The following is a 113801-nucleotide window of genomic DNA, read 5'->3' as shown; positions in this document are numbered from 1 at the left end:
TGGAGCCAAGAATACTGGTTTGTGGTGACACTGGTTTAATTCAGCATGGATTGCCCTTATCTAATGGTTTTTCCTCCGTTTACTTTGCCAATTTTGGGAATAGACCGCCACTGTGATTCCAGACCCTCTCTCCCCTCTCCCTATCCCTTGGGGGTTGGGATCTGGGCAGAGATGAATTCACTGAGCAGCCAGAGCCAAAAGCAATCGGTACGAAGTCTTAGAAGGAGAGAGAGGGAGCCCACGTGTGAGAGAGAAGAGACTACATACCATGAGACTCCCTCCCTGAGAGAATGAGCTGGGGCCCCTTTTTCTTTTGCTAGAATGTTCTTTTTCTTATGCAGCTTGGCCCTGTCCATTCATATGCCCATTTCTTTCTTGCCTCTAGCCTGCCAGACCCTGGAGCTCAAGCTGGGTGGGTTCTGTGTCAATCAAAAGCTTAACCCCTGTCTGGGTGAAGCAGTCCCCTTCGATCACTGTTTTCCCCCTATTCATTCAACCTGTCCCTGTCTGCTCCCGGCCTACCTAGCCTGATATGCCAGGGATGGAATCAAGACTCCCAGCATTCCACATTCCCAAGACAATCCCAGGAACCCCTAAAACTTCTTCCCCTATCACAGATGAGGTTGGCAGCTGATCAGACCTCAATAATTTTATACTGTAATAAGCTTTTTGAATGTATATATTCTTATTTTTACAATCTTTTCATTTTGTATTTAACGTCAATGGACTGAGTCAGATTCAGAAAATAATTGTAATGTTCATATTCGATATCTTACAGCGATACAGTTTTGTATTTACATATAAATATACCGACATGATCAAATCCTTTTAGCTTCATCAATTTAGTAGCAGTCTGGGGCTGGGAAGGTGAGGAGGGGCTCCAAGAGCTGGTCTGGGAGGGATGGGGAGGCAGGGAGGAACCCAAGGCCTCATAGCCTTTCAGCTCTGAGAGCTGCCCATCTTGCCCAAGGCCATGGCCCAACTCTGGGCAGACAAAGGGAACCAGCGCCAGTTGACTGCTTGCCAAGTGCCAATCGCTGTGTTTGGTGCTTTCCCCCCCATTACCTCATTTAAACCTCACAACAATCCAGTGAGATGTTACTCTCCCTTCCTTCTGTTTCTGTGTAGATGAGAAAGGTAAGGTACAGAGGGTTACAGTGAAGGTAAGGTTTAGCAGGTCCAGCTCTAGAACTGGAGCTCAGGCTGGTCTGCTTACAAAGCTTTGGCCTCTTTACTGCGTTGCTATCTCAAAGATCGAGATAGTGTTTTCTCTTTGGAAATGAGTTTTTTTAATGTTCTATTCAAGGTATAGACAGTTCTTAAGTTCCAGGTAGTTGATCTTGACTAGATCTGTATGTAATAGACAAGAAGGGTTTCTGACAGAGTTGGTGACTGATTCTCCCAGATAGGACCTCCTGGTACAGGTCCTCAAGTCTGCAGGGTACCAGAGGGGTCATTCTCCCAGGGAAACCCCATACATTTGGTTACACTGGTACCTTTGTTGGAAGATCTTGAGTCATTTGCATCTCTCTCTTAGAGTAGAACCAGAAGATTTGTCCACGTAGGACCACTCCCCATGCTCTGTAGCTCTTCCCTGTTGGCCAGTGACACCTGTGCAGTTGGAGCAGTTCTGGCATGGGGTGTTCTTAATAAAAGTGACAGCAGCTGACATTTACTGGTTGCTTAACTCTGTTGCAGGTACTGTTCAAAATGCTTTCTCGGTATTATCTCATTCACCCTCAAACCAAACTTTTGAGGTAGGTATTGACAGAAGAGAAAAACTGAGGCACAGGAGAATTAATTTGCCACAGCAAGAACTCGGACCACCTGACTCGGACCTCTAAGGATCCATCTCCTGATCTTCTAACAAAATATTCTTGAGTTTCTTACCTTAATCAAGAGCTGACGTATAGTGCAAAAATTAAGCCAGACCTTTCTTTGGATGTTCCCTTGGGGACAGGCAAGCATAATAGGTAAACAGAGATACATGAAATCTGGGAAATCAGAGAGGTTAGGGGTTTGGGGAAGTATGTAGGAAACAAGATTAATGATAAAAGATTTGGAGGAGGTGGCCTTGAACTGTCATTTATTTGAAGAGACTGTAGCCCAACTGCTGTTAAATTCAGAAGTTATGCACGAGTTCTTCATTGCACATCTAAGGATTGGTGAGGTTATCACTTGCAAGGGCTCCATACAAATGCAGTTTCCTGGGTCCTGCCCAATAGGTGGTTGAGTGAGCGGCAGGATGAGCCAGGTTTTTGAACCATTGTTTTAGTCCATGCCCCTGACTCTAAGGAAGGTTAGCAAATTGATGTCTCCTAAATCTGAGAGAAAGAGATTAATAGCTTCCCCCCCACTGCTGTAGTCTGCTTGTAGCCTTTACCCTTGGGAAGATAATTAATACTCAGTGTGCGCCTACCTGTGTTGGGTGTTAAAGGGGAAGAGAGAGAAGGAGCCCTGAATCTGTCCAGGAAGTCAAGGCTGTCACATAGGAGATTTGGTGAACAAAGCAAGAGAACCCACAATGAAATGCTGGATTGCACAGTTGAGAACGTAAGATGAAGAAAGTGTTCAGGGGAGAGAGAATATTGTGGGTAACTCAGGCTTCTGCTTCTGATTTGACTATTTTTTCACTTAATTTACTCCCTCTAGGCTTAGTCCCTTCATTCTGCCCATCCCTGTTAGCTAGGATGGGACTCCTGAGGTGAAGGGTACCCTAGCATCCTCAGCCTGGGAGGTTCACCATTGTCAATCTCCATGTCACAGTGTGCAGGTAAATGACAGAATGCGACTGGTTCTTGGGAGGCTGGACTATTTAGCATCATATCTTGAGGAAGATGGGACTCCTGCCCTTATGGTCTTCCCATCTCTAGAGACAACCAGACACATATGGAAACTCTCATAAATCAGACACCTGCAGGTAGGTGGGTCAGGAGGTATGGCCAGGTAGAAAAGCCTTCTTAGAGTGACTGAGCTCTTTGGTAGTTTTGAGATCTCACCACTCAACTGAAGCCAGGTCCTAGCTTTTGTAAAAGAATGTGCTCTATTAGATGATCCTACTGCAGGCCCTTCAACCCTGAGGGTCTAGTTCTTTGCTGGACGGTGCAGATGCCTATAGAGGAACTATCAGACCCTTCTCTGGTTGGGTCAGCTCCCACTTGAAATCCCCAGTTTTAGCTTGTTTTCAAAGTCTTCTCTTTCAAGGTGCAGCCACCTCCCTATTCCCTCAGTTCCCTTCGCACTTGGCCCCCAACTTGGTAAGCAGCAAGTCTCCCCTATAATCCCCAGGCCATCCCATAGACCTTTAAGGTTTCTACGCTGTTACATGTGGGGCAGACAGAATGACTCAGAGCGGAGGAATGAACTAATCAAGCTACCAGAGCTCCCAACCGAGGTCTTAGGTTTGTCTCCAACCTGGGTTACTACCAAGATTACTACCCCCAGACCATCATTAGCTAACCAAGGACAGGAGCTAAAAGCTCCACGAGTTTGGGAACTATATTTCCCCTTGGGAGATATTCACCCTATAGTTAACCATCACACAAACAGTTGTGAATATCAAGTGTTTTGGACTGCACTGCTCTTAACTGACCACAGAGAAGACTGGGTCTTTTCCACAGATAGAAATCTAGCACTCTCAGAAACCTGTTGCAGTGTTTAGCCTTCCTTCACCCCTCACCATAGCTTTCACAAAATCCTTCTTTTTCTTTAAGCTAAATCTGGCGTTCTGCAGTCTTAAATGCTCTCATTTTTTTCTGGCTAAGGCCAACATGGACATAACTAACTAAACCGGAAACCTAGAGTGTTGGTTGGAGATGGGGAGCAGTGATCCCTTTTTGACAACTTAGGGTAATATGTTCCTGACATGGAAATATGTTCCTGATACAGTTTTTAGGACTAAGATGAAGGTGAAAGTAGGAAAGCAAGACAGTGAGTTGTGTAGAGAAGGTAGTCAAAAAAGGCACAGTGCCGTCTTCCCCACTCTAGGCTCACTTCTTTCTACCCCTCCCCCTGCATCAGCACCTGGTTACTTCTCTAAGCTAATATAGTTATCTTAGCCTCAAGACTGGCCAGATGCACAGCTGAGTCTAGGTCACCCACTTTATCTTGTGAAGTCTGTTTTACCTCCTTGACCTTTAATGAATACCTATTCTGTGGCCAGCAGCCAGTGGACGTATGGAGTATGATGTTCAGAGCAGATGCTAGGCTGGAGATATCAGTTGGGGACTTAGTTTAGATAGAAGCTAGGAGCCTTGGAAGTGGGTGAGAACAAAGACGAATGAAGAGAGCAAGAAGACAGGAGAGACCCTTGGGAGCCACCAATATTTAGGGGAGGATGGAGGAAGAAAAACCTAGGAAAGATTCTGATTAATAGGCAGAGGCAACCAAGGTCAAGACTAGGCTGTGTTCTCACAGACTGGTGAGAGGTGGGGAGTAGCTGGGATGAATGAACAGGATTAATAAATGGAGGTTCATTAGTGATCTTGGGGCAGGGGCTGACGAGGAGGAGGCATGAGTGGGAGGTGAAGGGATAGAGACTGCGGTGCTTGGGGTTCACTTCAACCAAAGCAAGGCCCACCTTTATCTATTACGTGTTAGACCTCTGAATGAGATTTCATTTGAACAAAGGAACCTGCTGCCTTAAAAAAAAAATCATCAAACAACTGATATGCAGAATAAAACACTTTGAAAGCATAAAGCTGGGTAAACTGGGAACATATTGTTATATCTGTTTTCTAGATTTGGGCTGAAGTGACCTAGGGGGGTAAATAATGCTAGGTGAGAGCAAAACATTTCAAGGCAGTGAATAGCAGTCTTAAAATCCAATAAAAAAATTCCAAGCCTCCACTCACCTAGAAATCAGAAATATGGCATATGTACAACATATAAACCAGTTGGTTGCCAGACAAATGCAGTTTCTAATTTACACAGTGGAATTTTGGGGTTCTTTAAGCCTGTCCTGGTCTCTCAAACTGGAACACCAGGGACTTTGCATTTGAATGACCAGGAGAAGAGAGAGTGTCGACAAGATAAAGGAAGAAAGGGTCCTGCAACATTTGAGTGCTAGGCATACTTTATTTTTAATCTCACAACAACCCACTGCAGTAGGTATTCTTCTTAGTTTACAGATAAGGGAATTGAAAAGATAAATGACTTGCCAAAGACATCCAGCTAGGAAGTGGCTAAACTGGGATTCTGACCAATAGCTTGAGCTTTTCCCCTTAAACGTATAGATGCCCCTCACCTGGATATTCCCAAACTGGCAATGGTCTTCTTTAGCTGGCAGAGTTTCTGTCATCAGGGCACTGGCACTGACATCTTTTTGGCAGAGCCACTGAAGTGCAGGCCCTAAATATCTCTCAATCACCACCTACCATAAGCACCCTAAAGAACTGTGAGGGTGTGTGTGTGTGATGCCTAGGAGGCAGGGTGTCAGAAGGTGTGATAGTTTTGAGTATATGTGGTTGTGAGTTGAGGATACATGTATGTGACTGGGAGACAAATTGCTTCTTTGAGGATAATTTTTTTGGAAAGGGCCAGAAATCATTTAAAACTACCTGGGTACAAACTGCTCTCGGAGTCAGGGAGGGAAGGCGTGTGGAGCAAGAGGGGAAGCTGTTTTTCTCCAGAAGTCCCAACTTGGATCGTGGATCTTAATGTGTATAGAGACAGCATGTGGTGGAATGGAAAAAGCTCAGGCAGACTCGCCTTGGCAACTTGGCTTGGGCAAGTCACTCTACTACTCTGAGCTTCAGTTTGCTCAACTACAAATACGATAATCCCCAACTCACACAGAAGAGGACTCCTGGGAATCAGAACCTGGCTTCCCCACGTGACTTCTCCAAGGAAGGCCTTCACCCAGATCTATTCACTCTTTTGTCCTCACTGATAGGGTAGGGGAGACGTGGAGTGGATGCAACCTTCAGTGAAGCTGGAAGGCCAATGTCTCCAAATCAAATTCTTAATTTCCCAGAGTCTGGGAGTGGCTGTGCTACGCAGGCATCAATGTACTGAGTCAGAAACCATCCACTGGACGCCTTCTGAGGGACTTTCTTGCCTGACCGCTGGGGGCACTGGGGGCTCAGAGGTGAATTAGATGGAGTTGCTTCCCTCGAGGAGCTCAGTCTAGGGAGCATTCAAGAGGGGATTTCCATCAGCGTGGTGCAGTTAGGAGGGTCAGAAGTCTCAGCGAAGTCTGGTTCTCTGAGGAGTAACGGTTCTGGTTGCAAATGCTCCATAAGTAACTTCCTTCAGCGTATACCCCCTGCAGTCCAGGCTCACAGTCAGATGCTTGGGCCTTTGGCCTCCACAGAAGTTCAGAGCCTCACTGGGTGTATTAAAGCGCACTTTTATCATCACATGTGATCTTCGTAACAGGGTAAGGACTGCCATGTTAACTTGTACAGGACAGGAGGCTGAACCACAGGTAATAAGACTAAGTGTAAACTAGTCAGCTTCCAGACTAATGTTCTTTCTGCTCTACCCACTCTGCCTCATCTTACATTCACACAGTATCTGTTATGCCTTCATTTAGGGCAGAACCTCTTAGGAAATAGAGCGCAAATCTGAGATAGGGCTCCAGACATCAGAAGGTGTCTGTTCTGATATAGAAAAACTTGGTCTTCCCTCTAGGGAGCCCCCAGTCTGAGAATGAACCTCAACTTCCATGGCCCTGCCAGGTGCTGGGCCTCCCACTGAACACACACTCTTTACCTCCTGGTCTTTCTCCCTTTACACCCTTCAGTGATTCCACCAACCAAGTTGCCACCCAAATTCTAGTCCCTACTTCACCTGAGATGACCTACTTCCCTTCCTAAATCAGTATTTCTTCCCACCTGCCCTCTCTCCTTAGTAGCAAGCTTCCCTCCCCATCAGAGTCCCCCCCACCCCTGTGGACTCTGAGGAAGGGAAGGGTCCTTAGAGCCTGTCTTTCTACCCCAGTTTTCACCCCTATTTCACAGGAGAGAAACAGGCCCATAGGGAGGAAGGGACTTGCCTAAGGATATAGTACTAAGTCACTGGCCGCACTAAATCTGGAAGCCAGCTTACCAAACCACTAACCTCAAGGCTCTTCTACCTCTTCACACACCAGGCCACTGACTCCTCCTTTCCCTCCACTACCTACACTGAATCAGTCACCCAGTCCTCTGGAGTCTTTCTCAAACACATGTTTTTATTCTTGCTTATCCATTGCCGCTGCCCTAGTCAGGTCTTCATTACATCTCACCTGAACTGTTAGGACAGCCTAACTGGCAGCAGGCTCCCATTCTGCCCACAGGCCTTTAAGGCCCTTCACATTCTGCACACCCCACCTCATCCACACTAGCTTCCTTTACTGGATACCTCAATCAACAGGTCTTTCCCACTCACTCATCTTGTATTCTGGCCCCAGGCTCAGCTCTGTTGAGCACAGACATGTGGGGTACCCTCACTCACCCCTCCAAAACACTACAAATGATTCAGGGAAGCATCTGAGTCAGAGTTTTGAGGGCTGCTGAAGGTAGGGAAGGGTTTCTGGATTGGGGGGCTGGGAGAAAGAGAAGAAACCTCTTGGCTCCCTCCACCTACCCCTCCCACCAGAAGATGTACCTCTGTAGTCTCCAAACCCACTATTACAACAGCCTTTTTGCCTCACCTTGCTGCCTGTAGGCACCCCTCATTCAACCCACCCTCAGAATCCATCCAGCTGCTGGGATGTTGAGCATCTTAAACCATAGTTCTGGGCCTGTGGTCCTGTGAGCAGCCATGCTGCTTGCACATTCTGCTGTGCAAGTCTAAGAATGTTAACAAGGTAGTAAAGTCTTCTGCTCTTTGCATCTTTCCAACCCTGAGTTTCACTACTACAGCCACACTTTAAATGGTTCTTAATGTTTCTTTGCATTTACCTCTTTGTGTCCTTTGCTGAGAATAACTTGCCCCTCCATTTCTACCTGAGTGCCACCTTCTCCATGAAGACTTCATCCAGTTTTCCTCAGCTAGAAAGAATCTCCATGCTCTGAGCTTCTGTGGATGTCTAATTACATATACATTTTCCACCTTGCCTTAGCTCTTTCTGTAGCATCTCCTCAGCTAGGTCTGATGCTCTTGGAGGGTACATAGTGAGCATCTCATTCAGTCTCTGTAATCGCACCCAAGCAGCAGGTGCGGTATGAATGTGTCTGCCTTACCCCAGTAGGTGCTTGGGCAAATGCCTGTTGCCCCAACACAGGACTTCCAGCTTTATACCGCTCATTTTTAGGCAGGCCCTTAACGGAATGGGCCAGACACAGGTTACACAGACAGGGGGGTCGGGACATTCCAGCCAGTCGGTAGGGTATCCTTACCCGCCTCCCTCTGCCCAGCTCCAAATGGGGTGTGTGTATGAAGGAAGTGGGGGCCAGGTAGCCCCGCTAGCTCCTCCTCCGGGTCCACCCAGCGGATCTTTGAGTCCCAGGAGGTCTCCTAGTCCAAGGGCCGCAAGAAACTCAAAGCGGCGGTGCGGCAGAGATAGGGACCTCTGCCAGAGATGCGCCTCCCGCTCACGACTAGTTTAATTAATTTGTTTATATTTTTTGGAGGGAGGGGGCGTTCAATGAAGGGGAAGAGGTGGAGCGAGGGGAGGAGGCGGGCCCAGTATGACTGACGCGAGCACCGGGGAGCCAATGGCCCGTGGGGGGCGTTCCCCCCCATTCAGTACTCCTCGCCTGGCTCGGAAGGTATGTTAAACAGCTGCTTTTAATTTGGTCTCCCCAATCTCGAGGGTTTGGGGGGCTTGTTTGCCGGCCGGTCGCTTTGGCCAGTCCGCCATGGTGTAGGCGCCGCGGTCCCTGGGACGGAACTAGGGGAGGCTCGGAGTCCGGCGGCCGAGGGAGCTGAGCGAGGGGCAGGCCAGGAAGGAGAGCTCTTGGCGCCGCCCGCTCGCCAGTGTGCGTTTCCAAGCCGGGCCGGATCCGTGGGGAGGGGGTCGGCCCGGCCCGGGGTCGCCAGTGCGCTGACCGTGCTGCCTAGTTTATTTCACCGAGCGGTCGGTTTCGGTAGGTTTGGGCGACGGACTGGGTAAGGGGCCGGCAGGAGGAGATCCCCCTCGCTCCTGCAATGCCTTAAAAAATTATTGTAGAGAAGAAAAAAGGGGAGATTCCATACACCAACTGGAACCGGGCCCGGGCTGCGGCGCGCGGGCTCGGCAGGGGGCGGCGGCCTGAGCCAAGCCGGCCGGGCTCACTGAGCCCGCGGCGCCGGGAGTTGGTCGAGAGCTGGAGTTAGCGAGCGAGACCGGGCCCGCGGCTTTCCCCGCTAACCACGCAGGGCGAGGGCGGCAGCCGCCCGAGGGTTTTGTTTCTGTCGGCAAACTTGTCGGAGGGGGCGGTGGGCGCGCTCCGAAGAGGCGCGGGCGCCTAGGGCCCGCGGTTGTTATGGACTCTGGGGGCGGGGGCAACGCCGGACTTGCGGGAGGGGCGGCCGGGGGCGGGGGAGGCCACCGGAAAGAGCACCAGCGCCTCGCACTAGACCCATGCGCCGGTCTGGGCTCTCCGACCTCCCGGGCCGTGGCAGTAAAGCCAGCATTCGGCGCTGGAACCCGGCCTGGGGGTGTGGAAAACCTCCACAAACTCGGCGGCTGCGACCCGCGGCCCCAGCTGATCCCCTTGCAAACATGGAGCTGCCTCCTTCCCCGCCCACCCCAAGGCAGCGACGGTGGCTCCCTTCCCCTCCCCCGGCCGTGCTGTTTGCCCGCGGATGGGACGGGGGTGGGGGCACGGACGTGTGAGCGCTCCCACGAGGGGGTGGCCTGAAAGGGGCAGTGAAGGTCGGAAACTGGGAAAACAGTCTCCACGCTCGGAATCGGGAAAAGGAAATGCATCAGCCGGCGGGAGGGGCGCGGGGGGCGCGCCTGTCAGCCGGGATGGCGGCCGTGGGCTGGGAGGCGGGGCGCCGGCGCGAACCGCCGAGGTCGGGCGGGGCGACGCCGGGAGAAGAGGCGCAGGGGCCCGGGCTTATGGAGCGCCGGGCTGCCCCTGCCTCCACTCCTTGGCCTAGCCTGTTTACTATCTACTCCAGCGACGGCTTGTGCAACCGGCCCGGAGAGGAGCTGAGGGGCGGGGCCTTTCCCTCTCTCTTCCACCCATCTCGGGCTCCTCCAGAGGGCCCGCCTTCTCTTGTCTTCCACTGGCTGGGCGAAGCTCCTTTTTTCCTTCTCGGTTGTTGATTGGATGATATTCTCCCGAGCTCCGCCTATCGGAGGCCGGGCTGGAGTTTAAGTTGCTAAGATTTTTTTCCGTGAAGGGCGGAGGGAGGATTCCTGCGGCTTACGTGAGGCGCAAGGGTCCCGCCCCTACTTCTGATTGGTGGGGCGGATAGTCCCGCCTCCTCCGGCGCAGAGAGCTTGGAGGGGGAAGTCCACCCCTGTTCCCCGCCCCCTCCCCTAGCGTGTGTGCGCGCTCAGCACATGTGTGAGGCCCGCCTAGCTCCTTCGAACAGTCCTCCCGCCCGGAAGTCCCGGGCTTGGAGCCCTTGGCAAGGGGGGCGGGGAGAGGCAAGAGGCACACAATGATTTCTCCAAGTCTCGAGATCTGGTAGCCTTTGCGATGAAGTTAGGAGTTGACGGTGTACGGTGGCTTTGGGGGACTTAGCTCTCGGGGTTCTGCAAGGGTTGGGAGGAGGGTGTGGGGTCTATCCTTCCTCGCCAAGTACTAAAGTTGTGACCCTGTGGCCTGGCTTTTCCCGCGACTCTCGACTTCCTGGAAATCGCCCTAGGCTTAAGCTTGAGAACGCTGCGGACGCTGGCAGTGTGTTTTCTTCCCAGCACAAGGCAGCCGCTGTCCTTGCTTGGCTTTATCAAAAACTCTGAGCAACTTAGGATTGGCCTGGATGCCTTAGGCAAGACCCAGGGCAGCTCATCCCCTGTTGACAGAAAAGTCGAGGGCGGCCCAATTATGCTTGGGTTCCAAGTGGTTCTTGATGTCCAGGTGGGAGCGCCGTGTGGCACCCAGTCCAGGGAGCGGAGGACGGCCCAAATTTAAAATAGCCCTCGGTCAGTTCTGCATGATTACCTCTTCTTCGTAACCTCCTAGAGGTTTGGCCTGGGGGTCTCGTTTGTTTCATTGGTGTGACTTATTTTTTGAGCTCCGTCCTGGGGCAGGGCTTAGCTCCCGGCGAGGCAGCTCCCATCTGTCGGCTATTCATGGAGTTCACAGTTCGCTGCCTTGTCCTTGAGGCTTGGGAGTCAGGCCCACCTGTTGCCAGCGCTCATTTCTTGCGGTCTCCGGCAGATTGCAGAGGGAGGACAAGGTAGGACCTAGGAGTGAGTTACCTGGGGCCTGCCTCTTGGATACTGACTCAGCTCTCTTGGGGCAGTAGCCTTTTTGCGGAAGAGAGCGGGAAAACTCTAGTCCCGCCCCCTCCCCTCCTGGCGCTCCGTGAGCGCCCCCCAAAGCAAGGCCAGCGTCAGTTCGCCCTATTTAGTGAATAAATAAAAGCCACCTAGGTATCGGAAGCACTTTGTTTCTCTGTTCAAGGCCATATTACCTACACAGAGAGGGCCTAGGGACTGTCATTAACACTCGTTGGCCAAGAAGGAGGGAACAGCTGTTCTTATTATTGTCCCCAACTCTGGAATTTTTATCATTTCTCTTTAAGTGTGGCGTAGGATTCATTTATGCCGTGGCCTGTTTGGTCTCCTTCCTCAGTTCTTCGAGTCTTGATTCCTCCAGTTTTACTCTGGAGATCGCTAGTGCCTTACGCTTCACGCTCCGCCTTCCGGAGGCTTGCCAGGGCGTTGGCTCTTAGGGCCCTGCCCTCATTTTGGTTATCTCCGCCCTCTTAGGACTGCATATTCAGGTTTAGGGAGTGTCGGCGATAGAAGTATGCAGCCACCACTAGCTGCGGGCTGAACAACCCCTGGGGCTATTCCTCGATTTTGGTCTCCAGCCCTTAATTCTGTATTCTATACTTACTGAAAGGAGCTGTCGGCTGCTCCGTATATTTGTGTTTACAAGGAGGCAGTGTGCGGAAATGTAAATTGTAGAGAACTGGATGGGAATGATGAGGTTCTCTTTATCATTTTTTGTAAGGGGGTCCTGATGCTGCTGCCTCTCCCTTACAAATCCCAGGGCATCGAATTCCCGCTGCTGAGCTCCGCACCACCTCCTGTTTCAGGCCCTGGAACTCTCTGCGCTTCAGTCTCTAGTGTAAACATTCCACAAAAGGACTGCTAAGGTTCAGCCTCCTCGCGCAGGGCGGAGTCAGCTTCTTCCTAGACGGGCATCCTAGCCAATAGAGGCTCCTACCGGCGTCGAGATACCCAATTCGATGGTTGGGGGCGGGGCCTGGCCCGGCAGTGCGGTAGGAGGAGACTATCTCACGGACATTTTTACCCCACATCGATTACTTACCTTCCTGGGGCAGCCAGAGAGCTAGGGGTAGCCTTCCAATGCAATGACTGGCGAGGGCGGGAGCGGAGTTGTTGGGCCTGTAGCTGAGAGGGCAAGGGGCGGGACATGTGGAGTCCTCCAATGAGGCGTGAAGAGCTTCCCTGCCTCCTCCAATAGTGTTGCGGCTTGGGGGTGGGATTCAGCAATTCGTCTCCAATAGGCGGGGTTGAGTTAGGGAAGCTCCCCGCCAATAGGGGCGTGGAGAAGGTGAGCGGCTTTCCCCCCCCCACTGCCCTCCCAGCCGGGGGGGAAGGGGCGGGCAGTCGGCAGCCAGGGTGCAGCGATTGGCTACACCTTTGACAGGCGGATAGTACGGCCTGTGCGGAGCGAAGTTGAGTCTTCCCTCTGCGGGGCGGGCCGGGTGAGTGGGCGGGATTTCCCGGGTAACAGAGAAGCGGCCGCGGCGGTAGAGGCGGCGGAGACGGTTTCTCCATCTTCCCCCCCTCCCCTTCCCCCCTTGGAGTTTCCCTCCCTCCCTCCCTCCCTCCTTCCCAGTCTGGGCACTGGGGCCTGTGACCGCTTCGTTAGCGGAGAGGAGGCTGCCAGTCCGCTTTGGCGGGCCTGTGCCCCGCGCGTTTCTCGGGGCCTCCGTGCTGAGCCTGAGGCTCATGCTAGGAGGGACACGCAGTGAGAGCGGCCGAAGCAGCTTTGCGGTGAGAGCACGCCGGGCCGGGGTCGGGGCAGGGAGCCTGGTGGCGGGTAACGCCGGACTCGAGGGTGTGTATTTTTGGGGGGGACTGACCTCCTCGGCTTCCCGTAGAGCAGGCGGGCGGGAGGCGTGTGGATGTGTGAGGGGGGTGGGGGGCGGAGCGGGGTAGCTCTCGGTGCGGGAGGGGGAGGAGAGCGTAGTCCCGGTGCGCGCGGAGGGGGCGGGCTCTCGCGCCGCCGCTCAGGGGCGGGGCCGGCGCGCGCGTGCGATTGTGGAGAAAGGGGCGGGGCTGGGCCCTGTGTTAAGTGCTGTTTGCGGTCGACCACCCCTCCGGTCTTCCCGGGTTGGGCGGGGCCTCGGCTGGGCGGCCTTGCACTGGCCTGCTGGGGTGAAGGGACGGCCTGGGGGTCTCCCGCTTGTGGCTTCGGGGCGCGGCAGGGAGGGGGCGTGAAGTCCGCCTTCCTCCGCCTTCCCGGGATCCGGTTGGCCGGAGGGGCAGTATGGAGCGGCGATGCCACTCCCCCTGGCCGTCCTCCCCCTTCCGCGGGTTTCCGCCTCCTTGGCAAGTGAGGCGGGGCTCGGGAAAGCCCGCTGTCCGGTCTGGCTGGGAGTCGCGGCGCCTAGATCTGCCCCGCCCTACGTCTCTTTTGGGTGGGAGGGGCCCCCAGACTGCAAACTGTGGAGATGTCAGGGCTTTCTCTTGTGGCTCAGCCATGCCTTTTGCCTGGGGCACGAGGGTCAGGTGCCAGAGCTGTTGTCTCTGCTTTGCTTGGTGCAGCATGGATGGCACCATGCAGCCTGGACAGTGGGATCGTGGTCCCCGCCCCTCCCCTCTCGGTTGTAATTATCTGGGCGAGGTGCTCAAGGTCCTTTCGTTGCAGTCTGCGGTCGAGTGCTGCTCGTGCTGAGACCGTGCTTCCGCAGCGGTGATGGTGGGGGGAGGGGCAGAGACTCCTCAGAGACTAGAAATGTGGCCGGGGACAACCTTTCCTGGAGTTCCCTTGATGTTGGGTTACCGTGGCTGTACGGGGCGGGGTTTCTTCTGAGCCAATGGGATGGTGGGTAGTTAGGCTTCGCCACTATTTCGGTGCCTTAGAACTTCAAACCCAGTTAGCCAAGAAAAGGATGTGGAAACTCCTCTTCCCAAGGCTGAAATTTAGAAAAGGAAGGGTTGGACTTACATTATATTAAAAAAATGATCTTTTATAGAAGATGGTGATTTTTTTTTTAAAAACTCAGACTTTGAATGAAATACTCCAATTTCCTCAGCTTCTGCATTTTTGAATGCTTTAATTGTACTGGTGGTTCTGTTTTTTAATTTCTCAAATAAATAAGTTGCAATTTAGGTAGCTTCAGGTGTTCTTGAAAAGTCTGCTTGTTTTATGTAATTCTGTTAGAACATCTAGACCACTTTCTATTTATATTCTATAAAACACTGTTCTTGCCCTATTTTTTTACAGAGAGTAGGGTGAAATCGAGGACTAGTGTAGCCTTGTGTATGTGACTTGTTGCCCTCCAACCTGTATTGGGAAATTGCCTTAGGACATTCCAAGTTTAATGAACCAGTTTAATTGATGGTTTTGCTCTGAGTTGAGACATTATCTTTTCTTAAGAGAAATTACTTGTGTTTTCAATATTTTTCATGAGAAATTAAACAAGGAACAAATATGTTTATTTATGCACTAATATCTGAGCGAGCCCTCTGGCTAATTAGCTGAACTGAAGTTAAATTCTAGGTTTGTGCTTTGCTCAGTTGGGACTGAGAGCGTGGTGCCGTGTGCTATACTCATGTGAAGAGATTAAGTCTCACCTTCGTAGCTAAAGAAGTAGCAATGGCAACAGTAGCTTTTTAGTTTGGTTTATGGTGACTGTGGTAGAACTGGTGTGGAGGCAGAAAACCTGGGTGTTTTTCCTGATGCCATAAACTGACAAAGTTTGTGAAAAGAGTGGAGAATTTACCATTGAGGAAAGTTTGGTCAACACATAATTGTTCCTACCATTTGCAATGCTGTGTGCTGGGAAACATAAAAGACCTAATTTATACCCTTAAAGAATATGTTGGGACTTCCCTGGTGGTGCAGTGGTTAAGAATCTGCCTGCCAATGCAGGGAACACGGGTTCGATCCCTGGTCCGGGAAGATCCCACATGCTGTGGAGCAACTAAGCACGTGCGCCACAACTACTGAAGCCCGCATGCCACAACTACTGAAACCTGCGAGCCACAACTGCTGAGCCCGTGTGCCACAACTACTGAAGCCTGCATGTCTAGAGCCTGTGCTCTGCAACAAGTCACCTCAATGAGAAGCCCGCGCACCACAACTAGAGAAAGCCTGCATGCAGCAACAAAGACCCAACGCAACCAAAAATAAATAAATAAATAAATTTAGTTATTAAAAAAAAAAAAAAGAATATGGTGTCTGTTGGCGAACCAGGGTCAGAAGTCCCACATAGGCTTTAAGAATTCAAGTAAGAGCCTGGATATGCTGTATTAGGAAAGTTTTCATAAATGCTTTTTCTCTCTCCAAATATCAGTATCATATACTATAGTTTTGTCAGAGTCAGAGACCGTAGAGAGATTTGCATTTTGTAATTAAGATGTTTTCACCTAAAGAGTAAAAAAAATTTTATTTTTTTTTATTTTTTAATTTTTTTGCGGTACCCGGGCCTCTCACTGTTGTGATCTCTCCCGTTGCGGAACACAGGCTCCGGACGCGCAGGCTCAGCGGCCATGGTTCACGGGCCCAGCCGCTCCGCGGCATGTGGGATCCTCCCGGACCGGGGCACGAACCCGTGTCCCCTGCATCGGCAGGCGGACTCTCAACCACTGCGTCACCAGGGAAGCCCCAAAATTTTATTTTTTTAAGGAAGGTGGTGTGTAGTAATTTGATAAAATTCCTGGCAAAGCATAGTCCTGTTTACATCTTAAGTGCAAACAGACAAGATACTGGAGGGCTATTCGAGGCAGATATTAATGGCTGTGAATTTTAGTTGGAATTAAAAGATATGTCCATGGCATTCAGTAATCTAGTGCAGTGCTTTCAAAGGCTTTCTTACTCTTCTGGATAACTCCATCAACCAAAAGTTTGTTAAGCTTTATTTTCTGTAGATTCTTATATAGATGATGTTAAATGCTTTTTCAAACTACACCCTCTGTCTCCTTGAATAATAATAAGAGAACTTAACATTTATCGAGCCCTTTACTACCCCCCAGGCACTGAGTTAAGTATTATATATTTATTAATCTGTTTAATCTTCACTACAACCCTATGTAGTGGGTACTATGAAATCTATGTTTTAAAGGTGAGGAAACAGTGGGAAAGAGAAGTTAGACATATGCTAAGTGGCTAATCCAGAATTCGAACCCAGACATTCTGGTTCCAGAGTCCACACTCTTAATGCTATACTTCAGCTGCCTCTGGTCTAAGGATAGTAAATGGAGAAGGAGCAGCGTGGGTTTTTTTTTTTTTTCCCCACTTGTGGTAAAACATATGTAAAATTTATGATTTTATCTATTTTTTAAATGTACAATTCAGTGATATTAAGTACATACACATTGTTGTGCAGTCATCACCATCATCCACATTTTGTTTATCTATTCATGTGTTGATAGACGTTTGGGTCGTTTCCACTTCTTGGCTATTGTGAGTAATGCGGCTGTGAACATGGGTGTATAAATATCTCTTCAAGTACTTGCTTTGAATTCTTTTGGATATATACCCAGAAGTGGAATTGCTAGGTCATATGGTAATTTTATGTTTAATTTTTGGAGGAAGCAGCAATGTGCTTTTTTTAAAATTATTTATTTATTTGGTTGCATTGGGTCTTAGTTGTGGCACACAGGATCTTTGTTGCCGCATGAGGGATCTTAAGTTGCGGCATGCAAACCCTTAGTTGCGGCATGTGGGATCTAGTTCCCTGATCAGGGATCAAACCCAGGCCCCCTGCATTGGGAGTGTGGAGTCTTAGCCACTGGACCACCAGGGAAGTCCCCAGCAATGTGCTTTTGAAAGCACATTGGGGGAAAAGATTGGGATTCAGGTTCTAAAGGTAAATTGAGTCAACATGCATTCTTTTTTCTTTCTTTTTTAAAATTTATTTATTTGGCTGTGTTGGGTCTTAGTTGTAGCACGTGGGATCTTTCATTGTGGTGTGCAGGCTTCTCTGTAGTTGTGGTGCGCAGGCTTCTCTCTGGTTGTGGTGCGCAGGCTCCAGAGCACGTGGGCTCAGTAGTTGCAGTGTGAGGGCTTATTTGCCCAGCGGCATGTGGGATCTTAGTTCCCTGACCAGGGATTGAATCCGCATCTCCTGCATTGGAAGGTGGATTCTTAACCACTTGACCACCAGCGAAGTCCCTCAGCATGCGTTCTTTTTTTTTTCTCTTAATTTATTTAATTAATTTATTCTTGGCTGCATTGGGTCTTCGTTGCTGTGCACGGGCTTTCTCTAGTTGCGGTGAGCGGGGGCTACTCTCCGTTGCGGTGCGCGGGCTTCTCATTGCAGTGGCTTCTCTTTGTTGCGGAGCACAGGCTCTTGGCGCGTGGGCTTCAGTAGTTGTGGCTCGCGGGCTCTAGAGCACAGGCTCAGTAGTTGTGGCGCATGGACTTAGTTGCTCTACGGCATGTGGGATCTTCCCTGACCAGGGCTTGAACCTGTGTCCGCTGCATTGGCAGGCAGATTCCTAACCATTGCGCCACCAGGGAAGCCCTCAACATGCATTCTTGACCACCTTTTTTTTTTAATTGAAGTATAGTTGATGTACAATATTATGTAAGTTTCAGGTGTACAACAGAGTGATTCACAATTTTAAAGGTTATTGAGCATCTAAAATAGCTCTGGACTGACACAGGAAGAGTCTCTGTTCCCAAGAAGTTTACATTCTTAGAAGGAAAGGTAAATATACATATAATATGATTTTACTACACATCAGTGTAGGTTGAGTGCATAAGAGTCAAGTGCAAAGAGCTGTAAGGAATTCAGAGGAGAGCCCACCTTTTGGTGGGAAGAGGAAGAGGGGACACTGAATGAGAAACAGGAGGGAGGAGTCTGAAATCATACATCTAGTTTAAGGGAGTTGTTAGGCTCAAAATACCCCCAGAGAGTGCTTTGGAATGTTAGAAGGGGTGGCATTGTATTGAAAATGGCACATGAATTGTCTCTCTTCCAGAGTTTGTGCATCCTGTTCTCTTCAGTTCGCAGATGTGATTGCTTCTCCTGCTTTGGAAGGTAGTTAAGAATCACAGTGAAGAAATTATGGACTTGGCATAACTTGTTGCTGTTACTCTGTCAAGCTGAAGATATATTATTAATATGGTCAACTATTATTTCCTAATACTTCTTTTCTTTCACATGCCTTCCTGTTTCTGCTACTTTAATAAGTGAGTAGTAGAGGTAATATCTTAGGATTTTAATCTTTTTCTTGTTACAGTTTAAGTAATTAATTCTGGGTGTTTGTTTTTTGTTGAGGTTAAGGTCAAATAATGAAATTCATCTAGCAGCATACTTGGGTAGTCTGAATCAGGGTTCTGCCATTATTACATTATATTCTTTCCAAATGTTTCAAGGAGCTTTGTTTTTCTGACAGACATCTTTCTTTTTAAATATGAATTTTAATTGTCTTTATACAGTTATCTGTTCGATTGTCTTTTAGCAACACATTACAAAAAAAAACTTTGACTTTCTTTAGTTTTGTAACTTTCTTTTGGGGTCTTTCTTCAAAAGACACACCCCCCCAAAAAACAAAACAAAACAAAAAATCACACGAAAGACATGCCCAGTGGGATTTGTTGTCAGTTATAACCAAATGCAGATTTTTTTTTTTTTGTCCTTGTATATTTGCAGGTCAACAACCTGATACTGGTTTTCATCAGGGAGAGCTATACAGTGGCTCACAGTTCATCTAGATTGGGACTTTACTTTCTTGATAGCCTCAGTGCCTAGGACAATGCTGGCACACAGGTGATAGATAAGTAGTTTACAGCCTGAACTCTGTTGGCATTTTAAAGTTTGCTAACTAGAGGATACCTCTGTTTAGTTGGCAGTTGGCTTCAAAATTAGTTAGGCATTTATTGGTAGCAATTCCTAACTGATACATCTCTTTTTTGCCCCTCCCTTCTTTTGCTTTTGTACTCCTCACCCCCTTTTCTGTGTGTGTGCCTGCATGTTACTTGTATTTATCAGCTTCGTGGCAATGGATGTTTCCTCAGTCCTGCTGGTATCCTCCAGGTGCCAGGCTTATTGACTTGCAGGCTGTTGAAGGATATATGGAGCCACAATCTCTTATCTGCAGCTCTGAAATGCAAGAATTTTTGTTTGTTTTTTGGTAAGTTTGGTTCCATAACTAATTTAGGGGGACAACCTGTTCTACGCTGTCCCACTTGGTGCAGAAATGTGAATGTGCGTGATTATAGAGAGCTACTCTATGCGCCATATCAGCTTTCCAAAATCTAAACAATACTGATAACTCTCAAATTTCTGTCTCTCCCTGGGGACCTCTCCTTTGTACTATAGATGAACAAATCCAGTGGGCCACTTCATATTTCCTCTTGGATATCTAACAGGCATCTTTGACTTCTCTCTTTTTCACACGTGGTCTGTCAGCAAATAAATACTATTTGCTCTATATTCAAAATACTATCCAGAATTTGACCAACTCGATACCACCCCCTAGCCCCCAACTACAGCAGTGAGTGCCACTAACATCTCTAGCGTGGGTTATATCAGTAGCACCTTAACTGTTCTCTCTGCTTTGTTATTGCCCCTCTTCAGTCTATTCTTAACATATTGATAGCAACCCAAGTGATTCTCTGCTTAAAACCCTCCAACGGCTTCCCATTTCAGTCTGAGTTCTTATTATGACCTACGAGAACAAACACGGTGTGCTCCCTACCTACTACCCCCAACTCCATTACCTCTCTGACTTCATTTCCTACTAGTCTCTCTTTCCTCCATTCTGCTCCAACTACGTGGCCTTTTTGCTTTTCTCGGAAAATACCAAGCACGTATGTATATCAGAGTCTTCGTGTTTGCTGTCCCCTCTGCCTATAATGGTTCTTCTACTGATTTCTACATGGGTAACTCCTTACTTCATTTACTCAAAAGTTACTTTATATTAGTGAGGTACTCTTTGGTCACCCTTGTCTAAAATTTCAAAAATCCTCTGCTTTTTCTTCTTAGCACTTGTCACTGTCTGATATTCTGAACACTGTTTATTATCTTGTTGTCTGTTTCTCCCACTAAAATGTAAACTTCCTGAGGGAGGAGAGTTTTGTTTTATTTACATCTATATCCCTAGCTCCCAGAACGATTCCTGGCACATAGTGTGTGCTCAGTAAATATTAGAGGATGCATGCATGTGTGAACGAATGATTTGGTTTCCATCACAGCAAAGCACTATGCTAAGCACGGTGGAGGATACAAAGATGGTTAAAAGTTTGTGCGCCCATGTCTGTGTAGGGGCAGAAATATAGCTAATAGGATAGAGGCAGTATGAGGTGAGTGACACATCTATCATCTTAAGAACTACCTTGCGTTCTATTCTTTATAATGCTTTCTTTATAGCTTCGGCTAGTGTGTCTTCTGTTACACTTAGTCTTGTTTTATACCATTCCTAGTTAGTTTATAGAAACCTTGTCACACAAACTAAATGTTACTGTCCTTGAGAATAGGTATACACAATGATTTCCTTCTTTTATATTCCCCTACTATTACACTTAATTTTTTAAAAACTTCAAAAAAATTTATTTGGCTGCGCCAGTTCATAGTCGCAGCACATGAGATTTTTAGTTGTGGCATGCAGGATCTTTAGTTGTGGCATGCGGGATCTAGTTCCCTGACCAGGGATCGAACCCGGGCCCCCTGCATTGGGAGTGTGGAGTCTTAACCACTGGACCACCAGGGGAGTCCCTAAACTTTTCATTTTGAAATAATTTTAGGCTTAAAAGAAGTTGCAAAAAATAATACAAAGAATTGCCATAGTACAGTGATCAAATCAGAATGTGAACATTGATATAATTATTAATATCTTTTGAATTGAACCAAATATTTTCTTGTCCATATTCTACCTATAACATCAGTGTCAGTTAGACCCAATATTAGTTTTTGAGTTTCTTTTTGAGCAGTATTAACTACTTGTAAAGATTTATATTTAATGACTTTATTCTTTACTAGAGGTCTTCAGAAGAACGAAGAGAAAATTTACTTATTTTCTTTTTAATGGAATAAACTCATTTTAGCTATTACCGCTTATACATCTGACCTATATTGTAGGATATTGATGATCTTAGTTATCCTATATCTTGAAATGTTTTGGTCTTTTATCATCTTAGGAATTACTTTAGCATTACTCATCAATTATTCCCAACTATGCTAAAAAAAAAAACTAAAATAATAAGAAAATGGAAGAATGATGAATTGCCTAGAAGGATGATGCAGTAGTAAAATAAGTCATCACTACAATTTTCTTACTGCTTTGCCCAAAGCATTACAGCATCTTTCAAGAAAGTGTACAAGAAGTTGGGGGATGCCATCTTAAACATTATGTAAGATGTTACCATTTGGGGTGAAAAGGATATGAAAGTTCTTTATACTACTATTTTTACAGTTTTTTTACGTTTTCATTCAACATGTTTGATAACCCGTAATCTTTCGTTTTCCTCTAATAATGGCAAAGACAAGAAAACTAACAGGAAGACATTTCACAGTTACTAGAGGAACTAATAGATGAAAGCAGTGCAACACTGTAGGCTGTAATGATGATGGTAGAATTGATTGTATAAGCCAAGCTGCAGACTTTGAGTCTTCAGATGACAGTATCCTAGATGAATTTTCTCAAACTGAAGAATTTATGAGTGGACAATATACTTCTGAGGGCGGGGTGTGGGCGGGGAGTATGATGTCCTCATCGAGGAATCATTCAACAGGAAGGACTTCAGAATGCAATATTTTCTTTCTTTCTTTCTTTCTTTCTTTGGCTGTGCCGGGTCTTAGTTGCAGCATGCGGGAATCTTCGTTTTGGCATGCAGGATCTTCGTTGTGGCACGTGGGATCTAGTTCCCTGACTAGGGATCAAACCTGGGCCCCCTGCATTGGGAGTGTGGAGTCTTAGCCACTGGACCACCAGGGAAGTCCCCAGAGTGCAATTATTTTCAAGAAGAATCCAAACCATTCCAATTTGCTAAAAGCATGTACAATGGTGTTCTTTCATCTTTTATGATGTTTTTATACCAAAACTTACTTGATGTGGTTTGTAAGTGGACAGATGCCAAAGACAGGTGTGTGTACGGAGGTGACTGGAAGGAAACATGTAGAAATGAAAAAGAAAAATCATTGTATTGATAGTGTAATTGGTATTTATTAGTCTAAAACTGAGGACGCTTGCATTTGTGGAGTGTAGAAGATGATCGTCCTGGGCTTCCCTGGTGGCGCAGTGGTTGGGAGTCTGCCTGCCGATGCAGGGGATGTGGGTTCGTGCCCCAGTCCGGGAAGATCCCACATGCCACGGAGCGGCTGGGCCTGTGAGCCATGGCCGCTGAGCCTGTGCATCCGGAGCCTGTGCTCTGCAACGGGAGAGGCCACAACAGTGAGAGACACCGCAAAAAAAAAAAAAGATGATCGTCCTCTCTTCAGCAAAATTAGGAAGTAAGTTTTCAAAGTTGTGTTTGATCATGTGAGGGGGAAAAAAAAAAAAAACCCGAAAGTGACAGTAAGCTAGAACTTTACTTGAGATTTACCTGAAATCTAGAATCAAAGTTTATAGAATGGCTATGTTCCAAGTTCATCCATGACAGTTGATGACTAGTCAGTTGCATTGTAAAGAATAGTGCCTGTTTTGGGTATTTATATCTTCAAAACCAGGAAAATACGGAATAAAAATTTGGATTTGCTGTTTAAATTCTTTTTTTAATTAACTAATTTATTTTAAAATTAATTAATTTATTTTTGGCTGTGTTGGGTCTTCATTGCTGTGCACAGGCTTTCTCTAGTTGTGGCGAGCGAGGGCTACTCTTCTTTGCGGTGTGCCGGCTTCTCATTGCGTTGGCTTCTCTTGTTGCGGAGCACAGGCTCTAGGTGTGTGGGCTTCGGTAGTTGTGGCGCACGGGCTTAGTTGCTCCGCGGCATGTGGGATCTTCCCGGACCAGGGATCGAACCCGTGTCCCCTGCATTGGCAGGCGGATTCTTAAGCACTGCGCCACCAGGCAAGCCCTAAATTCTTACTAAAATTTCTAATAAAGGTATTTTTAGCCCAAATGATAAATGATAATGTAATAAGTTTTTGTGGTATACTGAGGGTTAAAGGTGAATCACATGTCGTAAAGAAAGCAGTGTTATTGTCTGCATATACAAAATAATTGTCCTGAGTCACCTTGTTAAAAATTGTTGTCACACTGTAGTATGACGTAACTCCACCAAAGCTCACAGAAGGTATATGTCAAATGGGATTGTCGTTATATTATATCGTTTCTCAACCTTGGCACTATTGATATTTTGGGCTGAATAATTCTTTGTTGTGGGGGGCTATCCTGTACACTGTAGGATGTTTGGCAACATCCCTGACCTCTATTCATGAGATGCCAGTAGCACCCCTCTCCTGGAATTGTGACAACCAAAAATGTCTTCCAACATTGCCAAATGCGCCCTGGGGGCAAAATCTCCCCAGGTTGGGGGGCCACCTCATCAGAAGAATGTGAAACTACTTTCAGGGGAGGCTTGGGTATCAGATATTATGGTGTTTTGAGAAGAATGGTTTGTTAATTTTGTTGAGTGATTATTCTGAGTAGTATGGGAAATATAAATAGATTGACTTTTTCATTCTGGAACACTTTTTTCATTTTCTAGCAGATTTAAATCCAGAAGTGGATCTTTGGACAGATTTTGAAGTAGACTGTGGCAGGCAGTTTTACTGGGTTGAAATAATTACATTCACTTAATGCTTTGATAAAAATTTCTTTGCTTTTGAAGAGAAGCCTTCCATTTTTTCAGGAGTATTCATTGAAATAAACTGACCAGGGCACAATTTTATGTGATTTCATGTGATGTTGACCACCAGGAAGAGAATAATTTCAGATTTTTTTCTTATATAAATAAAAGAACTTTAAAGTGTGCCTAATTCAAGATAATATCAACACAAAATCAAGAGGCACTAAAGGGTCAACCGTAAATTAAATGCATTTCAAAAAGAAAGCGTGTAGACTTAAAACCCTCTGTAATAAGGTGGTTTGTTCCGTACACACTGTTACTTTGAGCTTATCTTGACTGAAATAATTCTATTGTTTCCATTTAAGCCAATTTGTGAAATTTAATTTAAATGAAAAGATTCTTTAAAGTTGGATTTTCCATTTGGATTCTAATAATTATGGAGAGATGTCTGGATTTCTAGGAGGCCAACTCTTTATTTTGATTAAAGACATTTAGGTTGTAAAACTAGAAAGTTGGTTTTTATTTTTCTTGTTCTGAAAGGATTAGCTTTTACCTCTGCCCTTCTAACATTTGTCCGAAACGTGTCACATTCGCTCGTCAGTTGTCTTGCCCTACTCCAGAATACTCCCCTGCAATATCAGAATTATCCTGCTCTACTTACTTTCTTTGGGAATTACGATTTCTTTGCATGATGATTTGGAGCTATTCCCACTTTTTATTATAACACATGGCCAGATGACTGTGTAGTGTTCTGTGCCATTGTTTGTTCACATTAGTCTCTCTTTACTAGTTTCTATCCCTCAAAGTGCCTTTATTTTTGGCTTTTTAAATTCCGTCTTCTTAGACTAGTGTTTTGATAACAGGGTAAGCTTCAGATCTGAAACAGTTGGAGACTGTAGTGGCAGACGAAAATCATGTCAGCTGAAGCAGGACTTGAAAGAAGTTTTCTGTCTTGTGGCTCCATCATTTGGCATTCAAATACTTACATTTCTACTCCAGATTGATCATGTATTCCAAGGAGAAAGGGTCTATCTACCATCTTGTTCCTTTAACCAACTATGTGACCTTGAAAACGTCACTTAATTTCTTTGAGTATTAGTTTGCCTCTAAATAGGAGGCTTCTGGGTGTGCTCCTGTGACAGGACTGTTGTGAGGAGCACATCAACTGATAGCAGTTAGATATGGAAGACTTGGTTGTTTTGGATCAGGAAATGTCCTATTCAGTGCTGGAGCCCCAACACTAAAGCACAGGGCCTGGCACGCGGGAATTATTTGTGGGGTGAATGAATTGGCAAAGATTTTAAATAGCTGTTTATTGCCTGTAAGTCCAAAGTTACTGTAATATTTTAATTTCATCCTGTATCCCCCATGCCCTAATTCATCCCTAATTTTCAAGATATAACTAAACATTTACCTTCTCCGTAGACTCTTTCTCACTGTACACACTTCTTCTCCCTTCCAAGTTTCTAGTGCTCATTAGTACCACTTGTGAACTAGTTTGTATTGTTAGCTTATCCTCCCAAGATTTGATGTAATTTTATAGTTGACACCCATATATACACACTACCTGGATTTTACCATTACCATTTTTACAGTACTTCCTTTATCATATATCCATCTATCCATTCTTCCATCTATTAATCCAAACTGATTTCTTGATGGTATTCTAAGTACATTTCAGACATTAGTACACTTTCTTTTTTTCAGGCCCTTGAAAGTGAAAGCGTGGTGTCCTGGCCACTGGACCGCCAGAGAATTCCTTACACTTTCGTCTAAGTACCTGAGCATGCATTTCCTTATCTAGAGTTCAATGCTTGTTTCTAGCCTTTTCCTTTTGATGCAGATTTATATACAATGAAATGCACAAATCTTAAGAGTACATTGTGTATGTGTTGAGATCACCCTGTATATATTCTGTAGCTTATTCTTTTCACTTACTATGTCCAGGACAGCTTTCCTTGTAGATGAACCCTAATCTTTCTAATTGCTACATAGTTTTCCTAATATGGATGGATCAGGTTTATTTAGCTATTGATAGACATTTAAATTTTTTATACTTTGCTGAGGTAAATATATTTGGCAGATGTATAGTATAGAGACCTAGAAGTGGAGTTGCTAGGTGATTAAAGGGTATGCACATTTTCAATTTAATTTAAAAATTTAATAAAAGCCTGCAAGTTGCCAACCAAATAGTCTATAACAATTAAAACTTACACCAGTAGTGTTTCCCTGCGTTCTCACCTACGCTGAATATCATCATTCTCTTAATTTTTGGCAGTTCCTTTGGGAAATCGTTTTACTTTATATTTCTTTGAATACTAGTGAGGCTGTATATGGTCTTTCCAACTAGTTTTTAAGCTTTTCTAGGGCAAGGGCTGAGATCATCTACCACCTTCATATCTGCTCCCTGAGTATTTGCTAACTGAATGGATGAGTGCTGCCAAAGCATTCCTGCTGTTGGGTTGAGGCTGAAGAAGGGATGAATGAGCTAAGTGTGTGAGACGTTAAAGCTGAAGTTGCTCAATGCATGTGTGTGTTAAATAAATAAAGGAACTCTTCTTTCCTCCTTGTTTTCTCCTCTTCTGTGTGAGGCAGGATAGTGAGGTAGTTAAGAATCCAGGCTCTGGGGACTTACCTGGTGGTCCAGTGGTTAAGACTCCACGCACCCAATGCAGGGGGCCTGGGTTCGATCCCTGATCGGGGAACTAAGATCCCACATACCACAACTAAGCCCACATGCGCTGCAGCTACTGAGCCTGTACGCTCTAGGGCCCTCGTACTGCAACTAGGGAAGCCCGCATGCCAAAACTAGAGAGCCCAAACACCACAATGAAGAGCCAGTGGAGCCAAAATAAATAAATTAATTAATTTTTTAAAAAAGATATACTTCTGTATTCAATTAAAAAAAAAAAAAGAATCCAGGCTCTGGAGACAGATTTTGTGGATTCATATCCCAGCTTTGCCTTTTAGCTGTGCAACCTTGGGCAATTTTAATCTTTGTGTTTCAGTTTTCTCATTTATAACATAGAGAATAGTAGTACCTTGTTTATAGGGTTGTTGTAGGGATTAAATTATTATTGGTAAATTGTATAGAATGGTGCTTGGCATTCAATATATGCTGTTATTATGTTAACTATGTTATCTTTCCCTTCTGCATGTACAGTATTTGAGCATCTGTGATGAGTGTCTGGAATGTGGGAAATGCAGACAGTTGAAAAGGACTCTACCTTGAAGCTTATAGACTTGAGGCTTGTTTAGGGGAGTGGGAAGACACTTGACAGGCCTGGATGATAGGGTGGGGATGATAGGATGTAATTGGTAAGTTAAATTGTCCCCCCAGTGAGTAAGGAAGAATTTTGAAGGCCAAGTTAAGGAATTTAGGTTGTTATTGTTGTTTTGTTTTGGGGCGTTTTTTGTTTGTTTGATTTTGTTTTTTGGGTTTTTTTGGCTGTGCTGCGCGGCTTGTGAGATCTTAGTTCCCCGACCAGGGATTGAACCCAGACCCTCAGCAGTGAGAGTGCCGAACCCTAACCACTGGACCACCAGGGAATTCCTGGATTGTTTTCTTAAGTGATGGGAAGCCATCGCTTAAGATGATGGATTTACAGCTGGATTGGATTTGCATTTGAGACCAACTTTTTTTTTTTTTTAATATTTATTTATTATTTATTTATTTTGGCTGTGCTGGGTCTTAGTTGCAGCTTGCAGGATCTTCACTGCGGCATGCAGGATCCTTAGTTGCAGCATGCAGACTCTTAGTTGCGGCATGCATGCAGGATCTAGTTCCCCAACCAGGGATCAAACCCAGGCCCCCTGCATTGGGAGCGCCGAGTCTTACCCCACTGGACTACCAGGGAAGTCCTGAGGCTGACCATTTTGAAAGCAGTGTAGAGGGTAGACTAGATGGGAGAGAGGCTGGAGGGTGTTGGTAACAATTGAGGTAAGGGATGATAAGGTCTTGAGATGAGGGCGTGTCTGTATGGCTAGAGAAGAAGCAATTGATTTGAGAACCACTTCGGGAATAGAATTAAGAGTGGTTATTGTTAAAGAAGTAAAGTACAGTTCAGAGAAAGTGCAGACCCTGGGCGGTCTCTATAGTGTCATAGAGATGGTCTGGAAGGCAAACTCTGTAGAGGCAAATGAAGTTAAATACTTTATAGAATCACAGTCACTTTATAAAAGAAATGATATTTTAATAGCTAAAAGGTAGGACATGATCTCAGAGTAAAGCATAGTTCTTTAATACTTAACCTATGAAAAACTCACTGCAATCCCCTCTCCCCCCCCTTCTTCATTTTCCTATAGACTTGTCCACAGACCAGCATTTGGCAATCACTAGAGTAGTCTAATTACATCCTTTTGCAAGTAAGGAAGCAGGACCAAAGTTATACAGCTTCGAGTCAGAGTTTGGACTAGAATCCAGGTCTTGACAGGTACTTTAGTTTTTTTCCATAGTCCTATGCTGTGCTCTTCTGATCTAAATTTGGTTTTCCATTTATGAGGTATTGACTGGCTTTTGGTTCCAGAGATTAATCTCAGATGTGTTTAAGCATCTAAGTTTCAAGCCAGTGGAACCCAAAAACAAACTGTGATCTAGATCATGGGTATACAAAGAAGTAGCAGCCAAAAAGTCTTTAAGACTTTTCAGTCTTGTCCATTTATTAGACTTATCCCCAAGTAGGTTGAGATTGAGTGTTCATAGAAATTTGGGAGACTTAGTCCTTTGATCTAAAGTTATAGTCAATAGGGACTTCCCTGGTGGTCCAGTGATTAAGACTTCGCGCTTCCAATGCAGTGGGTGTGGGTTCGATCCCTTGTAGGGGAACTAAGATCCCACATGCCGCACAGCGTGGCTAAATAAATAAATAAGTTATAGTCAACAGAAAGGATATTTATAGCTTGCGATTTACAGCAAGATAACATTGAAAATAGCTGGCTTGCAAATGAAACAGTTGTGCTCCTGTGTCAGAGTCTAACTTAGGTTTGTAAGGTGTGAGAAAAACCCAAGACACTATTTCAAGGCTGAGCATTCGAGTGGCAGGCAGGTTGAGGATGATGGCGAGGATGATGGTGAGGACGGAGAAGGGGTGAAGCAGCCTGGAGGAGTCCTTGTGAGGACTGCTTCCCCTCAGAGCATGCACGGTCCCAGGGAATGAAGAAAAAAGGTACGGGTGGATGTAGAAAGTAGGTAAAGCCCTCCACCCCCAGTCTTAAAAAGAGCCTTACTTTAGGTGGAGAGGGAGTGGCTTGGAGATCTGTTACTGTATTTTTAATCTTACCACAGCAGTGGTGTCTTTTTAAAGTTTTTTTTGTGACCAAAAATTGGTAGGCCTTGGCCCTATTTTGTCTTCAGATGACTGGAGCATTCTTTCTTATTGATATGCTTATATTAATGATACCGATGTTGGAAAAGCTCTGAGAAGACCCATCTGGATTCCTGGCCATAGTGTTTATTAGACTTTTTGTGTGCTGCAGCAAAGGAAGTGTTCCCCTACAGGGGGATTATTAAACTAAGGGATTCTGGAATCACTTTAGGATTAAAGAATGTTAGAATCAGGAGAAACCTTAGCAATGGTCTATTTCAATCTTATTTTATTTTCGGAGAAACAAACTCACATGGAACGAGGAACTTGTTGAGGTGTACATAGTTTCTTAAATTGCCAAGTCTAGAACCATCGTCTTCTTACTCCTGGCCTAGTGTTCTTACCATGATACCATTTAATTGTTGAAACAATTCATATTTTAAAAAGTAGACGGGAATTATAGTACTAGCTTTTGAGAGGAGTTAGGAAGAAACACTTGAATGTTTTTATAGCATGTGAATAATATAATTAATGTTAGGGATGATGACACTTGACAAAACTAGAGAATGAAGAAAGGTGTATCTTTGTGTTTTTAAATTGGAGGTTATTTTTCAACTCTAGTACCAGAGTAATTCAAACTATGTTATTATTTAAATTTTGTCTTTCAGTTATAATAACCTGTCCACTGTTGGGAGTGTGTGCACCAGCGTGCACAAAACTACCCAGTGATTATCTCTAGGATGAAGTAGATAATCATTGATTCTGGGAGTTGAGCTTATACCAGTTTGGGTGACTGGTTGTACACATTGTATTGGAGTGCGAATTGGTTTGCATGTCATTGCTTTTCATTTCTGCAGGTTTTGTAGTGCATCCCTGAGCATGAGTGCAGAATGAAGCGACGTTTGGATGACCAGGAGTCACCGGTGTATGCGGCCCAGCAGCGTCGGATCCCTGGTAGCACAGAGGCTTTTCCTCACCAGCACCGGGTGCTTGCCCCTGCCCCTCCTGTGTATGAAGCGGTGTCTGAGACCATGCAGTCAGCCACAGGAATTCAGTACTCTGTGACACCCAGTTACCAGGTAAACTGAAGCCCATCAAGGGACTAGGGGTGAAAGAGGAACACTGGTGATTTTACCCAATTAAAAAATTTTTATTAAACATTCAGATATTAAAAAACTTATTTATGGGGGCTTCCCTGGTGGCGCAGTGGTTGAGAGTCCGCCTGCCGATGCAGGGGACACGGGTTCGTGCCCTGGTCCGGGAGGATCCCACATGCCGCGGAGTGGCTGGGCCCATGAGCCGTGGCCGCTGAGCCTGCACGTCCAGAGTCTGTGCTCCGCAACGGGAGAGGCCACAACAGTGAGAGGCCCGCGTATTGCAAAAACAACAACAACAACAAAAAATTTATTTATGAGATATATGTAAGGTACAAAAGATAATGTAAACAATGTACACTTGTGTATTTACCATGCACATTTTTTTAAAAAAAATGTTGTCATGACCTTTGAAGTTCACTGTCTCTCCCTGATCCCTTTTCCTTTTCCCTCCCTTTAGAGGTAGCCACTAATCTGAACTCTGGGTTTATTATTCTCTTGACTTTATTTCGTATTTTAAAATCATTTATTTATTTTTGATTGATTGGAGTATAGTTGATTTATAATGTTGTGTTAGTTTCAGGTGTACAGCAAAGTGAATCAGTTATACATATACATATATCCACTCTTTTTTAGATTCTTTTCCCATCTAGGCCATTACAGAGTATTGAGTAGAACTCCCTGTGCTATATAAAATCATTTCGTTTATACCTCTAGACAATAAAGTTGTTTAGTTTGGCTATTTTTGAACTTGTATATAAATGAAAACGTATATTTTCTTCTTTGACTCACTTTTTTTTTCACTCAGTGTGGTTCCTAAGACTTATCCATATTTAGTATGTGACCAATTGAGTGAGTCATTCTCATTTAGTTATGAATTATATTAATATATCCAATTAATTTATCCATTCTTCTGTTGATGGACTATCAGGCTGTTTCCAGACTTTTCCTGTTAGACAGGAACTGTGGTGAACGTTCTTAGGTTCTCCTAGTGCAGTGGTGCTCACAGTGGCAATTCACAGTGACAAGACAAGCTTGCAACAGAATGTAAGTCAATGCACTACGTTTTTTATCAAGAGGGTTTTGCTATGGGAATTTAAAAAGGCAGTGGAATTAAACAGTGTGCTTAGTTGTGAAGCACAACTGTGTGAAGTAGTTGGTTTACATCCTGGTGCAAGCTCTTTGTTTTTGCAGACCACTCAGCGGGTCTGAGGGCACGGTAGGAAGTTTCTTGAGTGCCTAGGAGACGGATTACTGAGTCATAGGGTGTGCACATCTTCACCCTTAGCAGGTAACGTCAAATTGTTTTTCAAAGCTGTACCAGTTTGTTGTTGTTGGGTTTCTTTTTGGCTGCATTGGGTCTTTGTTGCTGCGCACGGGCTTTCTCTAGTTGTGGCGATCAGGGGCTACTCTTTGTCGTGGTGCGCAGGCTTCTCATTGTGGTGGCTTCTCGTTACGGAGCATGGGCTCTAGGTGCGCAGCCTTCAGTAGTTGTGGCACGTGGGCTCAGTAGTTGAGGCACGCGGGCGTTAGAGCATGCGGGCATCAGTAGTTGTGGCACATGGGCTCAGTAGCTGTGGCTCTCGGGCTCTAGAGCGCAGGCTCAGTAGTTGTGGTGCACGGGCTTAGTTGCTCCGCGGCATGTGGGATCTTCCTGGACCAGGGATTGAACCCGTGTCCCCCTGCATTGGCAGGCAGATTCCCAACCACTGCACCACCAGGAAGTCCCAAAGCTGTACCAATTTATTTATATTTACATAGCACTCTATATTGCTATCATTGCATATCCTGATCAACAACTGATCATTCATCTCTTGTCTGTTCACTCTGTTCTGTAAAAATGGAAGAAATTTGTGTTTTGCCCTTTTTAATTATATGAAAATAAATATCACCATTTAAAGAAAAATGATATAATGTGACTTCTGACCCCTCAGACTTTATCCCACTGGTGCATTTCTCGGGTATCCAAAGTTTTGTATGCATATACAAGCATATGTTTATTTACCTGCCTAATTATTTAGATACACTTCTCTCTTCTCATGATTTGGACCATACAGTGTATACTGTTCTACTGTTTGTTCTTTTCACTTAATATATAGTGGACAACTTTCCACTTGAATGTATGTATAGATCCAAGTAACTTTTAAACAAATCATTGCATTTATAATATTCCATTCCAGGTCAGTCTGAACCATAATTTATTTAACTAGTCTGGAGAGGCCTTCTTCTACCTAAGTTATTAGTGACTTTTAAAAAGGTTTGGCTGGCACGGGAGCTCCCTGGTGGCCTAGTGGTTAGGATTCTGGGCTTTCACTGCTGTGGCCTGTGTTCAGTCCCTGGTCAGGGAACTGAGATCCCGCAAGCCATGTGGTGTGGCCAGAAAAAATAAAGTAAAAATTAAAAAAATAAGGTTTGGCTGGTACTGGGAACATAAATTGGCATAATCTTCCTTGAGAGCAATTTGACAGTTTGTGTCAGATTCTTTAGTTATTTTTTTACCTAGAAATTCCATTTCTAGGAATTTATTATAAGAAAACAATCAAGGAAGAGGGAAACCCAGGTGAAATAGGAAATGGTAATTCCTTAGGTGTCACTCTTCCTTTGGAGTCCCCCTTGAAGCAGTATAGTGCCTTCATATGGGACTGGGTGCAGCAGTCGGAGGACTGCTACAGATCAAATCGTTAGGTTAGGACTTAGAGGAAAGAAAAGTGGCGTGTTTTCCTTGGGTGATTACTTTTTTTTTTTTAAGATTTATTTATTTTTTATTTATTTATTTTTTTGGCTGCGTGTGGTACGCTGGATCTTTCGTTGCAGTACATGGGCTCTTCATTGCAGCGTGTGGGTTTTCTCTCTCTAGGTGAGGCGCACGAGCTCAGTAGTTGTGGCACACGGGCTTAGTTGCCCCGAGGCATGTGGGATCTTAGTTTCCTGACCAGGGATCAAACCTGCGTCCCCTGCATTGTAAGGTGGATTCTTTACCACTGGACCACCAGGGAAGTCCCTGGGTGATTACTTTTATCTGAACTAGTTCAGGACTTTTTCCTACACTGGGGATAGTTACATTTATTCCTATACTGGAAGCTATAATGTGCTCTTATAAAACCAGCCATCTCAAATATTTATAAACTCCAATTAAGTCTTGTAAAAACCTGTCCAGCACATGCATGTTGGAATATAGAAGCTCAGAATAATAACCCTTCTTGCGAGAGATATATTAGAGCTTTTAGAATTGTCTAAATAGTTTCTTTTTACTACTAATGTTTATTGTTTCTGTGGATTTGTAAATAGTTGCTGTATTTCCCACCCTCCGCTCTGCCCAGGGTAATCTTTATAAATCTGTGGGGACTTGGGAAAAAAACATTCTCTCTTAAGTTGTAGTACACAGCTTACATTAGTTTTTTTTGTTTTTTGTGGTACGCGGGCCTCTCACTGTTGTGGCCTCTCCCGTTGCGGAGCACAGGCTCCGGACGCGCAGGCTCAGCGGCCATGGCTCACGGGCCCAGCCGCTCCACGGCACGTGGGATCCTCCCGGATCGGGGCACGAACCCGTGTCCCCTGCATCGGCAGGCGGACTCTCAACCACTGCGTCACCAGGGAAGCCCTGCAGCTTACATTGTTTTAAGGTGTCATGTTATTTGGTCTCCTTGTTTTGGAGATGTGGCAACTCAGGTATATTGTCCTTAGTTGTCTTCTGCAGTGATTAACAGTTCTGAAATAGGAAAATTTTAAAAGCTTTGGAAATTTTATATAGCATTTCTTGCAACAGAAATAGAAGGAAAGGGGCTTGTGCTTTTATTTTACTCTTAAACTTATAAGAGGACAAGAGAGAATAGAAAAGAAATATGTTTGAGGCCAAACCACCAACGATTTGGAAGAAATTTTAAATTTTTAATTTTAGAAGTAGCAAATAAGGGAGTTCCCTGGTGGTCCAGTGGTTAGGACTCAGCACTTTCACTGCCAGGGCCCGGGTTCAATCCCTGGTAGGGGTACTAAGATCCAGAAAGCCATGCAGTGCGGCAAAAAAAAAAAAAATTAGTAGCAGGTAAGGATAAGCAGCATAAATAAAACAAAATAAAAATCTTCTCTAATCCTACTACCACAAGATAAAATGCTAACATTTTACTATATATTTGTTGTCTAGGATTTAAAATCTTAATTGTATTTTTTTTCTGAGTGTTGACTAAGAATTTTTTTATTCTAGTATAGTTGATTTACAGTGTTGTGTTAGTTTCAGGTGTACAGCAAAGCGCTACAGAAAAAGAATATATATATATATATAATATATATATATTCTTTTTAAAATTCTTTTCCATTACAGGTTATTAAAAGATACTGAGTATAATTCCCTGTGCCATACTGTAGGTCCTTGTTGGTTATCTGTTTTATATATAGTATGTGTACATATTAATTCCAAACTCCTAATTTATCCTTAGTGTATGTATTATATATACTGCTTTGTAATGTGCTTTTTAAAAGATTAAAAGTTTAAATCTATATGCAACACATGAGTACATTCAATTTATGGATTGTGAACATTTTTAAATGTTAAATGATATATATGCATCTATATCAGTGCTATTCAAACTGTGGTCCACAGATGGCTGATGTGAATACTTTCATACTAGTCTGTAATGAGATAAGTACAGAAATGAAGCATGTTTAGAAACTTTTATAGCAATTGGACATTGTAATTTTATATTTGTAAAACCTAGTAATGAAAATTATGGGCTTATATATTTTTTATCTCACTTTTCTAGTAATTCATTTTTATTGTATTTTATAAAAGTAGTGGTCCGTGATGGATTGGAATTTAAGAAAAAAGAAAAACTTGTCCTTTACCTCAGATAGTTTGAGATGTGCTGAGCTATATAATTTTTAATAACTGCAGAATTCTTTTGTAATCTGGGTGGGCTATAATTTATTTCACCAGTTCCCTTTTGTGGGAAATTTGAGTTTCTGATTATCTTTGTGTATGCAAAGATATGTGTGCATGTTCTTTAGAGGCATCTGGGGAAGAATGCGTAAAGCTTGAAGCTTCTTATCTGTATTTTGTCCATTCCAGGTTTCAGCCGTTCCACAGAGCTCCGGCAGTCATGGGCCCACCATAGCAGCAGTTCATAGCAGCCATCATCACCCAACAGCTGTGCAGCCCCATGGAGGCCAGGTGGTCCAGAGTCATGCTCATCCAGCTCCACCAGTTGCACCAGTGCAGGGGCAGCAGCAGTTTCAGAGGCTCAAGGTGGTATTCAACTCCTTCCATTTCTCTCTTAGCAAGTAACATTGGCTTCAGTCTATTGGTAGTGGTGTAACAACTTTTAACAGTAGGCTGGGGGCGTTGAATCACAAGAAGTTTTACTTTGTTTTTGTTTTGAAACCTACTTAGATTTCCTGTCTTAGCACCAGTGCCTGATCCAGAAAATACATTCAAGAAATGTTTTTGGAATGTATGAATGCATGGTATTCAAACGTTCCAGGACTGAGGGGCTATTTTCATATGAAATAAAGTCCATTTTTTGGATGCCTCCTTCTGAACTCTTAGTTCTTAGCGTGGAATAAGGTTTTATTAACATACACATAGCTGGCTACAGTCCTGTATAGTTAATGGGCCCGGTATTATGGTTTAATCTTTTTATTCTTGTTTATGACTAGCTAAATTGGCTGGGATCATCAAGTCCATCCTTAGTAAAACACATGCTCCTTTGGGGGAACCTTTATGAAGTTTGGGAAAGGCTGTTATTGTGAATGAAGTGTCAGTGTTTTCATCTGATCTGCTGAGTATATGCTGTAGGTTTTCACCACTTTGAAATTCATGAGGCATCTGTGGAGAAGTGAAGCTTGTACGCCCAGCTAACCTTCTCTCTCTGTTGAGTGTTACTTTTCAAAACGTGTAATTGTGGTAACAAGTTTTCCAGATTTCATTTTCTTCTAGTTTTACATTTGTATAAAATTTAGAATCTAGTGCAAGAAATATAAAATTAAAGAACTATAAAGAGATAAGATGTTGGATCTTTATTTGGTCATACCAGGCTAATTATATCAAGTGGCTTGTAAGTAGGAATGAACAGTATATCCTTGAAGTATATATTTTTGTAGCAAATATTTCGGCCCTCTCTTTTCCTTGATACTTAATCTAGTTCTCCCTGACTCCTGCCCTCATTGGTTTGGGTTCTCGGGAACTTTAATATTGGCCTATGGAAATTAAATGTTACATAAATAAAAAGCACACCAAAGCTAAGGTATATAGAGGGATTTTGTAAAAATTTACTCTGTCTATATTAGCTTAAGTAATTCAGAGTTGATTATACATAAGCATAGTTTTTAAAGAGAGTACAAATTATTTGGGCCTGTAACTTTACCCTGAGCTCTGTCTTTGGGAAAATATTTGTAAGTTATATTGATGTTTTCCTTAAAACATTTTTACTCTCTGCTTGTAGAGTGATGGCCGTGTACCAAAATGTATTATTGCTATGGACTTAGCACTTCACCAAGTCCTGAAAATATATTTTTTAAGTTGGTTTGGTGTGACTTAATTCCATATTAATACTGTATTCAGCAGTTAATACCTTAATGTTGCAAAAGAGCTTATAAACTTACTGTTAAACTAACAAAAAATACATTTATTTCTATATCCCTTTTCCAGTCAGTCCTATCAAAGGTATAACACCTATTTTTATTCTTTCCTCACTTGTGTATAAGTATATAGAGTGTGCTTTGTATGTTTTACAGAAGCTGTCAAGGAAGCATGAAAGGGCTTTAGAGTTGGGGTTATAGAGTGAGTCAGGTAGAGTTAGGTCTTTTTGCTCTGTTCTTTAGTCACAAGCTCTTGAATGTGATTCCTGGGCATAATAACTTGTTGAATTTCCTTTCTAATGACGAGAGGTAAAATGCTTTCTTGCACCTCCATGTAATTTCATTCAGTATTCTCACATTGCTTGCCATTTTTGGATCAGTCTTAAAATGCTTTATAAGCATTTGAATCAACTTCAATAAATCATTTATATTCTATAATAAGGAAGTGTTCAGTGAGAATACTTAGGTTATTTCAAGCATCAACATTGTCTGTACTTTCTTTGTCTTTGGCAGATTGATGACAAGGAAGATTTGAATAATTTGAGGCATGTTTGGTGTGATTTCGTTATTTGTTGAATGCCAGTAGCATACATATTTGGCACATATTTAGCAAGTCCTGTTTAGAGTTGTTTGTGTTTGTCTCCCCAACAAGATTGTGGACTTTAGGAGGTTAGGGACCTTACTGATAAACGCCTGTTGAAGTGAGCCAGGAAAATTCATCAGCAGAATCTGAGCCTCCCCAAGTGCCTCCTTAAACTTGCAGCTTTCAAATGACTAGTTCCAAGTTGTTTTTTTCTAAGCTGTGATTCCTAGAACGTATATGTGCTTTTATAAAAAGTTGTACTACACTTCAGGTAACTAGAGGATTTCCTCACTATTCTTACATGCAGGTTTCTATTTATAATGTAGGTGTCGTGCTGGCTTTTTTAAGTGTAGTGTTATTTTATAACTAATATTTAAACAGTGGTTCATTATGACCTGTACCTTTTTCTTCCAAACACACACACATCACATATAATTTCCTTCCTTCAGGTTTCAGCACTTTTTCCCTCTGTGTATTAATTATGTTACACCATAGAGTGCTTTTTTTTGTTTTTAATTTTTTGTGTATTTGTTTATTTTTGATAACTCCTCTGTTGTGACTGTGAATGCTATTCTTAAATATCTTCCATAGTCTTTGTTTCTTCTGCAAACTTAGTGAGTTTTAAGTTCCATCAATTTGGTCATTAATGAACCATTTCAATATGGAAAATTCCGAATATGAATTAAATAATCCATTGAATTTCAACAAAAATTGTCAAGTTATTTCTAAACTACCAAAAGACCAACCATCAAATGAGTGGGTATTGACCAAGTATACACTTTTTTCTCTAGCAACACTGAAATGCTCTGATTAACCGTGGCCATAGTGGAAGTTTGGGCAACTCTTGGAATACTGTTTAATGGCTTATTTGAACATAAATGTTCTATTTCACAATATATCACAAGAGTAGTGCTTATCAAATCAGATGTTTACTTGTGAAACTTTCCTAAACTTGATGTTTTATATAATTAAAAATAATCCCAGAGTATGTAAGGTACACCTAGTAGGCAGTTCCCTTGGGTATCTCCTGAGTAACTAAAACTTAAGCTGTCCTAAATCACATTCATAACTTCCTAGCCTTTCAAACTTGTTCTGCTTTGTGAATGCCCACATAATTTATAATTTAGTGAATGCTCCCTCTCCCTTATCTCCCATATCCAATCAGTCAGTCCCCAAACCCTGTTACTTCTATCTCCTAAAAAGCTTTTGAATCTGTCCATTTCTCTCTTTTCCTTTGGTCAGTACTATAATTTATGCCACTCGTGTTCACACATGAGTTAGCCTTATACAGTGACTGGTTTTACCTCCTTTTAATCTATTCTGCCTTGCACCAACTCGTTCTCAACACTGTAACCAAATTGAGTACACTAAAGTGCAGATGATAAAAGTCTAAATTGCTTTTCAAAAAACTATTTATTTATTTTTGGCTGCGTTGGGTCTTCTTTGCTGCGCGTGGGCTTTTTCTAGTTGTGGCGAGCGGGGGCTGCTCTTCGTTGTGTGGGCTTCTCATTGCGGTGGCTTCTCTCGTTGCAGAGCATGGGCTCTAGGCGCACGGGCTTCAGTAGTTGTGGCATGCGGGCTTCAGTAGTTGTGGCTCGCTGGCTCTAGAGCACAGGCTCAGTAGTTGTGGCGCACGGGCTTAGTTGCTCCACAGCGTGTGGGATCTTCCCAGACCAGGGCTCAGACCCGTGTCCTCTGCATTGGCAGGCGGATTCTTAACCACTGCGCCACCAGGGAAGACCTAAATTGCTTTTTAACAAGATTTACAAGACCTTTCAGGGTCTAGGTCCTGCATCCTCTCCTGTGTTATCTCTTGTCACTCTTCGTACCACCATTTCTCCTTTTCACCACAGATCCTCTAGCCAAACTGAACTGTTTGGGATGCTGCTTCCTCTGACTTTCTTCATGGGTCTTCACTTTTGCTAATTAGTACTCATCCTTAGGACTTGGTTTAGACACCACTTCTGGGGGAATCCCTCCCTATGTCCCCATAGGGTTTTTTTTTTTTTTAGTGTGTGGAGGGGTGCCCTTCCCATGTGCTCTCTGGGCATTCGGTGATTGCCCACTTGCCCCACTGTGTTATGATTCCCAACTGGATGTGAAATGGATTTCTGTAGAGCAGGGACCGTGGCTTATTTGTCATACTCCTTAGTACCTCACATTGGGCCTGGCCAGGCATGTTGTTGCTGCTTAGTAGATATTTGTGAAATGAATAAGTGAACGAATAAGTGAATGATGTATTAATGTGACTGTTCTTCACTAATAATGCTGTGCACAATTATCCAAAGCAAGGCTTCAGGTTTTATGAGTTGATTTTTATTTTAAGCTTGAGTTTTATTACTGGTAACATACTAATTTTTAATATTTTTATGTACGTTTACTATATATTTCTATTTCATTTACTATGCTGATTTTATTTAGGCATAAATCATTTTTTAAAAAATAATTCTTGACTTTCTTTTTGTAACCTTGAGATTTATCCCTGCCTCAGGTGGAGGATGCCCTATCCTACCTTGACCAAGTGAAGCTGCAGTTTGGTAGTCAGCCTCAGGTCTACAATGATTTCCTTGACATCATGAAGGAATTTAAATCTCAGAGGTAAAAGATATGCACGGTTGTACTCAAGCTTTGTGCTTGTTATGTTGATTTTGGAAGGAGGATATAGCTTATTCTTATCTGCTGAAAGATAAAGGATGCTCTTTTGGGGGGGTTTATGCTTTTATTTTCATGGGTCGTGCTTTTATATACTGCTTTATGAAAATTGCAGGCCCTAGACCTTTGTTTTCTGCATACTGGTAAATTTTTCTTAAGTAAAATTTTTCGTAGTACTTCACCTCAATCAGGGAAGTAAACTGGTAATGATTAGGCTACTTGCTTTTTGGATTGATTTAAGATACACTAATATTGTGGCATGGTTCACTATTATAAAAGAGTAACTGGTCTGAACAATGTAGATAGATACATTATGATTTATACTGGTGTATCAGAGGTTGTATCTTCCATGGGAATTGAAGTTTTAGACTTACTGCCTGAGTATCTGCTTGATAGGACTGTTACCATGCGTGATTGTATATTCTGTTTAAATTGTGACCAAACCTCTCTGATTATGAAGCTAAATTACTTTGGAATTTCAGAGTTCTTTGTGTGTTGTTAATTTTGTAATATTCAGGTTGATTTTTAGTTTCCTGTGTAGAGAACCTAGTGGAATGTGATTTTTTTCTTGCTAGGGTGCTTGTTAAGCTTGCCAACTTTAATATTTGTTTTTCCATCAGCATCGACACTCCAGGAGTGATTAGTCGTGTGTCCCAGCTGTTCAAAGGCCACCCTGACTTGATCATGGGCTTCAATACCTTCTTGCCTCCTGGCTACAAGATTGAGGTGCAAACCAATGACATGGTGAATGTGACAACTCCTGGCCAGGTTCATCAGATTCCAACCCATGGCATCCAGCCCCAGCCTCAACCACCACCCCAACATCCTTCCCAGCCTTCAGCCCAGTCAGCCCCAGCTCCTGCCCAGCCAGCTCCTCAGCCCCCACCTGCCAAAGTAAGCAAGGTGAGCACTTGGAAAACTCTGCACCGTGTGAAATCCATCCCTAGAAAGCACCCTCCTTTGACATTTTCCCTTAGTATAAGACTTAGATAGATCACCCAAGTTAAAATTTCATTGGAGGAGATGCAGTAGTCGCATCCCTGTGAAGTGGTTCACGTTTACATACCACATATTTATGTATCTGTTTAAATCAACACATCAACAACCTACAAGGACTGTTTTGCCCCCAACTTCTGCTTTTTGAACCATGAGCGTCCCAACAGATGGCAGCTTTGTGTAGTAGTACTTGGATAGCACAGGCAGAAATGGTCATCTTATGATCAGATTACACTGTTTTCCGCACGGTCATCATTTTACAAAAGTTACTCCATTTACCAGATTAGGTCGTATCAAGCTAAGCAGAAGATCTTGTTGATGACGATGATGATGGGGCGTTCTTAGTCTAGAAATGTATTGATACAGTAGTCACTAATCACATATGTCTATATTTAAATATAAATTAATTAAAATAAATTTTGTTTTTCAGTTGCACCAGCTACATTTCAAGTGCTCAGTAGCCTCGTGTGGCTAGTGGCTATTGTGCAGGATAGTGCAAATAAGGAACATTTCCATCACCTCAGAGTTTTCTATTGGGCAGAGCTGGTTTAGAAGACTTTTTTTGTGTGTGAAGTTAACTGCAACAATTGAATTGTCTTTTTTGATATTAAAGATCTATGTAGAATGAGGGTTTTTTTCCTATTCTATTTGCACCTGTTCAGCAAGTGAACTTAAAAATTGCATATGAAAATTCTTCCTTGTAGTTGGAGACATAGTCCACTTTTAAGGTTGTGTTTAGAAAACTGGAGACTGGAACTTTTGTATTAGAATGTGTGAACCCTCTACACTTCCCACCCCTACCCAGTGTGATTTGAGTTGGGCTAAAGTGGCCTGGCCAGAGTGAATAAAGTATTATATGTGTTGATCAGACACTTTGTTTCTCTTTACTTTGACCTTTCTTTCATATGTTAAACCATCTGTGTTCCTGAGGAGAATAACGACTTTTTCCTTTTAGCCTTCCCAACTACAAGCACATACTCCAGCCAGTCAGCAGACTCCCCCACTCCCACCATATGCGTCCCCACGTTCTCCACCTGTCCAGCCTCATACACCAGTGACAATCTCGTTGGGAACAGCCCCGCCCTTGCAGAACAATCAACCTGTGGAGTTTAACCATGCCATCAACTATGTCAATAAGATCAAGAACAGGTTCCAGGGCCAACCAGACATCTACAAAGCGTTCCTGGAGATTTTGCACACATATCAGGTAAGACAGTTGCCCTTTCAACCTGTCTTAACCAGGTTGCCCTCCGGGGACGGCTAGTCCAAGAAGACTTGAATAACCATTATTGTGTCCACTGATTCTTACCGGAAATTAACCAGTTAGAAACTGTGATGTGTGTTTATAAAGCCAGTGTGATTTACCTGACTTTAATTGCCTTGTAGCAGCCGGTCAGGATTTTTAAAGTCACTGCTCTGTGAAATGAATGCTTATTTATCTGGAAAGTTTAAAGAATGATTTGGGTAATATAGTTAACCTACAATATAAGGAGGAATTTCTCTAATATTTTGTGTTTTATCAGTTGTTAGTGGTCCCCTGAGCATTCACATATACTGCCCTGGTTTTCAAAAGGAATTGTCAGCCACCATCTTCCACTCCTTTCTCAACTTCAAAGTTTGAAGCCAAAACAGGTGCTGAGAACATAGACTTTCCTCTTAAGTGCAGCCCAAATAGATGACATACAAAGCCCCTACCAGACATCTCAGAAAGTGTGCAAAAGTGAGTCACTCAAAACAGTGGCCTTCTAATATGATCTCTTCCCATTTGCAATTTCCCATCAGAAAGAGCAGCGGAATGCCAAGGAAGCTGGAGGAAACTACACTCCAGCGTTGACTGAGCAGGAGGTGTATGCCCAGGTGGCTCGTCTTTTTAAAAATCAGGAAGATCTGTTATCAGAGTTTGGACAGTTCCTACCAGATGCCAACAGCTCTGTGGTAAGTTTTATTTAGAACTACACTGTTGAGAATGGTTATCTTAGATAAGTTAGGAAGCTGGAATCAGGAGACTTTTTCTAAATGAAACTTACTTGCTTTAATAAGAGCATTCATTTCTTTCATGTGTCTTAATTAGCTTTTAAGCAAAACAACTGCTGAGAAGGTCGATTCTGTGAGAAATGACCATGGAGGCACTGTGAAGAAACCTCAACTGAACAACAAGCCGCAGAGGCCCAGCCAGAATGGCTGCCAGATCCGCAGGCACTCTGGAACGGGAGCCACCCCTCCAGTGAAGGTAAGAAGGGCGCAGCTGCTCATTTTGACTTTCCGGAGCAATACTAGTGGACAGTGCTCAAGGGTTGACAGTTGGATCCTGGGTATTGGGAGTTAGTTGGTGTCTGTCACAGAAACTCAATGCAAAGCTTTTTATCTGGCTTGTGAAGGAATGTTAGAATAGTGCTAATTGCTCAGATTACTGTACTTTCGAGTTCTTACCGGTTTTCTTTATATTTTCCCTCTTCTTTGCTGGTAGCTCGAATCTGTTTTTTTTGTTTCCTGCCAAGGGTTTCTGAGAGTTAATTAATTTTTCCTGCCTTGTGCTAAGAAAGAAGATTTTTAAGTTTGATAATTGTTTCCTAAACAAGCCAGTAGTCTCTGAGGTCCTCTTGTGAGTAAAGCACATATGCTTTGTGGGATCTCTTTGGTCTAGAGGCCTATCGTGTCCATGGTTCTTTGTTGGGTTGCCAGATCTTATCTGTATCATCTTAATCTCCAAGGAAGGACCTTTGGGCTGCAGCAGAGGGCAGGAGTCTTCAACTCCTGTTAGTGACCTATCACGTGATGTTTCTTGTTAGAGTAAACACTGATGGTCTGCCTACAGAAAGCTGAGCCCACTCCCTTCCTCTTTGACGTGGGGCAGCTGTGCTAGGGAGTGGGCTAGGTGTATATATTGAATGTTGCTTCAGTGAATCCTAAAGCTGTATATAACACTGAAGAGACGTGTTGGCAGAATTTAGTTAAAAAATAGCAAAAGCTAGTGGAATTTCTTATGGTAAGAAGTGACTGGTAAATAAGCAAATAACCACAAAGACTGACCTGTTAGGTGTTGTTGACACTTTTGAAGTACTGTTGAAGAACTATTTTTCAGTGTTTATAATGGTTTCTCCTTTTGAAAGCAAGTTGAACATAGTAATAGGTTATATTTCTTCACTTTAGTAAGGAGTGTTACAGGAGCAGCAGGAATCAGGTCAGCAGATACAGGCCAATGTTAGTCTCCTCCCACACTGGATTACCCACAGGTGGAAACCCTATATTGGGAGATTAGGATTCCCTATCTACCTTCTCCTTATGCAGTGTAAGCAGAGGCTATGGCTCCTAAGAGAGTGTACTGCAATGTGGCAAAGGTAAACGTGCTGCTTCTCCAAACATTTGTGCATTTCTTCACAGGTAGTTGAGGTGGCTTTTTTAAAGTAAAATTTTTGCCTGGTAGTTACGTATGGCCAATTCATCTGCTTTGAAAGAGCAATCTTAAGTTGGTCTGAGTGGATATTGCTCATAAGGTGGTTATTCCTCCTGTTAGGAAAATAAACTTCTTTTTTTCATGAATTTTTAAATTGAACGATTAAAAGGTAAAGGTTAAAGGTTGATTTCTGTGTATTCCAGATATTTTTACAGCCTCTTCTGCCTCCACAGCTAGGAAGACAAGGCAGTGGCGTTAGGTTCCAAATAAAGTTACTTTTGGCCCGTGGAAAAAAGTGAGGATATTAATTCTAACGTCACAGTAATGCTGTGACCATTTATAGAGAGAGTATTTGGGAAGTAGAATGATCTGTGAACCTCTGGGAAAAAAACTGATGGGCAATTTAAAATAGAGAATCTAAAATAGAGGAGTGGAAATTTTTTAGGATGTAAAGCAAGTCAGTGGCTTGAATTCTCTCATTTGTTGCAAATTAGTAATCAGTGGTGGTCAGTGATGGAACCTTAGAACAGAGACGAAAATAAAATTCAGAGAGGGAATTCCCTGGTGGTCCAGTGGTTAGGACTCTGCTGTCTCACTGCCAGGGGCCCAGGTTCAGTCCCTGGTTGGGGAACTAAGATCCCATAAAGCCAAGAGGCTCAGCCAAAAAAACAAAAAGAAGAAAATAAAACCCAGAGAAACCCATGCTTTGAATCTTACATGTTTGTGTTTTTCCTTTTTTGCAGAAGAAACCCAAACTGCTCAGCCTCAAGGATTCTTCTATGGCAGATGCCAGCAAACATGGTGTAGGAACGGAATCATTATTTTTTGATAAGGTGAGTAATGAGTGAATTGGATTTAAAATTAGCTACTAATGCCGAAAGAAAATCACCCTGTCCCCAAGAAGATTTTGTTTTAGAGGCATCAAGCTGATTAGGACTTTCTACTTTTTAATATAGTTTTCAAATTGTAGGTCCTTTCAGTCTATGAGAACTATTAGCACAGCTGGAGAAATGGTAGCATTGTTTGCTTCAGTTTTGCGAAGTAGTTGCCGCAAAATACAGCATTTGCTATGGTGGAAGAAAGCTTTAAAAGAAATGCATGATATTACTCTCAAAAGATATCTGGGGGCTTCCCTGGTGGCGCAGTGGTTGAGAGTCCGCCTGCCGATGCAGGGGACACGGGTTCGTGCCCTGGTCCGGGAAGATCCCACATGCCGTGGAGCGGCTGGGCCCGTGAGCCATGGCTGCTGAGCCTGCGCGTCCGGAGCCTGTGCTCCGCAACGGGAGAGGCCACAACAGTGAGAGGCCCGCGTACAGCAAAAAAAAAAAAAAAAAAAAAAGATATCTGTAACTCCCTGCTGTAGCTATCCAGACCTGTACAGTGGGGAGTGTCAGTGCACCAATTGTTGAGGACTTAAGATGACTTTTAACCTTCTGATTGCTTGTGATACTTACTTGTGGTATCGCATATTGGGTTCATGGGAATTCTGATCTAACTGTATGTTTTCAGAGCTCCCCAGGTGATTCTAATGAGCAGCCAGAGTTGAGATGACTGGTCTGAACGGTGTTGTGTGGTATGTGCCTGACTTCCTCCTTGGAGTCAACTTGATTAGCAGCCTACTTTAATCATGGTAGCTGGCAAACATCAGACTTCTCACTGGCAGGAACCAGCCTGGATTGATCTGGTGGTGACTTAACCTGTCTTGCACCTCTGGGTTGTTTTTTTTTTTTTTTTTTTTTTGCGGTACGCGGGCCTCTCACTGTTGTGGCCTCTCCCGTTGTGGAGCACAGGCTCCGGATGCGCAGGCTCAGAGGCCATGGCTCGTGGGCCTAGCCGCTCCGCGGCACGTGGGATCTTCCCGGACCCGGGCACGAGCCCGCATCCCCTGCATCGGCAGGCGGACTCTCAACCACTGCGCCACCAGGGAAGCCCCTCACCTCTGTGTTTTTGCAAAAGGGCAAATGATTTAGCATCTCCATGATTGGTGCCTCCCGATTGCTCTCTGCCTGTGTGAGCTGTGCTGCAAAACAGTTAAGCATCCCTGGCTCTGACTTGAACCATTTCTGAGGGCAGCCTGGGCATTGGTGCTTTTGAGACAAATGTAGAAGTCCAGGTCACAACCAACAAATGGTAAGGAAAGGGTGAGGGACGGGGGACCGAGTAAGTTAATTTTTAAAAGAGTGGTGGTATTTTTTTGGGTCATTTTTGAAGTACTTATTTCTTAGAGATACATACTGAAGTGTGTGTAGATGAAAAGTCTGGAGTTTGCTTTAAAATTCAGTGGTGGGGGAAATGGGCATAGATGAAACAAAATTTACTATGTATTGATCATTGCGGCTGGGTGAGTACAAGAGGTTCGTTAGACTATTCTGTCTGCTTTTGTATATGTTTACAAGTTAATAAAAATTAAAAGTAAATATTCGTCATTTGCTCTGAAGGTACACATTCGGTATAGTGTCTACTGATTGATCGTTATGAAAAGTATATGGGAGCCTGGAGAAGGGGTTTTTGATAAACCGCTTGGCTTGGTGTGAGGGTCTCCACCCCCCACAATACTAAGTACATGTCTATATATGAAATTGAAGTCCAGATTGCTCATCTAGCCAGGCTAGTATTACCTTGTCTATGCCATTTTTTTAAGCATTTTGGATATTAAAATTCTCAATATTATAAGTGGAGAAAGGAAAAGAATCAGGTCAGAGGACAAAAAGTACCTTATTTTAAAAGGTCATTATTCAAGATTACCAGAATTCAAAAAGAGTGTTGTCAAAGATTCTTTCTGTACATACCTGTTAGGAGAGGCAATAAAAGCTTGGGTAACTCTGATATGGTCCAGAGAATCAGGCATGTGAGACGGTGAATGTCTTCTTTACTCCAGGATCTCTTTTTCAGAATTTTTATTATGGAAAACTTTAAACATATAAAATTAAAAGGAACAGTAAAATGACTCCTCATGCCACCGCCATCCAACCTCAGCGGTTCTCAACTCCTAGCCGGTGTACTTGTTTCATGTGTACTCTTATACTCTTATTTGGGGACAAATCTCAGATAATGTATTATTTCATCCATAAGTATTTTACTGTTTCCTTTTTAAATGATACCTTTTTTCAAGCATAAGCATTAACACATTTAAGAAAACCAACATTGATTCCTTAATATTGTCAAATACAGTTCAAATTTCCCCAGTCTTTTAAAAGCAATCCAGGATCCCTTGATTCCTTGCTTAATTATTTTTCTTTTGTCTGTCTCCGTAAGGTCCGAAAGGCTCTGCGGAGTGCAGAGGCCTATGAAAATTTCCTGCGCTGTCTTGTTATCTTTAACCAGGAGGTGATCTCTCGGGCGGAGCTTGTGCAGTTAGTCTCCCCGTTCCTGGGGTAAGTGGAGTCAGGAGCTTAGCCCTGATGTGTGATATGGAGGTGAAATAAAACTTAGTTTGTGGGAGTATGTGATAGGCAAAATTAATTTGATTGTGGTGGGTCAGTTGACTCATAAAATGTCGGTGTCAAGAGACTCCTCTAGGAAGTCTTCTAGTTCAACTTTGGAGATGAAAAAATAGGCAGAGAGGGCATTGGCCAAGACTAGTGGTCTCCTGATCCCCTGACCAATGTTGGAGGTTTTATAGAGACCAATCTCTTCCAGCGTTCTAGAATCTTGACTTTGACAACCTAAGAATTATCTGAACATTGAAGCAATATCCCTGATTAGAAAATGGCTCGTTATTGCCTGGTACAGTTCTTCCATCACCAGCTTAATTGGGTCTTAGAGCACTCTATAAGAAAAGGAGAAGCCAAGTATTCAGAAGCACTGCTTCTTAGGCAGGAAATAATAATTGTCATTGGAATTTGTCCAGTGGTAGTAGAGTTCTGAGCCAACACCAGATAGTGGTAGTCACACCTCAGGATTACTGCATCATGCTTCTAATTGCTCACCAATTTTTGGTTTGATTCTTCAGGAAATTCCCAGAATTGTTTAATTGGTTTAAAAACTTTCTGGGCTATAAGGAGTCTGTACATCTGGAAACCTTTCCAAAGGAACGAGCCACAGAGGGCATTGCCATGGAGATAGATTATGCCTCTTGTAAACGGTTGGGCTCCAGCTATCGAGCCCTGCCAAAGAGTTACCAGCAGCCCAAGTGTACAGGACGGACTTCTCTCTGTAAAGAGGTAAGACCTCCCTGAGAAAGGATTAGCCCTGAATCCGCAGCTTCCTCCAGAAGGGAGTGGTACCTGGGATGGAGAATTTACATGAATGAGGAAATCAAAATGCTTTTCTGTCTTTTTTCAAAAGAAAATGTTTTATACCTTTATTGAGAGCCTTTTTCTTACTATCTTTTTAAACTTGCTAAAGGTGAAAATTGTAATGTTAACTGTTTCTTCCCTCCCCTAAAGCGTTGTCTTTTTTTATTGAGAACGCTGAATCACCTGAAAACTTTTACACTTTTGTTTCAATTCCTCTTCTTTTACCCAAAGGTTTTAAATGATACCTGGGTTTCCTTCCCCTCCTGGTCTGAGGACTCCACCTTTGTTAGCTCCAAGAAAACTCAGTATGAAGAACACATCTATCGTTGTGAAGATGAACGTTTTGAGGTACAAGCTCCTTTATCATTTGAAATTTGGGGAAATGGGAGATTTGGAACAAGAGGATATCTTAAATACCTACCTGGGAGGGTTGGTTTTTTAAGACAAAGGAGCAAGAGGCCCACGTTCTTCTGTGGTAAATGCTTATTGTATTTACCATGTTTTACGACTTTGTCAAATATATTAGTAATATTTTTATGACAAATGTGACTTACCCTTTGTAACTGAAATTATCCATTGATGGCTGAATAATACTCCTTTGACTTTTCAATAGCGTTTTAAAGGTTATTGTGTCTACATGGTATATAAAATCAGCATCTTAAGACCTAGTGGGCTTTCTTGCAGCTGTTTTAAATTATTTATCTTAAAATGTGTATTATTTTTAGCAGGTATCTTAAAATGGTTAGCAGGCCAGCTCTACTTTGAGAACTGGAACTCCTCTTTCATATTTCTGATATTGATTTGGCTCCATTTGAAAGAAAGTTGAGTTAGGGACTTTATTTTAAAGTAGTTGGGAAAGGAAGAGCTGGAGTGAAGAAATGAGCTGGTAGACAGCCCCAATACCAGGAGTGGGAGTACTGAAAATGGACTCAATTCTCAGTGTCTAGTTCACTGATAGCAACAAAAATGGAATGTTAACTGTGTCTTGAGAGGTAAAATTACGTGCATCCTATTTAATGTATTTATTATATAAAACCGACTGCCCCTGCTCATTCATATGGATGGGAGATATTTTGCTCCTTTTTTCATCCATACTGATTTAGCTCTCTGCCAGTTATCCCCCTTCACACTTGCTTCATCTGTTTCTGGCATGTTTTGAATGAAGAGCCCCATGTTGCTTGGCCACTGGCAGGCGGTTGGCCATCTCTGCCCCAGCGTTTATGAGGAGCTTCAACCATTTGCAGAAAACTCAATCGTGACAGATGTTAACTTCTATAGAAAGTTTTATCAAGCTAAAGAAAGCATTTCTTTTTTACCTATGTTTAGTAAGTTTAGATGATGTGTGAGAAAGCAGAGACTGGCCTCTGTTTTTGACAGGATATTCCTATTCTCGACTAGTATGCCTGCAAATGAGAGGCAACAGCCTCATTTCCCACTTGTTATTACAGGAGTTAAGACGCAAGAAATGTGTGTGTGTGCACATGCATATACTTAGGATTGGATGGGATGGACTAGTTTGAGTCCTTTATACATCAGTATAGGTTAACATTCCTGCAATACAGACAACCCCCAAATCTCAGTGGCTTAAAAAAATAGATTTATTTCTTCATCATACTACATGTGCATGATGTTTAGCAGGAGATTCTGCTCATCAGAATTGCTTGGGGACCTAGGCTGACAGAGTGCCACCATCTTGAACAGTGCCAGTGACTAGAGGGAAAAAGAGCTCAGATGGATCTTGCACCCTTAAATGCTCTAGCCTAGAGGTAATAGACATTACTTTGACTCACCTGTGCAAAACTCATTTGCTAGAACTCGTTGCATGGCCCTATCTAATCACAAGGGAGCCAGGAAGTTCAATCCATCATTTATCTATAACTGAGGAAAAGTGGGGCGACAACCAGAAATATTTGACAAAATGACTGCCATAGTCCTGAAACTACAAAAATTAGGAAACACACAGACATTTGGTCAGAGACCCTTGAGACTGCTCATTTATTTCATTTTCTCTTTCTCATCTGGAGAATTTTGTGTTAAGCCTTGGAAAAAAGTTAACTGAAAGGTTGCTAGTCATATCCTTAACCAGGTCAGGGCTAAGCCCTTGCCAGAAAATAAAATGCCAGAAATTCAGTAAGAATTTAAATGGTTACCCACAGATATGACATTGAAGTCCATAAGGAATGATAGCCACTGCTCTTATTATTACTAGATGTGGAACAAGGCTATTAGATATTTAAACATTTCAAGTTACCCTGAAAAACCTTACTCATGAGACTGATTGGTAATCTTGAATGGTCTTTTTGGGATTTCGTTGTAGTGGTTGTTATTGTTTGTAACATCTTAGTAATTCATGAAAGTTCAGGGGAAAGTGTCTGTAAGGTTGCCTCCTATTAGGTCCCTCTGGTGTGGGGGCCGGGGGCCAGTAGTCCTAAGTAAAGCACACTGGTGGTGGTACAAGTATTAACTACTGCTTAGCCATCATTTATTGGATGTTTGTTGCGTGCCTGGCATCGTGCTAAATCCTTTACATGGATTGTACTGTTAAATCCAGAAAACAACCTTATGAGAGTAGGTGGTGTTATCCCTGTTTTACCTATAAGGACACAGAGTTTTATATGGCTATGGTATGGCAGAGCCAGGGTTCAAATCCAAGGAGTTTGACTTCTTCTACCTTATACGCCTGACAGCTATTCTGTTCTGGTTGGGGTCCTGAACATACTTTGTCTTTTTCTTTAGCTTGATGTAGTTTTAGAGACTAATCTGGCAACGATCCGGGTTCTGGAAGCAATACAGAAGAAGCTTTCCCGCTTGTCTGCTGAGGAACAAGCCAAATTTCGCTTGGACAACACCCTCGGGGGCACATCAGAAGTCATCCATCGAAAAGCCCTCCAAAGGATATATGCTGATAAAGCAGCTGACATCATTGATGGTCTGAGGAAGAACCCCTCCATTGCCGTCCCAATTGTCCTTAAAAGGTACCTGAGTGAATATGCCCTTCATGCTTCAGTGTGCTTCTTGACAGACGTAGTGTCCCATTAAATACGATTCTCCTTTTCGACTTGGTTATCCCATGAGACCTCCATTTCTCCCCAACCCTGGTTGTAGGAAATCAGGTGGAGTGTGGGGTAGTGGAGCTTCCCGATGGGGTTCTGTGTAGCCAGCAGTAGAGAACAAACCTTTAAAGTCCATAGTGGAATGCTCTGTGTGTTTGAGGTAATATTTTAAAATAGAGAAAAGAACAAAGAAGAAAACAGCCACCCATGTTCCTGCCACTCAGTACTAACCAATGTTTACATCTTTGTTTTTTAATAAGAAAAATCACGTTGTCTTTGTAAAATTGATATGTGTTACTAAAAAAGACTTAGCTTGCCATTTTTACCAAGAATGTCTTCTTTCTCGTAACAGAACTTCAGCCTGAGGTATAGAGGGGCTGTTGAACCCACCTAAGGCTAGGTATCAAGGAGGAGGCCAGGGCTGAGCCCCAGGCTCCTCCAAGCACATGGCACTCTGTATACTACACTATGAATCCCAGCTAAGATTCATAGGGGCCTCTGTCTGTATCACCTGGTGAAAACTTACCTGCTGCACAATGCACAAGTGCCCAGATTTTATTGTTCCTCCCTAGTCTTCTCCTCAAGAGCTGGCACAAGCTGTTCCTCTCCTTGCCAGTAGCATTTAACTTTTGTCTTTGAGATGGAGGATATTCTTCAGTTCTAGTGCTGCTTTTGATTTTACTCTCCTCTCTTCTAGAGTATCAGGATCAGTTGTTCTCATTAGAACTTCCAAACTGTGGCCAGAGGAACGTTACTGTGCAAGTTCTCTGCTCTTAGACTTTTGCGTTTACAGTAGCATAATAAACATTCTCAGAAGTCCTGTAGCAAAGAAACTTGTTTCACTTTGTTTCAGCTGGCCAAGGAAGAGAACCTCCTTTTCTAGGGTATTCTGTGGAATGTTGTTTGAGAAATAACTATTCTTGGCAAGATTTCTGACTTTGGGACAAATTACTTCCCCAAAGTAAGTCTTGAATGAGTAAATTTCTCATGTATCAGAGTTCAAGACTGGTTTGAATAAAATTTATCCCAAAGTTGCCAACAGTTTTGGCAGATCTGCTATATCTTTTGACCTTCGAAATAAAATAAACCTGACATATTTCTTGCTTCTAAACCCTTATGAGATTAGGTGCTGTTACCCCTATTTTACTGATAAAGAGACAGTCTTATATGGCTAATATGGCAGAGCCAGGATTCCAGTATGACTCCCTGCCTTAATAAAATTCCCTCATCTCGATTCCCATGTCTTGTTTTTCCACCTTCCACTCCACTAGGTTGAAGATGAAAGAGGAAGAATGGCGAGAAGCTCAGAGAGGCTTTAACAAGGTGTGGAGAGAGCAAAATGAGAAATACTACTTGAAATCTCTGGACCACCAAGGCATCAACTTTAAACAAAATGACACCAAGGTCCTGAGGTCTAAGAGCTTACTCAACGAGATTGAGAGTATCTATGATGAGGTGAGCTGGAGGTCTCTACATCTGTGCGACGTCCCCCGTCTGTATGTTCAGCATAGCTTTGACTGCTGCAGATTACCTTTGTTATATGAATGTGAGACCCTCCAAAACTTGTTGATTCTTGCTTCATAGCATAGACTTCTATTCCCGATTCTACCATTTTAAGTCTAAGCCTCACTAAGCTGTTTTACTAGTTTCCCATCCTGGTTTCAGTTCATGCCCACTACCCCCCTCTCCCACTTCTCTCCCTATCTGTTTCCTTCCAACAGTACCTTATATTCCTTCATGTAGCCCATCTCAACTTCCCACAGCTTAAAATACTATCATTGATCCCCAGACTTTTTTTTTTTTTTTGGCCGCACTGTGTGGCTTGTGGGATTTTAGTTCCTTGAAGCTGGGCCCTCCACACCAAGAGTGTGTAGTCCTAACCATTGGACCGCCAGAGGACTCCCCCTAGACTCTTCCTAATCCTTGTTTATTCGGCATCCTTACCAGGATTATATAGAGTACTGGGAGCTAGGATACAGAGATGAATAAGAAACTAATCCTGCTTTCTTTGAGCTCACAGTCTTAGGGGATGGATAGAAACAAATACAGTGTGATTGAGAATTCCTAGAAGGGGTGTGATCTTGAATTTGAAAAAACTTTGTATTATGAAACTATCAAACATACACAAAAGGGGAGAGAATAGTAAAATGAGCTCTTACATAAACTTAATCACCTATTTTGCCAATTTTGTTATTATATCTGCCACCTTCCACACTCCCACCCCAGAAGGATTTTAAAGTAAATCCTAGACTTCATATCGTATCCTCCATAAATACTAATCCGGAATTTTAAAAGATGGTCCCAGTTCTGTCCCATTGTCTCTTATAAGTCTTCAATGTCTGGAAGGCACCGATCGTTTTGGTATCAAACCACATCTTGCACATTATCTTTTTGTTTCTGGAAGTTTTGGATTAGAAAATAATGGCCACTGTGGTTAATAGAAAGTACTGCTGGTGTAGTCTCATAGGTCTGTTTGTTGTTCCTGTAGGTACGTCGCGTAATACTTTGTCTCTCTCTCCTGTTAGAGGCAAGAGCAGGCTACGGAAGAAAATGCTGGTGTACCTGTTGGCCCACACCTCTCACTTGCCTACGAAGACAAACAGATTCTGGAAGATGCTGCTGCTCTGATTATCCACCATGTGAAGAGGCAGACAGGCATTCAGAAGGAGGACAAATATAAAATCAAGCAAATCATGCATCATTTTATTCCAGATCTGCTCTTTGCTCAGAGAGGTGATCTCTCGGATGTAGAGGAAGAGGAAGAAGAAGAGATGGATGTAGATGAAGCCACAGGGGCGGCTAAGAAGCACAATGGTGTTGGGGGCAGTCCCCCTAAGTCCAAGCTACTGTTCAGTAACACAGCAGCTCAGAAGTTAAGAGGGATGGATGAAGTATACAACCTCTTCTATGTTAATAATAACTGGTATATCTTTATGCGACTGCACCAGATACTCTGCTTGAGGCTGCTGCGGATTTGTTCCCAAGCTGAACGGCAAATTGAAGAAGAAAACCGAGAGAGAGAGTGGGAACGGGAAGTGTTGGGCATAAAGCGAGACAAGAGTGACAGCCCCGCCATCCAGCTACGTCTCAAAGAACCTAGTGAGTGCTTAGATTGTCAGTCTACAGAAGATGTGAGGGGTTGGGGACCTCAGGGCCTAGTTAGACTCAGGACTTCTTTCTTTTATACATAGAGCACAGGCAGGCCTTAGAGGCTGGCTAGGTTCAAATCCTAGCACCGCAGTTTACTGGTTGTGTGACCTTACTTAAACTCTGTGAACCTGTTTACCTGTAAAATGGAGGTACTACTTGTCTCTTGGGGTTGTTGGGACAATTGGAGAAAATATGCGAAGCACCCTGTGCACTGCTTGGATCATGGACACTCAATAGCTGGTACTATGGATACCAGGGAAGTGGGTGTCAGTTACTGTCAGTTTCCCAAATGGCAGATCTCTGGGTTATTGCAAAGTGTTTGAAAGGACAGAGACGTGACTCAAACATCATAGTTGGTTTCATTCCATGACAGAACATAAATTCCTAGTTGTTCATGCCTGAGACAGATGCAAAAGAGGAGATGGGGACTCAAGAGATGGTTTGAGACAGCAGAACAGGCAGAGCAGGAATGAAGATAGAAGACTCAGGAAAAGGAAAATAAACGAGGATTAAGGAAGCCACCATATCCTCTAAGTAATTCTATGCTGCTTGCTTCTAGATATCTCTTCAGGTCATAAATTAGGTACTTAAGCTGTGAGCCAAAAGCTTTTTTGTGAAGCCTTTCTTCTGTGCTCTTTAGGAAATAGCCAATCTTTGGAGTGAATTATCCTTTCTTTTCTTTCTTTTTTTTTTTTTTTAAAAACTGTTACTGGTATAAGAAGCCCATTTGAAGCCCTGGCCTTCTATCTGTTGAAGAGCTAATGAACCTGGGAATTAATTCTAAAAGACTTTATCTGGATTAGTACTAGCTTGAGAGACTTCAGTATAGTGATTCCATCTGCTTGGGTAGAAATGAGACAGAAGATGACCTAATCCTGGCTTGACCATTGACGTAACCTGGTTTGAGGCTTACAGTTTGTTCTTGAGTAATAATGTCAAGCCTCACACTGATCGTGGGTCATGTGGTTTGCGCTAATAGCACTCATAGCTTTATTCTGACATGAAAGCATTTTTTCATGGCAGTAGCACAGCCTGTTCCTATGCTGTGGATCCGAACAAGGTAATGTTCTGTAATGAAACTCAAGCCTGTTGCTTCTTTTAAACAGTAGTTGTCCTGTTTAACCTGTCTTGAATGAATCCATCACACTTGAGATAAATGGAAATGGACTCAGCTTGTGCTCTCAGCCTTTTTTCCCCTATATTTTACAGAGAGGTAACTAAATGTCAAAGACAAAGAGTTCTTGTTGTAATTTTTTTTCATTTCAGTGAACTTTTTGTTGAAGTGCAAAACATAGACAGAAAAGTATACACATCCGAATTGTGTAGCTCAGTGAATTTTTACAAAGCAAACACACCTGATAACCAGCACCCTGATCAAGAAACAACATAACCAGTAGCCCCGTCGTGTCACAGTCTTGATTGCCAGCGCTGGAGATCAGAGTTGCCTGTTTTTGAGCTTTATTAAATGGGTCTTATTTTAGTAAACTAAAGGCGGAGTCCTTTCACCTTTCCTTGTGCACACTGCTAGTTGCCAGACGTCTCTGTAACAACTGATAAGATTCCAGCTGGTGGTTGAAGTGATTCATATGCAGCAAGTACAAATCATTTAATGTAATTTGTGAAGTACAATATTGGCAATCCATTTTTAAACAAAAGGACTTTGACAAATGCAGATCACTTCATTATTCATAGAGGATTTAATTTGCACTCCTCTTTTTCTGTTCCCGAGAGGTTTCCTAGTGCTAGAGTATGGTTCCGTCTGCCTTTTCTCTTCAGCCCTTGATGCTCCGTTGAAAGAGCTGTATGAACAGGCGACCCGTGTGAGGGATGCTCTTTGTAGGCTGCGAGAGCAGGTTCCTATCTTAGCAGGGGAACCAAGAACTTTTTGACGAAACTTCTTCCCTGGGATATTTTGCTCTCCTGTCACGCATAGCCAGGCCATACTGTAAATAAGTGTTTTTCAGGCACGGTCAGTCGGAGTGTTAGAAGCCGCTGTTAAAGTTGCAGAGTCACTCTCCTTTAATAGACAGTGCTGGGGGTTGTAGCCACCTGTCAGATCTCATCTCTCTGCACCTAGATTTGTTCTGTTAAGTGCTCTTTAGGCCAGCTGTGGGATTTGCCCTGCCTTCTCTTCCGATCTTTTCTTAGCAGGGTAAGGCCTCATCTCTCCCATCTCTCCCACAGTGGACGTTGATGTAGAAGATTATTACCCAGCTTTCCTGGATATGGTGCGGAGCCTGCTGGATGGCAACATAGACTCTTCACAGTATGAAGATTCGCTAAGAGAGATGTTTACCATTCATGCCTACATTGCCTTTACCATGGACAAACTCATCCAGAGCATTGTCAGACAGGTGAGGGCATGGCGGAGGCTAGGGTTGGTGAGGGAGAAAGTCTACAGATGGATTCAGGAAAGAGAAAAGGCAAGATTTCTGTTGGGAAAGCAAAGTCAGTTTCCTCATATAATGATGTTTATGAACGCATGGTTCTGTAGAGGGGAGGGAGAGGTTAATGTGATGTGATGTCGGATTTCTCCTGTTAACAGAGTGGGAGTACTTCAGCCATGTGGTTGACTCCTTTGCTTTGCTCAGCATGCCCTGGGAGTATGAGCCTACGTGAGATGTGATGCTTTACCCCCAGCACTGGTCCTGACCCCCTGCCCTACCCTCCCAGCTCTTACGTCGGGTACCAGGCGTGAGCTCAGTTTCCTCTTCTTTAGGTGTTGGTAATTCTATGGACTTTCCTTATTTAACATTTGAAGTTCTTTTTACAGGAAGGGTTTCATACAACATCTTTTATAATACTCTGTCCACCTCACTATCTGAGATTCCCTCTGAGTTAGATTTGTAGTTGGTTTTTTGGTTTATTCTTGTGGCACCCTGGAAGTTTGTAAATATGTTGTTCTTTACAACAATAATTTTATAGCAAATAACATGTAATAGGTTTCCATTCCTTTGCCTTTAGTTCTGAACTTTTGAAGGGATCAGAGTCTGTTGATAGTGCACCACTTTCTTTAAAGTGAAAACTTTTTTTTTTTTTTTTGCGGTACGCGGGCCTCTCACTGTTGTGGCCTCTCCCGTTGCGGAGCACAGGCTCCGGACGCGCAGGCTCAGCGGCCATGGCTCACGGGCGCAGCCGCTCCGCGGCTCGTGGGATCTTCCCGGACCGGGGCACAAACCCGTGTCCCCTGCATCGGCAGGCGGACTCTCAACCACTGCGCCACCAGGGAAGCCCAAAGTGAAAACTTTTAAAGAGACAATTCTAATTCTAGAGTCCACACCACTACTATGGAAAGAAAAGCTTGTTCAGTGTTTTCCTCGGATAAAATATGGAATCCTTTGCAAAGTACTCATGCTTTTACCTTGAATTTAGAAGGATGCGTGGCTCTGTACCCCTCTCACAGGATCTACTCAGAGTCAAGGAATGTTGCTTCACATAACTGAATCTTGGCATCTTCACAAAAGTTGTCAGGCAGAGAGCTGAAAGTTGAAGTGGTTATTAGACCTTCCCTTAAGGGGCCTTAATGGTGATGGACAGAAATCTTTACATGTATACAATCAGCTATGGTCATAATTTTTGAGAGACTAATGCCTGTTAATGTCCCCTAGGTTTATATAAAAGACTTCAGTTACCATGTGCTTGTGTTTCTGTTTACAAGTTTGCTGTTGCTACAGCTAGAAGTAAAGTCTTTCATACTACCAGTACAACTTTAAAAATCTAATACAACAAGCTTATTTATTTTTTTATAAGCCCAAGGTTGGTTTTTTGTTTGTTTTTGGGGTTTTTTTGCTGTACGCGGGCCTCTCACCGTTGTGGCCTCTCCCGTTGCGGAGCACAGGCTCCGGACACGCAGGCTTAGCGGCCATGGCTCACGGGCCCAGCCGCTCTGAGGCATGTGGGATCTTCCCAGGCCGGGGCACGAACCCGTGTCCCCTGCATCGGCAGGTGGACTCTCAACCACTGCGCCACCAGGGAAGCCCCCAAGGTTGGTTTTTTAAATAGATATAATTAGTCCATTTACTAGAAGCACCTGGTTATGATTTTGAGTCAATAATACGTAAGGTCCGATCTTTTTTTATGGAGACAGGTTTTATCCAGAAATCTGAATCCATTGTTTTTAAAATACGTTTATGCTCCTCAGCTTAACTCCTGAATTGGAGGCATAACATTTCTTACTCTCCTTATCTCCTTTGCTGTTCTCCCAGCATTCATTGCTGACTGGAGGTGGAACATATATTTCAAGGTCAAACCATATATTTATCTTTTCTAGACTAGTTTAAGAGGGGTTTGTCTTAAGAATACAATAGGCAGTCTCACAGACATCTGGTGTGGGACTCAAAATATGGCCAGACCATCTAGGGGTTAGACTGGGGAGGTTTTTTTTTTCCCTCTCCTGCATGCCTCCTTTCTGGACATCTCCCCCATCCTCATGCTTCTCTCTTCAGATGAACACTCAGCACGTATTCAAGGCTTCTCCAGCACCTGAGGCTTTCACTTGCCACGGCAGTGCCTCTGGCCCTGGCATTACCAACCTTTCCATCCAGGTGCTCCTCTGTAAAAAGTCTACCAGACACACTCATTGTGTCATTTCAATTTAGCAGGAGAGAGAATCTAACCAGCCTAGTGTGGGGATGAGAGTTGCCTAGTTGTCCCTGGATTTGTAATGCTGCCCTTCCCAAAGACTAGAAGGGGCCAGATATCCAAGGAGAGGGTGTGGATTAGGGAGTCGGTGACGTGGTCTCCTTTTACAGGAAGGTATAAAGAAGTATCTACATGATAGAGACCATGCTTTGGACATGTACTGCTTTTTTTCTCTCTTAAACACTGTATTTTAAGCCTTCCCCCGTATTATCAAGTTATCATAAGCATTATTTTAATGGTCACATTAAAAGCCATTGTATAGACTAATTGTAATTTAACCACCTCCAGTTGCTGGCCTTTCTACCACCATCAGGTCACTCACCCTTCTGACCTTGCACCTTGTCCATTTATCTACAAATACACATACTTGTCACTTAAGAGTTTTTTAAATGTTAAAAATAAGTAGTTGTCATAGTTACTAGCACTTCAAAAAGAGTGTATCTTCCTAAAAATAGAATGGCTTAGTGGTTATGAGAATTTTAAAGTAAAATAGACAAATTGATACTGCAATTAACATTTTGCTTTCTTGTATCTGTTTTTCACATTCTCTGGCATTTTAATGGGTAAAGTTTCATCTGAGAGAATTTTTATTTCACAGTAGATATATCGTCATGACCTATGAGAATAGAATCTCTGAAAGATTCAACTTTGTAGTCATCAGATAGTTTAATAAGATAGTTTCAGAAGTTACCAGTAGTCAGTTGTGATTGACCCGTGTTGAAAATGAGTTAATTTACCTACAATTTTAAATACTATACTTTTATTATCAGATGTGGAAAAATAGGGGGTGTGTTAGAAAGAATATTAGTCCTAACTCAGCTCCTTCAGCTGAGCACCCATGACAGATTAATTCAGTAACAGCTTCCTCAGTGCCTATTGAGTTTCAGACTTTGTACTAGGGCTGTGAATGTAGACATGGATCTTGCTTTCATGGTTCTCCGAAGTCCCTCTCCTCACCTTAGCACACATGAGCTTTCTTATCTAACATGTAAATTTGTCTCATATATCAATATAGTAGGGTACCCTTCTCCAGCCTGCCTCCCAGGGTAGTTGTGTGGATCAACTGAGAATACGTATGAAAGGAAATTGTAAATGGTAAAGAAGTGCCATAAAATTAGGAAGCCATGGAAATTTTCTTTCATGTAAAAAAATTTTTCTTAAGTTCCTTAGAACTTTAAATAAGCAGCACATTAACCTGAGTTGCTTATGGTTTTGCTTTTAAATATATATGAACATTTTATTCATGGACCAGAGATATGGTTGAAGATTTTGGCTTGGTTATTCTCCAAGAAAATAAGATAGTGGTTTTGTATGATTAATGTTCTAAAATGATCAACCAGAAAACCCTTTTTTTTTTTCTTTTTGCGGTACGCGGGCCTCTCACTGTTGTGGCCTCTCCCGTTGTAGAGCACGGGCTCTGGACGCGCAGGCTCATCGGCCATGGCTCACGGGCCCAGCCGCTCCGCGGCAGGTGGGATCTTCCCGGACCGGGGCACGAACCCGTGTCCCCTGCATCGGCAGGCGGACTCTCAACCACTGCGCCACCAGGGAGGCCCTGGAAAAACCTTTTTGAACTGAGTGATTGGAATCACCAAAGGGAGGCTGAGTGTATGACAGGGAGAACTATATTTTTGGTTCCCTGATGACTTGCCTTTGCTTGATTCCAGCTGCAGCACATCGTGAGTGATGAGATCTGTGTACAAGTGACTGACCTGTACCTGGCGGAAAACAATAATGGGGCCACTGGAGGCCAGCTGAATACACAGACCTCAAGGAGCCTCCTGGAGTCAACATATCAGCGGAAGGCTGAGCAGCTCATGTCAGATGAGAATTGCTTTAAGGTGAGAGGTACTCAGGTAGTCAGGGACCATGCTGACAGTGTGAGCTGTTGGGGCTCTCTCCCCAGAAGTCAAAGCCATACCGGGGTACTTTGACCCAGTGATTCCACTCCTAGACCTCCTTGGAGAGCCTGTGAACTCACTGGAAGAAATGCAAAAAAACATGGAAAAGTAAAGTCTCTTGTGGGTAGTCTGTTTCTTGCCTTTTAAAAAAATTAGCTCTTCCATATGATTTTTATAATTTTGTATTCTTCTTCGCTGAACATTTGAGTATTAATATTAAATGCTTCGTAAATATTATTGTTTAAAAGTGTAATCCATGGTCGTTGTAGAAAAGATAGGAAATGCAGAGAAAAGAAAAACTAGTCACCTACAGTTCTTCCCAGAAATAATCATTGATAACATTTCTAAACTTTTCTATGCTAATATATATTTTGAAAAAGATTATACTGGGCAAAATGTTCTGGAACTTATTTCGCTCAATTAGCAACACCTCTGGGTCTTCAGCATCTTTTTATGACTATTTGATATTTAATTTTATAGAAAATTATGCCTGTCTAGTTGGACATTTAGGTTGTTTCCAGTTTTCCACCATTATAATAGCTAATTAGAAAAGCAAGTAGCTGGAAACAGTCTAGGTGTCCAACCCTTTACGGGAATGGTTAATGGCAGCCTATTGTGTGAATGCTGGATGGCATATTTTGCAGCTCTTAAAAGTTAATTATAAATTATAAAAATACTGAAACAAATAAAGGACACAAAATTATGTGTGTTATGATTGCATCTATGTAATAAACGTGTATAGTTGAACAAAGCCTGTATGTATTAATGTAAGGACAGGTTTAGGTGGCCCAGAATAAGGTTTGTAGTTGGCCTAGCAGAGAGAGCTAAGCTAAATAAAAGTTTGACCTTGGTGGGCATGTTCCATGTACTTTAATGATCTGACCCTCAAATTGTTCACTTCTATTTTCAGCTATTTCTTTAGTTTCTGATCTATCACCTGTACTGTTGGCTTAATTTAGAATCAAAGACCTGGAAATGAGTTTTCTAGTTCAGTCACAGATCTAATGTTCTACTATCCGAGGACTTTCCCACTACAGAAGAGATTTCCTAAGCCTTTCAGAGTTTTAAATCTATAAATGTTTATTATGAGTTTAGTGGGTGTTTACTTTCATGGTGGACAGAATTATCATCCCCATCTACAGTGAGTTAACAGTGTATTATTAAATTGTGTGGTGAGGGCCTATGAAGGAATGGGTAGACTCACCCTGTAGATAAGAATAGTTGTCAGAATAGCAGAGGGAATAGCAGGAACAGAAGGCTTGGTAACCAGGAAAATCGTGTCATCACAGTGACCTTTTTCTTTCAGATGTTTACATAGAGCATAAAAGTCCACAGTATTAGCATTAAGCTAAGAATAAGCAGCCCTTCAAATCCTCTGCCCAGCCCCACCTCCCGCCTCCTCTCCCTTCATTTTTTTTCTATGCATATTCTACAGTGCTTTTTAAAAATCAGGCATGTTTAGCTCTCTGTGTATCCATTCAGACCCTTTTCTGTGCATTTGCATATATTGACACATAGATGTTTATATAGAAATTAATGATTAGATTTAGATTGGATTAGATAGCGTATTTTACATCTGGCTTTTTTTTTTTTACTTAATGTCTTAGAATTTGCTCTATTTTGGTTTACATAGATCCAGCTCATTTTTTCAACTGCTGTGTCATACATAATAGTATGAATGTACCATGGTTTTTTGTGGGGTTTTTTATTTGTTTGTTTTTGGGGTTTTTTTGTTTGGCTATGCCACATGGCCTGTGGGATATTAGTTCCCCCACCAGGGGTGGAACCTGGGCCCCCAGCAGTGAAAGCGCCAAGTCCTTAACCACTGGACTGCTGGGGAATTCCCTGTACCATAGTTTTTAAAAAAATCATTGCCTCATGGGTAAACGTTTTAAACTATTTCCATTTTTTACTATCTCAAATAGTGCTTCATTGAACCGCATTTTGTTGTATTTGTATCCTTGCGTGCACGTGGTAGTGTTTGTTTAGGGTAGAGGCAGAGAAATGAAATTCCTAGGTTAAATGGTATGCATATTTTAAAATTTAAACTTTAATGGATATTCCCATTTCACTCTCCAAAGTGACTGGCTATACCAGTGTGCACTTTGATAAGAGCATTTATTTCCCCATTCTTAGTCAACACTTAGTATTATCAAACTTATTTTTGCCAATTAGATGATTAGTAAAATATTTTAATTCACATTTCCCTGTTTGCTACTGTTTCCTGTTTTTCTCTTCTGTGTATTGCCTACTCGTATCCTTCACCTTTTGCGGGGGAGAGGGGTTGTAGTTTTTTTTTTTTTTTTTTTTTTTTTTTTGCAGCACGCGGGCCTCTCACTGTTGTGGCCTCTCCCGATGCGGAGCACAGGCTCAGCGGCCATGGCTCACGGGCCCAGCCGCTCCACAGCATGTGGGATCTTCTTGGACTAGGGCACGAACCCATGTCCCCTGCATCGGCAGGCGGACTCTCAACCACTGCGCCACCAGGGAAGCCCTGTAGTTCTTTTTATGTACTTTTTCAAATATAATTTTCTTTGTCATGATTTCTCTGAAATCGATTGGTCTTCCTCTATGTCCTGTCCTTCAGTGCTCAGCTGAGTGTCACTTCAGTGAAGTGAAATCTTTCTCATCTCACTGAGGGGGGATAACATATTGCGCATGTTTCTAGCGTAGTACCTTCGTAGTTATTTTGTTGTAATGTAAATATAGCTATTTGTATCCCTTTTCCTTCACTAAATTGAGCTCCTCCAAGCAAGAAACCATGTTCTCTTCTGCGTGTGCCTCTGCCTAATGGCAAACATTCAGTGACTATGTGTTAGTTGAATGAAGCCTAGGAGATTGGCAGAGGAGGCATGGAGAGGAGGTGGGGGCGTCCAAATGATAGAGGATCTTCACAGCCATAACTAAGGAAAAGGTATGAATTTTGTTGTGGTTGGCGAGCAGTGAAGCATTTTTAAGGACTAAATATTCCACTGGATTTGAGCTTTCAGGAAGATTAGTAACACTGAGTAAGGAGGAGGGGAGGAATCAGAGTCATGTTTACAACTGGAGGCAGTTACCAAATTTGGGTGATGGATGTGGGCAATCTAATAATAAAGTTAGGACTTGGAGAGTGGTTGCAGAGGTCAGAGAGTTGGGGTGAACACATGGTAAAGGACCTAACAAGACAGGTGTCAGACAGGTGAGGAGCCTGTTGGGATGAAATTGAGTGCAGTTTTAGGCATGTAGAGGAGACTTGTCTTCTCAATATTACTTTGAAGAGTGGTTTCTTTACAGCAGTGGGACAAATCTTGACACTCTAGGTTATTCATCCTAAATCCAGGGGGGTTTAGCAAACTCCTAGAAGCAGTTTTTTTCAAATCTATTTTGGAAGTAACTTATGTTTGTATGTGTGTATGTTATGTTCTTGTTACTTTTTAAATTTTATTAGCAAATAGGAATTCTTCTTCTCCAGAAGAACTGTGAACCAGAACTGGTTTCTGGTCCTGTTTGCTTACTGACTAGCTGTGTGGCCTTGAGAAATCAGAACTTTCTGAATTTTAGGTTTTTCCCTATGTAAAATGAAGAATGTTGAAATAAATGATTCTCAAGCTTTCTTCTAATCGCTGATCTTCACCATGTGATTCCTATAGTGATCTGGTCTGCAGCGAGCCCTTAGGATAAGGGCATTGAGAATCCTGGGATTCCAAAAGGGGAGATCTGTGTGCCATCACCATTTGATACTTCTTTTGTGCAAAATGTGACGTGGTTTTGCCTCTATCAGTGTACTGCTTTTAAATGTGAATTTTTTAAAAAGATCACACAAATAGTATTAGCAGAACTCAGTTTCAAATATGATTGGTACCATTGCAGCAGATCACTTCTTATGTTGATGTTTTGTGTTCCTTACCTCATGGTATGTGTGATTTCTTGGGTAGTCTTTATTGTGGTGGAAATGTGATTGCTGTTTTCTGTTTGATGTTTTCCATTTCACTTTGGTATGAGAAGTTTCCTTTTCTTTTTAAACACTGTAGGCTTGTTTACATCTTTGTATCAAGTCCCATAAATGGGATTATCAAGTGAAATGGCATTGACATTTTATGGTTCTGACTTTTGAGCACTCTTTCTGATATTGATTACTGTTTTAGCTAATTCAAGAAGTAAGAAACATGAAATGGTGCCTCTTGCTCTAACATTTCATTTTGCTGGTAGCAAGATTGGACCTTTTCCTTTTTATCACCTGCTAAGCTTTTGAGTTATCTTCCTCATCTCTTCAATTGGAGCAAAATTTTTTTTATAACTTTATTGCCTCCCCACCTCTCAACCCTTGAGAATCTATTTACAGCTTTGGAGATGGTCTTTTGTTTACATTCAGGCTTCTTATTTGCAGCTTATGTTCATTCAGAGCCAAGGCCAGGTTCAGCTGACCATCGAGCTTTTGGACACGGAAGAGGAGAACTCGGATGACCCTGTAGAAGCAGAGGTATGGATGAGTATACTGCAGAAACTGGGGAGAGTATGTCATGTTCTGAGAGTCTGCCCAGTGAGTGTCTTCTAGAAGCCTAGCCAGCGTTAGCCTGTTTAAGGGTCAGGACCTGACGCTTAAGTACAGGTCATTTCAGCCATATCTTCAGCTGAAGAAAAGGACTGCCTGGTGGTAAGATATTTAGGATTGATGGCAGTCTCATCTAGCTTTCAGGAAAGCCCTCTCCTCTGAGGAAGTCTCATGGTTGGCAGCTTTCTTGTTTTTCTCCTAAAGCACAAGAAAGAACAAATGAGGTGCCATCTGCCCAGTATCATCTTGACCCTTTGTGTCATGTTTACTTTTTATTGGGATAGATGGAGCCAGGAGTTCTCAACCCCAGGGGGTAGACAGAGTGAGTTGGTTATCATAGTTGGGTCTAGCAGGTAATATTAATGAGAAATGCAAGCCACATGTATGTATGGTGCTGAGGGCATATGGAGGGGAGGAGACTGTTGTTTTATGGGAATATTGGCTCGTGGTTGCCAAATCTTAAATTTTTTTTACAAGAGATGCCAGAAATTTAGATTTTGATGTGAAAGATACTGATTTTCAAACATTTGCCACTATACATTTTGTTCTTTAACAAAACCCTCTGTAGGGAAATAAAACTTGTCAGTGAGCCAGCTTCTAACCAGTTATGACTTCTGGTAACTGTTAAGTATCTCAGAGAAACTTTAGGTTTTGCATTCTCACAGATTTTTTTAAGCTGTGTTTTAATACCAAGTAACAAGCATGTCATTATGGAAAGAGATTTTTTTGATCTTGTATTTAAATATTTCAGACATTTTAGTCATAGAATTTGCTAGACAACCTGATGAGGTTGGAGTTCAGTTTTTGTGCTCTCTCCCCCACCCCCATTTTGTGTTTACAATCCTAGCGCTGGTCAGACTATGTGGAGCGATACATGAATTCTGATACTACCTCTCCTGAGCTTCGTGAGCACCTGGCACGGAAACCAGTGTTTCTCCCACGGTGAGTGAACCAACTCATGTATCGGCAGCATAACACTAATGCACAGTCCAGGAACGAGGAGTTAGATGACTCTCAGTTTCTTGGTTTTCACTTATTCTGTTGTTCTGTCTACTGAGGATGCTAATTCAAGGTTTGTATGGTTTTACACCATGAGCTTACCTGGAGCACGTGCCAAAGCATCAGGGAGACAAGAGTTTTAGGAGTCAGTAGTAACTTCCCTTCAGGAATGTGTGTCAGAGTCTCCAGGGTTTGATGATTCACTTGGAGGACTCAAGGACTCAGCATGTAGGCATACCCACAGTGATGGTTTACTGTAGCGAAAGGATACAAAGCTACATCAGCAAAGGGAGGAGGTGCCTCTGACAAAATCAGAGGATGCCAGGCGCAAGCTTCTAAGGGGCCGTGACTTCCACTGGAGGCACAAGGACACTCTTCATTCCTCCAGCAGCAAATTATGACAATATGTTTGAGATGCTGCCTACCAGAGAAGCTCATTGGAGACTTGGTACTGGGGGTTTTATTGGGTGCTACTCCTGCAGGCACCCTCTGCCTAGCTTGTACCAAAATTCCAGACTTCCAGAAGGAAAGCAGGTTTTCAGCATAAACCATTTATTTCGTACAGTTTAGGTACAGTGAGGCACTCTTATCATTCAGGGAATGGGGGAAACTCTCCCAAAATCCAAGATGCCAGAACCCAGCCAAGGGACAACCTAGTAAGCACGGTTTTCAAAGGATAGCAGTCTTAGGCCTGCTATGTTAACTCTCTTCACGGAATTTAAAAAATTTCCTGGGCTTCCCTGGTGGCGCAGTGGTTGAGAGTCTGCTTGCCGATGCAGGGGACGCGGGTTCGTGCCCCGGACCAGGAAGATCCCACATGCCGCGGAGCAACTGGGCCTGTGAGCCATGGCCGCTGAGCCTGCGCATCCGGAGCCTGTGCTCCGCAACGGGAGAGGCCACAACAGTGAGAGGCCCGCGTACCGAAAAAAAAAAAAAAAAAAAAAATTTCCTCCCCATATGTGGGCAAATTGTATGCTGGACCTCTGTCTGAGGATGAAGACAGAGTTTCAGAAGTAGAAGATAGGTTTTGCTGTAGTAGATTGGCTTTCTTCCTTCCCCAAATTTTGCGAATTGAAATCTCATGTCTTACATTCCCAGAAAGGTATTATCCCAGTATTATTAGACTTAGTCCTAATTGGAACATGGAAAGGGGTGAGAACAGAAGGGCCCTGCCAGCTTCTTCCATTCACTGAGTCATTTAACAGACTTCAAGCAGCTGCTCTGTGCCAGGCCCCTTTCTTAACAAAACAGATTTAGTCTCCATGCTTTTTTTTTTTTTAATTTATTTTATTTCTTTATTTTTGGCTGCGTTGGGTCTTTGTTGCCGCGCACGGGCTTTCTCTAGTTGTGGCAAGCGGGGGCTGCTCTTCGTTGTGGTGTGTGGGCTTCTCATGGCAGTGGCTTCTCTTGTTGTGGAGCACGGGCTCTAGGCGCGTGGGCTTCAGTAGTTGTGGCACGCAGGCTCAGTAGTTGTGGCTCACGGGCTCTAGAGCACAGACTCAGTAGTTGTGGCGCACGGGCTTAGCTGCTCCGCAGCATGTGGGATCTTCCCGGACCAGGGCTCAAACCTGTGTCCCCTGCATTGGCAGGCGGATTCTTAACCACTGCGCCACCAGGGAAGTCCCTCCATGCTTATGAAACATAACATTGTATATTTCTCAACAGATTGGCAAAATTCTTAAAAAGATTTGTAATCTTTGTTATGGAGTGTGTGGGGAAGAGGGGAGGCACTTTGCTTTACTGTGGGGGGAAATATTGATACAATCATTCCAGGATCAGAGCAGTTAAAATGTATAGGACCTTTACCCTGGAACTTTAATTTTTAATAATTTTTTTATTTATTAAAATTTTTAAAATAATTTTTAAAATAATTTAAAATAATATTTAAATTTAAAAATAAATTTAAAATATTTAAAATAATTTTTAATAATATTAAATAATTTTAATAATTTTTTATTTATTAAAATTTTAATAATTTTTTAATAATTACAGCTATTACAGCTGAGGTTCTTTCTCAGTCTTTTTGTCCTTAAGACCCCTTACAGTCTTAGAGATTGAATACACCAAAAAAACTTTTGTTTATGTGGATTATATCTAGTAATATTTACCACATTAGAAATTAAAACTGAAAAACGTTTACTATGTTTATGAATTCGTTAAAAACAATGCTAAATGCATTCTGTGTTATCATAAGTAATATTTTAATGAAAAGCTACTTCAAAACAACAAATTAGCGAAGAGTGGCATTGCTTTACATTTTTGTAAATCTGTTTCATGTCTGGCTTAATAGAAGAACAGCTGGATTCTCATATCTGCTTCTACATTCATTCTGTTGCACTATTTTGTTTCATCAAAATACGTGAAGAAAATCTGGCCTTACTGAAAAATGTAGCTGAAAAAAGTAGTATTTCCATATCCTTTCAGATAATTATGGATATTCTTGATATGACAGCAGAACTGTCCAAGTAGTAGTTTCTTAAAGGTTAGTTGCAGTATCGGTGAACTTTTCATGTGGTTATGTCAAAATCCATTGGTTTATCTTGTACTTTGAATTTTTTCATGCATGGTTTTATAACTTCATGCAGTTGGTTATTTGGAACATTTTCACTAAGTTATGCGGACCTACCAAATGTTGACACGTCTTCATTTTACAGTATTCCCACCCCCCACCCAGCCCCCCCAAAAAACACCACATTTATTAATATTGCCGTTGACCTCATCAGTCACATTTTTTTTTTTTTTTTTTGCGTACGCGGGCCTCTCACTGTTGTGGCCTCTCCCGTTGCGGAGCACAGGCTACGGACGCGCAGGCTCAGCGGCCATGGCTCACGGGCCCAGCCGCTCCGCGGCATGTGGGATCTTCCCGAACCGGGGCACGAACCCGTGTCCCCTGCATCGGCAGGCGGACTCTCAACCACTGCGCCACCAGGGAAGCCCCAGTCACATCTTTAAGCAGTGGGAAGTTGTCACACCTCATGCCGGCCAATACCAGTTTACCAAAATTCCGAGTTTTACTTGAAAGCTTAAATTTTATCATTGGCAACAAATGTCCTCAGTTGTTTTCCTTGAAGTACCAGTCTCCCTTGTTCACTTTTGAGAAAATATTTGCCAAACACCCCAGATCGGCTAGTCAGCTATTCTTTCAGGTAAAAATGGCGAACCATGTGCAGCTCAAGCAGTGCTCAAGTGCTTTCCTTCATGAATCCCATTGTACTTTGGCACACAAAGGTACTTTATGTTTAGTTCCCATTTCATCACCCAGTATGTTAAAAAGATGTGAACTAAGGGTCTTATCAATAATAAGAAATGTTATTGTTTCATCAAGGACATTCTTAAGTCAGACCAGCTTTCCTTTTTGAATTGCCAGTGTGTGGCCAGAGAAGAGTACAAAGATATCTAAGGACAGATTGGTGCCATCACCAATTTGTTTTTTTTTTAATAGTCACTATTATTTTTGCATTGCCAATGCTAATGTTAATACTGTTTTTTTTTTAAAGAAAGAAAGACACTGTTTTAGTATTATTATGACAGTAGTTTTGATCTTACAACTTCCTAAAAAGCATCGTGGGGGCCCCCAACAGTCCTTGGACCAAAGAACTGCTGTCCTATGGAAATGTATATACAAAGATATTCACTGAAGCAATGTTTTTTTTGTTTTGTTTTGTTTTGTTTGCGGTACGCGGGCCTCTCACTGTTGTGGCCTCTCCCGTTGCGGAGCACAGGCTCCGGACGCGCAGGCTCAGCGGCCGTGGCTCATGGGCCCAGCCGCTCCGCGGCATGTGGGATCTTCCTGGACCAGGGCACGAACCCGCGTCCCCTGAATCGGCAGGCGGACTCTCAACCACTGCGCCACCAGGGAAGCCCTGAAGCAATGTTTTTAATAGCAAAGTGTAGGAAACAGTAGAACTGTCTAGCTGACAACCTTTCTCTGCTTGTGTTGGAGGGAATTAAGCCTGCCAAGGCATCCACTGATGTGAATTATCTTCTTTCCTAGATGTGTAGAATAGCACTAGTTATGTACCATCTGTGGGAGAATTGAAAGAAATAGACATTTAAGTAATTTTCTGTGCTCTGTGGTTCAGATGAAGGACCTGATTAATTCCTGTTAAGGAATTGTTCAATTAAGACACATTCCTCTGTAGCAGTTAAAGAGAATGACACAAATCTATCTGTAGTGAAATGAAAAAATCTTCATGACATTAAGTGAAAAATTGAGAGAGACCTAGAAGATTTTAAATGAAAACTGCTAACAGTGGCTACCTGCGGCAAGGCAAGTGGGATTTTGAGAATTGGGGTAGGGGGTAGTTGGCAATTTCTTTTTATTCTTTGTATCTCTGCAGTTGAAAAAAAATTTTTTTAAACAATAAAACCACTGGACATTTAAAAAATGTATGTAATTAAAATTGTGATACGTGCTATGAAGGCAAATAAAAAACTTTTGGGGCAGCCATGGGAACCTGCACCTGGAGGAGCTCTCATCCTGCAGGGCTTTGCTGCTTTGTAGGAATCTGCGGCGGATCCGGAAGTGTCAGCGTGGTCGAGAACAGCAGGAAAAGGAAGGGAAGGAAGGGAACAGCAAGAAGACCATGGAGAATGCGGATAGCCTGGATAAGCTGGAGTGTAGATTCAAGCTGAATTCCTATAAGATGGTATATGTGATCAAGTCAGAGGACTACATGTATCGGAGGACCGCCTTGCTCCGGGCTCATCAGGTGAGAACCAGTAACTGGAATTTCTCCACACTTCTCCCTCCTCAGCCAGGACCAGGCCTGCCCCAGAGGCTTCTGGTTGTTTCTCTCCCTTTGTGAAAATCTCTTGGATTTGAGAATTGTCGAGTAAGGATGCCGTAACAAAGTCCCACAGACTGCGTGGCTTAAACAACAGAAATTTATTGTCCTACAGTTCTAGAGGTTGGAAGTCCAAGGTTGAAGTGTTGGCGGAGTTGCTTTGAACCTTCTGAGGGCTGTGAGGGAAAAACTATTCCTTGCCTTTCCTAGCCTCTGGTGGTTTGCTGGCAATCACTGGCATTGCTTGGCTTGCATATTTCTGCCTTCATTTTTACATGGCATTCTCCCTAAATGCGTGTCTGTGTCCAAATTTCCCCCTTTTAAAGAATGCCAGCCATGTGGGATTATGGGTCCACCCTACAATAGACAGTATGAGCTCACCTTAACTAATTACATCTGCAACAACGTTATTTCCAAATAACATCACATTCTGGCGGGGGGGGGAAGCTAGGATTTCAACATATGAATTTGTGGGGACACGATTCAGTTGATAACAGCTGGTCGCACCTTCCACTGAAGCTACTCCTAGCATTTACATTTCAGGTAGTATTGCTTGTATGAATCCTGTCTGTTTTCACATGCTACCTGAATTATGAAAGTCCTAGTGCAGTTATGTACCAAGGTATTGTGCCAGGCCCTGGGACTACAACCGTGAGGTAGAGCATATAAGGTAGTGTGATGATGTGCACTACCAAGGAGAGAAACTAGGTGAAGTGATCAAGGGTAACTGGCAGGCAGGGCCCTGCTTTTGTTGGGGAAGACCTCTCTAAAGAGGTGACGCTTGAGGCCTGAACAATGACAAGGATCCAACCTGGTGCAGAGTTGGGGGTTGGTACTTTTTAGGCAAAGGAAACAAGCAAGCACAAGGCTGGGAAGGAGGAAAGGACTTGGCATTTTCAAGAAACTAAAAACATCAATGTGGCTTGCGCCATAGGGAGAGTGGGGTGCATGAAGTTGGAAGGGTGGGCGGAGGCTACATTACTTATTCTCATAGGCTGTGGTTTGGATTTTGTTTGAGGTACATTGAGACATCGTTGACAAAGACATAGACTGATGAGAGCGAGTGAGGGCACCAAGTTGGAAGGGCAGAGACCACTCGAAAGACTGCTTTCATTCATATGAGATGTGATGTCTACCCAGACTACCAGGGTTGTAGAGGAATTATAATTAGATTGGAGGGACTTCCCTGGTGGTCCAGGGGTTAAGATTCCACGCTTCCAATGCAAGAGGCGTGGGTTCAATCCCTGGTCGGGGAACTCGGATCCCATATGCTGCGTAGCACAGCCAAAAAAAAAAAAAAGATTGGACATATAACTGTCAGGATGTGGTAATGTTTGGATGTAGGGAGGTTAAGAGAAAGGGGAACGTTAAGGATGATGCCTGGTGGTTTTTGTTTTTTGGTTTTGTTTCTTTGCTCATTTTGCTTGAGTAAATGGGAAGTTTAGGGGTACATCTGTTAACAGGAAGGGGTTACCAGGTTTGGGAGGCAGCTGAAAAGACTACAGAACATTCAAGTGGGAACCATAGGTTGGGCGATTTTTAATGTACTTCTCTCATGGTGCTGTGTGTCGTATGCCTGCATGTTTCTGATTCAGATGATTTGGGGAGCTGGGCAACACCTAATTTATCTTTGTATCCCCTTCTCTGCCTTGCCTGTGGGCACTAATAAATATTTACCAGATGTATAGGTAGGAACAAAAACCTCCACTGAAGATCTGCTATGCCCAGCACTGTGCTGGGCAGGGTGGGGTAATAGCGGGAAGGGAGAGTGGGTTTTAAGCCCTTTACCTTGTTTTACTTAGAAGTGGATTGCCATGCTGACAGAAATGACTAACGGCCTCAACTCAGTGTCTCACTCCGGGTATGTTAGAATCAGCTGGGTTGCTGGTTTAAAACTGCAGATTGATCAAGTCGTTCTCTCCCCACCCCCTGCCCCGCCCCCCTACGTGATAATGATGCAGGAGGCTAAAATCGAGAAGCACTGAGCTAGTTCTGCCCAGACCCTGTGTTGGTATTTCTTTGGGAGCTTTATGAATTCCAACTCCTTATGTGTTCTAGGTTCTTAATCTCTTTCAATTCTTTTCTTAAAACAGATTCCTAATTTTTTTTTTTTTTTAAACTAATCAGTGGTATCAGCACTGATAAGCCCACATCTTTCTTCTGGCACTTGAGGAGAAAATTGGGCTTTGTATTTGAAGGCTTTTAGTCCTAGTTCATGGTTTTTTTTTCTTCATTCTGTTTTGCAGTCCCATGAGCGGGTAAGCAAGCGGCTACATCAGAGGTTCCAGGCCTGGGTAGACAAATGGACCAAGGAGCATGTGCCCCGTGAAATGGCAGCGGAGACCAGCAAGTGGCTCATGGGTGAGGGGCTGGAGGGCCTGGTGCCCTGCACCACCACCTGTGACACAGAGACCCTGCACTTTGTGAGCATTAACAAGTACCGTGTCAGATATGGCACAGTGTTCAAAGCCCCGTAACTGCAGAGCCACAGCAGATAACTTGAGGGGTGTGTGTGTGTTGGGGGGGGCACGTGTACTCGCACACACTGAAGAAACAAGGAAGATGCCTTTCAAGCCTCACTGGGCCTCTCTGGGACATGGCCACCTGATCTGTGTGTGGCTGGTGCAACTGGCACCAAGTGGGCTACATATAAGGAACGTGGATACCTTACAAAGCCGGAGCTGGAACTTTTCCCAGGGGTTTTGGGCATTACCCTGCCCTGGAGGGGAAGAAATCCATGCAAGCACAGGGATATGCAGCTTGCTTGCACACACCAGCAGAGCTAAGACTGCAGCCTCCTGGGGCCTGACCTTCAGTGAGAGAACCAGATGCTGTTCACACCTTGATTGGATGGGCAAGCATTGACTGACAGACTGGGGAAGGACTCGATGCTTAGATGGATTGTAACTCTGATGGTCACTGCTCCTTTCCTCTTCCCCCCCAAAAGGAAAAAAAACTGTATTGGATTTTTTTTTCCTGGTCACTTGAGCACATCTAGATAACCCATTAAGATTTTCTCTGGGACCTGCAGTTTGGCTTTGGGATTGATCATCTTGTGGATTTGATTCCTGACGAATCCCTTGCTGCCCACCCGTTATTCTCTTCTCTGGTTCTCAACCTCAACAAGTTCAAATCAGTCGTCCTTTTTAGCTCCCGTGGAACTGTTTTGTACCTGCTTCTTTACTAGTCTACCCTAGTGCCATCCACCAGCTTTACTCACTCACACACACACACACACACAAACACAAACACACACACAGTTTTAACTTGGTTTTTCTTTTTTTTTGTAAATAATGTACATACTGTCAATTTTTTATTAAAAGAAATATGCTTTGATGTGCTAGCATAACTGCTCTAGCTTCTTGTGTACCATAGTTCTATGTGGCTTCAGATTTAGTACCTATGAACAGATGTACAAGACATTTATTACACTTTTTACCAAAGGGAGTTACCGTTGTAGTACTTTTGTGTAAAACTTGTGTTCCCCTTGCCCCAACTTTTTTTTTTTTTTTTTTTTTTTTGTAAATAAATAAAGCTTGGTTCTTACTTAAGGAATAAACTCTCAACCCAAGTCCCTTGTCCTCACCAGAGAACTACTGTGAAGCAGGGATTTTGGCTTCAGTTCCTTATCTACGGTACAAACAGGATTTTGCTTTAAATAGTTAGCAGTCAGTTGTATGTGTTCCAAATCAAAATATCTTAAGTTTTTTAAATAGAATTATTCATTCTTTTAGTACGTGTTTTCCCCCCTTATTTCAGCTGTTTGGAAATATTTTATATTTGGGTAAGTTGTGCAGCTATGTAGTTTGTACTTTTCTGTATTTTTTCTTATCCTTATTGGAAATGGGAGTGAACAGCTTAAATACCAAACCAGTGTTTGAAAGAAGTGTGTACAGAGTGTGTGGTATAAATGGGGCTGGGAGGGAGATTCGATACATTTCGTTAGCAACTGCAAATGGAATATATACATATATATTTTTTTAAATTACATAAATTTAAACTGGCAGATATTTAAACATGACTGATTAGGATTTTTATATGTGGTCAGCCTGGACTTTCTGAACAAAGACCAACTGAGCCCCTCCCAGTACTCTGGTGAATTTTTCTCCAGCAACCATTACCCTAGTCGTAGCTGTAAAGTAACCAGCAGTGATTTGTGTGGTTTTGTTTGCTTTTTAATTAAAAATTCCCAACATCACCACCACAAAACCACAGATTTTTTGGCTCTGGACTTTCATAACACATGGTAGACTTTTCCGATTTTAGAGTTTTTTGTTGGGTGTGGTGGGAAGCAGTGGAGGGATGGGACAACTACAGGAGACTCAGAGCCCAAAAGTGTAGGGTGGCAAAAGAGCCTTGTGGGAGGAGATTCTCTGGTGAAGCTGGGGCAATGCCTGACTTGGGAGATGGAGTGATACTGACTGGGGGGGAAGATCTTCAGGTTTTCCCAGCAATAACTCACCTCTGCTTGCTTAAGACCATGTTGAATTGGAATTACGGCCGGGGTGGGGTGGGGGGGAACTGATGGGACCTGACCAGGGGCAGCCCCAGCTGTTGCTGTCTCTGCATGGGGTTACGCCCAGAGCAGCTGCTTGCAGGTCAGGATAGGGTTTCAGGGCCAATAGAGGAGAAAACCCCATCCTACCAGTGCAACCAAAAGAAGGGGGAGCGGGGGAGCTTCACCGACAGCCAGGGTTTCACAAACAGCATTTATATCCCTCCTGCCATCTGAGCTCCAAGCTCAACTCGGCCTGTCTTATAGCAGGAAGTTATATTTTAAATCTCGTTCGGTATTCTGTACTTAATCACCTTTCCCTATGATTTGCATTTGAAATGTTGTAAACTTGGTCAGTATTTCCATTAAAATATCAGGGCTCATGTTGTGTATATACTTTTCTTCCTAATGATTTTATAGACAAGGACTTCATAGCATTCCCAGGAGGGGGGAACAAGCTGCCAACAGATTACCAGAGAAACGTGAGGATGAAATTGGAGGTGTTTCTGGCATTATGGCTTCTCTGAACTCTTCAGTCCCGTGTAGGGAAATACATTATTCTGTTAGGATCATGAGTTCTATGTCTGTGATCTGCAATCTCAAATCAAAATCTTCGGAGTTTCTGGCGATGGGCAGCACTTAGCCATATACATAAAATAAAACATGTAGTAGAGGAAGCTGAGGTTACTGGGGTGCAAAGCTCTATTTAACGCATGTCTGCCGATTGGCTTTAAAGCACCGGTCCTGGCGCCCCGGGTCTTGCCACGTTAAGCGGACACGGGTGTTCGAGATAGCCAGAGGGCGGGCTGGGACCAGAGGGCAAGGAGGTTCCCGCTTGCAGCTTCTGAGACTAGGTGACCTGCGTCGGCAGCAACCCAGGCTCCCACCCGTCGTGCCTAACGGCTTGTCTCTGTCCCAGGCCTTTTGCAGAATCAAAGCGTCAGACTTCCTATTTTATTTAGGGATTTGCCCTAAACGGCCACCAGCTCGGACGAGATAAGAGGAGAGCATCGGAAGTGCGGCTTTTAGCTTTCAGCTCCCTGCTCGAAGTTCAGAGCAGCGAGACTTCACAGAGCCGCCGGTGTTCCAAGAAAAGCTGTCCGGGCCTGGAAGGCGCCCTTCGGACGCCGGAACCTTTGGTTCCAGGCCGTGGACCGCGCCGGCAGCGTTTGGGGCCTTCCGGGGAGAGGAGAGAGCGCGCGGCGATGGCGGCGGCGCCGGCCCTGAAGCACTGGCGCACTACGTTGGAGCGGGTGGAGAAATTCGTGTCGCCGCTCTACTTTACCGACTGTAATCTCCGCGGCAGGTGTGGCCACCTCGTCCATGGCGCCGGCCGGCTGCATCCACGCGTCTCTAGCCTTCCCGCCCGGGGGGAAACCCAAGCTTCGGCCACCTGGGCCGAGGGACAAAGTGCCCGCCGCGGAAAGGGCTGGGGCCTAGGAGGAGGGGATGGGGGGAGACTGAGCTGTGAGGCAGCCCTCCCGGCGGTGGATCGAGGGAATGCGAGTCCCCACCCGCCGGCTGGCCCACTGGCGCGTGCCCACCTGCCCCTCCCGCCCAGGCTCTTCGGAGACAGCTGCCCAGTGGCCGAGCTCTCCAGCTTCTTGACGCCCGAAAGGCTTCCCTACCAGGAGGCAGTCCAGCAGGATTTCCGCCCCGCGCAGGTCGGCGACAGCTTCGGACCCACGTGGGTAACGCTCCAGAGGGAGGGCGGGGCCGACAGGGCCCCGCTCCCGGCTTACTCGCCTCCCCTAAGGGCCACACCTCCATTGTCGGCCCTCTGCCCTAGACAGTCACTTGGGGCAGAGCAGCACCCTCTGCTGGGAGCAGATCCCTGATCCTTCAAGACTTAATGGGAGAATTTTCATTTCCCCCCTTCTCCCAGTCCCTGGACATCCATCCCTTAGGCAGGACACTCTAGGACAAATCACAGACCCCTGATTCTCTGGCTCTTTCCCTCACCTTGCTGTACACCCCGTTGCTCCTTTCTTGTGGATCAAAGCTGCATATCTTGTGATGCTGCAGATACTTGGTGAAAGTCTCAAGCCCCTGCTGACCCTTAGTCCAAGGAAGTACGTCGAAAGGAAAGGGCTTTGACCCCTAGGCCCATCTTAGTGGTTCTGTTGCAGATGGTGGACCTGTTGGTTCCGGGTGGAGCTGACCATCCCAGAGGCATGGGTGGGTCAGGAAGTTCACCTTCGCTGGGAAAGTGATGGAGAAGGCCTGGTGTGGCGTGATGGGGAACCTGTCCAGGTGAGGAGCCCTGCCCTAGGTCAGGTATGGCCACATTTCAGCCCTGGTCTCTGGAGAAGCCACAGCTGAGTGGCTATGCCTGCAGGGTGGTATCAGGACTTCAGGACTGGACACGTTGTTGCTTGGGCCCCTGTGTAATTGTTCCTTCTCATGTTTGAGAGGATCGCTGAGGGTCTCAACATAATTAATACTAAACCAACCCTGCCACTGACTGGTCACCCTCCCATTCTGGGATGAAAATAGTTATTAATCAAGTACAATAATAGGTACAGCAGATCCATTTATTAACCCTTTACTAGGTGCCAGACTAGTGACTTTGCAGACTATATCACTTTTTATTTTTAGTTTTAAATAAACTGGTTTTTATTATATGGAATATATGCTTATGGCAGTCGGGGAGGGAGACTTTGAAACAGTTCTGGATAATATAAAGTTTAAAAAGTCCTCTTCACCTGAAATAATGGATATCTCCCTGCTACCTCACCCACAGTTCCCCAGATATAACCATTATTAAGTATCTTGTTTATGCATCCAACCTTAACAGGTTTAACCTTTAAAATCCTATGTGGTAGGTCTTTATGGCCATTTACAGACTAAGAAACTGAGATATATAGATGTTAACACACTTGTTCAGGTTCACACAGCTTCCATTTCAGTTTGACTAACCCTCAGTCTCAGGTCAGGACTGTTGTTCTTCCTGTACAGAAAGATGGCAGACCCCTCCCTCCCTCCCTTCACTGGCTCAGCGGGATGTCTCCTGAGTGCCCTCTCTGGCAGGTCCCTGTGCTAAGCACTGGGGATATAGTGGGGAATGAGGTAAACCTGCCCCTGACTTCATAGAGTTTCCCTTCAGATGCTTATTCAGGGGTACAGAGGCCACCAGAAGCCGCCAAGGACCTGATACGTCCCCAAGACTCCACAAGACCAGTGGCTTTTCAGCTGGCAAATAGGTGCCATTTGGTGGTCATGGCACTGACTGCCAGGGGGGTTGGGGCACCTGCTACCAGAGGTCCCTGATTTGTCAATCTTGGCCTTGTCTGGGAGAGAGGAGCCAGTGCTAGGGACCCGGTAGAGGGGCCTGGCCTCCCTCAGCTTATACTTCATCTGAGCTGTTCACAAGCCTCAGGTCCTGTCTCTTTCACTGCACTCCCCACCAGGGTTTGACCAAAGAGGGGGAGAAGACCAGCTATGTCCTGACTGACAAGCTGGGGGAAGAAGACCCCCGGAGGTGAGTGAGTCCCTGTGCTGTGGTTGACCAGTGCTGTAGGGGAGGGAGCACCAGTGGGCAAGGAGGAGCTGAGGCCCAGAGCCATCTGAGAAACACACCCACTTTCAATACAACCATCTTCAACTCTCATAGTTTATTTTTGAAAAGCAGGATTTCTCTGGCTATAAAGATAGTGTTTTCGTTCTTGGGTTAAATACAGAAAAGCACAAAGAAGTAAATAACTCCCATTATCCCATCACTTAGTGATGCCCATTATTAACATCTCAGCATTCTTCTCAGGAATTCTTTCAAATGTAGTTTTTACTAGTTGAGGTGGTATTTCTTTGATATTTTGAATCCTGATTTTTTAAAAATCCGTCTTACATCATGCATTTTATGACACTATCAAAAACTCTTCTTAGGTATTATATTTATTGAACACTGTGTATCTGATGTTTCCAGGCACTGGGACTGTGATGGTGAATGATGTGATTCTTGACAGCAAGGGGGACTCACATATACTTATATAATTGCAAAACTGCTGAGGGCTTTGAAAGAAAAAACTTTGAACATAAGAAACCTGTTCTAGACTAGGGAGAGGGATAAGAGGAGAGTCATGGAAGGCTGCCCGAAGGAAGTCGTGTTTGCTCTCTGAAGTCTGAGTAGAACGGCACCACAGCCCACCGTGCTCTCCGAACAGTGGCCTGCCCATATTGGCTGATGGATCTTTGTTCTGAAAGACTGGACCTGGGAGATCCAAACATGTTTTTAATGTGCAAAGAGGGTTCTGAGACCAAAGCAGTGCATTGTAAAGACAGCTTTGGGAATAAAAGTCTAAACAACAGCATAATTCACATGGTTCCAAACTTGGCTACTTATTCACCCCAGCCAAGGCAGAACACTCAGCAGAATTTGGTGGGGTCTGTTGTTTCTGCCATGGCCCTCTCTCACACGCGCCTGACATAACTGTGAGATCCTCTGGGTGGTAGATCCTGGGGGTGAGTAGGGAGGGGTCTGCTGGATGCCTCTTTGGTCCTCCCTCCCCAAGCCCCAGAGTCCTCTGCCAGTCCCTTGGCCTGAGGCTGCCTCCCCGCATTTGTAGCCTGACCCTCTATGTGGAAGTAGCCTGCAATGGGCTCCTGGGGGCCGGGAAGGGAACCATGATCGCAGCCCCTGACCCAGAGAAGATGTTCCAGGTGAGCCGGGCTGAGCTGGCCGTGTTCCACCGGGATGTCCACAAGCTCCTGGTGGATCTGGAGCTGCTGCTGGGGATGGCCAAGGTACTTGACACCCCCGCGCCACCTGCTCACCCTCTAGAGCCCTGTTCCAGGCAGGCTGTTTCTTGGGTGAGATAGTTGGAGCTCTGGGAATCCAGAATAGGGAGGGTGTTTCATGCCTGCCTGAGTGTTGAGAGGATTTCCCTGTGTAAAGGGGAGGAAGGAGACAGTGCTGAGCAGGGGGGCCAGCAGGAGCACAGGGTTGGAGGTAGGGAGGAGCTCTGCTGAGAACCCGTGGGAGATCAGCTGGGGTCTAATTTTGGAGACTCTGCTTGCTTGAGATGGGGATTAAGGGACAGAACCCTGCTGCAGGGCCTCGGGGAGGACAACCAGCGCAGCTACCAGGCCCTGTACACAGCCAACCAGATGGTGAACATATGTGACCCCGCCCAGCCAGAGACCTTCCCAGTGGCCCAGGCCCTGGCCTCCAAGTTCTTTGGCCAACGTGGGGGTGAAAGCCAGCATACCATCCATGCCCTGGGGCACTGCCACATTGATACAGGTAGGGCAGCAGTTGGCTGGGCTGGTTCGGGGAGGCAAGAGTGGCCTCGAAGACCTGGCTGTGCCCTGGAAGCACTGTGTGATCCACATCGAGTTCTTGCCCCTCTTGGACCTCAGTTTTCCCTGGGGAAAGGGGAATGGGCTGTAGGCTCTGCTAGGTGTGGCTTCATTTATTCTTTCAACAAAATCTGATGCCCCGTGTGGCCCCGTGCTAGATATTGGGGGGGGGTAGGACTATAGAGACTGGCGATCACAAAATAGGCGGACACAGTTGCTGCCAGGATGGAGGGAAGGATGGGGGGCTGGGGAGCCCAGAAGAGGCATTTAACCCAGCTGGGTCTGGGGGATTCAAGAAAGGTTTCTCAGAGGAGATGACCTTTGAACAGAGTGAGGATGAGGAAGAATTTGACAAGTGCCCAAGTCCTCAGATAGGAGTGATGTGGAAGTAGTTGAGATGGGGACTCAAGCCCAGGGGGAGGTTTCCTGGGGAGGATCAGGAGGTCAGTTTTGAACCTGGTTAAGTCTGCAGTGTCTGTGAGGCTTATGGGAAATTACATTTTTTTAAAACTCCCCAAAGTATTGATTCTGATGCAGCTAAAGTTTCTGAACCACAGAACAAGGGCTTTCTCTGCTGTGCCAAAGCATGGGATGTAGAGTTCTGGGCTGGTAAAGAAGGAACTGAGGCCTAGAGGTTGCAAGAGGCTGTAGTGCCTCACACAGGACAGCTGGCCCAGGCAGGTCCATCTCAGGAAGCTGTGCCCTCTGTTCCAGGCTGTCCTTCAATGTGCGTGCAGGGGAAGGGCCAACCCGCACTACCTCTTATAGGATCCTCTCAGGGGTGTCTAAACCTCAGAGTAAGGCTATTCCAGGGACTGGGGCCTCCATTTCCTGATGTAAAATTGATCCGATAGGCCCAGCCAACCTCCTTTCCCCAGTCCCTACTCCTACCTTGCAAGAGTGATGTAAAGTGACAGCTCAGGAGAGATGCCACAGGACTTTGCAGGGAAAGGGCCTGGGATGGACGGAAGGCTAGGATGACCCTCTGGAGGCCCAGGCTGGGCGTGGTTGGATGCTGGGGGGCAGGGGTGCGGCTGGAGATCTGTGAGGAGCGGGGGACCTTGCTGCTCTCCTATCCTCCACCCTCCTCCCCGTCTAGCCTGGCTCTGGCCCTTCAAGGAGACCGTGCGGAAATGTGCCCGGAGCTGGGTGACAGTCGTTCAGCTCATGGAGCGGAATCCTGAGTTCATCTTTGCCTGCTCCCAGGTCAGAGGGACGGCTGTGCGGTGGTACCTGGAGCCCAATGGGCGCTAGTGTGAGGTTCCGAGGGCTTCTGGGGCCTGAGGGGCAGGGCTACTCACCCTCAGCCACCCACTGGGCCCCAGGTGCTCAGCCCTGGGTGGGGTTCTTGTCCCCCTGGCCCAGCTCCTGCCTCATCTGCCCCACAGGCACAGCAGCTCGCGTGGGTGAAGAGCCACTACCCTGGCCTGCATGCCCGGCTCCAGGAGTTCGCCTGCCGTGGGCAATTTGTGCCCGTCGGGGGCACCTGGGTGGAGATGGTAAGTGCAGTCCACAGCCCTGGCCCCAGAAACCTCCCCTCTGGCAGACAGACAGGTGGGCCTGTGAGGAGATGGACACTCCCTGGGCATTGACTATAACCCAGTGTCAGAGCCCTGGCTGCTCCTGTCCGGGTGGTTGGCCTGAGCTCCTGCGCATTCCACCTGGTGCTGACCCCAGCTGCCTCCCTGTTCCCTCACTGCCAGGATGGGAACCTTCCCAGTGGAGAGGCCATGGTGAGGCAGTTCCTGCAGGGACAGAGCTTCTTCCTGCAGGAGTTTGGGAAGATGTGCTCTGAGGTAGGCTGGGAGCGGCTGCGCCTGCAGGCGCATGGGGCTGGAGCTTGCCCTTGAGTGATGAGGGGCAGAGGCTGTGGCCGTGCTGCCGAGAGCCGTGGTTCCCGTGCCCAGAGGCCCTTTCCCTGCAGTTCTGGCTGCCAGACACATTCGGCTACTCAGCGCAGCTCCCACAGATCATGCGCAGCTGTGGCATCGGGCACTTCCTCACCCAAAAACTGAGCTGGAACTTGGTGAACTCCTTCCCGGTGAGCAGGCCCCAGGGAACCAGGCTCAGAGTGGGCCTGGGTCCCACCTAGCCCATACATCTCCGTCCAGGCTTATTGAGGGGCCCTGGACAAGCCACCCAACCCCGACCCAGAGAAGGCATGCCTCCCCCAGGGTCACACAACAGGAGGGGCAGGTCTAGGAGGCCCAGCTGTGCCTCAGCCCTGACTCTGCCCTCTCTCTTCTACCTGTTTCCCTGCCTGCAGCACCATACCTTTTTCTGGGAGGGGCTGGATGGCTCCCGGGTGCTGACCCACTTCCCGCCTGGTGACTCATATGGGATGCAGGGCAGTGTGGAGGAGGTGAGAGGGCACCTAGTGGCCAAGGTCGGGGATGGGAGGCAGGCTGGAGAGGGCTGGGTGTCCTGTCCTAAGCTGACCCTGAGCCCACCTGTGCAGGTGCTGAAGACGGTGGCCAAAAACCGGGACAAGGGGCGTACCAACCACAGTGCCTTCCTCTTTGGCTTTGGGGATGGGGGTGGTGGCCCCACCCAGACCATGGTGGACCGCTTGAAGCGGCTGTGCAATACAGATGGGCTGCCCAGGTCAGGCCTGGGCTCACTCAGCCCTACCCTCCACCCTTGCCCTTAGTCCTTCCTTCTGTTCAAATACTGGGCCCGACACCTCCCCTAAACCTTGTCCCCCTCCAATCCCAGACCATGGGCTCCTCCCAACTTCTACCCTGGTGGTAGGGTGGGGGGAAAGCTAAAGGTGGGACGGGGCTTAAACCTACTAGAGAGAAAACTCTCCTGGGGTGTCCAGAACTGGCTTTGTGTGGACAGGGAGCTTTCTGGGCGTGGCTCCTTTCTGTCGGGACTGGATCTCTTGTCACCCTTGCATGGAAGAAGGGTGAATCACACGGCCAAGCTGGGAGACCCAGGCTTGCAGTCTCCCTCAGGGTGCAGTTCTCTTCTCCGGAGCGACTCTTCTCGGCGCTGGAGGGCCACTCGGGGCAGCTGTGCACGTGGGTCGGAGAGCTCTTCCTGGAGCTACATAATGGCACCTACACCACCCATGCGCAGGTCAGGAGCTGGTTGCTGAGCCAGATGGGGAGGGCGTGCCCTTGAGAGGCCCAGAGGGTCAGAGGAGGAAGCAGGGGACAGAGCCCAGCCCAGACCTGGGGGAAGAGGCTTGTGTTCCACAGAGGAGCCGAGAGGAGAGAAGTGCAAGAGCCGGGTGGTCAGGAGCCTGGAGGAGGCAGGACTGAGCATCCCTGAGGGAGGAAGGTCTTGGGCTGAGGGGAGAGAAGGGAGGCATCTGGGGTAGATAACTCACAAGAGGCCCTGGGGAGCCACCAGGGGTTCTGAGCAAGGGAAGGCTTTGGAAGGTGTCCTGGGTTGCTTGAACAGACTCTAGACTGATTCTCCCTACCCTGGGCTCAGATCAAGAAGGGGAACCGGGAGTGTGAGCGGATCCTGCATGACGTGGAGCTGCTCAGCAGCCTGGCCCTGGCCCGCAGTGCCCAGTTCCTCTACCCGGCCGCCCAGCTGCAGGACCTCTGGAGGTCAGTCTGTCTTCTGCCCCCCTGCCACCCATTAACCTCACCCCAGACACCTCTGCGGCTGCCCCTCCCTCCCAGCCTTCCGCAGCCCTGCCCTTGGCCCCCCGCAGGCTCCTGCTTCTGAACCAGTTCCACGATGTGGTGACTGGAAGCTGCATCCAGCTGGTGGCAGAGGAAGCCATGTGCCACTACGAAGGTGAGGCTGACAACATTTCCGCTGCTCTCCAGCACCCAGGGCAGGGTGTCTCCTGTGGGACATTCAGGGGTCACCCAGACCCACTGCCCACCCATGACCAGCCAGTCTCTCCCCAGACATCCGTTCCCGTGGCAACACACTGCTCAGCGCTGCAGCCGCAGCCCTTTGTGCTGGGGAGCCAGGTCCTGAGGGCCTCCTCATCGTCAACACACTGCCCTGGAAGCGCACTGAAGTGTTGGCCCTGCCCAGGCCTGGTGGGGCCCACTGCCTAGGTATGAGCTGGGGAGAAGGGTGGCTACTGTAGCAGGAGGGATCAAGGCCAAATCGAGAGTTGGGGACATTCCCCTGGAGATCTCTGCCCCGGGTTGCCCCAGGCTAGAGAGTACTAGTAATACTCACCCCCTCCAGCCCCCCACCCCGCCCCGAGTATGGTTCCTGGAAGGTGAAGGAGGCTGCGCTGATGCCCAGGCCTCATCCCCAGCTCTGGTGACAGTGCCCAGCATGGGCTATGCTCCTGCTCCCACCCCCACCTCGCTGCAGCCCCTGCTGCCCCAGCAGCCTGTGTTTGTAGTGCAGGAGGTGAGTGCTGGCACATCGCGGTGGGCGGGGGCTGGCTGTCCTGGGCTGTCCCTGACAACGTGGGGGTTCTGAGCTCCCCAACCTGGAGCAGGTGGCAAGGCAGGGCTGGGGCTGGGGTTGGGCGGGCTATTGGTGGCGGAAAGCCTCTGCGGACTTAGCCTCAAGGCCCCCCTCCCACCAAGACTGACGGTTCTGTGACTCTGGACAACGGCATCATCCGGGTGAGGCTGGACCCAACTGGCCGCCTGACGTCTCTGGTGCTGGTGGCCTCCGGCAGGTGCTAACCCCTCACTGCCCTCTCCCAGTGCCTGGCAGGGGACCCCAGACCTCTCATTCCCTCTGTCCCCTGGCCACAGCTGACCACAGTAGCCCACAGGTGGCTCAGGACTGGGACCCACACATGGAATGGGGCCGGCTGGGTTAGGAGTCTCCTGTCCTCTGGGCCTACTCACCCTACCTCCCACCCCACCCACCTCACACAGCTGGAGAGACTGCGGTCATACAGTTGTAAAGCGCTAGTCTCCGCGTCCTTCCAGGGAGGCCGTTGCTGAGGGTGCCGTGGGGAACCAGTTTGTGCTGTTCGATGATGTCCCCCTGTACTGGGACGCGTGGGACGTCATGGACTACCACCTAGAAACACGGTGCGGGGTGGGCAGGACTCGGGGGCGGTGTGGGATATGAGAGTATTGGGCCCCCTCCGCCAGGGCGTCCTGGCTCAGTGCCTCCCTCCCCTGTTCCACAGGAAGCCAGTGCTGGGCCAGGCAGGGACCTTGGCCGTGGGCACTCAGGGTGGCGTGCGGGGCAGCGCCTGGTTTCTGCTGCAGATCAGCCCCAATAGTCGGCTCAGCCAAGAGGTTGTGCTGGACGTCGGCTGCCCCTATGTCCGCTTCCACACCGAGGTAGCAGGGGGCAGGGTGGTGGGTATCTTCCCTGGGTGTGGCCGGTGAGGAGGGGTCCCTCCCCTTGCACCCCTACCTCCACCCCCGACAGGTGCACTGGCACGAGGCCCACAAGTTCCTGAAGGTGGAGTTCCCTGCCCGTGTGCGGAGCCCCCAGGCCACCTTTGAGGTCCAGTTCGGACATCTGCAGCGGCCCACCCACTACAACACCTCTTGGGACTGGGCCCGATTTGAGGTCTGACGTGGGGTGGTGTGGGGCGGGCTGTGGTGGAGGGTTTGGATCCTCCCCGGCTGGGGAGAGGCTAGTTGTGTGGTACGGGGTGAGGAGGAGGGAGATGATGGTCAGTATTTGCTGGTTCCTGACATGTATGCCAGGCACGGTGCTAAATGCTTTCTGTTTAGTCTGATATTCATGCCCATTTGGTGGGGTAAGTACCCTTATCCCCCTTTCCCAGATGAGGAGCCGGGGCTTAGACAGGTTGTGTGGTGTGCGCAGGGCCTCCTGTAGTGAGAGCTGGCATTCAATCGTGTGGTCCCGGAGCTTCCCTCAGTCTACAGGAGCTCTGGAGCACGAGGAGGCGGCGGGGCCACCAAGTGGGTCTCCGATCTACCCTCCAGGTGTGGGCCCACCGCTGGATGGATCTGTCAGAGCACGGCTTTGGGCTGGCTCTGCTCAATGACTGCAAGTATGGCGCGTCAGTGCGAGGCAGCGTCCTCAGCCTCTCCCTGTGAGTGGGGTGCCTCCCAGGGACGGGTATGGGAGTGCGGTCTTCCCAGGACAGAACTTCGGCGGCTCTAGCCTGGCCCTTACCACCCTCCCCACCCCAGCTTGCGGGCGCCCAAGTCCCCTGACGCCACGGTTGACATGGGGCGCCACGAGTTCACCTACGCGCTGATGCCGCATGAGGGTGAGTGCTGCGGCCCCGATACCTCTCTGCCCCTCTCAGCCTCGGTTGCCCCAACGGTAAGTGGGGAGCACTCCAGCAGTCCCACGCCCCTACCCTCATTTTCCACCACGCGTCCCTTTCCGGTCTGCGCCCAGGGTCCTTCCAGGACGCTGGCGTTATTCCCGCTGCCTACAGCCTCAACTTCCCCCTGTTGGCGCTGCCCGCCCCAGGCCCGGCACCCGCCGCCGCCTGGAGCGCCTTTTCAGTGTCCTCGCCCGCAGTCGTGTTGGAGACCGTCAAGCAGGCAAGGGCCGGTGGGGTGCGGGGAGCGGGCCGGGGTCCCGAGCTGGGCCCGCCCTCGGCCCCGCCCACCACCACCTCCTCCCTCCGTAGGCGGAGACCAGCCTCCAGGGCCGCAAGCTGGTCCTGAGGCTGTACGAGGCCCACGGCAGCCACGTGGACTGCTGGCTGCACATGTCGCTGCCGGTTCAGGAGGCCGTCCTGTGAGTGGGGGCGCGGGGTGGGAGTGGGAGTCCTGCCCTCGCGGGGCCCTCATGGTCCCTCCTGTTCTCCAGCTGTGACCTCCTGGAGCGCCGTGACCCTGCTGGCCCCCTGCCCCTTCGGGACAGCCGCCTGAAGCTCACCTTTTCTCCCTTCCAAGTGCAGTCCCTGTTGCTCGTGCTGCAGCCCGCACCGAGCTGAGTCCCTGAGCGTGGGGTTTTGTTTGTGGAAGGCTTTGGGGGCTCCTCATTTCTGCCTCTCAAGCCTGAAGCAAGGATCAGTTACCGCTTGAACAATAAACGCTTGGCTTAGGAACCCTGCTGGTAGCCCCTGCTCAGTCCCCTCAGGTCCCAAACTCAGGCATTGAGGGGGGAAGTATTCACCCCAGGCATCTGGGGACAGGGGCAAGATCTAAGGTTATCTGTGCGCGCAGGGTCTGGATTGCAGGCCCCATGACAGAGACGGGGGATATCGGTGACCATAAGCTGATTGTAAGACCACGATATAAGACGCTCTTCTGGGACTTCCCTGGCGGTCCAGTGGTTAAGTCTCCGAGCTTCCAATGCAGGGGACGGGTCGGGAAACTAAGATCCCACATGCCATGTGGTGCGGCCGGCGGGGTGGGGGGAAGAAAAGCAGCAGCAGCTCTTCCCCCGTGTCCACAGGCAGAGGGCCTGGGGCTGGGGAGGAGGCCTGGTGGGTGGGTTCTGGCTGGTCCCCACTAGGAGGGGAGCATTGACTAGTCTGGACTAGGCTAGGGGAGCAGCCACATGAGGAATCCTGGACTGGAGGAGCTGTAGAGCCTGGGCTGCCCCGGGGGACGGGGTGGGTCTCTGCACCACCTCCGAAGGGCTGTCCCTGCAGAGGCAGACTGTCCTGAGAGCCAGGGCCTTGAGGCCTGGGATGGGGCTCAGTCTGCCATGCTGAGGCAGTGGCCCTCCTGTCCCCAGGGCTGGGCACCAGGCCCTCCACATTCGGCTTTCCCAGACCTTCTGCAGCCAGCCCAAGAAGTTCAAGGTTTATCAGTTTACTAAAAATTACAGCCTTTTTCACATGGGCTTAAAAAATGGGGACAATGGGTACAATTGAAAACATCATAGTTGTATAGGGAATGGCCACAGGGCCAGGGGCAGCCAGTCCCCTGCAACTTCCAGGAAGCCGCACAGGCCCAGATCCAGGGCAGCAGGAAGGGGTGGATGCAAGCAAGGAGACCCTCCTGCTAAGAGGCTGAGGTCTCCTCAGGCTCCAAGGATGGGGTGTCAGCCTTGATCTTTTGGGGTCTGCGGCGGCCTGTGGGGAGGACAGGTGAGGTGGCAGCTCGGACCCCAGGCTGAGGACTCTGTCCCAACAGCCTCCCTACCACCTTTGTCGACGTGTTCCTCCCACCCGCACTGCCATCCCTTCCTCTCCTGGAGAGCCCGTTTTGGTGGTGCCCCTTCCCTCCCTAGACGAAGATGCTGAGGAAGGCCCACCTGAGGTCGCTGGTTGCCTCCTCCTCTTCCCTTTCTCAGGGACGCAGGGGGCTTCTGGGTCCCGTTGGAGGCTGGTCCCCTCGGGCTGCTGGGCCGCAGTCTGCTCAGGAAGGCCTCTCCGTGCCCTTCGTGTCCTTGAAGGGGCCTTGTTTGGAGGTGGAGGGTTCTGGGTGGAGAAGACACGGGTCCCTGAGGAGCTCAGCAGGTCACAGGTTGGTTAGGACCCACCATTGCCCTCCATTGTCAAGGGAAGGAGCTGCCCAAGAGCCTGGCCTGGGGGGTGCAGCCAGGACAGGAGAGGGTACAGGGAGGGGGTAGGAGCAGGGAGACATACCTCCACTTGGTCCTCAGGACCCCTCTGTGCTCCCTTGGATTTCTTCTTGCGGGACTTGCCCCCTGCAGGATACTGTTGCTGATGGGGTTGGAGGGTCTTGTGGCCGCAGCCCCCTTTCTCTAGACTCCCATGCTCCCACTCTGGAGTGCCTCCGAGGGTTGGAGTGGGGACTGGGATGGAGAAGGGTGCTGTAGCCCTTGCAGGCAACTAGTCCTTTTCCCTCTCATTACATTAGGCATAGCTTACCTTTGGGCGCCAAGGGTCCAGGATCCCCCTAAAATGGAATCAGGAGAATTCAGGAGTCAATCTGGCAGGGGTAGTTTTCCTTGGAGAGGCAGAACTCACACCTGTCCTTCCAGATCAGTGAAGCCCCTCCCCTAGGAAGCCTCTCTGACCGTCCCCTCCCCCCCAGGTCAGAGCCAACAGCAAGGTAACCCTGCCCTGGGCTGCTCCACTAGCTGGGACCCTGGGACTCAGAGGAGGGGCGGGGCATAGCACAGGGAAAGCTTAGATCCTCAGGAACAGTGCAACCCCCGGTCTTTCCATCCCACCAGCTTCCTTAGGGCTCCATTTGCCTGTGTGAGCATTAGAGCCCAAACCTGGAACCAGATGGTGCGGCCATGCCGGTCCCGCAGGGAGCTCATGCCTGGCGTGCCATAACACCGCAGCCAGGCTCGGAAGGCAGCGAAGTCCTCCTCCGTGCTCTCCGGCCCATAGCCTTTGCCCCCTGTGGGACAGAGGAGCCAGGCGGAGGTCAGAGGGCTGACTTAGGCTGGGAGGGGGGGGAGCCCAGTTAGACCTGGCTCAGACCTCAGCTTTACAAGCTGATGGACTGAGTCAGGGGGCCAAGGCTCTCCCTCCTCCAGCTGTGTGACCTCAGGCTGGTGTCTTCCCCACTCTGGGCCATGGCTTTCCCATCCTGGAGTTGAGTTAAGAATCCTTGCCCTGCCTGCCTCATGGGGCAGCTCAGGGGACATAGACACCCGACACGTGAAGATCAGTGAAGGAGGCCTAGTCCATTTAGGAACGACTAGGTTGACAAACTTCCATTCCCCAGGCAGGGAACCAGGCCCAGAGAGGGGCAGGAACTGTCCCAGGTTACACGATATGCCAAAGCAGACCTAGCTGGCCATCTTTGCCTCCCAGGCCTCACCCAGCTGGACCACTTCCTTGGGCACTGAGTGGCACAGCTCCAATAGGTCTGGGTTCTGCAGCTTGGCCCTGATCTTCTGGCTCAGGGTCAGCTCCGGGCTCTGGAGAAGAGGCAGGGGTAGGACCTGGATGTCAGTATGAGGCAGGGCCACTCAGAAGGCAGCTGACCCCTTGAGGAACAGACCCCTTCTGAGCTTGGCTGGACTCAGACAGTTCATCTGCCCCCCCATCACCTCCCCCACGCACACACATTGTAGAGATGGGGAAACAGGCTGGAAACCGAGAAGGGACCCGCTTGAGTTAAGCTGGAGACGCCTGACCCAGCCCAGACCCTTGTCGGCCTGCACTGATAGGTGCGTGCGTCCCTCCCTGCAGCCTCACCGGCCTGCGCTGCTGCAGTGCCTCCAGAACCGTGCGGGCCTTCTCGAAGGGGGGTATCCTCAGCCTGCAGTGAGGTGGAGAGAGGGCGCCATGCTAAGCAGTGGGGACCGTGGGCACACCCAGCCACCCCAGCCCTCGTGCCCGGGGCCTGCCTGCTGACCGGTATAGGATCTCTGCCCGCAAATAGTTGCCAATGCCATTGAAGAACCTCTGGTCCAAGAGGGCCTCACAAATGGGCCGGTCAAAGGCCTTGTCTGCTAGGTTTCGTAACACATTCTCCCTGGAGGGACACAGTCTGGGCACATGAGACCCATTCTGCCCACGCCACCCCTCCCTGCCTCCCAATGGGTTAGGGGAGAGGAGCTGGGGGAACCCATTCCTGGGTGCAAGGGGAGGAAATGGGGAGTCCCAGTTCCCCTCTTCCCAGCCTCAGTGGTGTTTTGGCAGTGGGAACCTCAGTTTTCTGTTAAATGGGAACAACAGTGTGGGATTTTAATGCATTACAAAAGGTAAAAAAATACCAGTCAAAAGCAGCATGTTCAGGAAAACACATGAGTCTAGGTATGTGGTGTGTATATCACCAAAGTGCCTCAGACTCAAGACATTTTTGAGAACAAGGCGACCACAGGACCTCAGGTGTGTCCGCAGTCTGGAACTCCCCGTCTAGGACTTCTGGTTGGTTAGATATGAAGGTTTGATATTGGCGGGGTCAGGTCTTTTCAAGAAGCTGAAGATCTTCCAGGAAACTGGTACTGGTACTGGCACTGTTTATTTAGCAGGAGTGAGGGGGCAAGCCCTGGCTGGTGAGAGCCCCAGCAGCTCCCACCCCACCTCCAAGGGGCATGGGTCTCTTCACCACCATGAAGGGTACATGTATCTTGTTTCTTTGTGGAAAAGGATCATGGCAAGACTGACTCAGTGATGGGCGTGAGAAGCAAGTGAAATAGGGGGCCAGAAGACAGAGTTTTGGGGTAAAGGTAAGAGTGGAAGGTTGGCCTGGGTGTTCAGATCCCTGAGGGGGGCGGATCCCCACAGGCTCCGCAGCTGGAGGACAAAACAAGCCGAAACGCTCATCTTGTGAGAGGAGCTTCAGCTGGCAAAGGGTACACTTGTGGCATGACTCCCCAGAAGAGGTGAAGTGGGAGAAATCCAAGACAACACAGACACTTCCCTAGGGGTGCACTTGGGGGCATACCTGGGAAGGCCAGCAGTCTGCTGCCTTCTGTGGCACCAGAGACGCCCTGACCCACCCCAAGGGGCAGCCGAAGGCGTGCCTTCCCCAAGAAAGGATTTGCCAAGTCCACTCCAAGCCTTTGTCTTTGTGATTCTTGTCAGATTGCTTTTACTTTAGAGCTATGCACAGCTGGCTCCTTCTCATCAGGCAGGCCTCAGCTCACACGTCACCTGGGGTGGCCTTTCCTAATGCACCCTCCTCCTCCCCCCACCTCCACAGCTCAAAGTCATTTTCTACCTCTTGGATTTTTCTTCAGGCATGTGTCTATTTGAGTTAATCTAGTCCCCTTTTTCCCCCTGCCCTACCTGAACTAGCTCTGTGGGAGCAGGGACCACATCCCTCTTGATCACTGCTGAACCCCCAACACTTAGAGTTGGCCTGGCACGAAGCAGAGACTCATACATGTTTTATCTTTAGAGGAAGGGAAGTGGCTGACACTGTGCCATCTTATGTGTGCCATCTTATGTGACCTGGATCACATCCCAGGTGGAGCCGTTACCCCTCCCTCAGGCAGAAGACAGGCACAGAGACCACGGGACACAGACCAGTGGGTAGGCAGAGTGTGGGAGACCACAGTCTGATTCAGAAACCACATTAGGCAGTCCTCTCCGCACTCCCCTGAAGCAATTCCTTCCTGCTCAGCCTCCTTTCTTAGGTTGTTAAAGCCTCTCCACCTTTCTTCTTAGCCTCTTGAGGGTGCCAAAAGACAGAGTGGGATGCTGACCTGAGACCCAGCTCTCATACTAACTGGCCATGTCCTCATCCACCTCTTGCTCCCACCCTCTCCCTCGTCAGTTTTGGGTTTCCACATCCATTAGCTCAGGGAACTGTCCCCAGGAAAGCACACTGTCTTGGTCTACAGGTGAAGGGACTGGAACTCACTTCTTGGCCACCGAGGCACTAACGGCCAGGAGCCCAGGGCTGTATTCATCACACCTGGTGCGGGCCCTACCTGAACTGCTCATACTCCAGCAAGACACATGGCCCGCGGCCTGGCTGCCACTTGCCCCCGAGGTCCCAGTGGCCAAAGCGGCGGATGTCCACGAAGCAGAGGGCAAGTCGGGGGCCAGGGGGAGCCGTGTAAAAGCGCAGATGGGCATGGGGTGGCAGCGCATCGCTGGGCACCAGCTGGAAGGAGCCGGTCATGCCAAAGCGGAAGACAAGGGCCAGTGGCCCTCGTGGGGGCTGAGCCCCAGGCAGGGGGCTCAGTGTCAGGCGCAGCTCCTTGCCTCGGGCTAAAGCTGAGATGTGGTAGGCGCTGCTCTCAAAGGGCACCTCAGGGTTGCGGCTGACAGGTGACTTCTCCACACACCCGCCAAACACCAGCTCCCTGCATGCCTCGTTCACAAAGTCACTGGCCAGATGCAGCTCAGGGCCCTCAGGCATTCTGTGGGAGGGGTGGCCAGGCCCTGTGGGGGAGGATGACAGCAGGTTGGGCCAGGTGTGCATCCAGTGAGGTAGCAATTATCACTCCCAGTTTTCAGAGGGTCAGAGGGGGCCATGGTCAACTGATAATTGGCAGGAAGTCAGCTGGCTTGGTCACAGTCCCTGCTCCACAACCCTTCCCCCGCCCCCCCGCCGAAAATGCTGAGAAAGCTCAGACTAGGGAAACGTGACTCCCTTGCTCATTAACGCGTTCCATGGGCTTCCATGAACCCTTCCTGATTTTAGAATAACGTCCAGCTCCTTCGCGGGCCCACACTGTCATCTCATTTCCTCCCACGCTCCCTCTGACTCACTTGCTTCAAGCACACTGCTCTTCTTTCCCCCATGCCTTCGCCCCTGCTGTCCCCCTCAGTCTGGGAACATCCAAGAGAGGACCTCCCTGACCACCCTATCCAAGGCAGCATCGTATCCCCCGACCCCCTACACGTTTTCCTTCCTTCGTGGCACTCCCAGAACCTGAAATTATTTTATCATCTCTTCTCTGCCTCTACCTCCACTCCCACCCCAGAGTGGAAGCTCTGCTTGCTCATCACCCCACCGCTTGGAATCAGGCCCGCATCGGTTGTCACAATGACTGAGGGAATGAGCCTGGAAGAGAAGAGCTGGGAAAACGGTTGCTCAGAGGCTCAGCCGGCAGTGTGGAGGCCTGCCACCACCCACAGTGGTCAGGACCATAGCGAGGACAAGGAAGAGGGAATGCAGGTGTCTCCAGGTACATCAGCGCTGGAGTCAGGTACACACGACTTCGAGGGAGGAGATAGGGGAGTCAGAAGGGCTCCCCAAGCTCTAGCCCATGATCCAGGGGGGAATAGGAAACGCCCCGGTCAGCGGTCAGCGCCTCGGGCCGAGAGAGGCGTAGTCCCCTTCCTCACCCTCGCTGGCGTAGAGAGGAGAGTTTGCCACTTTCCTCTTCGCCAGATCGACGGCGAAGGTATGTGTTGGGCAGAGGGGGACATTTAGCCAGGGCAGACTCCTTTGCCCTCCCCCCCGCCCCCGCCGCAACCTCAGCGCCGCCCCGGACCTGGCACCCGAAAGGGTTCGTTTCGCTGGAAAAGGTGAACTTCCAGGTTCTTAATTTCGCTAGGGGCGGACGGTCTATGGCTCGCCTCCCACCCACCCCCATCCTCCACCCCCGCTGCCTGTCCTCGGTTAACCCTGGTTCCCTTCCTCCCCAAGGCCCCCAAACCCGTCCTCTCCTCACCTCTGTTGCACACCCACCCCGACCCCGAGCCCACTCGCAGGCTACCTGCGCCCGTCGCCGCTCCCGCCAGCCTGCAGGCACTATGGGGTTAAGGCCGGGGGCGGAGCGGCGCCTGGGAGCACACTGGGAGCTGCGGTCGCTGCTCCAGCGCCTGATGGGAAGTGTAGTTCCTCAGGTAGGTGGCAAAGACTGTTCCGGGTGGGGTCCCCGAGCTGGGGGGCTTGGGGTGTGGGAAAGGCTTTGGGGCAGTCACCTGGCTGGGGGGTGGCGGAAGAACCTGGCTTCCCGCTGCCCGGCGCCGGCGGGATCCGGCGTCAGGTCTGAGGTCCCGGGTTGCAGCTGTCTCTGTGGCTGTGAGAAGCCACCCGGCTAGTCCGGGACCGCGTCGGCACTCCCAGCAGGAAACAGAAGCACCGTCCCAAAGCAGAGGCGCCTGCAGCTGTGCGCAGAGCGCGAACAGGTGCGCGATAAATGCAGGCTCTGGGGACCCGGTGGTGGCTCTAAGTTTCAACGCTAGTCAGACATAACAAGTAAACATCATCACCACGGGCGATGAAGTGTAGCCAAGCAGCCAAAGGCAGGAGCCGAGAGCGGAACCTACTTCCGTTGTGGAGGAGGGTCTCTCTGCGATGACATTTAGGCTGAAACCTCAGAAGGAGCCATCCGGAAAAGAGAGGGGACGAGTCGCTACGGCAGGCGGAAAGAACTGACAATGCAAAGGCTTGGAGGCTGGAAAGCGAGCGATTGGCCCACTCAAAGAAGGTGGCTGGGGGTAGTGCTGAGAGGTGAGGACAGACACACAAGCAAGAGCTGGTCTGGTCTGGTCCGACCTCTGGAGGCCTCTGTAAGGAGCTGGCCTTTCATCCTAAGTGTAGCAGGCACTGGTCCCTGACCCACAGCCAGGATTCATACTACTTCTCCTTCCTCCCCCCTTAATCTATTTATTCATTTATTTTGACAGTATTTAAAATGAGACAATGCCTTTATCGAGCTAGTAAAGTTAACAACTTTTTAAAAAAAATATTTATTTATTATTTATTTATTTTGGCTGCACCAGGTCCTAGTTGTAGCATGCTGGATTTAGTTCCCTGACCAGGGATCGACTCCAGCTCGGAGTCTTAGCCACTGCACCACCAGGGAAGTCCCAACAATAACTTGTTAATATTACCTAATACATACCCCACATTCAGATTTCCCTAATTGTCCGCAAAATGTCTTTGATAGCTAGTTTGTTCAAGGCAGACACCAAATAAGGATTCTGTGTCTCTTCAGTCACTTTAATCTAGATGGAACCACCCTCCCCACCTCTTACCCACCTCACCTCCTTTTTTTTTGGTCTTCATGATACTGACCTTTCTGAAGATTCCAAGCCAATTGTCCTTTGAGATGCCCCATCACATTCTGGATTTGTCTGATGTTTCCTTGGGTGTCGTTAACTTGTTCCTCTATCTCTAGTTTTCCCTGCACACCAGAAATTAGATCTAAAGCTTGGAAATACATATGTCTCCTGGGTGCTGCTCTGTACTCCAAACTGCATCACATTAGGAGGTGCCCAACATCTGGTTGTCTCACTTTAGTGAGGCTGAAATTGATCACTGGTGAGGCTCTGACAGCCAGACTTCTGTGTTGTAAAGGTATGTTTCACACCTTGTGACCACTAAGTAATCTATGGGGTGATTTCTTTGTTTTGTTGGTCTATTTTTGTTTGTTTAAATTAAGTTAAAATGTACATACAGTAAAATTCATCTTTTTTAGAATGTGAGTTTTTTGTTTTGTTTGTTTTTGGTAGGTTTTTTTTTTTTTGGTGGCACCTTACAGCATGCAGGATCTTAGTTCCCCAGCCGGGATTGAACCTGTGGCCCCCTGCATTGGAAGTGTGGAGTCTTAACCACTGGACCGCCAAGGAAGTCCCTAGAGTGTGAGTTTTTTTTTTTTTTTTTTTTTTTTGCGTTACGCGGGCCTCTCACTGTTGTGGCCTCTCCCGTTGCGGAGCACAGGCTCCGGACGCGCAGGCTCAGCGGCCATGGCTCACGGGCCCAGCCACCCCGCAGCATGTGGGATCTTCCCGGACCGGGGCACGAACCTGTGTCCCCTGCATCGGCAGGCGGACTCTCAACCACTGTGCCACCAGGGAAGCCCTAGAGTGTGAGTTTTGACAAATTCATACACTCATAATCATCACCACAATCAAGAGATAATACATTTCTATCACCCCCCTAAAATTTGCCCGTGCACCTTTTTAGTCAACACTTACACCGTACTCGCTGGCAACCACTGATCTGTTTTCCGCCCCTATAGTTTTTTGCCAATATCATACACAGGCATATCTCATTTATTGCGCTCCACTTTGTTGCACTTAACAGATATTGCATTTTTTTTTTTACAAATTGAAGGTTTGTGGCAATCCTCCATTGTCAGATGATGGTTAGCATTTTTTAGCAATAAAGTATTTTTAAAATTTATTTTATTGAAATATAGTTGATTTACAATGTTGTATTAGTTTCTGCTGTACAGCAAAGTGATTCAGTTATACATTTATATGTATATTCTTTTTCATATTCTTTTCCATTATGGTTTATTACAAGATATTGAATATAATTCCCTGTGCTATACAGTAGAACCTTGTTGTTTATCCATTCTATATATAATGGTTTGCATCTGCCAATCCCAAACTCCCAATCCATCCCTCGCTCACACCCCCAGCAATAAAGTATTTTTTAATTAGGGTTTGTACATTGTTTTTTTAGACACAGTGCTATTTATTGCACACTTAATAGACTACAGTATAGTGTAAACAAAACTTTTCTATGCACTGGGAAACCAAAAAGTTCATGTGACTCACCTTATTGCCATACTTGCTTTACTGCAGTGTTCTGGAACCAAACCTGCAGTTAACTCCGAGGTATGCCTGTACATGGAATCTTCAGCCCATAGCCTTGTGCATCTGCTTTCTTCCTCATAGCATAATGCATTTGAGAACCATCCACGTTGTTATGCTTATCGATCAGTTCATTCCTTTTTTTTTTTTTTTTTTTGCGGTACGCGGGCCTCTCGCTGTTGTGGCCTCTCCCGTTGCGGAGCACAGGGTCAGGATGTGCAGGCCCAGCGGCCATGGCTCACGGGCCCAGCCGCTCCGCGGCATGTGGGATCTTCCCAGACCGGGGCATGAACCCGTGTCCCCTGCATCGGCAGGTGGACTCTCAACCACTGCGCCACCAGGGAAGCCCCTAGTTCATTCCTTTTTATTGCTGAGTAGTATTCCACTGTGTAGACGTACCAGCGTGTTTATCCACTTACCAGCTGAGGGACATTGGGTTGTTTACATGTGGTGATTCTTTAGCACCACGCAAATACCCAGTTTCACATCACATCAACCTTTCACCTAATGGCTTTATCATCACTGGTGATCCTTGCCTCAATCAAGTATTTAATTGGGAGTTACAAAATGGTGATTTTCTGATTCTGTCATTCCTTCTACATTAGCTGGAATTCTTCTGTAAAGAAGAGATTTACTTCATTGACTAGGGTTATTTGGGTATTCTGAAATACTAAAAAGAAGGATAAATTCTGAAACCCTTCTCTTTAATTATCAATTTTTAGACTAAGAATTTGGTGCAATAATATCCAATGGTGACAAATTAGAATTGATTTGGGGGGGTTATCTTTTATGGACTCATTGATTTTTTTCCACATTTAATATCTTTAAATTTGTTGCAATCTTTATCTTTTACCCCCACTTATTGAAAGAGTACTGTATTAGTCTTTGGGGCTATACAAACAGGGATATACAATTCCCATCTTTAAAAAAGGCTGGTAAAAGGCAGGTAGTAAATACAAAATTAATGCAGTGCTACAATAGCAATGAGAGGAGATTCTAAGGGATTCTGTGACAACACAGAAGAGGGAATGCTACCTAGGAAACCAAGTTCATATTATACATTTGATGAGACTTGGAAATTTCTTTGTGAACTTTTGTCTGCCACTTTATTTGTGCTTTGTTTATTCCCTGTTTTTCATTTTGTCTTCTTTCTCTTGCCCTCCTGTGGGCTACTTGAACATCTTTTAGAATTCCAGTTTGACTTACCTATATTGTTTTTGAGTGTGTTATATTGCATACCCTTCGAAGTGGTTGCTGTAGGTGTTACACTATACACATGTATGTACTTGTCACAGTTCACTGGTGTCGACATTTTATCAAGTTGAGTATAGAGAAACCTTACTTCCCTTTGCCCTCCCGTGTTTATAATAAACTTAAATATCTGTTCTACATACATTGAGAACCACATCTAACAGTATTTTGTTTTGCTTCAACTGTCGAACATATTTCAAAATACTCAAGAGAAGGAAAGTCTGCTGCATCCATGTTTTTAGTCTTTCCATTGTTCTTCCTTCCTGATGTTTCAAGATTTCTTCTTCTATCATTTCCTTTCTGTTTGGAGATCCTCCTTCAGCCTTTTTCTTAAAAAAAATTTATTTTATATTGGAGCATAGTTGATTTACAATGTTGTGTTAGTTTCAGGTGTACAGCAGAGTGATTCAGTTATACATATACATATATCTATTCTTTTTCAGATTCCTTTCCCATATAGGTTATTACAGAGTATTGAGTAGACTTCCCTGTCCTTGTTGATTATCTATTTTATAAATAGTAGTGTGTATATGTTAATCCTGACCTCCCAGTTTATCCCTCCCCCCCCACCTTTCCCCTTTGGTAACCATAAGTTTGTTTTCTACATCTGTGAGTCTGTTTCTGTTTTGTAAATAACTTCATTTGTATCATGTTTTAGATTCCACATATAAGTAATATCATATGACACTTGTCTTTCTTTGTCTGACTTACTTCACTTAGTATGATAATCTCTAGGTCGATCCATGTTGCTACAAATGGCATTATTTCATTCTTTTTTATGGCTGAGTAATATTCCACTGTATATAGGTACCCATCTTCTTTATCCGTTGATGGACATTTAGGTTGTTTCCATGACGTGGCTATTGTAAATAGTGCCACAGTGAACACTGAGGTGCATGTATCTTTTTGAATCATGGTTTTCTCTGGATATGTGCCCAGGAATGGGATTGCTGGATCATATGATAGCTCTGTTTTTAATTTTTTAAGGAACCTCTACACTGTTCTCCATAGTGGCTGTACCAATTCACATTCCCACCAACAGTGTAGGAAGGTTCCCTTTTCTCCACACCCTCTCCATCATTTATTGTTTGTAGACTTTTTGGTGATGGCCATTCTGACTGGTGTGGAGTGATACCTCACTGTAGTTTTGATTTGCATTTCTCTAATGATTAGCGACGTTGAGCATCGCTTTTCATGTGCTTTTTGGCCATCTGTGTGTCTTCTTTGGAAAAATGTCTATTTAGATCTTCTGCCCATTTTTTCATCGGGTTGTTTTTTTTAACAATTTATTTTTCTATATACTTATTTATTTTATTTTTTTTGGCTGCGTTGGGTCTTTGTTGCTGCGCAGCGGCTTTCTCTAGTTGCAGCGAGTGGGGGCTACTCTTCATTGCGGTGCGCCGGCTCCTCGTTGCAGTGGATTTTCTTGTTGCGGAGCATGGGCTCCAGGTGCGCAGGCTTCAGTAGTTGTGGCACGTGGGCTCAGTAGTTGTGGCTCGCAGGCTCTAGAGCACAGGCTCAGTAGTTGTGGCGCACGGGCCCAGTTGCTCCGCGGCATGTGAGATCTTCCCGGACCAGGGCTTGAACCCGTGTCCCCTGCATTGGCAGGCAGACTCCCAACCACTGTGCCACCAGGGAAGCCCTGTTTGTTTTTTTGATATTGAACTGCATGAGTTGTTTGTATATTTTGGAGATTAATCGCTTGTCAGTCACATCGTTTGCAAATATTTTCTCCCATGCTGTGGGTTGTCTTTTTGTTTTGTTTATGGTTTCCTTTTAGCCTTTTTATTTTTAGATTAGGTCTGTTGGTGACAAATTATATTAGTTATCCTTCATCTGTGAATGTCTTGATTTCCCCCTTTACTCTTTTTTAAAATGCCTTACAATTTTGTCATTTTTCAAATTGAAGTATAGTTGATTTACAATACTATATTAGTTTCAGGTGTACAACATAGTGATCCAATATTTTTATAATTATACCCCATTTAAAGTTATTATCAAACATTGACTATATATCCTGTGCTGTACATATGTCCTTGAAGCTTATTTATTTTACACATAGTAGTTTGTACCTCTTAATCCTCTATTCCTATCTTGCCCCTCCCCCTTCTGTCTCCCCACTGGTAACCAGTAGTTTGTTCTCTATATCCGTGAGTCTATTTGTTTTGTTATATTCATTCATTTCATTTATTAGATTTCACATATAAGTGATATCATACACTATTTGTCTTTCTCTAACTTATTTCACTAAGCATAATACCCTCCAGGTCCATCCATGTTTTTGTAAATAGCAAAATTTAATTATTTCTTAAGGCTGAGTGATATCATATATATATATACACACACACACACACACACACACACACACACACACACACTATGAACATTGGGGTGCATGTATGTTTTTGAATTAGTGTCTTTGTCTTCTTCAGATAAATACCCAGAAGTAGGAATGCTGGATTACATTGTAGTTCTATTGCTAGTTTTTTGAGGAACCTCCATACTGCTTTCACGGTGGCTACACCAATTTACATTCAGACCAACAAAGTACGAGGGTTCCCCTTTCTCCACATCCTTGCCAACGTTTGTTATTTGTGGTCTTTTTGATGGTAGTCATTCTGACAGGTGTGAGGTGATATCTCATTGTGGTTGTGATTTGCATTTCTCTAATAATTGGTGATGCTGGGCATCTTTTCATATGCCTGTTGGCCATCTCTATGTCTTCTTTGGAAAAATATCTTTTCAGGTCTTCTGCCCATTTTTTAATCGGGTTGCTTGTTTTTTTGATATTGAATTGTATGAGCTATTTATATATTTTGAATATTAACCTCTTATCGGTCATATCATTTGCAAATATTTTCTCCCATTCTGTAGATTGTCTTTTCATTTTGTCAGTGGTTTCCTTTGCTGTGCCAAAGCTTTATGTTTAATCAGGTGCAATTTGTTTAATCTTGCTTTTGTTTCCTTTGCCTTAGGAGACAGATCCAAAAAAATATTGCTACAATTTATGTCAGAGTGTTCTGCCTACATTTTCTTCGAGTTTTATGGTATCCAGTCTTACATTTAGGTCTTTAATCCATTTTGAGTTTATTTTTGTATATGGTGTGAGAAAAATGTTCTAATTTCATTCTTTTACTCCCCCTTTACTCTTGAGGTGATTTTCGCTGAATATAAAATTCTGGGTTGACACTTCTTTTCTTTCAGGGCCCAAAACGTGTTGCGCTTTTTGTTTCTGGCCTTTGTGGTTTCTAATGAGATATTCAGTCATTCGAATTGTTTCCCCCCTATATGTAAGGTGTCATCACTCTCTTGCTGCTTTCAAAATTTTTTTTCTTTAGTTCTCAGAAGTTTGATTATGACATACCTTGACATAGATTTCTTTGGGTTCAACCTGTGTGGAGTTCATTCAGTTTCTTGACTCTGTAGGTTTGAGTCTTTTGCCATATTTTGGAAAATTTTAGCCATTATTTCTTTGAATACTTTTTCTGTCCTACCTTCTTTCTCCTCACCTTCTGGGACTCTGACAACACAAATACTAGATCTTTTGTTATAGTCCTACAGGTCCCTGAAACTCTGTTTTATTGTTTTGTTGTTGTTTGTTTTCCAAACTATTTTCTCTCTGTTATTCAGGCTGGGTAATTTCTATTGATTTATCTTCAAATCCACTGATTCTTTCTTCTGTTGTTAAGTCTACCCATTGAGATTTTTACTTGGGTTATTGTAGTTTTCAGTTCTAAAATTTTTATCTGGTTCTTTATATCTTCTGTTTCTCTGCTGAGACTTGAGGCATTTTTATGATAGCTGTTTTAAAATCCTTAGCATAGAATTCTAACAGCTGAGTCATTTTGGTGTTGGCATTTGTTGTCTTTTTTCATTCACGTTGAGATTTTCTTGGTTCTTGGTACAACGATTTTTTAAATTGAATCCTAGACATTTGGGGTATTATGAGACTGCATCTTATTTAAATCTTCTCTTTTAGCAGGCCTCCTCTGACACAGTACCAGTGGGGAAAGGGGTATGCCACCTCCTTATTGCTGGATGGGGTGGGAGTCTAGGCTTCCACTCAGCCTTTGCAGGCAGGGGTCGAAGAAGGGCTGCAGTTCTGCAGGGTGTGGCTGGAGTACAGCCATTACTGTCTGTAACTTTTTCTGTCCTGCTGGACTGTCCTTTTCCCAGTCCTTTGCCTAGAGAGAGTAGGCTTTTGTTGGGCCTTCCTTTGTCTATGTGTTGTTTCTAGGTGGATGGCTTCTCCAGCTCCCAGCTTGGGATACATGAAGCAAAAAGAAAATCTAAGGAATTCTCTGCTGTGTTGTTCTTCAGGTCTTGAGGTCTAGCCAGTCTGCCTTCTTCTTGTCACCTTTCATAGTCTTATGTTTGTTTTATATATAACGTCTAAGGTTTTTAGCTGAGCTTAGTGGAAGGAACAGAGAAAAGCCTATCTGCTCCATTTCTCCAGAAGCAGAAGCCAGGAGAGGAGTGAGTCCTTATATCTTTGATGCTTAAATTGTCCCATCTTTAGCCAGTGGGATGAGCTGGCTCCTGTTGACATTACTTATTATTCTTTGATAGCTTCCTTGGATCCCGAGATGTTCTAGGCTTACCTTGTATTCTCCCTGCCCCACACCTGGAATCAGTCTGTTCTACAAGGGACCCTAGCTGGCCTAAGCCAGTCCTGGGAGGCCATTTGTCTTAGTCTGTTCGGGCTGCTATAACAAAACACCATGGACTGGGTGGCTTAAAAAACAGACATTTAGGGACTTCCCTGGTGGTGCAGTGGTTAAGAATCCACCTGCCAATGCAGGGGACATGGGTTTGAGCCCTGGTCCAGGAAGATCCCACATGCCGCAGAGCAGCAAAGCCCATGTGCTACAACTACTGAGCCTGCGCTCTAGAGCTCGTGAGCCACAACTACTGAGCCTGCGTGCCCTGGAGCCTGTGCTCCGAAACAAGAGAAGCCACTGTAATGAGAAACCTGTGCACCGCAACAAAGAGTAGCCTCCGCTCTCCACAACTAGAGAAAGCCTGCACACAGCAGTGAAGATCCAACACAGTCAAAAAATAAATAAATAAATAAATAAATTTATTTTTTTAAAAAATCCAAAAAACCAGACATTTATTTCTCGTAGTTCCGGAGGCTGGGACGTCCAAGTTCGAGTCAGAATCAGTTCTTGGTGAGGGCTCTCTCCTGCCTTGTTAGACAGCTGTCTTCTTGCTATGTTCTCATATGGCCTTTCCACGGTATAGAGAGTCTGTCTTCCTTTTCTTATAAGAGTGCTAATCATCACAAGGGTCCCACTCTCATGACTTCATCTGAACCTAATTATTCCCCAAAGCCCCACCTCCTAAAACCATCTCACTGGGAGTTGGGGCTTAGACATATGAATTTGGCAGGGGGTGGGGAATGGGTGCATCACAAACATTCAGCCCATTATCCCATTCCACTTGCCAGTGACTGGTTCCGGCATGGGCCTTCTCTCTTCCTAAAGAAGATGACAGAGAGGCAAGGGCTCTCTCCTTTCTCTACCTGGGGTATCTGGTGTTGGGGCCAACCACTTGCTGCCAGCCTAAGGACAGGGCCAGCACAGAGAGGGCAGAGTCAAGAGCATCATAGGACTGGGAGCTAGAACCCTGATTTTCCTGTCTACAGACAAGCTGTTTCATTTCGGCTCTCGTTCTGCCTCAACCCTGACCTGCCTCAATCACAGCTGAGCAAAGAAAAAAGAAAACGTGCAATAGGTCAGGGAGGTCAGTATGTCACTTGGTCTCTCTCCTGAAAACCTCTGATCTGAACCCAAAAGAAATCCATGCACACACTTCTTTACACTTCTTACACTTCTGTTTATTCGTCCTTCTCATGAAAACCACTGACACGTGCCTTTCACAGGGGAGGGAAGACAATGCTGCAAGAGTGTTCAGGATCCCTGGGCTGAATTATCAGGTGGTAACCTAGGAAGCCAGACATCCAGGAGGCCAGGCCCCTAGGGTCCTGGAGCTGGGGCACCCCCTGAAGAGAAGTTCGGAGGGCAGTTCCACATGGGCCCCATGAGCTCTTCTTCTCAGCCCAGGGAGCTCATCAGGGTCTGGGCCTGCTTCAGTTCTGCAGGGGCAAGAGGTAGGTAGGCAGGTGGCAATTAGGCAGGATCCGGGAGGGCCCCTTACCCTCCAGGTACAGCTGAGCCTCACCTGCCAGGAGGACCTGGAACTTGTCTGCTGAGAGGGACATGGTAACAGGCTGGGCCGGGGCACCCGAGGCAGCTGCCACCTCCAGCCGCAGGTGCACCATGGGCTCTTCCACGGACCGCAGCAGGCTAGAACTCAGGGTGTAGTCCACCCGCCAGCCCACGCCTGTCAGCCTATTCACTGCAAGACCGAAAGGGGCTCAGGGTCACAGGCAGGGGAGCCAGGCAGCCCTAGCCCGTACCCTGGTTCAGCCCTGAACCCTTCAGGGCTATGTGGCCTTTGAGAAGCTCTCATCCCTCTGATCCAGGAGCTCAGATTACCCATAGCAGATCTCAGAGGAAAGAAACCGGGGCTGGTGTCAGGAATCCCAGCTCTGTGACTGCTCGACATGTGATGTGGTTAAGTCTCCTTTCTGAGGACAAACACCTCCCAAGTCACATGCACCTTCTAGAACGGAGCCCAGCCCCCACCCGGGCACCCCACACTCACCTCGCAAGCTGCAGGCCCGCAGGTGCTCCTGCAGGGAGCTTTGCTTCTCCTCATAACAGCGACAGAGGCTGGCTGCATGCTCTGGGGGCCGAAGGGAGGTCCCCTGAGCTAGCAGGTGGGTGCTGGGGCTTAGGCCACTCAAAGGGCAGGTCTCAGGCTCCTGGCCCAGAGAGGGCAAGGTGCATCTCAGGGTCACACAGCCTGACCTTTGCCTGGCACCCCTTGGCCCACAGGTTACCCACCTGCCTGCCCTCATCCCTGTACCTTTGGGCAGCCCCAGCTGCTGCAGTTCACTGGACAAGGACTCGCCATCCACGCTATGCTTGGCCGCACTGGAGAGGATGAAACTCAGCACTGCCACTGTGGCCTTCACATCACCCGACTCTGGGGGGAGCCGTGGGTGGAATGGGGGGTGTCACTGCAGCCCCAGCCACCTCCTTGACACCCCACTATCTTCAGCTCAGAGCCCCTAGGCCTCCTTGAGCCATGAGCACCGCTACTGCCCCACTGGGACTGGGCAGAGGACCCTAGGGCTGGCAATGTCTTTCTTCCCTCGTGCTCCTCTGCTGAGGCAGGTGGGTCAGAGTGGGCTGTTGGGAGGAGGGGCCTCTGTGCCAGGCCCCAGGCTGAATACCCGGGTTTGCCCAAAGGTCTGCGGACCCAGTGGGGTACTCACCAAACCTGGCATCAGCGGTGAGCTTCAGGATCTTCTCATACTGTGGAGAAAGGAGGCCCTCAAGGGGTGCCGGACCCCCGCTCACTAGCCCCCAACCCCTGGCCTGGATCCTGTGGCAAGGACACGAGGTATCTAGGGAGGGTGGGAGCTGATCACCCGTCTCCCTGGGTCTGGTGCACTTTCAGGGCAGTGGGGGTCACAGGGTCATGGGACAGTGGGGTGCGGGGCCCTGCACTCACGTCAATCCCCTGTCCCAGAAGGTCCTTCAGCACCTGGCTACACAGCAGCCTCAGCTTCACGGAGGACTGGAGGGGAAGGCCTTACATCAGCCAGACTGACCCACCTCACCCCTCCATGCTGGTGGGCTGGCTCAGAGAAGGCTGGCCACATACCTGATCAGTCACACAGCATGTTCGGATAGCCCGAGAGCGCTGAGGCCCCAGCTCAAGAGTGACCTCCCCACCCTCCACCCTCAGAGCCCCCAGCCGCAATCCCTCTCTGCCCCCACCCCCAAGACCTCATGCACTCAACAATTTTGGCCAGCGTGCTGATCTCTGCCAGGACCCAGTCAGGACAGTCCAGGTCACCACAGAACCGGAACCTCTGCAAGGGAGTAAGGTAGGTGGTCAGGCTGGAGGGCCGGCTGACGTATGGCCAGGTGTCTCCCACGCTACTGCTCCTCAGGGTTCCTGCTGCCTGTCCAAGATGCGTGCCCTCTGGCCCACGTCTTCTCCCCTACTACCAGGCTGTTTGGAGAACCCTCTCCCTGACTCACCCTGCCACCAAACCTTGTTCTCGTGGCTGTCCCAGGCATTCATGTGCTCAGCAGACATGACTGGGCACCTTCTCCGTGGGGCAGCCCACTCTAAGCACTGGGGTGCAGCATGGAGCACAACAAAGTACCTGGCCTCAGGGTGCGGGTGACCATCTCACCACCTCCTCCTTTCCCTCCCCAGCTCCAGCCATACTGGCCTCCCTGCTGCTCCTGTTGCAAATTAAACATGGCTTGCTCTCTCACTTCACTCAGGTCTCTGCTCAAATGACACCTCTTCTGATGGACTTTCTCTGACTATGCTTTCTTAAATAGCCCCTCACACAAGGAAATTTTTGGGGTCAGTGGATGTATTCATTATCTTGATCATGGTAATGTTTTCATGAGCATATATGCATCGAAACTTATTGAACCATATATTTACACACACATGGTTTGTTTTATGTCGATTTTATCTCAAGGAAGCTGTTCAAAAAAAATAAAACAGCTCTTCACCATCATGCTTTAGCTGTTTATCTTTCCTTCTTGATCTCCATGGCATTTATCACAGAATATATCACGTTTTATTACTTATTCAAGGCCCATCTCCTCTGTTAGGATGCAAACCCACCTGGTTAACCACATCTTGACAATATCCTCCACCCCCTGATCAACTGTCCTTTGTCCTGTTTCTGTGGCAAAGCTCTAACGCACAGCAATATACATGTTCATCTTCCCACGCCTCTGTCTGGGCTGCTTACAGATGATGGGAACAAAACCCGCTAACTGGGTACACGGTCAGTCCACGCTCTCCTGATTCTGCTGGGCCCTCAGTGCAGCCCCATAATCCCATGTCCTCTACTTGGCCCCATCGTTCACCTTATCAGTCACTTCAGACCTGCTCCATGACCCTTCAACCTCCAATCCTTTTCACCTGTCATCCCCCTGATCACACCTGACCCCACTGCCCTGGGGCTTCTACGTGGGCCTCCAATGAAGTTCTCTAGCCATGGTCACAAATGACTTTCTTCACTAAATCTAGTCTTCCTCTTCCTTAACTCCTCAGCAGCATCTGGCACAAACACATCCTCCTTCCCGAAGCCGCGTACTCCTCTGGATTTCTCCCGATGGCCTGGCCTCTGTCTCATTTTCTGGCTCACCCTCCTTTCCCCAGCCCCCAAGTGGTGATCCCTGTCATCATTCCGGGGCAGGGGACTGGGACTGCTGGTGAGGTGGTGGGAGTGTTAAGGACAGCCTTGTACTTCTTCTATTTCAGGAGTTTTTACCCATTTTGTGGCATGGACTCACCAGGCACCTGGTGAAGTCTATAGGCTTTTCCCAAAATGATGTTTTTAGATGTACAAAGTACACAGGAGGGTCTTCCCTGGTGGTCCAGTGGTAAAGAATCTGCCTTCCAATGCAGGGGATATGGGTTCGATCCCTGGTCAGGGAACTAAGATCCCACATGCCGCGGGGCAACTAAGCACACGTGCCGTAACTAAAGAGCCCTGTGTCACAAACTACAGAGCCCACGCGCTCTGGAGGCCACACCACAGCTAGAGAAGAGAAAACCCGCACGCCACAACTAGAGAGAAGCCCGTGCACTGCAAGAAGCTCTGCAACGAAAGATCCCACATGCCGCAATGAGGACCCAACTCAGCCAAATAAATAAATAAATATTTTTTTAAATACATAGGGAAAACTCCATAATAAAAGAAACTAATTAAAAGTTATCAAAATAGGGAGTTCCCTGGTGGCCTAGTGGTTAGGATTCTGGGCTTTCACTGCCATGGCCCTGGGTTCAATCCCTGGTCAGGGAACATAGATCCTGCAAGCCGCGTCGAGTGGCCAAAAAAAAAAGTTATCAAAGTATTCAAAACAAATTGGTGATGTGACATATGTTTCAAGTCAAATAATGACAGTAATTTAGAAATGAGCATAAACAATATGTAAACAATGCCAACAGCTGTAATATGAAAATATCTGATTTCTATTAGTGACAAAGTCAGAGGTGCTGCTAATCATAGTGGGGTTTGTTGCCAACACTCATAATTGAAGAAAATACTAAATTTCAGTTTGAAGTTAGCCAAAATTGAGAGGTAATATTTTTCCTAACTTCATGGGTCCCTGACTTCTACCCACAGAAGTCTTCTACCATCTCTGCATTTTTTCTGACTTCTACCATCGCTGTATTATTTACTTTTTTACCATAAGCACGTGTTCCTTGTGCAATTTCTTAAAATGCTGGCTTTTCTCTAAGTTCTGTCCTAGGTCCTCTCTTCCCAACTAATATTCTGGCTGAGACAGGTTACACATTTCAGGGTTCAATGATCATCTTTGTGCTGATGACTCCCAAATTTATAACTGCCATTGTAGATTCTCTTCTGAGCTCCAGACACTTAAATCTAGACTGTCTCCTAGCCAGCTGCACCTGGCAGCTCAGACGCCTCACTCAGCGCGTATCAAAGTAACTGGTTCTCTTCCAGCTGAAACCTGCCCCCACCCCAGTGAGCACCACCACCTGGGAACCACGCCCAGACCCCTCCCTCTCCTTTTTCCCTCATGCATTTAGTCCCTGAGCCCTGCTGATTTCCCCCACTTCTATCTCCACTCTCTCCACCCTATCTCAAGTCACTACCATCTCCTGGGGGGCCTGCTGCCCCAGGCTGGGCTCTCTGTTCCTCTCTTGCTCCCTCCACAAGTCAGCTGAAAGGCTCTTCCTAGTTTCCCAGCACCCTCTTCTTAAAGTCCAAACTCCTCTATGTGGCTCTCAAGACCCAGCAAGCTTTGGTCTATGCTTACCTGTCGAGCTTCATCTTTCACTAGCCTGCAGTTTCTACTCTTCCAGGTGATGAAATGCATTCATTCCTAGGGAGCCATGCTCCCCTCTCACCTGAAGCCTTGGAATGCTGTTCCCTGTCTGAAGATACAGCCTCTCACCAGCCCCGTTCCATGCCTCCTAACCCCTGGTACGCAAACTGCACTGCACCCAGCTAGCTTTCTTCCCTGCTCCCAGGCCCTCATATGATGTCATCCTTGGGTCGCCTCCCTGACACTATGCACAAGGTGAGTTTGGCCCCTTCCCCTCAAGTCTTAACTATGACTGCCTATTCAAACTTCCAGCTTGGCCCTTCCCTCCTGTAGCCAAAGTCTCAGTGCCTGGCACAGTGCATGGTATACAGCAGGCACTCACAGCCTGTTGAAGGAATGAATGGATGTATGAGTTGGGAAATCCCAACCCCAAATCTACTCCTTTCTGGCTCTGGGAAGAGCGAAGGGCCTTCCTAACAGTGCAGAAGACTGAGCTTAACTGTAAGCAAGTTTTTCTCCAGGTCCCACAGGAGCGCTGGGAAGTGGGCACCTTTGGGAGGGCCTCTTGGGGCAGAGGAAGGCCTGGAGGGACAAGCCCCAGCTCGTGTCCCGGGGGTGCGCGGGCCCTTCCTTCCCATCAAGGCACTCCTAGCCTGCCGGCCCGCCCTGCCCTACCCATCCTGCAGGGAGGAGGGTGAAGGGAGGCTTTTTTCTACCAGAGCCTCGGCCCTCACGACTGCACCCAAGTGTCTGCTGAGGGGCCCGGCAGACTTCCCATCTCCTCGCACCCGGCGCCCCACCCTTCCCGCAGCCGCGGCGGTGAGATTTGGGGGTCTCGTACTCTGCCCGCCCCCAGCACCCACTGCCTCGCATCACCCCTCATCCCTCACCATCGCGCCAGGAAGCCCGCGCCCAAGACTTCCACCTTCCGCTCGCGCCGGGTCAGGTGATGTGGCGGTCACGTGACGCTGGGGCGTGTGGGGGCGGAGGCCTCCTCGGATCGGGGCGGGAGCAAGTCGGCCAGTGCCGAGCTGTTGGGGCGGAATACCGGGTCCCTTTCTCAGTCCCCAGAACCTTTCCGTGGAAAGGGCCAGCGCCAACCCCCAGGTTAACTGAGAACAGAACCAAAGCAGTAGGAAGAGGTAGTAGAAACCGTTTAATTTGTTCGCCTTAAGGGAGCGGGAGCCTTCCGTTCTGCCGGGGTATTCAGGTTCTCTCCGTGTTTTGCGTCAGTAAGCAATGCCATTACATACAGCTGTGGGCTGTGGCAAAAGACGAATTTTAAAAATTTATTGGAGTAGAATGCACATACAGGAAATTGTACGTAGTGTAAACACAGAGCTTAATGAATTTTCTTTTTTTAATTAATTTATTTATTGGCTGCGTTGGGTCTTCCGTTGCTGTGCGCGGGCTTTCTCTAGTTGCGGCGAGTAGGGTCTACTCTTTGTTGTGGTGCGCGGGCTTCTCATTGCAGTGGCTTCTCTTGCTCCAGAGCACAGGCTCTAGGCACGCGGGCTTCAGTAGTTGTGCCTCGTGGGCTCAGTAGTTGTGGCTTGCGGGCTCTAGAGCGCAGGCTCAGTAGTGTGGTGCACGGGCAGAGCTGCTCCGCGGCATGTGGGATCTTCCCGGACCAGGGATGGAACCCGTGTCCCCTGCATTGGCAGGCGGATTCTTAACCACTGCACCACCAAGGAAGCCCCTTAATGAATTTTCATAAACCATACACCCCATGTAACCAGCACCCAAATAAGGAAACATTACCAGTACCCCAGATATCTCCTTCAAGTGCCTAGGTATTTTATTTCATTTTGATGAATCCCTTAAGGTGCCTAGCAAAAAGGCCTGTAACAGTTGACACCCTCAGGAAAACTGTTTTTCAGCTTCACCAACATCAGATGTTTATCTTAATGGGAGAAACATAGGTTGCTTTAAATTGCATTAGCCTGCTTACTTGTGAGTTTGAGCTAATGGCTAGTCTAGGAAAACTAAGTTTCCCATGTTCACTTGAAGAGGGAAAAACAAAAAAACCCAAAATAGCAACAACAAAAATACACTAGAGAATAGACTAATAACCAAAGAAGAAATTGAACTGTTTGAGATCTGTCTTCAATTCCATGCCCCTCACCCATACAGTAGGCCCCGCTTGTTTTATTGTTGCAGGCTTTCAAAGTACAGATAGAGCCTATGGCAATTAAACTGCTCCCTAAATAGAAAGAGATGGAAAGCTAATTCCTGCTAAAATTGATCTCACTTGTAAAGAGCTTTCTAAAAATCATAAACATCATCATGTTGAAGTCAAGAGTGTGTTACAATACACCATATCAATAAAAAATTTTAAGAGTATAAGAATAGTTCCATTTGTATTTCATCATCTCAGTAGGTTAAAGAAAAGAACTGATAAATTTGGGAGACCATTTTTTTTATTAAAAAGAAAAAAACTTAGTAATAGATGAAAACTGCCTTAAGTTGATAGAGTATTTGAAAAACAAAACAGCAAACATCAAAAAGACAAATTATTTAAATTTGGAAATAAGGCGAAAAGGTGGGTGGCATGTCCTTTTAATGTCATACTGGAGCATTGCCGCACAGATTTGTTTCACAAATAAAGATGATTTGCCTATTTAGGGCAGTGGTTCTCAGACTTCACAGTGTATCAGGATCATCTGCTGGGCCCAACCCCCAGAGTTTTTAATTAAATAGGTCTCGGGTGGGACTTGAAAATCTGCATTTCCAACAAGTTCCCAGGTGTGCTGAGATTTCCACTTTGGGGACTACACTTTGAAAACCGCTCATGTAGGAAAATGTACCTGAGAAATTATGTTAACTGACAGATTTCTGTCCAATAGAAAAGTTAACCCCAAAGATTACAGTTTTATTGCCCCATGGGAAATTAGCAGGTTTTGTCTCTAACTTAGCACACACTTCAAAATGCCTTTGCCAGTGCGCTAGAAATACTTCTCAGAATGTTCTTCGAGTTAGCTTTACCATCTTACTGTTCCCTCATTAATTGAATAAAATATTTGACATGCATTCCTTCACTTGTATGAAAGTCACGTTTTTCATTTTTTCAAATTAAACTTTGATAGAGTATACTTGTGTACTAGCCCTGGACAGGAGTATACAGATACTAGTGTATATAGATATTTTTAAATATTTTATTTATTTAGCTGCGCAAGGTCTTAGTTGTGGCACAATGGGATCTTCCTTGCCACGTGCGGGGTCTTTAGTTGCAGCATATGGGATCTAGTTCCCTGACCGGGGACCGAAC

The 113801-nt window shown here is 46.2% G+C and overlaps 4 protein-coding genes across 27 annotated transcripts; 2 read left to right on the top strand and 2 right to left on the bottom strand.

Moving 5' to 3' along the window:
- Window positions 1-12737: 12737 nt before the first annotated feature.
- SIN3A (SIN3 transcription regulator family member A) lies at window positions 12738-75420 on the top strand. Of its 6 annotated transcripts, none has more exons than XM_029236816.1 (22): window positions 17872-18279; window positions 28276-28403; window positions 30131-30352; window positions 35430-35606; window positions 40012-40118; window positions 40793-41075; window positions 42124-42375; window positions 42951-43103; window positions 43240-43398; window positions 45306-45395; window positions 47818-47936; window positions 48515-48725; window positions 49032-49148; window positions 51537-51775; window positions 53125-53308; window positions 54379-54952; window positions 57188-57357; window positions 61312-61485; window positions 65915-66007; window positions 66927-67021; window positions 71583-71790; window positions 74112-75420. In XM_029236816.1, exons 3-22 carry the CDS (start codon window positions 30164-30166, stop codon window positions 74340-74342), a joined length of 3825 nt encoding a protein of 1274 aa, XP_029092649.1. In that variant the 5' UTR covers window positions 17872-18279; window positions 28276-28403; window positions 30131-30163; the 3' UTR covers window positions 74343-75420. The 6 variants fall into 6 exon arrangements, with proteins under 6 accessions (XP_029092645.1, XP_029092644.1, XP_029092649.1 ...); XM_029236814.1 differs by lacking the exons at window positions 17872-18279; window positions 28276-28403 and adding exons at window positions 18418-18431; window positions 19279-19375; XM_029236812.1 differs by lacking the exons at window positions 17872-18279; window positions 28276-28403 and adding an exon at window positions 12738-13060.
- Window positions 75421-77508: 2088 nt separating this feature from the next.
- MAN2C1 (mannosidase alpha class 2C member 1) lies at window positions 77509-88592 on the top strand. Of its 5 annotated transcripts, XM_029236821.1 has the most exons (27): window positions 77509-77666; window positions 77922-78047; window positions 78490-78613; window positions 79771-79841; window positions 80923-81100; window positions 81410-81599; window positions 82755-82861; window positions 83044-83154; window positions 83359-83451; window positions 83580-83696; window positions 83922-84017; window positions 84114-84259; window positions 84613-84736; window positions 85097-85218; window positions 85326-85411; window positions 85528-85683; window positions 85880-85990; window positions 86064-86084; window positions 86156-86267; window positions 86527-86631; window positions 86733-86889; window positions 86981-87124; window positions 87508-87617; window positions 87718-87797; window positions 87932-88080; window positions 88170-88279; window positions 88352-88592. In XM_029236821.1, exons 1-27 carry the CDS (start codon window positions 77566-77568, stop codon window positions 88476-88478), a joined length of 3174 nt encoding a protein of 1057 aa, XP_029092654.1. In that variant the 5' UTR covers window positions 77509-77565; the 3' UTR covers window positions 88479-88592. The 5 variants fall into 5 exon arrangements, 4 of the variants coding, with proteins under 4 accessions (XP_029092654.1, XP_029092653.1, XP_029092651.1 ...); XM_029236820.1 differs by lacking the exon at window positions 86064-86084 and having other exon boundaries at window positions 85893-85990; window positions 86173-86267; XR_003795781.1 differs by lacking the exon at window positions 86064-86084 and having other exon boundaries at window positions 77521-78047; window positions 85893-85990; window positions 86173-86267; window positions 87972-88080.
- Window positions 88593-89140: 548 nt separating this feature from the next.
- On the bottom strand, window positions 89141-96480 carry NEIL1 (nei like DNA glycosylase 1). 8 transcript variants are annotated; one of them, XM_029239117.1, is made up of 11 exons: window positions 96099-96129; window positions 95751-96010; window positions 93803-94259; window positions 91777-91896; window positions 91617-91680; window positions 91237-91336; window positions 90683-90810; window positions 90330-90357; window positions 90084-90253; window positions 89750-89915; window positions 89198-89567 (listed from the first exon to the last, which is right to left on the bottom strand). In XM_029239117.1, exons 3-11 carry the CDS (start codon window positions 94234-94236, stop codon window positions 89497-89499), a joined length of 1281 nt encoding a protein of 426 aa, XP_029094950.1. In that variant the 5' UTR covers window positions 94237-94259; window positions 95751-96010; window positions 96099-96129; the 3' UTR covers window positions 89198-89496. The 8 variants fall into 8 exon arrangements, 7 of the variants coding, with proteins under 7 accessions (XP_029094951.1, XP_029094952.1, XP_029094950.1 ...); XM_029239118.1 differs by lacking the exons at window positions 95751-96010; window positions 96099-96129 and adding an exon at window positions 95543-95560 and having other exon boundaries at window positions 89197-89567; XM_029239119.1 differs by lacking the exons at window positions 95751-96010; window positions 96099-96129 and adding an exon at window positions 95498-95527 and having other exon boundaries at window positions 89197-89567.
- An 8778-nt stretch (window positions 96481-105258) lies between these two features.
- On the bottom strand, window positions 105259-111479 carry COMMD4 (COMM domain containing 4). Of its 8 annotated transcripts, none has more exons than XM_029239702.1 (8): window positions 110525-111292; window positions 107503-107574; window positions 107211-107276; window positions 106972-107011; window positions 106560-106679; window positions 106296-106376; window positions 105810-105986; window positions 105259-105723 (listed from the first exon to the last, which is right to left on the bottom strand). In XM_029239702.1, exons 1-8 carry the CDS (start codon window positions 110582-110584, stop codon window positions 105683-105685), a joined length of 657 nt encoding a protein of 218 aa, XP_029095535.1. In that variant the 5' UTR covers window positions 110585-111292; the 3' UTR covers window positions 105259-105682. The 8 variants fall into 8 exon arrangements, 5 of the variants coding, with proteins under 5 accessions (XP_029095535.1, XP_029095533.1, XP_029095531.1 ...); XM_029239703.1 differs by lacking the exon at window positions 110525-111292 and adding an exon at window positions 111424-111479 and having other exon boundaries at window positions 105444-105723; XR_003796104.1 differs by having other exon boundaries at window positions 105673-105723; window positions 105810-106218.
- Window positions 111480-113801: the final 2322 nt, after the last annotated feature.

This window comes from Monodon monoceros, unplaced genomic scaffold, assembly GCF_005190385.1.
Source record: "Monodon monoceros isolate NGI ecotype Baffin Bay Population unplaced genomic scaffold, NGI_Narwhal_1 Super_Scaffold_21, whole genome shotgun sequence".
Taxonomy (NCBI): domain Eukaryota; kingdom Metazoa; phylum Chordata; class Mammalia; order Artiodactyla; family Monodontidae; genus Monodon; species Monodon monoceros.
This window is presented reverse-complemented; position numbering and strand designations above follow the sequence as displayed.

What these genes read in the sequence shown, in the direction of transcription:
- SIN3A (XM_029236812.1), top strand. Translation starts at nt 30,164, where the DNA reads ATGAAGCGACGTTTGGATGACCAGGAGTCACCGGTGTATGCGGCCCAG. An exon ending in GTGAAGATGAACGTTTTGAG is followed by an intron (nt 49,149 to 51,536) that starts GTACAAGCTCCT and finishes CTTTTTCTTTAG; the next exon opens with CTTGATGTAGTTTTAGAGAC. An exon ending in ATGACCCTGTAGAAGCAGAG is followed by an intron (nt 66,008 to 66,926) that starts GTATGGATGAGT and finishes TTACAATCCTAG; the next exon opens with CGCTGGTCAGACTATGTGGA.
- MAN2C1 (XM_029236817.1), top strand. Translation starts at nt 77,566, where the DNA reads ATGGCGGCGGCGCCGGCCCTGAAGCACTGGCGCACTACGTTGGAGCGG. An exon ending in TCATCTTTGCCTGCTCCCAG is followed by an intron (nt 82,862 to 83,043) that starts GTCAGAGGGACG and finishes TCTGCCCCACAG; the next exon opens with GCACAGCAGCTCGCGTGGGT. An exon ending in TGTTGGAGACCGTCAAGCAG is followed by an intron (nt 88,081 to 88,169) that starts GCAAGGGCCGGT and finishes CTCCCTCCGTAG; the next exon opens with GCGGAGACCAGCCTCCAGGG.
- NEIL1 (XM_029239114.1), bottom strand. Translation starts at nt 94,299, where the DNA reads ATGCACACCTGGCCCAACCTGCTGTCATCCTCCCCCACAGGGCCTGGC. An exon ending in CAAGGAAGTGGTCCAGCTGG is followed by an intron (nt 90,811 to 91,236) that starts GTGAGGCCTGGG and finishes TCTGTCCCACAG; the next exon opens with GGGGCAAAGGCTATGGGCCG. An exon ending in GAGGCAACCAGCGACCTCAG is followed by an intron (nt 89,568 to 89,749) that starts GTGGGCCTTCCT and finishes TCCTCCCCACAG; the next exon opens with GCCGCCGCAGACCCCAAAAG.
- COMMD4 (XM_029239698.1), bottom strand. Translation starts at nt 110,584, where the DNA reads ATGCATTTCATCACCTGGAAGAGTAGAAACTGCAGGCTAGTGAAAGAT. An exon ending in TTCTGGGACAGGGGATTGAC is followed by an intron (nt 107,012 to 107,210) that starts GTGAGTGCAGGG and finishes CTTTCTCCACAG; the next exon opens with TATGAGAAGATCCTGAAGCT. An exon ending in GTTCCAGGTCCTCCTGGCAG is followed by an intron (nt 105,724 to 105,809) that starts GTGAGGCTCAGC and finishes TTGCCCCTGCAG; the next exon opens with AACTGAAGCAGGCCCAGACC.